Source organism: Spea bombifrons, chromosome 2 (genome assembly GCF_027358695.1).
Source record: "Spea bombifrons isolate aSpeBom1 chromosome 2, aSpeBom1.2.pri, whole genome shotgun sequence".
Lineage (NCBI taxonomy): Eukaryota > Metazoa > Chordata > Amphibia > Anura > Pelobatidae > Spea > Spea bombifrons.
Genome location: NC_071088.1, coordinates 134110711 through 134231129, shown reverse-complemented (window position 1 = coordinate 134231129; position 120419 = coordinate 134110711). Strand labels below are relative to the sequence as shown.

At 43.0% G+C, this 120419-nt stretch overlaps 3 protein-coding genes across 9 annotated transcripts in view; 1 reads left to right on the top strand and 2 right to left on the bottom strand.

Moving 5' to 3' along the window:
- SYTL2 (synaptotagmin like 2) overlaps positions 1–41627 on the bottom strand; it is a 50015-nt gene extending 8388 nt beyond the window's left edge. The window contains exons 1-12 of the mRNA XM_053456101.1: positions 41467–41627; positions 25292–25669; positions 20578–20732; positions 19513–19669; positions 18271–18346; positions 17889–18003; positions 14022–14822; positions 13334–13399; positions 10018–12522; positions 9082–9144; positions 4509–4604; positions 1098–1151 (exon numbers count right to left, since the gene is read on the bottom strand). Coding sequence (XP_053312076.1) covers positions 1098–1151; positions 4509–4604; positions 9082–9144; positions 10018–12522; positions 13334–13399; positions 14022–14822; positions 17889–18003; positions 18271–18346; positions 19513–19669; positions 20578–20732; positions 25292–25392 — 4189 coding nt within the window. The 5' untranslated portion in view covers positions 25393–25669; positions 41467–41627. The remainder of the gene's footprint in view (positions 1–1097; positions 1152–4508; positions 4605–9081; positions 9145–10017; positions 12523–13333; positions 13400–14021; positions 14823–17888; positions 18004–18270; positions 18347–19512; positions 19670–20577; positions 20733–25291; positions 25670–41466) is intronic.
- Positions 41628–61049: 19422 nt separating this feature from the next.
- Positions 61050–68930, top strand: CCDC83 (coiled-coil domain containing 83). The gene is made up of 9 exons (XM_053456577.1): positions 61050–61150; positions 65110–65238; positions 65769–65853; positions 66000–66168; positions 66550–66717; positions 67154–67245; positions 68070–68138; positions 68370–68477; positions 68651–68930. The coding sequence occupies exons 1-9, from the start codon at positions 61068–61070 to the stop codon at positions 68825–68827; spliced, it is 1080 nt and encodes a 359-aa protein (XP_053312552.1). The 5' UTR covers positions 61050–61067; the 3' UTR covers positions 68828–68930.
- Positions 68931–69662: 732 nt separating this feature from the next.
- PICALM (phosphatidylinositol binding clathrin assembly protein) lies at positions 69663–104417 on the bottom strand. Of its 7 annotated transcripts, none has more exons than XM_053456570.1 (23): positions 104054–104417; positions 98320–98462; positions 93576–93651; positions 92691–92793; positions 92377–92470; positions 92150–92261; positions 91712–91818; positions 91110–91151; positions 88946–89031; positions 85273–85396; positions 84138–84274; positions 83643–83740; positions 82060–82209; positions 80019–80108; positions 79447–79557; positions 78347–78478; positions 78070–78100; positions 77877–77976; positions 77435–77458; positions 75511–75570; positions 75015–75119; positions 71475–71577; positions 69663–71182 (listed from the first exon to the last, which is right to left on the bottom strand). In XM_053456570.1, exons 1-22 carry the CDS (start codon positions 104181–104183, stop codon positions 71485–71487), a joined length of 2148 nt encoding a protein of 715 aa, XP_053312545.1. In that variant the 5' UTR covers positions 104184–104417; the 3' UTR covers positions 69663–71182; positions 71475–71484. The 7 variants fall into 7 exon arrangements, with proteins under 7 accessions (XP_053312545.1, XP_053312546.1, XP_053312548.1 ...); XM_053456571.1 differs by having other exon boundaries at positions 84138–84268; XM_053456573.1 differs by lacking the exon at positions 71475–71577.
- Positions 104418–120419: the final 16002 nt, after the last annotated feature.

Sequence of the window (120419 nt, the reverse complement as noted above, 5' to 3'; positions counted from 1 at the left end):
GCCAGGCAGACTGTGTAGGTTATGTGCAACTATAGCAAATGAGGGGCCTTAAATATGGCAGTCAAGATTGGGTTTATTTCCATTGATAAAGTGAGTTTCATAAACGCATTCAGGCACTACAGAAATTTCCATTACCCAATAAAACCCTGCTAACGTGCAAACCAGCAAAGCCTCCGTACGCATTACATGAACCTGTCTGGCAGGCAGAGGATTTCTTCCTGTTAATCCAGCTATGTCAGATATTCAGGTTAAAGGACTCGACGCACACCTCAGCCCGACACAACCTGACCGACAGGACAAGGTGGAGAACCCTGCCTACTTGTATAGGACCAGCAATAATATAGCCTCCAAAATAACAGAGGAGTTTGTACATATACCATAACCACTGGCTCTGGTGTTCATACATCCCCTCACGTCACTGATCCAAGATTTAAATATTAATTTAAAACAAATAAGTCTCCATTCAACACCATTAATGTGTGATTTTTTTTTGCTAAATGTTTCCTACATTTGGTAGTCTTACATGTTCCGTAACAGTTTTTTTTTTTTTTAGTTTTTTTAAATATATATATTTTTTTCTCTCTCTATAGTAAGCCTCTTTCTAAAAGCTATTTAGTCACCTGAAGCGGGCGGACTAGATGGGCCAAATGGTTCTTCTCTGCTGTCAAATTCTATTTAATTATTTTGCTTATATAGCCTACACATTTATAACAAATTAAAAAATGTGCAAAAATATTTTTTTTTTTTTTTATTTTATTTTTTTTTAATGGTTGTATCTGCAGGTATACCGACCATTAAGACATCTTCAGATGTTCTATTTTAATGACTTATAATATTATTTATTTTTCCTACAAAAACTCGCAAACATTTAAGAAAAAAACATTTTTTTTAAAAAATTTTAAAAACTATAAGTTTAGAGTCTAATGCTTTATTTCATTGCAAAAGGGTTAAATTGAGAAGGGTACATGGAAGAGCTCCTTGAGACATTAGAACCAGAAGAGGAAGAGCTCCCAGAGGGACGCATGAAGAACACACAAAGTATTTGCGTTCACAAAAGAAATATAACTGAAAGAAAAAATAAAAATTAAGATATATACCTTCTGGGTTACCAAGTTCTACATCTTCTTTTGGGATATCTGTCTGGCTCTGATCTATTCATGTAAGAAAGACAGCGCAAAAAGGTTAATTGATAAAGCCGGACGTACATATCTGAACACCACTTACCTTGTTACATTTTAAATCAAAAAGGAAGACTTCAGTTTTTAAGGTAATTGGTAAAACGCAGCCAGAAATCCAGGAAAAAAGTACAAATATCAAAACATGCAACCAGAGTTAGATATTAGTACGATAAAGAGACTATAAACATGTTAACACACACTTGGACAGGAAGACCTAATGCATTATACACAGTATATAATTATATTATATTATATATATATATTATATATATAATTTTTAATTTATTCAATTTAAATAGAGCATTAAATGGGGCATCATGGAAAAAATAAGTTTAAGGAAATTTTAACATAGAATAACAAATTATAGGATTTTAGGGTATTTTTTTTTGAATGCTGCCTGACAATGAACACAGAGCAATTTAATCCGCGCTCTCTTCCAGTTATCGCCCAAAAAAAATAATAATATCTATATAGAGATATAGAAATAATATGGGTCAGATGTGAGGTTTTAAATATTATGCAGTGAAAGAACAAAAATTGTACAAATTATTGGGTTGTTTTTTTTTTTAGTTATAAGTCTACGTTAGTATGTAGTCGACACAGCACTTAGAAATGCAGTCACAGTGAAATTATTAGGGAGGCATCTTCCACAAAAGATCTGGCCAAGCTGGACAATGATAGCCAAGTGGATAAAGCTTGGATTATTTAATATATCACCATGCCATTGGCTATATGATGGGGGGGGGGCTGATCCACCTGATGTAGGGCAGCCAGCTACACTTTATACAAAAAAAAAAAAAGCTTATTCCCTAAATAAACCCCTAACAGCTCCTTTTTACAATATCATTTACGAGGCACTGTAGCAAATGGGAATGTTATAATATGTGTAAAAATACCCAATTTTAAACTAAAAAAGTAGGGTCACATTTTACGGTCAGAAAAAGCAGACCTCTCACCGTCTCTCACCTCTGCATTTCTTCAGGAGCTAATTAGAAACTTTTAGAATATAAACTTAATTAGAAAAAAAAATGGGATAGTTAACTTAAAAATAGTGAATACAATTTACTTGTGCAAGCTTATTATGGACCTTAATTTCTAAGGTCTAACATCACCTAAGATTCTGTGTAATGATTGCGTGATGTTCCACTTTGTCTCACAAATAGACTCTGATGGCGGTTGACACACGAGATGTCTGCCCATTCCCTTATCTAACACTTACCTTTTTTTAAGCAAACTTTAAAGGCTCTGGTGCCAATTCTGATAATTGCTTACATTAATACGGCTAAATTCTTTTACTTAGGAGTTTGCAAATGGGCGGACAGTTTAGTAACCTCACATTACTACGAGTTACGAAGGACTAACCTCAGCAAGCTTCTCCAGCAAGAATAGTGGACCTGGCCCTGTATAATCAACCTATACATTATACATGGATACATTGTATCTGTGATCATTCACCTTTTATTCTAAGGTTTTTTCTTTTTAAGTAAAAAAGCACACCTACAATTAGGCTGGAGGAGAAAAAGCCCCCCTTTTCGATTTAAGGGTTAATTGTGCGAGGTATCTAAAGCCTGCCCTCCCACTCATCGTATATTTTTGGTTTGGAAGCCCAACAGTCTTATCGGTTTCGGGACTCTTCTCTCATGGGGTGCCTTGATGTAGCAGGTGAGCTTATGTGCTTTGGCCATAATAGAGCACTAAAGCTTCATGTTTATCGAAGGTCTGGATCCGGTAATTTATCCTTCTATGTGTTATACGTGGCCAGATCAGCTCTTCTTGCAGGGGAAGCTCGATGGCTTCGGTCCTTTATTCTGTGGATTTAAGGAGCAGAAGTATGCAGCTCTCCTGCAAACTCCCAGGTTAATGAAGTCACCCCTATGTCATAACAGCTTGCCTTGTATTAAAAGACAGTAAGGACCCCATCAGTCATTACATTAAAAACATTCTTGGCTTTGGATATAGAAAAGAAAAACACAAAAAAAACAAACAATTTTGTAAAAATAGTACAGTAAAAATGAGCTATTCAAAGAGAAAATCACTGTAAATGTCCATCCATGACTCTCATAGGTGACTTGGCAGATATCCCTAGAGCTACCGACTGCTGCATATATTTGGCTCGTAAAAGTTATCTGTGCACCACACGTGGGACTGGGTTCTCCTATAACGACACATCTATAATGTCAACGATTAGGAGAGCCATCGATACACATTTTCTATGAACAGTGATACGTTCCCTTTAAACTTACAACCATGCGCTTTATGCAAGATGTGCCATTTTCTCACTCGATGAACCTTGCAATTATCTTGGACCATTCACAAACAATTTTTTACCTGTGAAGATTATGGAGTTTGTGATCTACAGTAATAGATCATAAGAAGAATAGGGGGTGGTACTTTATGGGGAAACGAGGACAAAAGATGAAGTTTGATAAGCCTGGTTAGATGGCCAACAATTGGGCTTCACAACGTAGGGATTCCATGATCTAGTGGAAAGAGGAGACGCTGGTTGTGTAGGCTTATGGCTCCTTGCCAAACATTTAAGATAACGTTTTTGATATTGATAAATTTCTAGGAATAAGGCTTAGTTATTTTGGGATAAGTGTGAACGTTATCTACCGGGGGTTTACAATAGTAAGAGAGACTAGGGAGTAGTATCAGCCCTGATATCTACGTATCGTGAAGCCATGGACGTGTCTTCACCATATGTCCCAAATACAGACAAAAGGTGATATCATTTCAATCCCAGGGCAGGGCAACCATGTTTTGGATAAAGAAATAACCTGGGCAGATTAATTGCTTTTGCCCCTTATGTAATTAACAGAGTGCCTTAGCTGTTTTACCCAAATTATTTTGCGATTGAGAAAATGACACGAAACGTTAAAGAAAATACTAAAGTAAAAAAATGACGATGTTAAATATGAAGGATTTTTTTAAAAAAAGTGACAAATCTAAAACGTTCATGCGAAGCTGCATTACACGGATGTGATCAGAGCAATGGGCTTATTATATATAAATGCTCTTAAGACTCAATGCATTGTGATTTAGCGGAGGAATCTACACAGATATAATCCAACGGCTCTGGTGACATCCATATAATCAAATCTAGAGATACTCCAGATTGTTCAGGGGTTAGTGATGTAGGTATATTGCAGTGAAAGTTTAGAACAGCAATGGTTAGCCTTTAGTACACCGGCTACTGGGGATTATGGTTTCCACAACATATAGCGTGAATCATTTTTGGGAAGAGTCCGCAACGGCCGGCGTACCAAAGGTTAGAGCATGTTAGCTGGTTTAGTTGGGCCTTAAGAGACAGCAGACATGCTATATTCTCACTTGGACTTGTGGGGGCAACTTCCACTAGAGGTTTGGAAAGTGCTTTAGCTTCACTCCTTCTCAAAGCGGTCAATATGGGATTAGAATCTTCTGAACCTGTTGTGAAACAAAGCACGTGAGGACTGCGCACACAAGATTATATATTTTTTTATATTTTATATTTTTTCATAGATATAAAAGACTTATTGCGTGCCATCATATTTATGAAAAAATATTTTCATTATGTAGAGTCTTCCAAATTGGAATATTCTACATAGGAGAAAAAAAAAATCAAATTTCTTAAAATACACACAATGCTTATAAAACTAAGCAGAAACATGGGTAATAACACAAGACATACATCTTATATTGCCAGCCTGTGTTGCGACATATCCCGCAAGCTCGAAATCCATACTCCTGGAGATTTCCCTCCTGTACGGGGTTTCTAAATAAAGCTCCAGGGTACTCCTCCTCAGCGAACTGTTGGACTCATTGACAGATGCGTTGCTGCTCACAGGCGTACCACCCGTAGGCTCGAGATGGTCTTCATATAATTCTGACTTCTTTCTCGCTTCCTGCGAAAGGGTTATATTTATGGTTCCTTTGCCAAACCTTCTTCTTTCCAGTGGGCTATCCTCAGATATTCCATATCCTCCCAAAGGAGGAATTTCTTGTTCCAACGAGGCACTTTGAAGTCTATTAGAATTGGGAAGCGTTGGGTTTCCACCAAATTTCCCGCTTTCATCATCCATTGCTTCCTTTTGAAGCTTTTTCAAACTCCCAGCATACGACGGTCTTGGTGGTGCAACAGATTTCTCAACGGTCTCCTCTATGCCTTGACACCTTGAGTCAGAAGCAACGGGTTCATCTGAAACCGCGACTTCGTTTGCTGGTATCGTGCTGTAATTTGGCTCAGCATTTTCTGTGAAAGCCGTTTTTTGTTCCGAGGAACACACCTCTTCCTTGTTTGCTTTCTGTGGCACTTCTTGAGTATTCTCCGTATGTTTAAGGTCATCCTTGGTTACCAGGAGCGTCTTATCGGCTTCCAATGCCTCTTTGTACAATTTAAGAAGTCCTGTTGCAAAGTTTAACCTAGTTCTGGGTAGAATAAGCGGCTTCTCAATTTTTTCTATAATTTCCTTTCGATTTTGTCTTTCCGGTATAGCAACCCTCCCTTGTACATTTTCCTCCTGTTTTACCTTTTCAGGCGGAGAAACGGAATCATCAGATTCTACGTCGATATCTTGGTTAGATTGAGTAATTATTGTTTTCCCATCAGATTTGCTCACTGGTTGGTGAACACTTCCCATAGAGGAAGCAATTGGAGATTCACTTGTACCCACGGTAGATTGGACCTCCTCCTGCCCTGGTTTCAAATCAATTACCTTTATCTTGTGAGGAACATCTTTGGAAACTTCCAGAGAGTGTCTAACCACAAAGGAACCAGGTGTTTTTAGTGATTGCGACTCATGACTCAAAGAGTCAAATTCACCTTTTTTGTCAGCGACATTAATTACAACTGGATGAAAAGTAGACATAGTGCCGTCACTTGGAAGCGCCGAATTCCGCACCTCAGTGCCACTTGAAGGCGAAACCAAGACATTGGTAGATTCCCCATCAGGTTTTATTTTGTTTACAATTTCCAGACTCTTCCCCTTTTCACCAATAATAGGTACCGTATTCAAAGACTCCTTGTACAGTTTTTGTAGGCCTGCATCAAAATCATTAAACCAAGTTCCGGGCCGCGTAGTAGTTTTTACTATTTCATCCTCTGTAACCTCTTTAGCAGATGAGGCGTTATTTTCTGATTCCCTGGTTAAAGATCCATTTTCAACAACCTCATTTGATTCTTGAGGGTTCCGTTTCGCCTCGTTTTGATTTTCTTTTAAATCATCTTGACTAAAGATCTTATCCTCCAATGTACTGTGATCCTGACTGCCAGAAACAGAGGTTTCAAATACTGCGGATTCGTTAGCCAATTTTTCAATACTTGCATTAAATGCATCCGATTTCCTGGGAACAAATGATTTCTCAACAATTTCAGTTACTTCTTGGGGATGCGATTTTACCCCATGTTCCTCAATATTATCTTGTGAAGACTGGGGCTCATCAACGTTTCCAATTCGCGGGTGAACATTTTCAGAGGTAGTATTGGGTTCTTCACATAACTCCTTACTCAATTTCTGCAACTTTATGTTAAATTCCCCAAACCCTGGATTACGGGGAATAGAAGATTTTATTATTACCTCAGACACAACAGCATTGGAAGGACTTTGTAAATGGTCGCTCTCGTTGTGGCACGTTCTCGATTCATCAAGTTTGTCCTTTTTTGATGAAATCCGTATTTCTATTGATTTATTAGAAGAAACAGAATGGTCCCTCTCATGGGTTGAAGGGGAGTTGTCCTCTTTACCCAACGTAGGAGTCACATAAACCTCACTCAAAGCCCCACTTGTAGGTAGAACCTCATCTGTCCCAGCGACCTCCTCCGATTCAGTTTTAGATTTGGAATACTCATCATATAAGTTTTGCAGCCGAGAACTCAAGGAACTTGACAGAGGTTTTTCTATGACTTCCTCAATTTCTTTTTTGTCAGATGATTTGGTTTGGGTTGTTGAGCAAAGCCCATCATCGTTCATTTCGTCTAAAGAAGCTTTTTGCAATTTCTCCGTGGTAGGCTCCATGTTTAGTTTCGGGGTTCCGAATTTCAAGGTATGTTGCGCAGTTTGAAGCTCTGATTGATCAGGAGGTTCCATCACCTCTGAAGCAAGGGTTTTTTCCTGCCTTGTAATTTCTAAGTACTCAGTTTGCCCAGAAGGTCTGCCATGGATCGGTGGGCTGGACTGAGTAGTTGCCACAGGAGAAGATGGTTCTACTTTGTTGTCTACAGAAAGAGGAGGCTCTGCAGACATTTCTTTTAACTTCTGAAGTCTCGTAGTTAAGTCCTTCTTAGGTACTACAGTTGTTTTGCTTATAGTTTCTGTTACACCTTGTATGTTAGAGAAGTCATTTGTTTTTCCACCATAGTCGTCTACCCTATTGGGTTGATTTAAAACCTTAACCTCTGTTTTAAGGTCAGTTTTTAAGGGTTGTGTAATCTCTTTCTGGGGAGCTGCCTGCATATCATAACGCAGGTCTTCTAAACTTCCTGTGCTTTGCCTACCCTTGTCTTTTATTAAAAGAGGTTTGTTGCTTTTAATGGTGTCAGAGGTAATAGATGGCCTGTCTGTGTTTGAGGGTCCTTCAACTTGTGGGGCCATATTACCCTTCAAATTAACATTCCAAAAGCTTCTCAGATTTTGGAAAGATGAGGGTTTGTACAACGTATCTACCTTATTACTTGTGCTCTCACTAACAGACCAACTCCTAACAGAATGCTTCTGCACTTCTTCGTTAGCCAGATCTTTTTCAAAGAAATTATGCAACGTATGTCTCTTCCGAACTTTCTTACTGTGCTCTTTGGTAGAGCGTGATTTGTCAGCATTCAAGCCATCTTCCTTTGAAGACTGTTTGATAGCGGGTTTCTCAACTTGATTCTTTAACTCATTTGTCCGTGAATCATCTTTTGTTGCTTCGGCTTTGTTCTTCTCCCAAAATGACTTCAGTTGAGAAATGTGGGATGGATGTTCATCTTCCAGTATGATTTTTTTAAATGTTACCAGGCTTCCATCACTCTCAGTTGAACTTTGAGGGGTCAATTTGTTTGCGTCGGCCACCGCGATTACACTTGGACTACCTGCCGTGTCCCCATATTGAGCCCTTTTATCGACTTCAGAGAGCAATTTAAATTCACTAACTCTCTTTTGTACCGTATTTGGTGCCTTCGGTTCCTGACTAACAGGTTGTTGAAGAGATTCGCTATTCTCTAATATAGGAGGTCTTCTCCACGTTACTGGAATCTCCTCTTCTCCACTCTCCTGATTAAGTAATACTGGAGTTTTACCAGCAAACTCAGTTGTACTTACTCTTACCAGTGGGACAGGCTCACTTTGTCTGAGTTCAACATATGAATCCTTAGTTTTCTCTAAAACATGTGTTCCTTCAGGCTCAGCAATGCTCTCAACCTTGTCTACTTCATGCTTCATTTTGCCAAGTCCACTATTGCTCTTTCCAAATTCCAACTCTTTGCCAGCTTGAAGGGTTGAAGACTGATAAGGTGGGTTTCTCAATATAACAGGAATACTTTCTAAAGTGGCGATGGTCTGTAACCACTGAGTTACAGTATCTTTTTGGCCATTTCTATTATCAGGACCTAGAGAGAGATTATTTATTGGTTGAGATGGTTCATCTACCAAAGGTCGGTCAAGATCAGACATGGGGGTTCTCTCTGATATGGCAGCAACTGGTACCATGTCTACATTTTTCCTTTTTTCTTCTTTAAATTGATGAACCTTCAATGGCTGATCATTATTGTCTGATTTGGTTTTCGCCATGCCTACGGCAGGAGTTTCATCATCAGTCGTCTCAGAGCTTCTATTAAACCAATCTAGTACTTTAGATATGGATTCATCCTTTGCCTTCATGACCTCGATCGTGTATTTGTCAAATTTGCTTGAGTCTGCGTCATGGGGAATGACTACCTGGACCGGCTTACCTTGCTTAGTGTCTACGGAGTTGGGTTTTGACACATCAGGGGATTCAGTTACTGGCTTCTTATCTGCAACAAAAACGGATGCCTTTCTATAATTTTGCATGGCGTTTTAAAACCACTTAACAAACGCATTCAGAATTGTTCATTAAAACAAGTAATGCACAAGCGAGCACTAGGGAAACTATTAACTGCTTCCATGCTACCAAGCTCAATCATCAAGCAAATCTAAGTCCATTAAATGTTAAAAAATAAAGTTGAGAAAAATATAATAAGATACAGAGACAAGGTGGCATCTCACAGCCTATAAGTGCGTCTTATACTATAGCTTCAAAAGCTTATGACATGGCATTGCCACACAGCTTTTTTGATTTCCACTTGCTTTAAATAATTTGAAACTTATTACGCATAAAAAAATATAAAAACACAAAAGCAAAATAACACAATATGTTAATGTTGTTATTTTTTTTTTAAATGGCCTGTGCACAGTTATACTATGAACCAATATCGGGGAAAACTGGTAATTCTGGTGAATGCTTCAAGTCTTATAAGTCATCTGATGCTTTGAATGTTATGTTAAGCTGAAACTCTAGATCACTTAACACTTGTCAGCAAAATAAAAAAAAAACAAAAAAAAACTACATTTTGTAGATAATACACTGTACATATTGTTATAATATGCAACACTCACTGCTAGATAATATAAATAATATTGGAGGTATTTGCTCATAATAATGTGGTGTGTAGTTGCTCACATTAAAAAGAAAAAAACTATTATAAAAAATAATTATAAAATATCTTTTAAAATGCGTCGTCATTTTGGCTTTAATGGCAAGGAAACAAATTGTGGTTACGTTGTAGTCAGCCAACAAGGCTGGTTCCTTCTTTAAATTTAGCTGCCTGTGCAAATACGAGATAGTGAAATTAAAGTGAAATGCTCACATATTACATTCCCCAAGCTTGTCCTTTTTGAGCCAGTTTGATCTGCGCTAGAGCCAGAGCTTTTAGCCCGGCTTCTAGCATTGGAAGCAAGGTAAATATCCAGCAGGGTTCTTTCCTTAGGCTTGTTCGGTGGCTCAGATTTGGTTTCTCCCGGAGAGGACAAATCACTTGAAGTTTCTTTGGTTGTCTCTCCATCTTGAAATTCTTCACTAGAAGATTGCTTTAAATCAATGTCAGAATACACCTTTTTGGTAATATAGACTTCTTTATTCGGAAACAACGAAACCGTGATGTTCTCATCAGGTGTCAGATCTTTGGGCTCCTCAGCTTTGGTGTTCTGTTCAATGCTTTTTGATGCAACTTGTTTGTCGAGCTCTTGTGGCAAAGGATCAGAAGCTTCTTGTTGAAGTTGCAATAATCGTTTATAAAAATCTGCATTTTCGTTTGTTTGAACATCATCCTTTACAACAGCTTCTTCTGTAACAGGTACTGGTGTTGCCTCATTCATTGAGTGTTGTGTCTTCACAGTTTTCTCACTTTCATCTTTCCCATAAACCATTGAAGATATTTTCCCGACACTACCAATGTTTTCTGGGACTTCTTTTGTAGAAACCTCTTTTCCTTGTTTTTCAAATTCAATATTCTGCTCAACCATTGGAATATCCTCAGGTAACGACGCTTCAGTTTTTAGCTTGTTTAAGGCAGAAACAAACTCCAGGTTATCATTTTTGGTCACTATGGTTTTCTCAATGACTTCTTCTGCCTCGTGCGTTCTTCGTTCAGAGTCCAAAAATTCCTCAAAACCAATCTTAAATGCTTTGGAAGATTTCATTGGTTCATTGGTTCCAACCACTTCTTCTTCTGGATGGTAATCAAATGATTCTCCAGATTCTTCAGAACTTTCTTCATCAACATGGTTGTCTATACCACTGGGTGACATAGATACTTCAATATCTGGTTTCTTCAAGGAAGCTGCAAACTCATCTTGACCTTTTCTTGACGACACGCTGGTTTTCTCAACTGTTCCATCGGAGTCATTCATTTCATTATTAAACATAATATTCTGGGTTGGGTTTGATTCATTTAATTCACTTTTTTTTGTTGGCTTTTCATGTATTTTGTCGTCATCACCAAGTGATTCATGTTCTGCCAAAAGTTTCTCAAGACCAATTTTAAAGTCCTCACTTGCCATCCTGTTGGAGACAACTTGTTTCTCTATAATTTCTACAGGGGGCAAACCTAATGGGTTATTTTCTGAATTATAATCCATTTTGGTGGCTGTCTTTATTTTGAAGCCTGGAATTTGTGATTCCTCTACAGGCAACACTTTCACATCTCCGCTTGATGTACTCTTTTCCATTTTAGGAACTTGAGGAATTTGAGATGCCTCTTCTCTGAGCTTTTGTAAAGCATTGCTAAACTCCTCATCGTTCACTCTTTGTCTTGACACAGACTTTTGGACTTCTTCCACAACTTCCTCACTACGGCCAGCTTGTTCTGCCGGATCAGCCTGTTCATTTTCATAAATAGCAGGGGTTTGTGCTAGCCAAGAGGCAACTTTGTGAGAAGTCTGCTCTTCTTCAGAGAGGACACCGTAGGAGTTTGGTAGAAGGTAATCTACGGAATCTTCTCTAGAGCTTCTGGGCTGAAGGTTTTTCTCAAGCCTACTTTTGTTTAACATATTATCAAGAGTTTTACTTGGCGATCTGTCTATATCCTGCGAAGGTGGACTTTTTCCTTCCACATTCCAGAAGCTTCTTACGTTCTGAAATTGTGTTGGATTAGGTCGTTCTCCCACTGAAGCATCAGGAATCCTGTCTTTCAAAGACATGACTTTAAAGTTGGCGGATTTGGGCGACATTTCCCTTTGATAGTCTCTTGGAAACGTTACATTTAATCTATCACCACTATTTCTTGATAATTGAGGTCTTTCTGGAGAAAGCGTGACCAAGCTACGTGGCTTATCCTCTTCAACTTCACGTACAATCCTTCTATTTACAGGCATATACTTTTCTCCCCTCGGTTCACCCAAATGCTGGGTATCCTCTAGGTAAGATGTTCCAAACTTTGTGCCATCAAAACTGGAATCTGAGCGAGCTTTAGCATTTTCCTCTTGGGAACGCTCATAGATCCTTGGTCCTATGGTGGCAGAGGATGGATTCCAGGTTTCATCTCTCAACATTGGTGGTCGTTTCCATTCTAGAAGAGAATGCGGGGATCCACTTGCATCACTGCCCCGTTCTATTTCAGGCATCTGTACAACCTGAATGCCACTAAACGCCGCTTGATTGACTTTATAGTCTTCTGGCTTTTCGTTCTCTTCATTTAAGAATGTATATGGACCTTGAGATGTGCGGCTCAGAGGGCTAACTACATTCCTTGTTTTACCACTGCCACCATAACTCTTTCCAAATTCCAGTGGCTGTCCCATTCCACCAATATTTTGAATCTTCCCTCTCTGGCCAATGAATCTTGGTGCCATATGTGAGTCTTCCATATCAAACTCTGTGGGAAAATCAACATTAGCTGTATTTGCAAAAGAGATCAATAAAAGGTGTAATAAAAAGTACAGTTAAACATAAACCTTGTGGGTTAAAGTTCATAGCTTTAAAGTGCACTTTAAATTACAAGTAGCTATGGAAATAACCGTCCATAGAAACTACACAGATTATACGGAATAATAAATCAAAGAAAGCCAGACCCCCAAACAAAATATGCAATTTGGTCCTCAAAGGACTTCAAATCTTACCTGGCCCTTGGTCTTGTCTTATATGGAGGATAGCCTTAGTTTCTCATACATGTTTAAATCCCCTCACTGTATTAACCTTTACCACTTCTGCTGGAATGCCATTTCATATATCCAATAACCACTATGAAATCAGATTTTCTCACCAAGGTGGCTCTTGGATCCCATATTTTTGCCAGGAAAAAAAAAAATGGCCCTGCCTCACCACTATTACAATGTTCCTTCTTGTGGAACGCCTTTCTTTATGGTTCCATTTAAATATCAGCTTCTGCCAACACAGCTTCAGCAAAGTTGTATCAACTGATACGCGAGTTTCTCATATGCATATAAAAAAAGTTTCCAGCATCAGCCCAATCAATGCTCCATGATAAAAAAAAAAAGGCTAATTTCCAATATTACATTTCTTTGGGTGAATTGTGAGTATTATGTCCATTAATACACCCAAGCTGACTATAAATCATCCGTTCCCTCTAATTTTTAGTTTTTTAACCTAAGTTTCAAAGGATTCAATAAACTGTGGGTCATCCACGTAGCCAAAGGTTTTACACACACAAAAATTTTTTAAATTACCTGTCGATGTATCTGTTGATGGGATCTTTGGCATCTTCTTCACTTGAGCATAAATAGGCTCTGGACCTGCAGAGGTAATAATATTATTATTAAACGCTGCACATTAATACATTTTTCTTTGACTACAATTACAAATAAGACAGATTAAACATAGGAGAAACAGCCACCAAAATAGTTTGTAAAAGCAGGTTCAAAGTAAAATGTTCTTCATTACTATTTATATAGAATGATGTATTTAAATGTATATTTAAATGTATATATATTTTTTTTTTTTTTTTTTTTTTTTTAAATAAAATACCAAAATATATATATAAAATAAAAAGGCAGGTTCCAGTTTACAAACTACTTTGGAAAATTTGATAAAGACCAGTATGGCAGAAAAAAAATAAGTCAATAGTACAATTACAAGCAATTAACATGAATTACATGTTTGTTATAAAAAAAAAAAATAAAAAAAAAAAATCTGATCAGAGATTCTTGGAAGAAAAAATTTACTTAAATAAATTTAAATTATTTACACGCCAAACTATTTTGTGGATCGATTAGATTTTTTTCCAGATTAACGTAATTTGATAATGGGTTCAAAGTAAGGTATTTATTAAATTAAAAGAATAAAATAAAAAAAAAATTAAATAAAAGAAGAAAAGGGTGTTTAGTGGCATCATAGCCATTTTACATTCTCCCTTACCAGTAGAGGAATTAGTCTGCAACACAAGATTAAGTTCGGGGACAGTCTTTTCCAATATATTAGTTTGGTTTTCTACTCCAGTTGAGTAAGTGGAGTCCTCTAATGCCTCCTCTACATCAGAATTGACCGACGCATTTGATGGAACCCGAGCATCCATGTCCTCTAAAATATTTCTCTGAGTAGACACGCTCACTAAAGCGCCATTATCCAAGCTAGGCATCGAATCCTGAACATTAACGGTGTTTTGGGAAGATGTAGTATGATCATGAACAGCGCGGTGGCCTTCTGCTTGCGATAACTTAGGCTCCAGGATTCTGAACTCTCCAATTTCGCGGCCAGTGAAGGGCTCCAGACCCGGAGAAGGCGGTTTCTGAAGAACTTTCGAAGAAAACCTGACTTGCTTTAGTTTGTCCGCTGTGCTTTCAGGTGATGAATCCAGTGCCGTTACGGCGCTCTTTCCGCCAACTTCAGAAATGGGGGAAACGGGCAAAGCCAGTTTGCTGTCGATATTATACGCTAATCTTAGATTTTCAGAGTCCGTAGAGCTGGAGCTTGAACAACGTTTCAAAATCCCTCTTGGTTTGCCCGTACTGTTGACAGAGTCTCCTCTTTTCAGCGACGTGCCGGTGGCGTCCAAACTTTGGCCGTTCTGAGCATTTTTTAACAGTTTTCTTGGTTTTGGTAACGGAGCCTGGCCAACGCTCTTTGGTGAGCCGACAGCGGCGCTCGGTGTCTGTGAGCCTTCGTTTAATTCGGGGTAAGGTAATTTCACACCAAATTTTACTTTTGATGACAAATTGTCTGGAAAAAAACATGCAATAAGGGCAAAAAATGAAAAAAAAAGCAGCATGCACTCTGAAGGAGAGGGAAGTATGAAAAGAATGATTAAATGAATTAAAAAGCAGGCAGATTTTTTTTATACTGGTTTTTATTTGTTAAATTATACAAGAAAAATTACAATGCAGAGAAAAATTTGATTATAAAAGCTATTTAACCCTTCTTTTTGGGTTAAATTGGGATGTAAATTTTTTTTTCAAAATATTCCATTAAAAGGTAGTATTATAAAGTCATGTTGCTCTATTTCTGCTCATACATATATATCAGCATAGACTGCATAACAAGTCACTGTGTGCAATGTCTAAAATGGGCTTTAACATAAAAAATATATATATATATATATATAATAAAAGATGTCTAAGTGGTTAAAAGTGATTTCCTCAAACCAGATTAAAAAAATTGTTAGAATATCATTTAATTTTTTTTTTTTTTATTATTATTTTTTTTAACCAGACACGTTAGGCATTGAAAATAAATATGCAATAGGTTATTCGCGTACGGGACTAGCTCGGCCAAGAACAGACAGCACCTAAACAACCTGCCTCATGGTGAATCTCCATTCTAGAGCAGTCTAGATCCGAAACGAGAGTCCAGACATGGACATCCTTGATCACTATAGCTGGGGTGTGGGGGCGCTAGAAGCAGAATCCCAAACAATGGAATTCTCTATCCCAAGTGGCGCTAAGCAGGAAGATGGCAACACAGAGTTCTAGTTAAAGCCATGGTAGTATCGAGACAACACCTGTAGCGTGAGCTTCAACTATCCCAACGGATTATCTGGCTGGCAAGAATTTAACGGAATAAGGAACAAGGCGTCAAGGATCCAGGCAGAATAGTCTTGTTTTTCAGAATTGTTTGGGGGGGGGTTGGAGTACTTTGGAGTAGTTTACTTTGGCTCCTGATTTGGCCAAGCTACAGAAACCAAAAAGGCATATGAGAAGAGTGCATAGTGCCCCGGGCAGGTCCGGAAAGAGAAACACCACACCGAGTAACCACAAAGAAATCCAGAAGATATCCGATTGCTGCACAAGGCATAGCAGTGATCAGTGTGCTTGTTGCCGCAGCGCAAGCCTAATACAAAGTTGAAGAGATTAATAAGGGTGCATAGAACTACCACCTAGGAACGGTCAGCGGATAGCAATAAGTGCAAAAAGACGGAAGAGTTAGGGAGTCCGGTAGTCCGGATAAGAAAAGGCTTGGAATAGATTCCCACGGAAGGAATTCTATTGTCTCTCAGTAGAAACAAGGTGGGAAGTCATAACTTCTACTAGGAGAAGACATGCAGCAGGTGAGTTTTAGGTTAATACAACAAAAGATTTTAAACATACACGGGATAGACATTAGGCAAGGCTATGGACCAAGAGATGCGCGAGTTTTTAACTTAGACATTTAATAGTAGATAAAAATAAAAGACTAGAAATACCATCATGCTAGTATTTTTCACGGCCTATACAGACTAAGTGGCTCACTAAATTCAAATAGTACACATTTTTGTCATATTAATATATGTGGGATATTTATGATATTTTTCTGTTAAAGTAGTAGTTACTATTGAGACCAAAAAAACAGACTAAAAAAGACTTAATCGGTCATGGTCTTGTCTTAGATTCAGGAGTCATATGCCGATCCCATGCATGTTTACATTCCCTCACCATTATCCTCTACCACTTCTGCGTTTAGGCTGTTCCATTTATTTATCACCATTTCCATACACTTCAAAAACTACCTTTTCTTAACTTAACAGGGGATCTTTTTTCCCCCCTTTCTCCTTGGATGATGTCTCTGTGCTACCGATAAAGTTCTACAAGTGAAAAGATCCACAGGAAACGCGATCAATGTTACAAATGACATCTGACCCAGCCATAAAATCATAAAGTATGGTATGAAGGCCAACAAACCCCAATATGGCGGCGTTTAGAGTGATATTGGTATTGGAATGAAACCAAATTGTGTCTTAAGACTCAAAAAGGAACCTAAATTGGAACGCTGGAAAAAAGTTTTACAAAGAAGCCTATTTGCATGCATATTGTACGATTCTTTGCGACCACAAAAAGGGTCCATGGAATGAAGTACTGTACAGCAGAACGCCTTTGCTTCCATCTTCTGAGGGATGTTCATTCCAGGGTATAAGACCAGATAACTGGCGTCCGACGAATGCGTAACGGAGTAGAATGAAATCTCTCGCCGTGAAGCCATAGAATCAGGTAACGCGATGATCTGTCATGGATTCCACAAAGATGGCGACACACCATACTGTCTTAAGGAACACAGATGCCCAGATAAAACAGACAGCAGAGGCCAGAGCGAGAAGGATGGTCAACTTCCAAGCACTTCCTGTGAGCCGCCATCAAGATCCTCTGAGAGAGAAGACGCATGGACTTGCTTTGCGGTAGGAAGTAGCAGCTGAGCTGCCAAAGGCGGGAAGGAGATACCCTGGTTTTACCAGGTTGTCTTCGTCATTCATTAGGAACACTAAAACGTGTCTAGGGACCCCTGTGTTCTGGGGCCCCTTGTTGCTTTACACTATAATATGGCTGGGAGACATGCTCAGTGGGGTCACAAGCATCGTATGCAACAAGCTGCATTTCGTGTGGGTTTTCTCCCGTAAGGAGGGCCTTTGAAAGCCATTTATGTCCCTAGGGGTCCCAGAACCTAGCAAGCTGGCCGAAGAAACAATCCTAATAAACTTACATTGCGTGCAAGGTAAACGGTATCAGGGCTTCTAACACAGGTACAAGTTAGTATAGTTAGAGTAGATTTCAAGTCTGCAACCGGTCCTTCACAAAAATATATGTAAAAAAAAATATATATATATTTGCAGAGTCACTGACATTTTCTATACAGGAACTCTCATTGCATTTGAAATATTTGCTGGGAAGGAGCGCCTTCTACACATACAGGAATCATGTGACTGATCATGTGACGGCTACCCTTCAGAAATTATATTATAGAGAACAAAAAAAAATAGATATTCTAGAAAAAATGCAGATTAGTAGGTAACTAGGAGAAAAAAGGAAATAAATTCAATACCTGTTCTTTGCTGGTCTTTGACTGGTCCGGTGCCATTTTCCAGACTCGGCCTGTGGTTCTCATTTTCAAAATCTGGTTCCTCTAAGTTTGCTGAATTAAATGGATTTTTCCTTTGCTAAAAAAAAAAAAAAAATCATAAAAAAAGTAAACTCCTGGAAATGCAAACTAAAACTTACTATTTCTAGTGCTGTAGAAAAAAAAATATCTACTAAAAAAAAAAATAGATATATTTACTTATATTTAACCAAAGATTACACCCAGCTATTTCAGATTTTGTAGCTTTTATTAAAAAAATATCCCCTCCCCACCATTTAAAAATATCCGCAGAATTGCAGTGTATTTTATAACAAATAAATGATTCCCGTGAGGCGAGTCAGCCTACCTTTGCTGGCGATGCGGTCCCGTTGTTTAATGAATCCTTCTCTTTATCCGTTGGGAAGAAGCTAACTTTTTTCGCACTGTTTGTTTTTTTTAGATTAATATTAAAAAAAAAATGAATTAATCAGATTAGGAAAAACATTTAATGAAACATTTTAAAGAGAACTTGAAGCTTGGTTTCACGGGACTTAGATTAGAGACATGGCCAGGTAAACCCAGGGTATACGAACCTTAAGACTGTTAAATTGGTCGGGGTGAAATAAGCAATTTGCTTTAGTAAGGATCTGTAAACGTTTCTTCGATAACTATAGCAAATTCTGTTTTGTTATAAAGAAATATCGAACGCTCAGCTCCGAGTACAATGGTATGAGAGGCAGGGCTACCAGGTAGCTGAATATATAGATTTTTCATATCAAGAAAACACGCTCCTTTTAAACAAATAGGTTCTGTAAAGGACATTCAGACGGCACAAGTGAGCTAGGTGTGGGAGGTTTACTTTTGGGAGGGCAATTGCGACCTAAGCAAATATGAAGAGTGACTCAATGTCAATATATCAGCCGAACGCGCCACATACCAGCGAAAGTGATCAATGCCTTCACTATTACACAGGTCAACAATACATCAAAGTTCGGTCTACTTAAAGCAGGAAAAAAAAATGTTTTTTTTTTTGAAAGAACATAAAAAACCATCTTCCTTTCTCCTAAAGATTCTGTGAGATCACCCATGATCCATGGACCGGCTCAATGCATGGTGGCAATATCCTTAGAAATCTAAATTCTATTAACTGATGGAAGGAACACATCTGCAGAATTCTATAATGTAAGCAAAGGAATTTTAGTCCTATAGAATTTAGCAGTGATATTCCAGATCTACCAAAAAAAAACCCAATGACCCTGCGGTGAGAAGACGCCATGAAAGCAGAAATGTCGTTGGGCTTTAGGTTATGGTTGAGGAACTCCACCAGCTGATCTAGAACTCTAGCCAGTTCTAGAATAACTACAATTGGCATCTAATAATAATAATAATAATAAATCATATGTTGCGCTTAATCCTAACTAAGAGTCACGTTTGTAGTCCTCCAGGTCTAGAGAGTTGGACATCACTATAAGATCCCCCCAAAAAATCCAGGGGACTTCCGCCAAGCCCCACCGACTCCCACAATGGCATATTTATGACCAAACTTTCCTCTGTAGCACAGCACAATGTTTATTATTATTTTTTTTTTAAAACCAAAATGATCTATTACCTTTGATTGGTTTCCACCTTAGTTGGTCTTAGATCTTCTAAATCATCCTCTGAGTCTTCCATAACACCACGTTGCTCTGGAGGGATAAAAAGGTCTTTGTTGACACTGTTCACCCAGCTCTTCTTTCCTTTGTTCTTACTGCTTTTACTTAACTCTGCTAAAATATAAAAATTGGCTGTTAACGTTCACTTGCTTTAAAGCGAATGGCCCCGCCAGCCAGCGCATAGAAGGACCTTCGGGGGTAATTCGCGTTCTTACTGTGCCGCTCAATCTTCTCATTACTCAGCAGGTGCTGTAAGAACATTTTAATTAAAAGGATTAAGCCCGGTCAACGCTGGACACACTCTACCCCGCGGTGACGTTCGGATCAGCTGCTGAATTTCGTTTCTACCCAAATGGTCACAGAATGTTAAGAAAAGAAACAAAAAAACACAATTACGATTACAACCGAGGTACTTGGCAGGTAGATCTCCCGCTGCTATGGTACTACAATCCCCACATTGTTAGCCACTGACTAACTCCAACATAGAGATTTAGGATTGGGGGGGAAAAATGAGAACTAATACATTTGCAAGACCCCAAAAGACAAAGTAAGTGACCCCCTTCCTTTGCTTCCCCAGGAGCTGGAGGAGCACCAGGAGAGCCTTAATGGAACCAGACGCAGTGTGCCTACTAAGAAATGTTCTGAAATACCATATGTAGGTAGAAGTCATGTTCCGGTACTCCGTGTCTTAAAGGCACGTGTTGCCTTTTAATGTACTCAGGATGCCGACCGTGGAAGGGGTGCTAGGGCAGCCCCAAGAGGTAAATCCATTACTAGGATTACATCAACCTATATGAACAAACAGTATAGAATACCTATATAAAATGGGCGGAAGGTTTAGAAGGGTCTGAATGAACCATCCATAACATGTCCACCACACGGCAGCCTTCATCATGTCTCGCCTTGATTTTTGTACCATCAGTAGGATTTGGGGTGAAATATCAGCGTTTAACTGTGCAGACTGGCAGAAAGCATCAACCAAATTCAGACACTTCGATCTCTAACGGAGACGCAGCACCTACCTAGGGTCGTCGGCTTTTTCCGCTTCCGGATGGATGCTCGGACCAGATCGGCTCCATGGATTTTATCTCGGTGCCTCTTTGATTTGGCCTCATAAAACCACTGCCCGCTTTTATATTTCAGCTCATTCTCATCATCAATTACATTTTCTAGATGTCTGCAAAAAAAAACACCAAAAAAAAACAAAACATTAAACTACAGTGTTTTCCTGGTGGTTCACCCGTCTTTTAGAACAATACAAAAGTAGGATAGTCCAAAAAAAAAAAAAAAAAAAAAAAAAAAGGTAAAAACTACACAAAGACCGCAAAATGTAATATTTAAAATAGTCATCATTAAAAGAAACCAGTTTGTTTGGAAAAATACATTCCTAGCGTTCTAGCAGAAGAATCCTAGACCAACACTGAAATCTAGATCACGCCCAGAATTTCTAGAATTACATTCAGTGACGTTATCCTGGCCTAGCTCTGGGACGGCGGTTCGAGGGCCACAGCATTCCCCTTAACGCACTCATGTGTTATGGCCGGCTCCGAACAGCCTCCGTAGACACCAATAAAAGGAGACGCGCGCCTTAAAGGATGCCAATGGCGTCTTGAGGAACTGCCCTAGGGCAGCCCAAGAGGTCCATACATCACTGAACCTGCTGTAAAGACTCCAACCTCAATCACTGGTCTCGTCTTAGACTCGGGAGCCATATGCCCATCCCATACATGCTTAAATTCCAGTTTGTTCCTTACGTTACAATACAGGGGCATATCTTGCCAATGTGCTGCCCTACATGGCGAGCCAACATGGCGAACCGCACCCAGGTTAAGCAGTGACTGAGCTGAACTACCCCCTGCTAATGTAGTCAGGACAAGGAGCGCTGTGGTCCTTGAAGACCCCACACACCATTTTAGAATAGAGAGAAATGAAATCAGAGACCACTCAAACCAACATGTCATCCAACAGCTGATGGAAACGCTTTTGAAGGACCAAGAAGGGCAGCCCCATCCTAGACGTTACTCTAGTTTCATTAGCTGTGAGAAAAGATCGTTTTTTTAACTATTACGGATAAAAAAATACCACCCCCTCCCCCCAATACCACCGACCTGCCCCTGCAACGAGGAAATTCCAAGTTATAGTGTATGTGTAAGCCCGAGTCTGCGTTGCATGCGTAAGTGTGACATTACGGACACCCTGCCCTGAATAACCAGAGCGATTAAGTATTAAAGTATCAGGGTCAAAAAATTTACTGTTCCACTTAATAAACAAAAGCAGAAAAAAAAATGTTTTTAATGGATAAAGAAAAATTATATATTAGAACATCAAAGTATAGTTTTTTTGCTTTTTATTATATTATATATTAACTTTATTATGACTATAATCCTAAACAAAAACTAAGCAAGGAAAGAAAGCGAAGAATAAAGAGAAAGAACGTAAAACCACAAGGGAATCGCAACATAATCTCAGGAGGCTGTTCCACTTATCTACTACCCTCTCGGTGGTTCTGCTTAAAGCGCAACGCAATTGGATTTAGAAAAGTGGCTTGAAGAAAAAACGATTACAGAAAAGGATACGTACCGCTTATAGACAGTGCAAACACAGTGTCCAGCGAAATATTACATCCCTGGGAACCTTCCCCGCGGGGTTAAAGTTAAAGCAGCTGTATCACAATGCTGACCCGGAGCTTTGAACACGATGAAAGGTATAAACCGGAGGCAAATACCAGAGCCAAGGAGATTTCAGCGGATCAGCCGAAGCAATCCCTACGTCAAGTGACTTCTTAGCCCGGCAGGAGAACGCGCGGAGAGGCTGAACCGATTAAATAGATAGGGATCTCTTTTTTTTTTTTAAAAGGAATGGAAGCTATAAAAAGAAGTCATCTCCGGAGCGTTCCCAACATTCCTTAAATCATCTTTCATTTCTCCAGTGCTAAGGCTGCAAAAGCTATGGCGCCATTTGATGAGCCAGACCATAACATCGTATCGTGTGTGCTCTGGAACCTGAACGGGGACGATCTGCCATCAAATTCTACGCCGGCTGCGTCTCCAACGCGGTGTTTAGATACAAAACAGCAGATTATATTCACAGAGTGGGTGGAAAAGTAACATTTACTGTGTATTAAGTCTGTATACACCCTCGCATTTAACCTCTTAAAGTGCCAACCCTGCCAAGTAAACCCGATGTGCATTTAAGAAAAAGTGTGTGTTATGGGTTTTAATTATGGTCGCTTAAAAAAATTGGTAGTTTCTTAGACTATAATTACCCAGCCCTGGAAATATCATTAGAGACGGCCGAGCGAGATGCAGAGACAATGCGGGCCCGATGCTGAAACCTGAATACGTGGTGTATTAAAGGCACAGGACTAAAGACCATACGGCCCATCAGCCCCAGGAAAAGGGGCAATGCACGGGCTATGAGCCAGGTTGGAGGCACTTCTCAGGGTAGGCTACCTGGATTGCTCCCTTTTCTGGAGGAACGGCTTCACGGGGTGGTGGGGCGAGCTCCTAGAGAGTAGCGAGCAGACAGGAACGGTCAACACCAACACTTTGCTAAGAGAAAGAGAAAAAGTGACCCAGAGACTCAGGGAAGCCGTGCTTCATTTGGAGACTCCGGGTCAAACCCAGAGCGCGCCCTGCTATGGCAATCTACATATCATGTATAACTACATACACTGGATATATTTACTAAGTGGGATTGTCTTTTTTTATTGTACTATTAACAGAGTCTTTATGAATACCTTGTCCTGAAAAGTTAAAGTAAAAGAAGAACCCACCAGGGGGAAATCACCCAACACTTAAAAGGGTTAATAAATTTAATTATGCAAAAAGCTGACAGTTTCCCTTTAAACAATTCCACGGATAAATCTCACACACAAAAATATGACTTTTTTTTTTATTATTTATTTTAGTTCTTGGACTATATAGGCATTTTTTTTTTATTATTCATTTTTATTTAAATGTACAGTTTACTGCCCCGTCAGTCCCACTAACTAGGAATGCAGATTAATATACTGCAGGTACGCGTCCCTTTAAAAGAAAAATATTACTTAAAAGTCATCTCGTCGTGTTGGATTCCACCAAAGCTTCCCATCCCCCGTCTTTAGTACCCCCCCCTGCTCCGACCAAGGCCATGGATTCCCAAATAAAGAACGCATTAAGCGGATCGATACCCATTCTGCGGCGTTCTGCAGGAACAGGAAGGCAGCGAGGGCAGGAAGACGTTTGCGGTGACATCGGTGGACGTCCCGAAGGGCAAATGCAACGAATCCTCTAAGTTACAGGAGACGAGGTTAAACTGCAAAGACGTCTTAACCCGTTAAGTGCTGTAAGGAAGCTATATGGGTAGTTTCCTAGATTCCTTTTTAACTTTTTTTTTTAAAAAAAAATTTTGAAAGTTTCCAAGCTACATTTTCTTAAAAAATGCATACATGGGGACTCTCAGGGGGTTTTTGCCCCAATTTCAGGGTGAAGGAGCTGAATGTTGGGGTCACGCAGTCTGGAGCTGACTCATTCCTACTCCGGTCATATATAAAAGACGCCCGGCGATTTTGCTACTCTTGTTACAGTTTATATCCCTGCTTGAATACAGGTGACTCAATTAAGCATATTGTTAAACACATTTTCATTAGGGCCGGTATTGGAGCCATTGGTAAAAAGTAAACGAGCAGTGTGTTTCTCACACCCCCAGACATACGCAGGCCTAGATTGGCCATCTGGGATACCGGGGGAAGTGCCCGGTGGGCTGCCGGCCGGCATCGACCCATAAGGCTCGATATGCCAGGCCGTACGCTGCGTAAGCACAAAGATATAAAGTGTGGCCTCTTCTATCCTGCTAACAGCCGCCCCACTGTCATTTGGTGGCCTTAAAGCTGCCTCAACATCCTCAGCCCGATACACACACGCACACTAACACCCACGCTAACACTACCTAGTATGTGTAACGGGCCCTTTGGGTCGGACAAACATGCTCTTGGTGGTTAAACAAAGAAAGTTAGCAGCTGGAGAGCCTCGCGTTGATCTGCGGAATATCCAAATAACTGGAGAACCCTGCCATCTGGTAGAGCTCAATGCCAATACAGTTTGAAAAGGGAACTTGTCACCATAGCGATAGTTCCTTTGGTTTGGATTTACAGCACTGGATGGGGTTTATTCACAAAACTCATCTCTCCAGCAAGGGCAGAGCGGTTGTTGTATGATATCAAACACGATAATTGAAGAAATGTCACTAATATAATGCCAGACCAACTCTTCTGGCAGGAGGACCTCGATGGGGTTAATCCTTCATAGCATAGCGATGCTGCAAGTTACGTTACGTGTCTGTGAATAACTCACACTTTGTCGTGTTGTGCAGGCAACTTTTTACAGAAAAACCATGATTTACAATAGAAATCCTCAGAGAAACGCAACAATTAACTCCAGTCATCGTTTAACCCCTAAGGAACGAGCCCCCCCCAGCAAGACGCTTATATTTTTTTACATTTCACAAGGCAATTATTCTTACGCATCAGGAGACTACAGAAGGTTAAAAAGCAAAATCCTTTGAGATCAAAATAAGCGAGATAATACTTTACTGAGAGGGTGGTATATAAGTGGAACAGCCTCCTAGTAGAGGTGGTAGAGGGTAATACAGTTAGTGAATTTAAACATGCACGGGATAGACATACGGCTCCTGAATCTAAGACAAGACCAACGGCTGATTAAGGTCTTTAACAAGCATGAAAACCGGTTTCCTTACCGAATCCGATCTTCTTCAGCCTTCTTCAGCTCAGCGTCTCGTTGAAGAACTTGCAGGATCGCCTCCTGCTCAGCCTCCGTCAGGAAGCTCAGATCAATCATTATGAGTTTCTCAATCAATATCAGCCGACGATGAAGCGCTGGCTCCGTCCGGCGGGTCACAGAGCGATCAGACTCCTCGCAGACAGACGGAAGGGTCCAGACTTTACTAAAGGGAACGCGTGCGGAGTCCTAGCCTGGGGGTCAGCAGAACCGAGCATTACTTATCAACTTCTCAAGAAAGGGGGGCCGCTCTTCGGATTTCTCTTGATCACATGCTCTTGACCGCAGTATTCCGGTGACACAGGACAGGCTCGTTCATCGTTTAAAAAAGCATCACCTAAAAAAATATATATATATGTAAAATTACTAACTCGGAGATAAACAGATAAAAAAAAAAATATAAAAAGTTATTTAATCATTGAGTTATAAAGCCCATCAGATTCTGCAGCACTGTACGTGTACGCTAAGCAAATAAGCCTTAGCAGGAAACACACACTCATTTTACTTACGGAGAGGCTGGTAGCTAAATGGAACAGCCTCCCAGCAGAAGTGGTAGAGGCTAACATAGCCATGGAATTTAAACATGCATGGGATAGGCATACGGCTCCTGATACACAAGACCAACGATTGATTAAGGTCTGAGGCTTTACAGCAGGAAAAGGGGTCTCATCAGCTAAATTCTATGTTTCCATCCATATTTCTGCATACATTTGCTTTATGTTTCATTTAGTGCAATGCTTGAGCATATCTCTAACAAGGGTCTCCAACGAGAAGACCCCCCCCGTCGAGTTACTGGTAGCGGCTACCACCAAGTAGAATGACCAGCACACCTTGTCTAGAGGAAAGTGTGATACAGGTTTCTATTCTAAATATATATATATATGATAATTACACAATAATGGAATAAAATATCTAATACATACCTAATGCCTAAACCGTTACTTCTTACACATAAGTCTGTTTGTAGTAGCGGCCAAAATAATTCATAATTTAAATGACCCCGTTATGAAAATATATACCTTATGCGGAATCTGCATGTCCACCCCCTGTATATTCCTGAAGGACCCTTAAACCGGGACCCTTAGCTTAACTGCTTCTATGTATAATATATATATAGCACCCCCAAAATCTCCAATTACATTATTACATTACATTTATATAGCGCCAGCACATACCATAGCGCTGTTACAATAGAGGACATTGAAAATAAGTAACAGACAACTTAAAGTTACTTTAGACCAAGCTAAGACATGATACTGAAGGAGAAGAGGGCCCTAACCTTGTGAGCTTACAGTCTATTGGCTGTACCTTAAGGCAAGGTAACCTACTGGTAAAGACACAAGAATAATAAAAAAAAAAAAATAAAAAAAAAAATAAAAAAAAAAAATATATATATATATATATATATATTAGGGCTGCAACTAACGATTATTTTAATAATCGATTAATCGGCCGATTATTTTTTCGATTAATCGATTAATCGGATAAAAAAAAAAACAATATTTAATAATTTTATGAAATGCCCTGCACCCACCCACACTCTGCCCCATCAGTTTCCCACCCAGCAATCTCTCTCTCTCTCTCTCTCTCTCTCTCTCTCTCTCTCTCTCTCTCTCTCTCTCTCTCTCTCTCTCTCTCTCTCCGTACCTCCGTACCTCCGTACCTCCGCTACCGCATCGTTCCACTGACAACGTTCAACCGCAAAACTTTATTCAAATCTTCATCGTTCACGCGCGTCACATCCGTCATTACGTAACTTCAACCAGACGGACACTACAGAGCTCTGCAGCAGAAACGGGGGAACGCTGGCGGAGGTAAGTGAAAGGAGCCGAGCGCTCCAACGACGAATCCATCACTCGATTAATCGATAACGGAAATCGTCGACAACGATTCCCGTTATCGATTATTATCGATTTTATCGATTCGTTGTTTCAGGTCTAATATATATATATATATATATATATATATATATATATATATATATATATATATATATATAATGTCAACAAATTGAGTATTGCAGCATATGCGGTGATACCTTTTTTATTGGACTAACATAATAATAAAAAGACAAGCTTTCGAGAGTTATCCTCCCTTCATCAGGTCTGAAGCAATACTAATCAACATGATAGAGGTTACACACACACACACACAATAAAACTTTTGCGGTTACAGAACGCGTAGATTTAATGAAGAAAAGGGAAAGAAAAAAGGTTGTGGATTCTATCCAGGAGTTGCCAGAAAAGTCACAAAGTATCACAAGTTTTAATTGCATAATTTCAGTAAAGAAACATCCAAAAAGTGTACGGCGGTACGGTTAAAGTTAACCCATTATTAATGTGAACAGAATTATTAATAAATGTGCTTTCTGAAGCAGAAGGGAGACTTACGGGAAGCAGAGGCGTTCATGGTAGCTGCTCGGCTACCTAGTGAGCCGCCTGTGGAAACAGGTCTACGGTGACCTGCCGGGACTCACCCAACCAGATCTGGTTTGGCAACATTCATTTCTCCGCAGAAGTTATTCTACAAAGACCCAGACGCGACAGAAACGAGATATACGCCGGTTCAGGCTGTGGGCGATGAGACGCCGCTTAATCATCGCCCCCCAAACCTCACAATCCCCCCAAAACACACAGGCGGATGCCTTGTCTGCTGTATTACTTGGCACTGCGTGTGTAATGCGATTATATACGTTGTGTTCAGCGATATTCGTATATAATATGAGGTTTATACACACACTGTACCGTATCTTAAACAGACACTCCTTTCCAGTGCGAATGAATGGGGGGATTCTGCAAAGCCCCCCCCCATATGCATCGGCCCCTTCCCCCTGCCAGGCAGGAGATGTGCTTAGTGGAGCACATTTACTGGCATGCGATATTCTTAACGCCAGAGCTGGTTCTGCGGACCTCCCAGAAGGAGGGCGTATAAGGAGACCCCCAGTGTACCGGAGTAGGAAACACTCCCATAAGATCTCTTTCCAGCCACTATCTACCTGCTTTGGATCACGAAAAGAATGGGAAGCTGCAGCTGTGGAGCGACAGATTCTCCCCAAGTACTTCAATATGCGTTCGTTGTTCAGAGGTTCTCTTATGGCTGAAGCGCCCCTTAAAGTTAGAAGATATTTAGAAGGCGGAGTGATCCCCCTACCACAACATGTCCATCTCCCGATCTCTTCTGCCATATCCCACCCCATCACTGATCTTCTCTCCAGTACTCCCCTTCTCAGACTAGCCTCATTAGCAGGAAAGACTCGTTTAAAATGGGCCACGGTCCAGTTTCGACATTTATTCCTGATTTGTGTCCAGAATAGCTCAGCCCGCATTACCCACCAGGCAAGATCTGCTTGCTGCAGCCAACAAATATTGTTTTATAGAGCTCCATCATATTCCGTAGCGCTGTACAACAAGTAATTGACTTACAGAACAACAGGTGAGTAGGGCCCTGCTCAAAGGAGCTTACAATCCAGAGGGAGTTGGGGTGAATCACACAAGAGGTACAAGAAGTATCGCCGTTGACCAGCCAGACTATATTACAGGAAAGGCGAGTTAAAGCAATATGGGAGGAAGGGCGTTAAGGCGTTAGCTCATGGGCGTCCTTAAAAAGAGTGGGTCTTGAGGGATTTTTGGAATGACCGAAGGCAGGGGAAGACGGATAGGCATTCGGTATGCGGGAAACTGCTTTTACAAGCTTATCTACCCCTGCCCCCTTTTTTTTTTTTTTTTTTCTTACTGCCACAACTGGTTATCCACCCTCAAGCCATTTCCCTCGTCCACCTAACTTGCCCTGCCTTGTTCCTTTACGACAGACATTGACAAAATTCCACAAGTTCCACAAAGTATTCCATTGGATTGTTTGCCATCAACCCAAAGGCCCTCGACATTTCTAGTTCTACAAATTGTACCTGAAACCGGTTTATTGAAAGCCTCACCTCGGCTTTCCTTCAAATAACCAAAAGGTCCAAGGAGATACAAGGAGAATCGTGTAGAAACGCATAGACATTGGGAGAACACCAGGAATTTCAATCGTTCTTCACGCTTTTTTCTTTTATATTTATAAGGGACGAAAAATACTTTGTACAAAATAAAAATGCCCAGGGTTAAGTTCTGAAGTCAAGAACTTCATTTTACGATAAGTTCATCCAGCTTAAAAGGTCCTCTTCTATATCCTTTGTCGCCAATGATCACCAACATGCAGCCACCAACCCAGTCATCCAAAGATGGGAGAGTACCTCCGAATACCCCTTTTTATGGGCTCAACCAGAATAGGCAAGGCTGGATTACAAGCCCCCAAAGTCCTCTACTGCCTCCTTGTGGTGAACACTACGGGGGGGGGTCAATGCAACTCTGCTACAGCAGCCTGCACATTGAGCCTACTGCTGTTCCAGTCAATGGGGAACCCAAGGCTCAGGGTCCCCTAGGCACGTGCCTATTGTGCCCGATGGATATAGTCCACCATTGGATGAGGTTCCCCACACCTCTGCTGGTTTGCCCAGCAAAGTAATACAAGTTTTCCCCAGCGGCAGATGAGACTTGGGTTACCTCTGAGTACGGACGACAAGGAAACGAGAGTAGAACAAGTTCATGAACTTTATAAGGTATGGCCACCGACGACACCATAGTTAAGGGAATTTACGATGCTGCACTTTATTCTTTGGGGGTGCTACATGATCCGGCTGTTCCTTTAAACACGTGTTTACCTAAAGAAACTCATTCTCCATGTCAAACGAGCAACCGATGGATCAGAAGGTTATTGTCAACAGAACTTAGACTTAAACATGAACTTTAAAGTAGCAAAGCTTGTGTGATCGGAGATCTGAAGAACTCCTGAAAGCCAAAACACTGCTGCTTAAAATAGAAGTGGATTAAGAGCCGTCGGCCGAATAGTTTTGCCAAAAAAGGAATTAGCTCCGAAGTATCCATTTGGCATTTGCCCACGGAAGCAGGACATTCTAATAAATCATTCACTAGAACGCTTTTCCGTTAGGAACCATGCACGGCTATTTAATCCCAATCCAAGCTGATGCTTGAATAATAAATGTTCTGTGAGCCACCATCGTTGTTCGATCTCTTTCTGTAATGCAAAGGGTTAAGCGCCACTTGTTGCTGGTCAAAGAGTCATGTCGTGATTACTTTATGGCACTGCTGCAAAAGACAACAGAGTGCAAGTAGGGTGACCGAGGAGGCTTTACTTCTGTATGGAATAGCTTATGAAAACAATGTACCAATTAACCCCTTAAGGACCATGTTTTGTTTTTTTACACTATAGGACCAGAGCAGTTTCATTCATTTTTTTTTTAAAAGATTAACCAATTAAGGGTTTTTTTGTTTGTTTTTTTTAACATGGGTCTTGGGAATCTTGGGAGAGGCCAAGACAAGAGCAGTGCTTACAGCTGATAGTATGTGTGCATGTGATTGGCTGTGAAAGCGATACGTCGTTTGTCATCAGGGGTCATCTTTTCATGACGTACCCGGTACATCATCGATATAGCAAAAAATTTAATAAAAAGATTTAATTCAGTATTAATTTGGTATAATTAAGTTGCAGCTCACGGTTAATCGAGTTATTGAGCGGAACACTAAGGAAGTAAACCTTTAGCGTTCCAAGCATGTGTAAAACTTCATTTTACCCTCTCACATAATTCATTAAATTGCTTCCAAGCGTCATCACGGGAGGCTACAACATTTTGTTTGGCTTTTTCGCAGGACTACTAGATGCCGGCAGCCTGTCACCCAAATTAAAGTAGTCAGAATACTTGAGGTATTTAACCCCCGATGAAACAATGTTCATCATAATATAATTAACTTGAACGAAATATACCCTTTTTGAGGTTTTTTTAATTATTAAAATAAGTCTGAACGTGTTTTAACCTCCTGTGCATGCTATAGGCCTGGGGTAAGGACTTTTTCTTCTGGGGTCCTCTAGGATCTGCTCAGAGGAAGGTCGAGGGTCAGTAGAACGTCAAGAGTTTTAGAACGGACAGATTAAAAAGCAAAGTTCAGGGGACATTTCAAGGTCAAATGACAGATGCCAAGATTCACCATAGGATAGCCTGTTTCAACCAGAGCAAAAGTCATCTGCTTGAAAACCTACATTTATAGTGGAGATCAGGAAAAAAAAACCGTGGTTTGTCAACCTTCCAACAAGATGAGCGGCGATTACCCCGGCCTAACGCAATGGATATCGGTGCGGCCCTAAACTTTATCCCTCTTTATGCTCAGCTGATAATGATCCAGTAAAAACTAGGTTTTTATAGACAATTACCAAAAAGGCTGACACCTTGTAAAGTTTGACAGAAGTGATAAAAAAAAAAAAAAAAAAAAAATATTAAAAATAAAACATTCCTAACCAGCAAAACCGGTTTTCACAGTTCCAGGCTGATTTTGGCTCTTGAAATTTGTGGTGTACACAAGATTCCTCCCCCAACAACAAAAAAATAAATACAATAAAAATAATAAGAATCTGTAAAGCCACAAAGACATATTCCGTTTCAGTTATTTAATTTCTTTTACAAATAATGCTTGTTTAGGTCTTAATTTATCATTCTCGGAGATCTGAAGACCGTTCAGCTTCCCCGACCCCCTAGCGAGAGCAAGACTCCTACAAATAAGCCTCTTTACAAGTTCTTCACGCACACGCGTAGCACGTCTTCCGTCTGAATTGTATTCTCCTTCGTGAAGACAATAAACGTACTCGTAAAAGCCACATCTTATTAACAAATACGTCTGCCGCTGTAAATATGTCATAGTACCAGCTCTCTCCAAAAACAAAGGCTTAGAACTTTCAACAGAGGAGAAGAAAAGGTCATCAGAGTTGACACAACGCCCAGAAGGTCAAAACATCTTCAGATTTATATTCATAATTTTTTTTTTTTTTTATTTTTTTTTTTTAAAAAGGGGTTTATGGGATTCATCTCGGCCGGGTAATAATTTTGTAAAGTATCTCTTGGCGAAAGCCATATGTATCTACTGGAGGAGAGACTACAATATACATAGGTAAGAACGTTAGGTGGTTTGCTCATGCCTTGGTGTTCTACAAGAGTAGATTCCTGGAAGGTCTGCTCAGACGCAGAGGAACCTATTCACTAAAGAGGGATACTTCTTGAAATCACTGTGGATTATAAGAAGCCAACCTCACCTTATTTCTCATGTAAGAAGGGTGAAGCTTAACCTACAGGATGCCTAGATAGCTTGGGGATTCCATAAAATGCTCCTCAACTATTTATACGCCATACAGACCCAACCCAGCGATTTCTCGTAGAAGTATTTCAACGGAGACCTTGATACATAGCGATATCAAGTTACAAAAGACATAAGGGTACCCCTAACATTGTTCTCTATAATTATGGACCAAGTGTAGAGCAACCGCCACAGAACGTTGCTGCTGCTTGACCGGATTTTTTTTTCTAGAAACGTGGCCCTTTTCAAGCTTATATTTCATCAATATCACCCTTAAGCAATATGGCTGTTGGACTGGATTCACATAAACAAACATAAAATCCACCGCAAGGGAGGAGTGTAGAAGAAGTAGGCGACAGTCACAGCCCAAGTATGTACTTCGAAAACTTGTCAAAGCTTCTAGGCTGGGCATACAACAAAATCGAGCTCATTTTATTTACTCAGGTATCAGTGTTTGTGTTATGGGAATGTCTACTTTTCTGATTTCCCATTCTTCTTTCATGGTTTACAGCTAATGCTCAGTAATATATATATATGGCACTGTGGCCCATGATATGCCTTTTAACCCTCTATATGCCACTGTGCCCCATGGTATGCCTTTTGACCCCCTATGTGCCACTCTGTCTCCAGAAATGCCTTATACCCCTATATCCCATTCTGGCATTTAGGGGGTTAAAATGCATATTATGGGGCAGAGTGGCATATAGGGAGGTATAAGGCATTTCAGGAGGCAGAGTGGCATTAAGGGAGTTAAAAGGCATTGTATAGAGCACTCTGCCTCCAGAAATGCCTTATACCCCTATATGCCACTCTGCCATTTAGGGGGTTAAAAGGCATATTATGGGGCAGAGTGGCATATAGGGAGGTATAAGGCATTTCAGGAGGCAGAGTGCTCTATTAAATGCCCCCTTAACGCCACTCCAGAAATGCCCTATGCCCCCATTTAACACACACACACACCCTATACCCCCATTTAACTAACTAACACACACACACACTCTCTCTCTCCCCCCCCTCTCTCACCCCCCTTCCCCCGCTCTCCCCCCTCTCTTACCGGTGCTTCCAACCGGGGCACCGGGTTGACGTCGCCTTCTGCTGCAGCCGGAAGGAGGTGTGGCTAGCAGCGAGGGTTTGTATGCGTCCGGCTGTCAGAGATCAGAGTTCCCCGCACCGGTGCGGGGAACTCTGATCTCTGACAGTCGGGGAAGGTCTATGCGACGGACGCAGACAACCCCCGCTGCTAGCCACATCTCCTTCCGGCTGCAGCGGATCGCGTAGACGTCAACCCGCTGCCCCGGCAACACAGCAGGAAGCACCGGTAAGTGTGTGTATGATGGGGGGGGGGGTCGGGTGAGACAGGAGGATCCAGGTCCCCTGCAGCGGTGCGGGGGATCTGGATCTTAGTCTCCTAATCAGACCTCTATTTGAGGTCTGATTAGAAGACGACCCCGATTAGAAGACGAGGGGTATTTTTCAGAGCATTTGCTCTGAAAAAAACCTCGTCTTATAATCGAGCAAATACGGTATATACCGTATTGGCCCGAATATAGGCCCCACTTTTCCCCCCACTTTAAGTCTTTAAAGTGCGGCCTATATTCGGGGTCTAGCATATCTCGGAGGGGGGGGGACAGTGGCAGCATATCTCAGGGGGGGGGCAGTGGCAGCATATCTCGGGGGGGGACAGTGGCAGCATATCTTGGGGGGGACAGTGGCAGCATATCTCGGGGGGGACAGTGGCAGCATATCTCGGGGGGGACAGTGGCCGCATATCTCGGGGGGGGACAGAGTGGCAGCATATCTCAGAGGGGGGGCAGTGGCAGCATATCTCGGGGGGGGGACAGTGGCCGCATATCTCGGGGGGGGACAGAGTGGCAGCATATCTCGGGGGGGGCAGAGTGGCAGCATATCTCGGGGGGGGCAGAGTGGCAGCATATCTATTAAAAAAACGTTTTCTTTAAAAAAGCACCAAACTTTTAGGGTGCGGCCTATATCCGAGCCAATACGGTATATATAAATAATATAATATATATTTCCCTAGAACAATCATTGTATCAGATGATCATGCCATGCCTGCGTAAAGAAAAGTTTTACAGTTTTGTTTTTTTAAACACCTAAATGATTTGTCAGGTTCTGGAATAGTCACAGGAACTGGAATTAGAGAGGATAATCTCCAGTTGACTAAGCATTTAATCTGTTCCTATTAAGGGTAATAAAGAGAAATAGGATATATGAACACTTTCACAGCAGGTGAGGGTCAGAATGGAAGAAAATTATTATTATTATTATTATTATAGCTTGGCACCTTAAACAACCACTTTTGCCCCATCATGAAGATATATCAACCCAGGGTTCAGTAATTAAACCATTTAAATAGGGAATTTAGAGACTTTTCGGTTCAATCGGGTCAACCCCTTTAACTCGTTGATCAATGCTAAAAATAAAGAGTTTTCTACACTCTACAATAGCTTCCAGCCCCGCTATAATAATTTGGCATTTTGCCCCTTGATACAGGCTTTGGGGGACAAAGATATCTCTCGTTGGCATCAGAAAAGTATTCAAGTACTAGACCTGGGTCTATACACCACGGGCCCCAAAACAGCTTTTTTTTTCTGGTTAAAAAATAATAAAGTTGAACATATTAAGATATGAGGTGGATTAGAAGAATCTAAACCCAACAATCACATAAACCAAGATCTTTATCCCACTGCAAATCCAAGCGTTAACGCAGCCCAGATGTTCCTGTGACATTATAAAGTCATTACGGGGCGAGAAGCTAACAAATTCTCACAGACGCTAAATGGAAAATATGTTAAAGCCTGAGAAGATCTTTAAGATAAATAAAAACGGAGATGTTGGACTCGACAAGGGTCAAATAGCCGAAAAAATTCAGACATTCCGAGAAGAAATAATCAAACTCAGACATAAAACCTTGAGATCTGTCTATATGTCGTAAGCATAATCGAATCATACCGATGTGAATGCATCTCATTCATGCACACAGACACAAAGTACGTCGCTTTTGGACCATGCATGTCCAGCTGCAATCACAACACCGACCTTAAGTTTGGGCTAAAAGAAACAACTTGAGAGGTAAATTATATTATATTTTACAGACTGTTGACAAGTAGCCCCACCTAGTACCGAGACGTTACACAACAAGGAGAAAGGTATTGGGTTTCACTCCTGATTGCGCAATCCGCTCGCATTAAACACGGCAATCCCAGGTAAGAATTAAAAATGCCTCATTACAGAATCCCAAAATAAGCTTTTATAACACGCAACAAAACGTCTTCAGCAAAAAAAAAAAAAAAAAAAAAAACCACAGATACTTTGTCATTTTATAAGAGTCATCATTCGCTATAAGGAAGAAAGTCATGGTATGGAACTGGCAAATGACTCCCTACTATCTAAAAGACGGAGCTCAGAACAGCGGGCAGAATTTAACGTTACAAAAATATTCTTCCATTCATAAGCTTTGGTGGGGGGGTAGCGATATTTCTAAAAATTTTACAAAAGCTCCAGAAAATGTATCAATTTAAACATTATATACGGTATGATTAGGATAAAAAAGGAGCCCCAGGACACGTTCCAGGTGTGTCAAACATCAAGCCTCGAGGGCCACAAATAGTCTAGGAATAGTTAATCCGAGCTTGGAACACGAGTGATTTAATAACGTCAAGCCATTTTGATATGAAACGAGACCCCCCCGCCCCCTGGGGTTAGATACTATGACCTAGCTTAAAACCGGCCATTATTCATCTCGTTTATTTTTGTAGGGGTCTATGGGCAAACCAGAATTCTACCCCCAAGAGAGGAAAACGGGAGACGTTTATGATGCCCCTGAACTGCTACGCCAACCCTCACTCATGAGGTCTGTAGTAAAGAAAGAAGGAAAAATAAAATCACTCCAGAATACTCCCTCATTAAATGGTTCTTCCACCACTCCATGCCATAATAGTCTCCATTTCCATTGTGTTTTTTCAGGGTATTCCACTGCCTTTATTTAGAGATCCGGGTCTAGAAACCATCAGCGTTGGCGCCAGTAAATAGGTCACTTGCTTGAAAAGTATCTGTTCAACAAAAGAAGTTTTGCAATCAAGCTGACTCAACACCAATCAGCAGGTTGTGAGCAATTCAACAGCTGGTCCAGGACATGTCCAGACGCACTTAGAATATGCACAACTACTTCCTCAACAATGACATCATCGTATAAAAAGCAATGACAACGTTACCGTGTTCTGAAAAGAAATGGCCAACCCTGGTCACCTATAATGGGCTAAAATCCGCTTTGAGTTAACTATTTATTACACAGCTCAGGCCTTCGTGCAGGAGAAGCTCACTGGGGTTGGCCCTCCGTAATGCACGCCAACCGCTGGTTCGGCAGATATAGAAGTCAAAAGGTAGGTCTGCCAATCTTTAAACAGTTGATGAAGATCTATCAACCTGCAAGTTTCTCCATCAAGAGCTGAGCTGGCCTGTATATTTGAGTAGGTGAGGAGACTGAATTCACTACACATTATACAGGGCCAGCCAAGCTCATCTTGCAGCAGAAGCGCTCTGGGGTTAGACTTCCACGATGTATAGTGAAGTCAAGGAGCTGAAATCATAACTCTCCACCAACCTCATCCTACAACGCTTGCTTTAGTGAACAGACCTCACTGGAATGGTCTTTAAAACATATCAGCCATGCAAAAAACAGTGTATTTTGAAAGACAATTAGGTTTTTGGGTTGTGTTAGTGAAACGGAGTATAGATCAAATCTTTGAACCTTACACTCGTAGACCATTGGAGTCATACAACTAGAGGCAGCCTAAGGAAGTGAAATGCGTGTGTGCCTCTAGCCAAGTCCCCAGTACAATGCCCAATTTAAGTCTATATACCGTATGCTGGCCTTTCATCTCTAGAACATACCCATCTGCAACTAATCGGATTCCAGTATCTGTACCTTACATACATATTCCCAGGTATGTGGGAAATATGTATGCTTATGACATAACAGTAACACACGAGCATTCACAGATAGACGTGTAAAAGTTTCTCTGCCTTGGCACACACAGTGACCCCGCCACGTTCACGCAGCACAGCTCATAAAGCCAGGTCCAACCTCTGGTCAGTTTTTTTTTTTGTTTTGTTTTTGTTTATTGGACCTTTTACACGACACTCTATAAAAACATTTTAACCAGATGAACTGCCGAACGGGTCTGATCTGCTCTTAGCTTCTGTTTCTATGTTCAAACTTCATACAATATTGTCAAATATGGCAAACAAGTTACCGGTAACATGTTTGGATTCTTCATGAATAAGAATTTTGTTTTAAGATACTTGAAATCATTTTTAAATTTATTTTCAGTAGCCACACTTAATACATTTCCTGAACCAGGAAAGGGGGGGGCGCTTTAAGACTTAGCAGGAAATTGCTTTTCCCACAGAGATGCCAAACACGAGAGCGATCGGAGAGGAGAGAGGAGAGAAAAGCGAGCAGAGAGGAGAGAGAGAAGAGAAAAGCGAGCGGAGAGGAGAGAGAGAAGAGAAAAGCGAGCGGAGAGGAGAGAGAGAAGAGAAAAGCGAGCGGAGAGGAGAGAGAGAAGAGAAAAGCGAGCGGAGAGGAGAGAGAGAAGAGAAAAGCGAGCGGAGAGGAGAGAGAGAAGAGAAAAGCGAGCGGAGAGGAGAGAGAGAAGAGAAAAGCGAGCGGAGAGGAGAGAGAAGAGAAAAGCGAGCGGAGAGGAGAGAGGAGAGAGAAGAGAAAAGCGAGCGGAGAGATATTTATCAAAAGCAAAAAAATAATTAAAAAAATTTACATTATGTTGCATTTATATGAATGATGGATTCGTCTTATCTCCGGTTACATACTTAATACTTAGATTCTAGAATTTAGTGGACATGGGTGGTTATATTTACTTTTTGGGGTTAACTCCCTATTTAACCATATGTGAGTCACACTTCCGGGCAGATACAGGGAAATCATGATTGCCTCGCCAACACATTTTTGTGGCTTTCAAAGGCAATGGTCTGAAGAACGAGGACAAGACTGAAAAGAGCGATACGAAGGGTTTGCATTTCTAAGTCGTCATTAAGTAACAAGGCTGCTCCATAGCACATACGTGTACGTGTACGGGTACGTGTGTGTATATATATATATATATATATATATATATATATATATATATATATATATATACACATCCATACGTACATTCATACACGCACACTGTATAATGCATACACACATATGTAAGCTCGTTTGAGCCTGGCCCGCCTGACCTGTTTCTGTAAGTCAAATTGTTATGTTATATATGGAGCTATATAAAACAATAATCTATAATTTCAGCAGCCGACATGAAAACATCAGGGTCATGGACCGATGTTCATCATAAGGGTAAATAAATTCTATGTATACACAGAGAAAAACACATGCTATAAATTAAAACATTGGTTTACCACCACCACCCCCCCCCGAGCGGGGGCCACTACACTTCAGGAGCCATATGTCTATCCCATGCAGGTTAAATTTCCCTTACTGTATTACCCTCCACCACTTCTGCTGGGAGGCTGTTCCATTTGTCTACCAGCCTATCAGTAAGATAAAACTTCCTTGCATTGAATGGTAACCTCTGACGCTCTAGTTTTAGATTCTGGCCTCTTGTTGTTTCTCCTCCTTTGAAATAAACTTTCCTCCTGTGCTGTTAAACCACCTTAAGCAATAATAAAAAAAAATATGTATTTTCATTTCGCAGGAAAGAAGTCCTTTTTACGACTTTAACCCCATCTACTTATTCCAGAGCCCGAGGGCCGGGACTCGTGCTGCAGACAAGGCTTCGACAACCGGCTACATGTCTTTGGTGGAATAATGAAGACATTGCGAAGCTTGTTCTGCGCATTCCACCAGTCATTTACCTGCGCGGGGATTATTTCCAGCCTCGGGGGGGGGACAGGAGAGCCCTCTAAGGAATCTGCCCCTCCTGCTAACAGCAAATTTAATTTACTGCCCCCTAGTGGTCCGCACACACCTGTATCTAATCCCTGCCAGCCAAAACAACGCAAGCTCTTTATCACAGGATAAATAATAATAATAAATAATTTATTGGTCTCGTCTTAGATTCAGAGGTGGTAGGGGGTAATACAGCGAGGTAATTTAAACATGCATGGGATAGACATACGGCTCCTGAAGACAAGACCCACGACTGATTAAGGTTTGAGCCTTTACAGCAGAAGAAATGGGCAGACTAGACGGGCCGAATGGGGCCGATCTGCCATAAAATATGGTTATAAATCCAAAAGGGCTACAGAATGGCCACATAATCTGCAATGAAACGTTACTCCTGCTGCCAATCTCACAATCAAAGAATAGGAGTAAGTGAAGAGTATTAGGGATGTGCTGGAATTAAATACCTCCACACCCAGATCACGCACTGTGCAGAGGATAGAGCGCTTCCTTTTCACTTCATTGGGATGATATAGTGCATAGCATATAATATTAACGCTAATACAGTGTATACTGTATATAGTATTACCAACATAGCGCATAGCATACAATATTAACACTATTACAGTGTATACTGTATATAGTATTACCAACATAGCGCATAGCATATAATATTAACGCTAATACAGTGTATACTGTATATAGTATTACCAACATAGCGCATAGCATATAATATTAACACTAATACAGTGTATACTGTATATAGTATTACCAACATAGCGCATAGCATATAATATTAACACTAATAGTGTATACTGTATATAGTATTACCAACATAGCACATAGTATATAATATTAACACTAATAGTGTATACTGTATATAGTATTACCAACATAGCGCATAGCATATAATAACGCTAATACAGTGTATACTGTATATAGTATTACCAACATAGCGCATAGCATATAATAACGCTAATAGAGTGTATACTGTATATAGTATTACCAACATAGCGCATAGCGCATAGTATATAATATTAACACTAATACAGTGTATACTGTATATAGTATTACCAACATAGCGCATAGCATATAATATTAACACTAATACAGTGTATGCTGTATATAGTATTACCAACATAGCGCATAGCATATAATATTAACACTAATACAGTGTATGCTGTATATAGTATTACCAACATAGTGTTAATATATACTATGCACTAATACAGTGTATACTCTACATAGTATTACCAATATAGTGTATAGTATACAGTATTATCTCATTTTACGCAGTGCTTCTTACAGTCCATACATTCAAAGGGTCAGACAAGATAAACCGATGCATTAGATGCATCGGCTTGCAGACAATATTGTATATAACATTAACTATGTGTATACTGCATATCGTAACATAGCATTTACTGTATAGATAATAGTAACACAGCATATACTGCATATATAATAGTAACACAGCATATACTGCATATATAATAGTAGCACAGCATATACTGCATATATAATAGTAGCATAGCATATACTGCATATATAATAGTAGCATAGCATATACTGCATATATAATAGTAACATAGCATATACTGCATATATAATAGTAGCACAGCATATACTGCATATATAATAGTAACATAGCATATACTGTATATATAATAGTAGCATAGCATATACTGTGTATATATAATAGTAACCTAGCATATACTGTATATATATGTACGTATATATATATATATATAAAAGTAACATAGCATATACGGTATATAGGATTAATAGTTCTACATTGTGGATTCCCCCCAAACTCCATAGCATTAGAAAAGCCATTAGTAATTAGCGCAGGTTAAATGCCCTGTAAATTATACCCAAGCTCTAGAATGCAGTCTCATTCTTGTCTGTATGTTATTCTTGTGCGTATGAATGAAGGAGGTGGCGGCACCTGACTCACCCCCCATCTTAACAGCAGCAACTAAATGACTTATTAGATATGAAATAACAAGAAAAGGGGGTCACGGAATCACTTACTGCAACTGCTGTGACTGTTACTTAGTTTCTTCCCTGCAGGGCAGCCTGGTCCTCCCAGCACACCTTGTACTAATACCCTCTGATGATGATGATTTAATTAGTTGATTTCTTCCTCCCCAGTCCCTGAGCAGCTCCCAGATCAGTGCTGTGTCTTCAGAGCTGTTCTGCAGGGCAGGAAGGAGGAGACTTGACTCTAAAACTTTGTACCAATAAGAGAGACTCCATAGGGCTCTGAGTGATTGCTCCCTACCTCCTCCTCCTTCCCTGCCCTTCCCCTGTGCACTACCCTAAGGCAGGCAATTCTAAATACTCTGATGCAATAAGATTGCCCTGCAGAGGTAACTAGTGGGACAACACAACACAGAAGCATGAAGGGAATTCACGAGTTGCTCTGCTTGTTAGTCCTGGTGTATCTCCAACTTATTTCCCTTTTTTTCTAAGCATTATTTTATTAATGTTTTTTTGCTTTACTGATAGGGCAGTGGGTAAGCGGAGCAGCCTCCCAGCAGCAGTGGTAGAGGTTGATTTCTATGTTTATGTTTTTTGTAGTTTTTAATAACAATACACTGAGTTCTTTACTCAACAGAGCGGGGAAGAGGATACATTTTATTAATTATGGATGGTAAAGCGCCAAAACTGGAACCTCCTTGTTAACCCCTGGAGTACAAATTAAGCAGTTCTGAGACGAATAGTTTAACCCTTTGAGTGTCCTGGGCACAATTCTCTTATGAAAAACCAGGCCAGTTCCCTTAGCTTAGTGTTTTGCTTTGACAACTGTATCAGCAGTTTATTCTTTATCTAGGGAGGTATATACACTATATATTATATTATATTATATATTATATATATATCATATATAATAGGAAAAGTTAAGCTATTCATAGATACCTAGTCTGAGGCAACTTCTCAGTGTTGGCCCTTCATGAAGCGTAACCAAGTTGGGGGTTTGAAACAGCCAATCAGTGGCAGGAAAAGGTTTCTCGCCATGCGCAAGGTGGGGGTCTTATTAACCCCCCCACACACACACACACACACACACCTCATCCGGTTATATATATCTCGGTCCAGGTAATGTGGCAGACCAGGGGGCAAATCAATATGCAGGGGATTTTGCTATGATATGCGTGAAAGTTATGTGATTGTCCAATTTAAAAAGGCATAAAAAAAATCAAAACAGTATTTTTCTCATAATTTTCCAGATATCAGGAAACACCTGCCTGGGGTTATTCTCATCATTATTATTATTATTATTATTATCAGCACGGGTCGCCCTGTTATATCCCGTACAATCCCTGCTATTGTTTTCCATTCTTTGTTACAATTCTCTTTCTGCGGAATCCTCTCTTCCCTAATTGCTTACACTTCCTTTGAAAAGCGCGGTAATGTGCCTGCGCATGCACTGCCGGCAGGAACGCCTTTACTGAAGAATACTTATGATAATTGATAAGCAATGAGCCGTTCAATTAAACGGGCCTCCTTTATTTTGATAGGGCGGATCAGTCGGGGTTTATTTTTATTTTTAGGCAAAGCAAGCAAGTTGTTTAACCCATTGAGTGCCAGTGCTGAGAATTTTTTTATTTTTTTTTTTACATTCAAAATATTTTTCCTAATATTTATCACTTTATTTTATATAAAATATAAATAATATTATTTATTGATATAAATTGGTTTCTTTGAGTGTTCTTTTTATTTATTTTTTTTAATTATAGTGTGCTTTTATGGTGGGGGGGCACACCGTAGGACATCATAGTTGCTGAGATTGTAAGCTCACGGGAGCGAGGCCCGCTTAATAAGTGTTTGTGTTAATGTTGTCGGATGTGATATGATAGGTAATCTTGTATTCGCTCCCTGCTGTGACATTGCTGCAGGATCTGCTTGCCCTCTATACATAAAACATGATTTCCTGCCCATTTGTGCACCTCTAGGACACGTACCGAAGCTGTGCTGGATGTCACCACAGGCAGGGGTAGCCTGGCCCAGTGTCCAAAATCAGCACAAAGGGCCAGTTCAACTTGGACCAGCCAACCTGCAGAGGTGAGAATGCCGCAGGGTCACGTAACCCGTGTTACCCTGAAGCAACAAGAAGAAGGATCCAGGCAAGGTAAAGGGGTAGGAGGGCAATGGGGTAAGAGAGGGTATGCGTGTATTTATGTGCATATACAAGTATTTATGTTAGAGTGAGTGTGTATGTGTAAGTGTGTGTGTTAGAGGGAGTGTGTGTTAGCATGAGTGTGTATGTGTAAGTGTGTGTATTAGCATGAGTGTGTGTGTTAGAGGGAGTGTGTGTGTTAGCATGAGTGTGCATGTGTATGTGTGTGTGTTAGCATGAGTGTTTGTGTAAATATGTGTGATGGTGTGTATGTTAGTTTCCGGGGTGGGGGGGGGCTTCCTTTGCCACAGGGCTACCTTAGGTCATGTGAAGTGACACAACAATGCCATGTAGCACAGAAAGGACTTTGACATTCATGTTTGTTAGGAAGCAGCGGAGGAGGAAGCAGTAAAAGTAACCCCAGGGCTGGGTGCATTGTACCCCCCCCCCGGCACCTGCTGCCCCGAATAAGAATACCCTGGTTTTGAGCCCATTCCAAGACTACTAAACACTATCCCATCCCCTCTCTCCAATGGCACATCGAACTGAAGCAACGGGAAAGGGTTAATATCATCACATGACTGGGACACGCCAGTAATCTGCCTCCGTGCTCCAAGTGTTAGCGATTTGTGTAGCTAATCTCATGGGGCGCAGGGGAAACTGGTACGAAAAAACCAACGCCGGTTACCGGCTACAACCATGTTACATATCAACGCTTTCAACTCTCACACCAACGTGGAAAACGTTTAAAAAAATGCCGTTCCGCCTGAATAGCCACAAAGCATTCCGCGCACGCCGTTCCTATACCTTTCTCGAGAGCCCGAGGGTTTGTATTATGTTCCTTTTTACTGGTTTATGTTCAAAAATAACCTGTAAACAGCATGTAAAACTCTTATTTTACTTTATTCTCCTAGACGAGCCTGCCTTCGTTGGGGTAAACATAGTTGTCCTGCGAAAACCAGGACAGTTGGGAGGTATGCTGAGATGACTTTCCAGTAATCTCCCTGCAGCTAGAACTTAAATGGCTGTAAAGAAGATCCCAGCTTGCCAAATGAACGTAAAGGGAAGGATATAAAAGTTATTCAATGGCTGCATGAACACAGCGTTTCCATGAACGTTTAGCCATGTAACGTGGCTGTTGGCAGAACTGGACAGAGGTCCTCCTTGGCCAACTCTTGGGGTGAGATTCTCCTCACTTCTAAATCTACATGCAAACCCGATCGACAGACGGCACGGCTTCCTCTTCTTCCCCTAAAATAAATCAGATTCAATGCCTAAACGTCCATAAAAGAAGAGACGGTGGCTTCCCTGTATCCCGTATATAATATTTGGAGGAACGTTCTTGCTTTAGGGAACCAGACCGCAATCTTCAGAGAAACGGCTGCTGTCTACTTGTTGATTTAGGGGAGCAGAAGATCACCAGATCACCGGAAACCTCTTCCTACATTACACACAACTTCTAAAAGCCAATCATTATGCAGCGCGGATACGGTACGGGGGGGGGTGGCGATTTAATATACTGTATGTTTTAAGGCAAGATGAAACATTGTAACCCAAAGTTTAATAGAAAATTCTATTGGAAGAATGGCAAATGTGGCCCTGTATAGTGTATATCTAAATTATCCAGTCTTTCTAAGGCAGGGGTGTCCAACCTGCGGCCCTCCAGGTGCTGCAGGACTACGTCTCCCGTAATGCTCTTTCAGCTAAGGGGCCGGCTGAGGAGGATGGGAGACGTAGTCCTGCAGCAGCTGGAGGGCCGCATGTTGGACACCCCTGATGTAAGCATATAAATGCCAATGTAGGGGAGAAGAGAAAGATGAGAAAAACTACAGGAAGGGAAGTTTATTTCAGTAATTATTATTATATAATATCATATTTGTACTTTGTTGGGTATTGTTTTTGGATCGGCATAGCAGGGTCCAGAGAGAACTCGTAATTACAGTAGCTGAGGGATCGGTTCTGGTCCGTCTTTGTGAATAACTTCAATATTCCAACACAAGTTAAAAAAAAAAACTAAAACGACCAAAGCTTTCTCCAAGATTCCTTTCAGACAGAACAATGCCTGCATTAAAATGAGACAATAACTTCCCTTTTCCCAATACATGTTAATGAAGATATTTTAGGAAGGCGCTTGTTTTGTAAGCAACGTCGTTCTGTGGACTGAAACAAAAACTCTATTCGGCTTCTGGAATGAGAAGTAACCGTATACCTTTGTGGACTTTCTGGGCACGTACTGGGTTATACTGGGCTGAGCCTGTCTATCACACGAGCCGCCAAATATAACATTCTCTGCCGTATTCTGGCCTAGACTAACTAGACCTAGGGGGGGCAGATTGCCCTGTTGAGATCTCTCTTGTAACCGGCCCATATACACTATGGAGCACTGTGCCTAACCAGCACATCCTTCATAGTGACCTTACTACTTATGACATCATATCCCAGGACTCAATGACGTGGACGACAACAGTGGCCACAGAGGTAAGTGGTGGGTAAGTGGTAGCCGGAGTGCTTACCTGGGTCAGGCCTGAGACTGTTTAGGGCAACATACATCTCTGATTAGGTCTAAACCATGTTTGTAAATCTGGTTTTTAGGCTCACACTTTATTAAAAGTATCTTCTAGGTCCATAATTCTCATTTCACAGAGGGATGCCGCTGAGTCTATGCACCCGCAACAACACGCCGCACTTTGTGTAACGCGGAGATGGCGCCATTGTGTCTCCCAGAGAAATCTGACAAAAAGAGAACAACACACAGCAAGAATTCAGCGCATGCCCAGCAGTACCTACGGCATAAATATCGGGCGCTCCGTTGCGCTGTATGGATTGTTCCTGGGCCTTTTAGAGTTTTTTGGGTGGCTTTGTTGGATATAGATAATTATTAAATCGAAGGCTGTGTTCATATCCTCGGTCGCACATTCTAGGGCAGATGCTCCTCGCAGCGTGACATTTCAGTTAAAAGATAACGTGACAGATAATGTCTTCAGATAATTGGGAGCTCCTCTTCTCACAGCGCGTGGGTGAGATTTTACACGATAAGCCCTGGGTGCTCTACTCTGTAACTTTATATTATATGGCAGAATGACCGCGGTGGTCGGAATTTAAAGAATAAATGTATTTATTTAAAAATAAATAAATCCCATATAGTACGAGAGTTTAACCCCTTAATGACAAAGCCCGTACATGTACGGGCTCAACATGCATTGTTTTCAATGGGTTTAAGGACTGCCCATTGTCCTTAAGGGGTTAAATAAAAGTTTTCTTTGTGAATCCTTTGCAACATTATTTCCAATCATCTATTCATTGGCCTATTTATTAAATGTTCCTATTTTTCTACATGGAGTACCGTTTTCCATACATTTGGGCTTTATTGAGTTTGAGTGTTATTGTTCCAATTTAAGCTCAAAGAAGGGCATTTCTAATTCCTAATTATGTCGGTCTCTTAGGATAGTGATTATGATCATGCTGCCTAGCAGAGTTAGTTTCACGCGCATGCAATAACTGCGGTTACAAAGTTACTAATAAAAATACTTCTATTAAAAGAAGGTTAAAGGGACAGTCTGTCTTTTTACACTTTTTAAAGCATGTTAGGGTGATGTTCAGATAGCATGCAATAGGCTACCCTTTGACTTGATGTACTATAGCTCGTGTACAGGAAGCATACTTACGTACACTTCCTGCTTCCTGTAGCAGCAGGTAGCAATAATAAGATAATAAAACAGCAGCTTCAAGCTTGCAAAAGCAGGTCCTCTTCTCCATCTCTACCGGTATATTTTATCTGTGTCACTGTTAATTTGTTTCATTAAAATTTTAATGCTACTGTTTGTATTTGCAGGCATTTCCTGGAATTTGCCGGCACTCTATAAATAAAATATAACAATAATAGTAATAGTTATTACTGTTATATGCATTAATGCATTCACCAATTTGCATGCAGTAGATTGCTTTGGAGGCAAAGGGAATTTTAGGTCCCGATCCTGAATTTAGGGTGACAGTTCCAGGGGGGTGGTGGCAGCCCCTCTGCCAAATAACCGGAGGGCAGATCACCCTATGGGCTAATCTGCCACCCCGCGGCTCCAGTTGTTATCAGCCCAGGTACGCTATGGAGCATTGTGTCTAGGCAGCACAGATTCTATAATGATCTTACTCTGTGAAGCGTATCTTTAAATTACAATGCTCCGGGTTATGACATCATATCTCAACACGCAGCATACAGTCAGGGAGGTAAGCAGGGGTAATGGGGCAATGGCATGGGTCAGGCCTAAGGCAATGCCCAGCCATGATATGCCAGTGGTCAATGAGCCCCTAATCTGGAACCCGACGCATTGTAAATCACTCCACAGACTGTGAGCCTTCACCTATTCAGATACATCCCTCGGAGCCGTGTCACCTGTACCTGCAGCCATTAGCATACTGGGCCCCTGTGGGCGCGATAAATGTGGCACATCCAAGGGCCACCAGCCCTCGATCGGGTGACAAAGCGAATAATCTTATGGCCAATCTTTTTTTCTTTTGTACAGCTGGGTTGATATTAACTTTGAGTCAATATTTACACTCTGGGAGTGTGTTTGTGCAGAATGTAGCAGTGCTTGTTAATATGTAATAATATGTATTATGTCATGTCTCGGGACATAGCCAGGAGTCTCATTTAGCTCAGTGGTACATTGAAGTACACTATATGACCAAAAGTACGTGGACACCCCTAATAACTGTTGAAGATAAGACACAAGTCCATCAAGCTTATTATTGTATGACGGTTCTGCGTTTTGCTGAGTTGAGTTTCCTTGTTTCCCAATATTTGTGATTTACAAAGATGTTAATTATTATATATCGTCTGTATAAAACTGGGCAGAAAAAAAAAGTATTTGTTTAATGTTTACAAAGTAATTATCTAGCACGTCACAAGTGGTGGCAAAAATGGGGGTAAAAAAAGCCAATTTCTGGCATAGCTCCTATGGATTTTTGTACCCAATATTCACGGTACCACGGGGCTGTTATTCTAATTACCCTAAAAACTAAATTGTGTCACTTCTTTCTAGTTTAAAGAATTCTGAGTTTGACTGAGAAATCCATCTTGATCTCTGGCATCAGCCATTGAGCATTCATCTAGAATACTATGGAGCATTCATTCACAATCTCCAAATTCATTCTCTCCTAAAGAGCACAATTTGTGATTCATTGAGGGGCTTCCATTTCTCTATAATGGACAAAACATATGACTTTTCCTTTAAGAAGCTTTCAAACTTTTTTTTCACAGGTAATAGAACATTTCTTCTTTTTTCCTCACCACATATGGAGATCTGTTTGTGGCGTGACGAGCCACTGCTGGATATTGGACTAGGGGGGTCCCAAGAGAGCTTCTGTGTAGAAGACATCCCTGCTTTTGAAGGTGTAGGTCAAGGAGCCAAAACACGTGTTCGCTGGAACAAAAGGACATGTTTCCCGGACTGTTGATTGACCCTTGAGGTTTCCCGTGTTCTAATTATTAAGCATTAAAAAAAAATTATTGAATTAATCTGCATCCTGGATAGGGTGACCAGGTTCAACTAATTTCTGGAGTAGACCTTGAAGATGGTTGAGTTGAGTTGAGCTGCATGTGACAGGTTTTTAGGGTCAGGCACCAAGATCCTGAACCATTTCAGTTCCTGTGGTTGGAGGGCTTTGGAATTCCTAGGTGTATTATATGATTTGCTTGTTGGACGGCTTTACTGCCTCTTTAATAGTTATGGAGAGGCCCTGCGCTGATAAGGAAATGTCTGTCATCATGCGAACTACATGGCTATATTTTTCTTCTAAACGTCTCTCGGCTTCCTACGGAATCTTACAACGGGAAATGGCTAATTGGGATGTCTACGAAAAATAACGGTAAAAAGAGAGCAAAGCAATATCAATATTTTTTACTTTTTTTTTTTTTTTATTAATTTAGTGACCATTACAATTAGGGTAACCAGACATCACCAGGTTATGTTTCCAGCTCATTTTACTGCGGGGCTGAATTAAATGAATTGCCGTCCCATAGGATCCGTGTTTAATAGGCACCCTGATTAAAGGAACCATTATCCTTCCCTCACCCTTGGCTTTTTGTCTCTCTTCCTTTCCATTGTTCTAGGTTATGATGATGGAATGGCTCATGCCACTGGTGTCACCTAATACTAGCAGTCTGGAAGGCATAGACAGGCAAGTACTACTATCTCTCCTGTGGGAATACATCTCTAAAAAACATACAAAAAACACCAGCCTACACTTCTTTCTGACAGGGACACAAGTATCGCGGGGTATCCTCTTTTTTGAGCATTTTTTCTTCTTCCTATTTTTGCAAAAAGAGTGTTGCTTGAAATCCTGTACAGATTTATTGGTCTATCCCGATATTTGAATATAAAACCAATAAATGAGATTGATCAGAATACAGCCTATTGACTTACAGGGTAGAGAGGATGACCCAAGTTTCAAGCAATAGCACCAGGACTGATTTTCAGGAGGGTCTTGTCAGCTAGACAACCAGGATCCTTCAAAGGAGAAGAAAGGTTCCATTCGTGGTACATCGATATTTTCTCTGTTATCCATTAATTGTAAGGCTCTGCCGAATACTCTACCCAGAGTTCGCCATCACCAGTCCAGCCCTGTTCCCGGGTATTGATGCCAATACATAAACCAATACATAATAACAAGAATTGCCAAAACAGAAAGATCCAGTCCCTTAAAAAAATCAGCAAGCTTTAGAAAATGTTTGGCACCCTTTGCTAAGGATTGGAGTGTTACCTAACCCATGTTGGACCATGGGTTAGGGAACACTCCAATGGAAAGCCATTCTCCAACCTATCATTAAGTGCCTTCAGACGACATTCTGTTTCTCCCAAAAAAACGCTTGTTAACCAAGTTCCCCTCCTCACAGGAAACACAAGGAAACTAACCATGCTTAACCCCAAAAAATATTGTGGCCAGAAACTGGCGTCATCCCAGACCCCCTTAGCATAGAAGTTCTTAATCTCACAAATGAAATATGCAACGCAGAAATAACTTTTCTATACTCCACCACTCAAACATTATTTACTCAGTATGGGAGACCGTGGTTGGTACATATGGAATATAAGAAGGATGGGCACATGTTATGTATGTTGGGGTCAACAAATACCATAATGCCAGCCACTGGACGTCTTCTTGTTTTACCTATGACCCCATGCCTTGTCCCTCTTTTTTCTTTCTGTATCCCTTACCACTTATAGATATATAGATATATCTGGTATCTCAAATACAAATGCTTCAATAAAAATTAATATTGAAAAAAACTAGGCGAGGAACAGCCAGACTCAAGTCAAGTTTCAAGGCAAACAGGGGTCTCCAGGTGTTCTTTCCAAACTCTTTTGAAGAAGCGCAAAGAGACTTTGAGGACAAGTGGAGAACATACTTTGCAGATCAGCATTCTCATAAAAGGACCCTCAAAAGTAGCAATTTTTATTATTTGGTTAAATTTATGGTACAAAGAGGCCCGTGCTCTGTGCGCCAGAGATCTTTGATACTGGTGTCCGTCCTGTTATACACCTGTGGAAACTGGGCCACCATCATGGTTTCAGAGGGCTTCGTGATACCTCAGCTAGTCAATGCTAAAGAGCTACATACCCAATGTATGTCTTGGCAGTGTAGTAACAAGTTGCAAAACACCCCAATCAAAAGCGGCACTAAGACAGTCCACAGGTAAAAAGAGCGACTATTTAAACCCAGTGGATAACTAACCTGGCACTTAGTTGTTGGGTTACCTCCCTCTTGGCGCTTTGTGTTGGACATTCATGGGCTCTTTACATCTGGCTCTCCGGTTTCATTGGGACAGCCTGGCATTAAGAATCTGATGCATGGTCTTCAATCTTACTACATTCCTTATAAAACCTGAAAACACATGTTTTCGAAAAATAGCCTCCTTTCTGGGATAAAACAATACGCCGCGTTGCGCTGCTATCATTGATCTACACGTTTTTACATTAAAGGGAAAAAAAAGGACGAAGAGGGTCTCCTGACCATGAAACTGTCTGGACTTTTAGTCAATTAGTTCATTCTGCGTTGATACAAAATCCATTGAAATAAATTCCTGGAATACTTCCTTGGTTCTTCCCAGGGGGATTCTTAACCTCTAGAACACACGCTTTCCCTAGGATTCTACTGGGAACGTTTAAATATCTCCATAAACAAATTTTCTTTTACTCGGCAGGCATTTATTGGAATACTTACATTTTTTTTTTAACTGATTGAGTATCGCAAACCCTCCATGTGATGTCATCACCTCTCGCTCTCATCATCAACATGTCAGCTGATGACATCAAGGATAAGAGGTGGCCTAACGCTTCTTCAAGGTGGAATCCTCTTTAATCTCTTCAGGTTTACCACTTACTCTGAGTACATAAAAGATTGCAAAAAACTTGGCAGACATTTGTCTAAGGATTTAACCCCCTAAATTTCACCCTTTTGATTACTTTGGATATTTGATATCGAATGCTAAACGGATTGTCTTCTTCTACAAGAGAAAGGTTGTCCATCTGTTGACCTCGGGACACGTGTCCCTCAAAAGATTCTTCTACACCTCCAAAGATTTCGGTATACCTTAACGACCCCATAGGTTCTCCTGTTTTATATATTCATTTTAATAAAATCTGAAATGAATGCTTAATTAAGAATAATTAATTAAAAATAATAAAGGTTGTCCTCATTGAGGCCAGTTCGGCAGGAGATGTTGACTTTTACAGACGTGGAGAGCATAAATTTACCAAGTAAGAAACAGGAGTTTAAAATCTAAACTTCTGAAACCTATAGCTAGTATTTATTATCTAGGAAGGACGTCCAGGTCAAACAATAATGACGAATTGCTGTATTAATAATTTAATTAAGGGTAAGTGTACAGCTTTATTACTTAGGGCGACTTTGGGAACCCAAGATCATTCCCCTCGGGAACTTCTCTTAGAAGATTACTTCTGGATTCATTCTATGCTACATCTCAAGTCAATTTCCAAATGGTGGTAGCTTCGGAGGTCTTTACAGCAGGAAACATGCGCAGTCTTGATGTTTCTACTAACTTTTCAACAGTTATACCCAGAGATCAACTGAATCCTACGATCTTCCACCCATCGTATCGGCCAGACCAGTGGTCTTCGGGGTTTTGCTTACTTTCCAGTAAAGGCAGATACAAGACAGAGGGCTGGTACAGAAATACCGGCTATGTTCATGGCACGATGTGATACGCATGAAACCAATCCACGGCATTAAAAATATTCCAGACTGCCACTGAGCTACCGGTAATTCAATACTTGCCCCTCTGACAAAAGGGGAGGAATAAAAAAATCAGTGTTTCCAAAGTTAGGCTTTCATACCAGCGGTTTTATAATAGGCTTTTAAACCCAAGGGACTACCCCCCCCATCCAACACGAAACATATAAATGGCAACTATTGTAGAGCCTTTTTACTAAATCCCGTTTAAAATTACAGGTCGGGGTTTGTCGGCGGGTCGCCGGCGCACAGCGGAAGGGTAATTTCAGCCTCGGGAGCGAAATGCCTGCGTCTCGTTCATTTGGTGGCAGAGAGTACGTAGAGGAATGCGATACGCATATTAATGACCCTTTCAGAATGCTTGTTTAGCCTTTGTCCTTGAATAATTAAACGGGAGAACTTTAATCGCAATAAAAAAATAGATTTAACCCTTTCATCACATAAAACACACACACGCGCATATACATACATATACTGCATGTATTTCATTCTTTGAGTGCTTGGGACTCTGGGCACATTTTTACATATAAAGATTTATATATTTATTATATATATTCTATATATTATATATCATATGTATTTTCTAATTTTATTTTATAACTGCCTATTGAAACGCGGCCTATTATTGGGAATATAGCTTCTATTGATGCCAAACAAACGCAGTCTGGGTATTTTTTGGTACATTTGGTGCACTCACTTTTATGATTAAAAAAAAAACAAAAATATAAAAAGCTTTTGGAAATAATCACCGAGCCCCCCCCCCTTCCTTACCTCTGCTGGAGCCGCAAGTAAAAAAAAAACTACGAAGACACGAATCTGAGGTTTGCCCCATGAAATATATGGGTTGTTTTTTTAAATATCAACAAAAGGAAACAAACAAACAAATAAATAAACAAAACGGTTAATAGAATGGGACGTTTGTTGGTCGACTTGCAAGAAACAAGCGAATGGGATGCGCCGGTCTATTTGAGATCGTTGGCAAAAGCAAAACTTGACACGACTAAAGTCCAAGTCGCCGAATCATCAAAGCCAACAAAAATAATGTTTTCTGGACTCGCAGACGCTCCCCCCTGCGTGAGCTCTGAGTTAATGCAAATAACTTGTGGATTCGTTAACCTGTTAGTTGCTGGGTTTCATTATGAAGGCCGGTGATACCGGGTTATATCGACACACAGAAACTGTATCGAAGCGTGTCTTCGGGGCTAGGCCGGTACTTCACATGTGGCGATAGGTATCGGTGCGCTCATGGCCACACACCTGTTTTGTACACATCCATGCGCTGTACGCGATTAACATGCCATTCCTGGAGCTGCTGGTGTGGCTTGTTTGCAAACCACATATTTCTCTGTACAATGCGGAGTCACGAGTAGAACTGGATTGAAGAGGGTCAGCTGTAAATTACAGAAGTAAAAAAAAAAACCAACAAATAGTATCTCAGAAGTTGATCGTTTTTTTGGTATCACATATCAATGACCAACACGCTAACAGCCTTTTCAAAAATATGTCTTAACGCCTTTATCGAGAGTTTATCTTTAACCGTGTGTTTATTTTGGGTGGTTAGAAATGTATGTTTTCACACTCGGAAAATTCTTTGGTATTAGCGCTCGGTGAAGAAAAAAGGTGACAAGTGCTCCAAGTGGTCTTAGGTCCACAGGAAAGCCAGGTCCCTGGTCTTCTTCTTCCCTTTGTGGACATGCAGCCCTTTCCTTCCCTTCCAGTCCGACGTCAAGGAAGAACCGCATCTTCTAGGGTCTCCTCCCAAGAGAAGACCAACCAAGGTGGGGACGGTGGCCAAAAGCAGAGTCTTCAATTCCACTAGGAAACGTGTAGAGTGCCGTTTCTATGTATTTAATATACAACCAGGCTGTGGGCACTTATCGTGACTACTTACTATTTCTGGGGAAGGGGGTCAGTCTATTATGACCTTCTACTTGGACTGAAAAATTACAATGAAAACTTCAATTGTGGGAAACAAAAGGAAACTCGCATGGAATTCCTCGTCTGTTGTCAGGAACGATGATGCCTCCAAGTTGGTAAATCTGGGTGGAAACCATACTAAATTGTATAGAAACGGATGATAAGCTGGTGCCTGTGTCCCAGATGTTCAGACAAGAGAAGGTACCAGAAGTCCAGGATCAATGTAGGCAGCACATACTAGTGATACTCGCTAGACAGATTATAGCCTGGCTAATGGGTTAAGAGCACGTGGGGTGGGACTTAGAGTTGCAGTTTCACCCAGGTGGACATCCCAGAAGAAATATCTCCAGCATGTGAACATGATAAGAGTTTACATCCCAGAGGACCCCTGACAGCTTTATGGAGCCAGGAGTGATGTTGGAACACGAACAGCATCACAAACACCATAATACCTGAAATCGATGAGTTTTATTTATATCGGATGTAATTGTTCTTGCCGACATATAATCAATACAGTATTTGATCGAAGGGAACCTAATCAGATCATCAGATTAACCCAATGCTTTCTGCACCATATTGTTCGAGTCTAGTGTGATTTGGTCAAGTCTTGAACTCTGTGTATGAAAATGTAATATCTGATCCAATGGAGAGCATCAGAAAGCTGAATGTATATGTTATGACGTATTCAATGTATGGACATCGAGTTTGTAGATTCAAATTGACCCAAAGAAGAATGCTATGTCACAAGAGCCAGAACGAGAGCGGCCATTTCTTTCATCTTTATAGCAAGGTGAAGGAACTTTCTCCAAGGAGGAACCTCCCTGGTCCTACCAGCTAGAACGATAATTGAGGTAGAAAAAGGGCAAAATGGAAATGATAGAACATTGTGGTTACCATACCCGTTACCATGAAAGGATTAGCTTGATTTAAAAGGTTTAGCAACATTCTTTGCATTCTTTCAATCAGAAGACTATGAAATTCTTTGCAGACAAAGCTTGTTTTCTTTTCAAAGGAATTGTTTCACCGCAGATGACTGCTGATTGATGGCTGGGTGTAGGTTTTCTACTAGGAGAGCCTTGAGTTTGTTGTCCAGGCTCAGATTTAATGTTTAATATACCACGCTAGGCTTATAGGCAGAGATGCATAATGCCGCCGCTGCTGCCGCCTCGTTTCCCAGCTGTGCCAGCCTGAGTGGAGCTTTTATTAATATTTTATTGGACCAGGAAATCTATGGTTCTTCGTTGAGGCTCTGGGTATAGCAGATGATCTCTGAGCTTCAGGGACAGCCTTTAATCTCGGAGCTAGCAGGAGTGGTGCTAAAGTCTGTGCATGGTCCACCCAAGACAACAACCTAAATCAATCCTAGTTATACATTGGGCACCTCATTACCTCCTGGCCTTCTTAAATGGACACTGCAGAGAGCCGGGCAAGGCCCTGAGCAAAGAATGCAGATGTCGGTTCTATGTATTTATTAAAAGAGAGAATGGTTTACCCTTAGGAGATGCTGCAGCTGAATGCCTCCTCGGTCGTCCCATATTTCACGCCACTGAATGGTTGAAGCCGTAGTTATATCACATGGCAGGAGGTGTATTCGGCCAAATCGGTAAATATCTGGGGGGTTGGGGAAAGGAGCAATGCATTTAGGGGGGGGGGTGCAGAACACCTCCATTGCATTTGCAAAGGGGGCCCCATGAAAATGTAAAAGGATCGCTCAGAGTATATGATGGCGGCTAGAGTGTTTTTAAAAGGGGGCTTGGAGTGGGTGCTGTAATCAACCTTCTGCCAAGAGAGAAGAAAAGGAAGCAAGAACCCTTCATAACCCTAAAGTTCTATAAGGTATAGTTGTTCTATAGTTCTATACGTTCCTATTCTTCTAATATTATTATTATTATTTATTCTTTTATATAGCACCATCAGATTCTGCAGCACTGTACAAAGGGTGGACAGGACATAATAATTAGTATATAACATAACAGGATGACATACAGAAACAGGTGAATAGTGTCACAGGAGCTTACAATCTAGAGAGGGAGTAAGGGCTAGCAAGAGTTTCTGGTGCCAATCTTGGGTACTGTGCAGACACTCAATGACATTCTATGACACTCTATGACATTCTATGACATTCTGATCTCATTCTTTATATATCGTGACTCATTGTGATATATTGTAACAGCCACAACCCACAGACAGACATAAGGAAATGACACAGTAGCAGGAGAGGAGGTTGTCCAGGCAGCGGGCAGCATTTTCTAATAATACCTATTATTATCAACATGATTATCAATTCTGTATTATGAGTGAATATAAAAAAATCTCTGTTTTTAATCTTTTCATTCAGTTTCAATACAGTTATGGAATTACATTTATTAAAGACAGGACCGGACTGAAAAATAGCCCCTTGGCACTTAAGGCCAATGGCATATGGTCGCTTGCTGTATATACACACGCAGCCACATACTATATAAGCCACCCAAGCTCCTGGGCATCGGCCCTCGGGGGGGGGCACTAGCCCAGGGTCCCCAGCAGCCTGTCCTGATAAATACTTTGCCTTCTGTGGTCAAAAGAGAGTAACAGTGGGACTTACGCCATAACGACCTCTAGTAACGCACCTTCTGTGATTGGTTTGTTATGCGTATGGCTGGTACGGCTTATAGATACATTGACTTTCACTTACGTCCACCCAGCAAACCGAGCACCTCGGCTTTATTACATACCACAGCCATTACGCCACAGCTTGTATAAACATTTTATTGTTCTCTTTACTTTCTGCGAATTCGCTGAGCGCCTCTGAAATTAATGCAAAATTTCAGGTTTCGTGAATCACCGACGTTAGACTGCGGCTTCAGTCAAATGTCACGATAACAATGTGTGAAAGAACGACGGATTCCCGCCTAGGCCTGGGGCGGTGGATACAGGGGGCAGCACTCTAAAAATGACAGGGGGCATATTGACCCCGCTAATCAGCCTATTTAAACTATACAGGAGTGGGCCCGAGTCGGCACGGCCTGCGTAGAATGTTTAATAGACGGCATGCACCTTTAAGGCACACAGTGTCTGCGGTGAGGGAAGCGGGGGTGGGGCAGACCTACGGCAACCCCCTAGGTAAATATGTGGCTACCTGTTACGTTGAATAGGGTATAAGCTTTGTAGTGGATTTTAGCACAGCAGAAGAGTGGCCAAAATACACTAAGTTGATTTTAGTAATAATTAGTTATTATGAAAATGCTATTAGTGAAGAACGCAACAAGATTGCATTATAGATTTATCATCCCTACCCCCAGAGGAACATTAGAGAAGGCAGCGAAGTAAGGCAGGCAGGAGACATACGTCAGGACCTTCTTCTCCAAGGTAACCAGAAGTATGTAAGGCGTACAGTTTTTGGGGTGGCGTTGGATGAAAATAGGGGACAGCAGAATCCAGATCTGGACAAACCGAGGAACTGCTGACCACGGAGACCTTACCCTTCAGAACCCAGGTTGGACGCTACCTCCGTCTATCTCTTATCTTTCGAAAGGTATATCTTATACATTATGGGCCAGGCTAAAGTCTACTTCCAGGGCAAGAGCCACCTGGAACCCAACAAAACTCAAGAAAACCCCATCTGTTACACTTTCTCAATATTCTGGATTCTATGGAACACTAACAAATCAAACGACCACTGATGCTAATCGTGTCGCCAAATACCCCCAAGAAGCCTCTGTTGATGTTTGAGCCGTTTAACTTCTTCTTTTGAACACGTCATACTTCGTGAATCCCTTCTCTGCCTGACTATAGAAAGTCTTTAACGTGTCTGGAAACAATATGTATATCTTTAGAGGACATAGAGTGACCTCTTTTAGTCACTTGCAAAAAATCTGAAATATTTTTGATTCTTAAAGAGCTCCTTTGGCCAAAGCCTTAAACAAAAATTTGAGTCATGAGAAGGATTTCACATGAGAAAGTTCCTGCCATACTTCAAGCGTTACAAAGCAGGCTATAGGGGAAGAAAATGACTGTATCATAAATCATTAGCGCGCCACCCGGTACACAGAGAGATAGATGGGAATTTTAATATCTCAATAGGGTGATCTGGCCCCGGTTTGGTAGCAGGGGTAGCAGACCTGCCATCCTAGGTCTTGTCCAGAATTTGCTGCTGCCTTCAGACCCTTATTAGCAGTTTGGGTTCTGGTGACATCATCTGAACCTTACCGCGCATGCACACCGCACAGTGCCTACTTGCCACACTGCAGACACTTGGTGTGGGCTGGCAGCAGAGACAATCGCATGGCTGGCAACATCTGGGTGCCACACAATGTGATATCTGCCACATGTAGAGGTGCGACTGGTTCTCAACAGACTCCATTCTCAAGACCGAGATAAAAAAAGATTGTGACTCTGACAAAAAAATATATAATTACACAATTTATTTTATTTCATGAAAAAAGCCAATGTTTTGGCACCATGACAAAGTGGGCAAAAAGGAACAAATATAATTGCAATTATTCTATGGATAATGGTGGAGCTCACCTGCAGACCCCACTGATCTGAGCTCCTCATCCTGTTCAGTTATCTTTTTATCTAATTCTCAGAGACTCGGGGCTAAACCGTGTGAGTTCCTGGGTATATCAGGGTGTATACTGGGTTCAGAAGTATGAGGGATCTCCTTCTTAATATTTTAGGACTCCTGAGTCGTCGTAGTCAAATACAGGACTGGCCATCTGGCTAATGGGCTGCTGGATGACTTGGCTCCATACTCATCCAGTCTGCTACAGAGTGCGGCCACCGGGTGGAAATGTCCCTTGTATCTCGTTGTTGGCCGCACTTATGTCAATGGCAGTAGATGGCCTTACAATGTCAGGACCTCATCACCATCCTCACTCCCGCTCTGGCCGAATATTGTGGTTCTGTAACTCAGAATAATCATTGGTGGAGAGTTCCATCCAAAAGCTATCATACATGGTGGGAACAAATTACTTAGTCATAGGCATATCTAAGAACATGTGTGCTCCAGACCCTACCCTTGCGGTACACACACATCAGTGGGCGGTCTCCCTGATGTGGCGGGCTTCCCGCTGATGACATCACAGGAAACACCCCCATTTAAAGGGCAAATGGGTGGGGAGTGGGGTGAGTCAGGACCCCTCTCCAATGACTCAGAGAACTGGAGTAGACCCAGGTATGGTCTTAGGCGTTATACACTACTTACATTAGTTTTATCTACATTCTGATCAATATCAAGCGAGTTGGACCTTGGCGTGGAGGGTTGCCATATATTATGAGCTTCCCTGCAGAGCAGGCGAAACAACTAAATGTATTTATCATCCTGCATAGGGAGGGCGGTATATGAAATAAGTAATCAGGTTCCTCCTTTGAGGATCCCACATATGGCAGGTAGAACTGCAGGTGGTGAGCAGCAGTCTGCTCAAATTAGATGTGTCCAGGAAACAAATTGGCTGATATGGCAACCAACCATTTGTGCATTTAAAGCGATTATGGGCGGTATGTGTATTCCCTACTTTCATACCTGGGAACTTTCTCAGGGTTTTTGCTCCAGTCTCGGGGTAAAGGGGTAAAATCTGGAGTATGGAGGCGACTCATTCATACTCTGTATTGATCTGATGACATCTGAATCTCCTAATTGCTGCTTTTGCTACCAGTGTGTTAAAGTTGATATCCCTGCTTAAATGCAGGTTACTCAATTAAGTGTTCAAGGTTTCTATAAGGACAGTTATTTGAGTCATTTGTGTACACATTTGATGTATGATGGGAGTTGGGACATTAAAGGGTAAATATTTAAAGAGTCTTGAGGTCACACAGGTGTATCTCTTTTCTGGGAGCTCAGAATGTTAGGGGCCGAGGATCTGGACAAACCTGGGGCAATCCTTGTGCAAAATATCCCTGGTAATTGTCCCTATTTTATTAATTTGCAACAGACTTACTGTCATACAAATTACTCTGTCCCAGACAGCGCTACAGAATATGTTGGCGCTATATAAAACAACATTCAGCCATGTTTCCAGGGCACACATACATATCACATATTGCTGACCTGCCATGTAAAGTGCTGCCCCCTGCAAGCATGTGTGATGTACACATGATCCAGTCACACAGAGTAATTAATAACCCTAATTGCAATAAATGTTTATCAATGGGTAAAAAAAATGTGCCTAATTAATTAATTGATTGCAATACAGAAGCCAAGACACCATATAGGGAAAAAAAATCGACAAAAAAAAAACAATCAGTGGCTCTGTGAAGTCAATGGAATTCTGGTTTCAATGATTCTTTGATAATGTAATAATGTGTTTCGCCACCAGGTGGCGGTGTAAGCACACGAACAAAGCTTGGGCTTTGTGGCGTACCGGTTGCCATGGTAACCTTGGACGCTGCAGCTACAAAAGTACGCAGCGCGTTAGATGAGTCGCACATTGTGACTGCGGCTGCAGAGCACAGGTAGGTTGTACGGCCTCCCTCCGGAGGTCATCAAATCGGTTCCCTAGAAGGAAAAGTCAGGAAAATAACACATTCCTTCCATCTGCCAAGCGTTTGGGGGTGTCGTTAGAGGAGGGGCTAAGGGGCGGGGCTTCACAAACGCTTTATGTGATTTGCTGATACTGTGCATTATGTGTTTAGAAAGTTTTTATTCTCATCATTTAATTCCTAAACACATTATGCGCGTTTTATACACATTGATGAGGCTTTTGTGGAGCTCTGATACCCAGCAAACTATGAGCCCCAGAATGTACAGATCGGAGGAGAGAGAGGGAGAGGGGATGGGATAGAAATATTTAAATAATTAAAGTAGAGGAGGGAAGGTTATTTCAATGGAGGAGGGATGTTAGAATAAGTGGGTCAGAGGTTTAGATGGACTGTGTTACTTTACTGAGAGAGTAGTAGATGAGTGGAACAGCTTCCCAGCAGAAATGATATAGACTAATACAGTGAAGATTAGCTTGCGATCAAGGACTATTAAGGTTCAAGTCTTTACAACACAAAAAACAGGCAAACTAACTGCCAAATTCTATGTTTCTCCAAGAAACAGATTTGGGTTCTAAACAGGGACATTTGGGATATGAAGCTGTACAGTCCCTTCTATCCTTTTAGTGCTTTGGTATAATTTATGTCTGAAGAGCTGACATTCTACCTTAATATTTGTACGGCTAAAGCTGCCATCATGAAACCCAGGAATGAAACCTGCGATAAACATTCGGGGCATTAATCACTTATTGGCCTCAGTGTAATTCTAGAAGACGTTTTGGTGATTAAAACCCAGACTTTCTATTGCGTTACAGCCATGCAGCAAAAGTGCACTTTGAAGTTTTATTTTACCTGGGATACATGGTTGGCCTTCTAAGTTCATTTGGCCAACCATGTATGTCACTGGCCCTCAAGGAGTTAATGCTTATAATACGTCAAGAGATGTGAAATTGGCTTCTAGGCTTCTGTAGAATATGAACAGCCGTCTCTTTTAACACAAATAATAGAAGATAAATGTATTGATCGCCTTCTGCTGTCTGAAGCGCGTTAGCATTTCTGAAGACACCAATGAAAAGCCCATTTGAAGTTGGATTTCCCACGTGACGCGTTAAAACACGTTAATTCAGCGGCTGAATGAAAGGCTGCGTTTAAACCCAGGATAAAACGCGGCTAGAATTAATTTTTGTTTGGCTCCAAAGCAATGCCGGCTTCTTCCTGTCTCCTCAGCTGTTCTCCGTACTCAGGCGTAGCTGCCAGAGCGGAGAAATCCCTATTTAAGTTCATAAATGAATTGATTCTTCATCTGACCCCCTCCATATTACGTCACCTGTTCCTTTTGGGTCGGATGCCGGTAGAAAAGGTTCATAGAAGAAAAAAAAACATGTATTGGAAAGATGAAAAAATACCCCAGCTGGTTACTTGGCAGGTTTGGTGTTTTAGGTTGAATCCCAAAATCTGGTATGATCATTTTGCCCTGAATGATATGTTTGTGAAAAGCGCGTTATCTTGGCCCATAAATGACTTAGCTTTAAGCTAATGGAACCTTTTACAGTTCTACGCACTCAATAATTTAATTGAAGTCATATCTACGTATCCATACCTGGGAACGCCATGTTTGCCGCAGAGTCTCCTGGTGAAGCTCTGCTTCCCTGGGTCTCCGGGTTAGTTTCTTCTTTCTCTGTGAGGGATCGGTGTTTAGCCTCCCGCCCACTCCCCACCCACTAAAGCCTTTCTGAGACTAGCCCTGCCCCTTCATGAAGCCACTCCCCCAGAAGATGCAAAGCTCCGCCTAACCTGAGACATTCTCAGTTATGTACATATTCAAAGCCCAACCATATAGGTAAATGATGTGAATGCCATGAGTGCAGCCACCTCAACTTCTCTGCTTCCACATGATTATTCCTCTCTAATAAGTTATCCCTCCCATGCTCCTCTTTGGTGAAAGATTATTGGTTCTTCCAGGCTTAACCCTTTAAGGGCCAGCCATATATGTAATAAGCCGTTGGCTAAGTGAACCCATGATGTGGTGGCATTCTAACCCTATCTCCAAAAACACATGGCTATAAACATAGAAAAAAGGCAAGAAAGTGGGCAGATTAACACCAACACCTACCGACAGACAAAATACACAAAGGCAGAGGCTGGAGATAGTTTTAGTAAATATATTTAATGACGCTAAAATGTGTATAATTCACAAGTTACATTATTCTCTTCGCTTCGATTTATAGAAGATTAACCCCTTAAGGACCGGGCTCATTTTTCGTTTTGTACCCTGTGGGACCGCAGCTGTTTTGACACTTTTGTGGTGCTTGTGTTCAGCTGTAATTTTCTCCTCACCCATTTAGTGTACCCACATAAGTTATATATTGTTTTTTTCAGGACAAGATGGGCTTTCTTCGGATACCATTATTTTGATCGTATCATCTTATTTACTATAAAAAAAATAAAAAAAACATGGTGAAAAATTGAAAAAAAACACATTTTATGACTTTTATTTGAAAAATCTTTTACTCACCTAAAAAAGCAAGTAAAAAAACTAGCTAAATAGATTCTACTACTTGTCCTGAGTTTAGAAATACCCAATGTTTTTATGTTTTTTTGCTGTTTTTTGTAAGTTATAGGGCAATAAGTACAAGCAGCGTTTTATGATTTCCAAATCTTTTTTAACAAATCTGGTCAGTCTGCCTCCATCTCCTCTTTGGAAGATCTTTGAAGCTGGTTAACTCAATTTAACCCATTCAAACCATATATTTTTGAAAACTAGACACCCCAGGGTATTCCAAATGCTGTTATTTTAACCCTTTCCATGCACCAATTATACAACTACACTTTGTCAAACTTTGTAATAGTATATTTTTTTTATTTTGTTTTCACACAAATTGTACTTTAGTTATAGATATACAGGTTCTGGTATATGTCACTGTCAAACAACACCCCAATGTGTGTTCAGGAACATCTCCTGAGTGCAGTGATACCCGACATGCATGGGTTTGTCTGGTTGTTTGAGATTTAAAATGCCACATTTGGGAAGTGCGCTTGGCCACTCCAATTTACCCCATCAGCCATTTTTTTTATATATTAGACACCCCTTGGGTATTTGAAGTGCTTTTATTTTAACTCTTTGTTGAGATTTTTGAGAAATTTTAGCACTTGCTCAAAATAATAAACTTTGTTTTTTTATTTTATTTTATTTTTTTAATACTTTTTTTATATTTTTTTTACACATTTTGCTGGTACTGGATGGTTCATCTAGTGACATCACTGCATAATTATTTATAAATGTTAGCACATTTTTTTTATTATTTTTTTTCCATTTTTTATTTTTTTTTGAATATTTTACTAATCACATAGTGATTAGAAAGCTGGGTTCCATTGACTTGCATGGTTGAATGCAGTACCTGTATTCAACCTGCAAGTGGAGCCAGAGTTCTCTAGAGGGTCTGGAGACCGTCTAGCTAACTCTTTCATCTTTATTGTTTATTTTCCCGGGCCCCCGCCATCTTGCTTGATGGCGAAGATCACCGGCAGCGGCGGCAGTCCATCCAAAGGTAAGTGTTTGGTGTCGCTGGATGCCTCCTGATCGAGGCATTCCAGCGACACCATTTAAGTTTAGGAGGCGATCGTTGATCGCCTCCTAAACGCTTTTAAAACGGGCGTCCGCCGCCATACAATGTATGGCGGCTGTTGACGCCCCGGGGAGGGGCCAGACATGGCCCCCGATGCCGATCTCGGCGTTACTGAATGCCTCGACATCGAGGCATTACAGTAACGGCGTTTAAGCGAAGAAAGTGATCGTTGATCACTTTCTAAGCTTATTTAATTTTATGACGGTTCAGGACCGTCAAAGGTCATTTAGCGACCTTCATGTCATGACGGTCCTGAACCGGCAAAGGTCGCGAAGGGGTTAAAGCAGTTTGTAAACTTTATCGTTTTAGATATTGGGCCTTGTTTCCAAACATGGAAAACAACAAATCGATGAAAAAGGGAAAGAAGAAGAAGGAGAAGAGAACAACTGCCAAGAAGGATGATCATCTGACTTTTCCGGAAGCCCTCTTGGCCTATCAGTACGTAAATCTTACCACCTTCTATTGGGAATCCTTTATTTTTTACTGGGGACGGTGTCTGTGGGGTCAGCCAGGGGTGGAAGGTAACCCCATTTCTTCCACCACGGGAGCTTAAGTGACCTCCCCGGGTGCCAGTTAATGAACGAAGGTCACGTTAAGGTACTTGTTGTCTACCCCCCTGCTGTATGCAGATTGGATCAGCCTACGTAAATCCCGAGATTGACCCCGGTGCTGGTTTTCCAATTCCTGTAATGAATGGAGTTGAAAAATATTCCACCACCGAGTTGAGAGGTCCGAGCGCCAAACGAGGTCCTTCTCTAATCTCGTTGACCATCAATGCTTATACAGCAGGCCAGAGATGGGTCCATGACACCTAGTATGATGTCATAGAGGATTAAAGTCAAAGGGACTTGGGTTTTATGGTGTTATACGGGTTTATAACACTGTCCTTCATATTATTTCTTATGTATAGATATGTATACAATAAATATATATTTAGATTGATCTCCTCTTCCTAAAATTTCCTCTAGGATTCAGGCAAAAGAATCTATGATTCAAATATTACAAGCGGAGTTTACCCAGCTAGAGGAGAAGCATTCCCGCTTTAATGAAAGGGTAAGTGACCCCCCCGGCTCATTTTAGATATTTTTTTTTCTCGTTTGTCGCGGTGGAAAGGTTTTATTTCAGCGCGGTTTATGTGTTACCATAAAGTGCCATAACCATCAGATGTTATTTATAAGTTATTGTCGTGTCCCGATTAGAATGAGCGCCTGAGGGCAGAGCAGAAGGCTCACATCAAAGTTCTTCTTGATGAAGCGAAAGCTGAGGAGGAAGAACTGTCTAAGAAAGAGGTGGTCAACCGAGAGCAGGTAGAGATGGAAATTAAGCAGAAATGGGACTATATTCGTGAGAAGAGACGGTTGTTTGAAGGTAACGTGTAAATATCCAAGAATGTTACATTATTAGCATACATTCATATCACACCATGTAATAAGAAGAGTTATTGAGTCCCTATACGCAGTTTAATGTGATAATATAGAGTGTGGAGGAGTCCTTGGAGGAGAATCCAGGGTCGGCTGATTTCACATGATGCCGACAGCCCGGTTCCTTAGAGGAACAACCTGGAAAAGGTTTTATTTTAAGGATATAGGCCACCAACATGCTGACAGTTGGAATTCTTCCACGTTCTGAGGGCAGTTATGTAATATTCCTAAAAGTGCTTTGGAAACGACTGTACTTGGTGTACGGAAAAAGGAAAAAAAAAACAGCCACTTATTTCCCTTGTCTTTATTTTAAATATTTGCCTTTTAGAGCTTCGTTCCGAAATAAAACGCCTGGCGGAACAGAATGTGGAAAAACAGCGTGAGCGAGATTACTGGTTCCAGTACAAGAACGTAGGGAGCGGGGAACACGCCAGACAGATCCGACTTCTGGAAGAAGAAATTAAGAGTCTTACACAGAGCTTCTCAGAAGTGGACGGTCAGTCTCACAATTTAGTTTTATTATGATGACTTTTTTTGTGCCAAGCCGAAAACCACTTTCCTAGAATTTGGAATTTAGATTAGATTCGCGTTGTCACATTTCACGATCCCCAGTCCTAGGGGTTGCTCTAAACTACAACGTATAAATAGCGTTGGCTTTCACCTTTAATCGTTAATATAAACACGTCCCTGGGTTATTTTATGTAGGAGCTAAAGATTAATAATGGAATCGCTCGATGTGATTAATAGACATGATTTAAGGTAAACTGTCATTGGGATGATGCCAGCACGTACAATATTTATAATATAACCCCGAATAAAGTGAAAACGGATTGTAAAATTAAAAATAACATAAAAGTGATTAATGGTTTTGGGTATATAATCTGGGTTTTGATGGAAATTATTCATTTATTTTTCTTCTTCTAAACAAAAAGGACATTTAAAAAAACAACTGGAAACATCTAAAGGCGAAGTCAACAGACAAATGGAGGAGTTAAAGAAAAAGAAACTGGGAATTGCCGCTAAGGTATACTGTATATTAAATTATATTATATATATATATCTACATCTACATTTATATGACTGAAGAATAATGTATATTATGTATACAGTTTTAAGTTATAAACCCATTTTGTGCTGCTTTTGTACACATTATTGTGAGCTTTAGGGCGTTAGAACCCGGTGGTGTCCTCATACCTCTGAGTGTCCTTAAGAGTGACATTCGGGAAGTATGCCAGCCGTGGATTCCCAAGAAGGGGCATATATGGGGAACCAAGATTAAGGTCTGTCACAGATTACATCCTTAAAGAATCTTACAAAAAAACAAATATAAAACATATTTGATGTTTGATTTATGCCGTAAGGTTTGCTCCCAACATGGAGACCTCCATACCTGGGTACTTCCAAGGTTAGGCTACCCTGAGCTCTCCCTTTTCTGGGTGAATGGCCTTCTTGCCAGGAGACAGAAGAAACTGACTCGGAGACGCAAAGAATCCGGGCTTAACACGGAGACTCCGGTCAAACCTGGAGAGTTCCTGAGTATGGAGATCTCTCATAGGCTGATGTAGTTTAGCTGGCTCCTCCCACTTAGGAAATTACATTTGTAGCATAGAAACGTCCTCTTTCCAAAGAGATACGGGGATCATATGATGTCACAAGGGCGATCCCACATTTCCTACCTTATTAGAAGTCTTGGAAGTTGGTTTTGTTTTATTTTAAGCTCTGGAGGACACTCCTGCTAGAAATGTTCAGACCAGTTTGGGTCACTTTAATTCTTATATTTCCCTAAAAATAAATGACGTTAGGATTGGAAACTATTATGGTTCTCATCATTTAATTCTTCTTTTCCAGGAAGCTTTGGAACATCTGAGCGCGGCCAACCAGAAACCCATCGATGAGAACGCATGGCTGAAGAGCCAGGTATTTCATTTTATTTTTGTCTGTTCAAGAATAATGAAGGACTGCTTTTATTAGGGACATTGAAAAGTTGAAAATATTTAGGCCAAAACAAACCTCCACTTTTTCTTACATTATTTGTTTTTATCTTGGAGAATATGGAAAGGCTCCTCAAAAATGATTGAGCCATGTAATAGGGTCAGATAATTAAGACTTATGATGTAATACATACTTTTTTTTTCATTTGTTCTGCAGATTACATATTATAGGAAGGAGGTCCAGGAGCTGGAGGAGAAGGTTCACAAACTTGAGCAGGAAAATCTGGAGATGCAGATGGCACAATATAAAACAAAAGCCATCAAGGTATGCTCTCGGAATAAGGTGCATAAACTCTTGCGGGGCTGAGGGATGGGTGGTGATGAAGTTAACTGAATAAAGCCTTTTCCCCCAATAATGTTTGTTAAGAATATTATAACGTAGGACTTAATCGGCCCTTACAAATAAAATAATCCTGGATTTATTTATTCTTTTTGAAGGACAGTGAACTGCGCGGCCCAGCGCTGGAGAAATGGTTACCCATAGAAGGTCGGGCTATCCAAATACATCCGCCTGACCCTCGAACGGACGATCCAGAAAATCCACGCCACTCGCGTCCTCACAGCAGACAGAAATGGACCATAACACCATCGATGAGAAGGATGGCCATGTCGTAACGTGGCATATTACTGATGGACAGGGCTTCTTAAAAGCACACGGGATGGAATCCACTGTATCTTAGTTAGTGATAAGTCAATAAAAATAAAAAACCCAAAAAAATATTAGTGTGAGAATCATTTGATTGTGTCCCCCATTCATTAAGCCGTATTTGGTTTTTTTATGGCTATTCTCAGCACAATCCGTAGTAAGGAATGCTCTGTATTATTAATTGAATTACATGGCGTCATCATATTCAGCAGCGCGGTACTTTTTGTACTCGTCTCCCTTGCCACCGATTGGCTGCTTTGACAGGAGACATCTCCTATTGGAATCAATGTGAACGCTTTCCGCGCATGCACACCGCGGCCCGATCTGAAGTACATCAGTGTTCGGCCGGCCACATCTCCTGGGTTGCAGGGGACAGGGTCCAAATGCATATGGCGGGAATCTGCAAATGAACTCCATGGCCGGCGTGTTCCTTTGAGAAGAACGGACATAATAGAGCATGGCACCAGAAGCCGTTTGCCGCTGGTGTTAGGAGTATTCCGTGTATTTGAGCCGGTGATATCACGTTTGGAACGTAGGAGCGGCAACAGCATTCCATGCAAACCTTCCTTCAGTTCCCATGATCCCCGCGGCACCAAGGCAAGGGACGAAACATCCCGCGTCGAAAAAACCCGATGAGTGTTCTCCTCCGAGCAGAGTCTCCGATGAGTGAAACCGACGAGCCCCCCTGCACTCTGATTACTCGTTATATCAGCGGCAGATCCCACATAATACATCGCTAATAACTACTATCCCTTCTCACCTTTCAAAATACGAGCAAGAAATTCAGGGAAACATTCAAAGACGTCTGTTGAAGCTGAATTTATTTCAAAATCCACCAATTCTTGATCACGTACAATTTTTTTTCTTAATATTTTAAACAAAAATAGAATCTGCAGAGACAATGCAGCAAGTATGCATTCATGTACAGAATTGCTTTCACGTGGCCAACTTTCCTCGCATCCGCCTAAAAACCCAGGTATATTTACATGGAAGGCGCTGATCAACAGCGCTCGCTAAAACAGAAAGGAGAACGTCGGGCGAAAGGCGCCGCCGCCGCACTCGGTGCCGATAACGTGTTGTTGGCCTTTATGGCGCTGCAAACTATGGGTCTGATCTACAGCTCTCCCCCCCTCGGGAGCGGGGAGAGGCAGCCGGTGCCATTCCAATGTCTGTAGACTACATGTCCCAGCATGCTTTGCAAGCCAAACGCCTACGGTGGGAGTTTAGGACCAAAAAAGGCTAATCCTCAAAATCTAAGCAAATGAATCCTTTCAGAAATGGCTTCTTTTTGGCTAAGACCTCATTCTGCGTCATAGATTAAGTGTTATGGCACTTTATAATCACGGCTAGCCTTTTTTTTTTTCCTGTCCCGCAAATATAAAAGGAAAAGGTACAATGAAAGCAATTCCTCACATTCAATTTTTTCTTTAAAAGGCATTAACACGTCAAATGTAGAATAATTACCTGCCAAGCATGAAGCGATAAACTCCTTTTCCCCCCGGATTTAAAATGTAGTGCGTTTTAATGACCCGTTCCCCTCATATCCCGCGCGGAATCCTAGGCACAATATTGACTATAGGGGATTAATGCAACGGATTCCTCAAAGTCCATTAAAATAAAATAGGAATAAAAATTCAATTAACTCCCCGTTAAAAGCATACGGCCGTTCTCTGAAATATTTAGTGCTCTGAATGGAATCATTTTTATAATTAAAAAAAAAAAAACTGTATACATCCGTACATATTTCATAAGGTGTTTGATACATTAATTGTTAAACTGGTAATCATAAATAAATACAAATACATAAGGAATGTCTACTGCAAACTGAATATATATATATTTATATATTTCAAAAGGATGGCGAGAAGGGGGGAAAAAAAAAAGTGTTAACTTTGATTACTGTCTAAATGTGTAATAAAAAAAAATAAAAATGGCGGCGTGATTAGCGACATGGGTCTTGGCTTTCGTTCCTCCCCGGTATCACCCACGGGATCATTGGGTTACTGTACCTGGACTATGAAGACCTCTGCAAGTCACACGGCATAGCCAAATACAATAGTTTAGCCAGATATTTGGGAAGTACCCCCCCTACCACCATGTGACGTGTTACCATCACGCTAAATGACTTAAGACTGGGGGTGTCTTCTTGCTACGGGTGGTGGGGCTTCCTATTGCCTTCTGGACTCCATGGATCGGTTCTTGTACCATTCGTGTAGAAGAATAGAGCTTTAACAGCAGCTTGGATTGGACTGGAAGTAGGATTTGTTACTTGGCGCTGCCCGTTCTAAGGCTGCTCTCATCCATCTAGATTACATGAACTGCATCTGGAAAACAAAAATGGCGGCAGACGTCAGGTCGAGAAGCAAAGTCCATCGAAAGAATGAATTCTCCCACCCGTCATTGGGCTAAAGTATTCACTTCCCATCGATTTAACAAATTACGGAGTATTTTTGGACTACGATGGAAGGCAGAGAGAGCCGTGCTGGTCATAGGCTTCAAAACGTAAGAACGTATAAGGGAAAAAAAAAAAAGAAGTGGAACCCAACGGAAAGGAACGGTGGTGGAACCAAGTCTACATAGATAATGAGCAGAATGTCCTCCGTTAACTGACTGTACCTAAAGTGTCCTACAAGAAATCCTGTACAGAGAGCTGTGGATAAGGGTCCTTCCCCGGTGCTCTGTGAGGACTCTGACTGGAAGGGCTGGATGCTGCAGACAGCTGGTGGAGGAGGAGAGAAGAGGGTTCAAAGGGGGAGAAAGAAAAGGAACCAAGGGAGGAGAGAGAGAGAGAAAGAGAAAAAACGCCTGAGAATGACAGGATATGACTGCCAAAATGCAGAGAACATGATTTTTAAGCAGTTATGGAAGAAATGTTAGGAGACTGGAAAGACGGTAGGTGGGCAGAGTTACCCAGAGGCCTCTGCGTGCTGCCACCAGTAACATGTGGGTCATAGGCTTCTGCTGCCCAGCCATCACCTATGAGCACATGACCAGATGCGAATGAATGAATTAATTAATTTGCGGACACTGAAGGGAACGCTCCGTGTTAGAGGGTCTGTATTTCACGAAGAGAAAGTGCCCCCCCATTGTGTCTCCCGTATTCCAAACACAAGCAGATTTCTTTTCTATCGCACAGATTCAGCGTTCTACCTCCGCAGCGTCATGTGGAGAAGCTGCTAACATTACATACATATATATATATATATATATATATATATATATATACACACAATGAGAACCGGCAGGATAAATTTAAAAATCACACAGCTATACCCGTCAGTAAATATTACAATTATACCCGGAACGGCTGTTGAGGAATTCCTCTTTCTGGACGTGAACCTCGTTAGATAATCAGATCCTCTGCCCCTCGTTCTTTGCTTAACCCTCGCATGACAATTTCTTGAAAATGTATCCCATTTTTAGTCACAACCGATGTTGATCATTCCTATCTAATGTACCCGAGCCCTGAATAACGTACAGAAAAAGTCAAAAAATTAAATAAAAAGGTGAGCGGCCTGCAGGATGAACTAAGATCTCAAAAGAGGGAGAAGGAGATGTGATAGAAACAAAGGAGGAGAAAGGAGAAAACATGAAGCCATGATCTAAAACTAAAGGGTCAGAGGCTTAGATGGAACGTAAGGAAGTTTTATATCACAGAGGGTGGTAGATAAATGGAACAGCCTCCCAGCAGAAGTCATGGGGGAATTTAAACATGCGCGGGACAAGCCTATTGCTCCAGAATCCAAAATAAGACCAGGGACTGATTAAGGTCTGAGTCTTACAGCAGGAAAAACAGGTGTTTTTTCTTATAGGGTAGTCTTATATTCAGGCTTTTTTCCTAAATTAATATTAAAATTTTGGGGGTCTTCTTATAATTGAGCAGATACGGTATAACATGGATCCCTTTGCTCGAGATGCATTTAAAGCACAAATCATTGGATCTGAGCCGCATCAGGTTTAGACTATTAAGGAAACACAGGGCAATAAATATATATGTATAAATATATTTATATATATTATATATACATAGAGCTGGACGATTCGCTGATTTCACTAAATTATGAGGGGTCAGCCCAGTGAGCTTCGGCTACAGACCGAATGAACTGAAGCCAATTCAGAACCTTTAGCCCCAGAACACAGAATTACAGACACCCCCCACCCCCCCTGGTGGCAGATGGCATCCTGGAACCATTACTGACTGCTTCTCGTCTCCGTTATTTTTTGTGATTCGGATGCAAAGCCCCTCAAATACACGGGCGGCGTGCCACCGACCGCCGAGGCTTACAATAACAGCCGGAATAAAGGACAGGGATGGAAACCAAAACACACAAGGACTGCAGTGTGAGAGAGCATTATAGTCTGCGTCGGCTCGGGCAACAGCGGCTCGATTCAGAACCGACGGAGAAGACAGAGAAGGACTTGTCTCAGCTCGCTGCCGTTCCATCGGAAGCGTGGCCACCGCAAACAGAACGCTATTAAGATCAGCAGGACTCACAGCGCGCCGTTTAGCCACCTGCCACGGCTGGAAAGGGAAACCCCGATTGCTTCTCTACTGTGAGCAGGCGAAAGAATGAACGCGGAGCGAAAGAACTGCAAACAACGTCTGCTACAGAGCAGAAAAACATTGGAATCGAGATTAGAGGATATTATTATTTATTGTTTTTATAGCGCCATCAAATTCCGTAGCGCGGTACAATGGGTGGACAGGACATAAGTAGTATGCAACATAACAATTTGACTTAGAGACAACAGGTGAGGCCGGCTCAAAGAACAGGGCGCCAACCCGAGACCAGACACAAGACCCGCTCATGGCGGGAATAATGGGCTGGCGGGGAAGAGCGGGGGAAAGCGTGACCGGTGTGGGGGTAATTCTGTGGAATCATAGGCATTGGCCCCATGTTGCATACCAGGGTCCATGGCGACGATGGCTTAAACCGTCCAACGATTCTCTCGGCGCGGTTCTGAGCAAGGTGTAGGAGCCCCATAAACGTTACAATAAACTGATTTTCTGTCCACACAGCTTTAATTAGCAAATATTACAGCATTTCCAGGGAACACGAGATGCAGATCTAGACTAGACTTATACAAACAATCGGTTAATCATTCACCGTCTAGTTGAATGCGGACGAGGCGATCCTCAGAAAAGCCGCAGCTATTATTTTGTACATTTTGCCGCGCATGCACTTTAAAACCCTGCTATAATAAAGTCTCGGGGGTAGTCTAATTCTGGGCTATGTCTTTACAGAAAAAACCCTGCTGCGCGCAATATAATTTAGCTATTAAGAGAAGGCTGTCCCTCAGAACTTCGCGATCAAACAAGGAGGGCTTGCGAGAGAAGCCATAGAGAGGTTAACGACCACACTCGAGGGGCTACAGACTTCTGAGGCGAGGAGTGGGGTAACTGCGCACCAATGTTATGGAGAGTTTATTGTAATGGTGCCTTCTATGGGAAGGTGGCAAGAAGACAGTACTCAAAAAGTACCATCTGCGATGTGATGTGGTCGGATGAAACCATAATGGCACTTCTTGGCCTCACCGCATATCACCCCTATGGTGACTTGTGGTGGTGGCAGCAGCATCACGTTTTGGAGATGCTTCTCATCGCTGGGGCGTTGATGAAATCTGAGAGACGCCGCCTCTGGCCACCACAAAAACCTGAAGCCAGGGAGGAGATTGGGCTTTCAGCAGAAGACTGATCCCAACCCGGCATCGGAACGCCGATCCCCAACCCGGCATCGGAACGCCGATCCCAAGCCGGCATCGGAACGCCGATCCCAACCCGGCAACGGAACGCCGATCCCATGCCGGCAACGGAACGCCGATCCCAAGCCGGCAACGGAACGCCGACCCCAAGCCGGCAACGGAACGCAGAACGTCCAAAAATCTTAATCCCATAGAGAATCCGTGAGACTGTTGGAAACCTGCGGTCACGCGCCATCTGACTTGAACGTCGTGAAGCAAATATGCCAAGAAAAATATACACAGGCTTGGCGCACGTACTACATGCAGCTCCCACCCAAACACTTACAGCGGTTATTGCCACAAAATAAAATAGTTATAAAACTAAAGAATAATCCAGGAGTAAGACACTGGCGGCTCTGGGCTTTTCATTCTGGTCTTGCTTGGCCCCACCGCGTTCCAGGTCTCACCACTCACCTGTGCTCCTGATACAGGGCCAAACGGATTTGCTGGTCTCAGGACAGGTTGGTTATATAATAATGTCTGTTGGGGTATGACCGGTACGGGTCCCATCTGAGGTGGCTACAGACAAAAAACAAGAACATCTTTTAAGCAACGCTATACATACCGCATTCAAAAACAGAAATACACGCCTTACATACAACCAGAAGGGGCCAACACGTTAAGGCACGGTCATGTTTGGGGGGGATAAGGAAAGCAGATGACTTCTGGTGTTAGTACCCTGCCGGGGCATTTATCTTGGAGCTTGTTGGGGTACGCAGGATGGCACATCATGGAAAGGAATGGGGATTATACCTATAGAAGGCTCACTATGTCACTGATTTACCTATACATTATACAGGGCCTGCCAAGCTCTTTCTGCAGCTCACTATGGTTGGACTCCATAATGTATAGTTAAGTCAAGGCGTACATAAAGGGGCACGGCAACGGAAGATACCCGGCCATCGCTTACCATTCCGTATCCGATGACTCCGGTGGGGGTGGTTGCCGGATACGCCATTATCGGGGGTGCCTGATATAACAGAGACAAAAGGTAAGCAGAGCTGGTCCACCGTCACATGGCATTCATTTCATACAATATCACCAGTCACACCGGTCACAGATCAGCATTTGATTGTTTAGTGGCCATGCAGATTAGCATTATTTGGCATTAGGCCAGGCATCAGTATGCTCAGCGCTGTACAGATGGAGGGCACATCTGCACATTTCAGTCAGACACGGGGTGAGCCGGTTCCCAAGTAAAAGGATCCTTTTACGGATCCTCTTCCGAGAACCGCCTGGAAGGGGGGGAGGGGTGTGGGTTGGATGGAGAGTTCAGAGGAGGAAAAAGAAACGGGATGAAGGGGAAACTATTTTCCCTTTTCAGTAACGCGTTCTGGGAGTTTAAAAGAAATTTATTTTTTGACACGCAGGGTTTAGATTTGTAAGCGGGGTTTGAAAGGACTCGTTGTCACACAGAACGCTGGCTCAGCGCTTCCAGGGCTTTGAAAGGTCAGATGTTCTGAAAATGTATTCCGAGCGCAGAGCCGGCGTTCTGGGGTCCGGGCAACCACGAGAGCGCCAGTTACTTACTCCACAATGCCTGTGTTCTTCACGATTTGACGTCGGATTATTTTCTCCCAGCTTTACATTATATCATACGCATGCACCGTCTTTCCTGCTGTGATTTTATATTTCGCAACTACACAGAAACAGTTCAGACCCATTCGGCCCCCGACTAGTCTGCCCAGCTTTCCTTCTCTAAAACTCAAACCTTGATCAGTCGTTGGTCTCGTCTTGTCTTCAAAAGCCATATGGCCTATCCCTAAAATACTTATTAGCCTCTACCACTTCTGATGGGAAGCAGTTCCACTTACCTACCTATGGCCTCTTGCTCTAACATATGTCCATTGAAATAATCTTCCCTCCTAAAAAAATTTCCGTGCATTTAAACCATTTAGTTACCATCCCATCTATTTTTCTTCTCTCCTCCAAGCCAGACATATTTAATGACTTCCAAGTGTCCGCATCCAACATGGCGGCCCCTTTACATGTTCAAACAGTCCTTCTTTGGCGGACCCACTATAGATCCGGACCCACTATAGATCCGGACCCAGGTTAAGGCAAACAGGCAGCGGACCCAGGAGCGCCACATCTCCCTCGCCTGGGGAGAAACGAGCGGCTGATAAATGCTTCAAAGTCTTCAGCTACTTCTACCAAACAGGACCCAAGCAGTTCACCCCACATGCGCCTGACGCTCCCCGCGATGACAATGAAGATGTCTGGAATCGTTCCATTCGCACACCATTAATGGAGACTCTCCAGTCCAGAGAGGCACAACTCCAGTCATTTTAGGGCCGGGAGCTCTGCATATCCTTCTGAGGACAGTAGTCTAATGGGCATAAAAACCTGGAAGAGCCGGAATTAACGAGTCCTCGGACAACAAGGAAAAGGAAATCAAACAAACCACAAGAGGACTGTTTGTCTCGTCACACCAAACCCAGGAGAAGTCATGCAGGTAGATCAGGTACAGATCAGGTTTGCAGGCAGAAGGCTGAACGTCGGACCGGTGAGAGGCAGCGCTTCTGGCTGCAAGTATCGAGTCTCCCCCAACTTGTATTAGTAGCAAGGCAACAAAACCATGGGGGGGAAAGCACCAAACTCCCACACCAAAGCTGTGCAAGAGACGCCGTTGGGTAAGCGAGAAATAAATCACCAGTCCATGCCAGCGACGGGAGGAGGCGGCGAGATCGGGGCGCACACCGGTGATTAGTGTGAAGCTGCAGCTTACGGGAGCGCTGCTTTAGCGGCAGTTACGCTGTAGCATGCCGATTTATCGCAAAAAAAGGCTCATTGCTTGGGGGTTTTTTTTGGGGGGAGGGGGGTGTTCAACTTACGTATGGTGGACAATGCATGCCATTCTGTTTTATGTTTCACCGGGAAGGACAGTTATACGATGCAATAACACAGGATTAGAATACATCCTCGCACAATGTACAAGATAACAAACAGCACTCGGGTTATCGGGTTAATTTATACACACAAGAGACGGACGTTCGCGTCAACGCGGGTCATGTGATCAATGTGTTTCTTAAACTCCTGGAAAGGGTTTTAAGAATTATATATATATATATTTTTTAAAAAAGAACTAACGTGTCCTTGGTAAAAATTACCTATTATTCTAATGGAGCATAAAGGGCTGTATAAAGTAGGCGCCTAAAGTGGTGCCAATAATACCTTTAACAGAATAAGCTCCACGACATGTAGTCTTATTATTTAAATTATATTTAAGAAAATATAATACGAGGCAGAAATCCGCTGCAATGGCAATGAACTCACCAGAGTGGCGGGGTTCCAGGTGGTGGTGGGAGCCACTTTGGGCTGCCAGTTGGATCCCCCTGTTAGCTTCTTCTCTCCGGGTTGATTCCAATGTACATCACTGTGAAAAAGGATTCATATCAGAGAGTCTGTCGCGAGAGACCTAGATCCGAGATTTAAGAAGCGTGCATTTCGGCCGGGTAAGGAAACTTACTTCTTTGTCGTTCCATTTCCAATGCCCAAATCTAGAAAATGTAAATAAAAAATAATGAACCGGCTGCTCGTAAAAAACAAATTCATCAAACCAACCACTACTTTTTTTATAGCACATGCAACCAAGCACGTGTAAAGAACCTAAATGCCACCAGCAGGGCTTCTGCGCGCATGGTTATGTTTGCAGGAGCCTTGGGAAGGTATTTTGCTTAAAACAAATATCTGAGTGTACGCTGGCTTCTTATTTGCGAGTCGGACGGGGGAATGATCATACTCACTGCCCACGAGGTTGGCCAGAGATGAATCCAGGTCATCTGACACTAGTTTGTTCGGCAGGTTCTTGGCGGAGGGAAGACTCTGATTTTGAAAAGCTACCGTTGGCTTAAGGAGCCCGCCCAGGTCTTCAAAGCCTTCGAAGAGTTAACAGATTTATTAATTACAATTATCTCCCAATTCATTGCTATTCCTCTGGCAAAGTTTATAAAGCAGATTCTTTAAAGAGCTCTTATTAGAGCAACCAATAAAAAACATTCCTGCTGATCGGAGCATTCTATTGGTTCCTGTGGTAATAGGATCACTCTATTCCCTGACCCTTCCCCATAGTGGAATACTTCTGTGCTGCAGTGTCTATGGAAAACAGGAAGTAAACAGGAAGCATATTTAAGTACACTTCCTGCGTTCAGTACAGGGAGCCAGGGGGAGGAGGAACGGTTACTTAAAAGATACCCAATTCCGTAAAATGTTATAATTTGCACAAAATTTATGTCATCCTGGTGCAAACCGCTAAATAAAACTGCATATATGCAAACAATTATACATCAAAAATTGTATTTTAAAAAAAGGTATTTAAGAGAAATGCAAGGGGTTCATGGAGTCCAAAAGCACAAAAAAATGTTATGTGAAAAGGCCTGTGTACACAGTGGAGCAAAGGACCTGAGACACTCGGGGATTTGGACAAGATTCAATAAAACTCTGGCTCATGTATAGATTTAATGAAGGCCTTTATATTGCACCAATGTTACAGAGGGTAATACAGCGAGGGGGAATTAAACATGCGTGAGACAGGCATATGGCTCCCGAATCTAAGACGAGACCAACGACTGATTAAATTCTGAGTCTTTAGAGCAGGGGATACATGCAGACTAGACGGGAAGAATAGGATCTGATCTGCCGGCACATTCTAGGCTTCTAAAAACCCCAAACTGAGTCAAGTCCATACAGACAATTTCTCAGACATTTGAGACAAATAGGCCTTCAGCAACAGCTTAAAAAAAAGGTAATTAAAAAATATTTTAAATACATGAGTGGTGTAACAATGGCATGATTTATTATAACGCTTAATGAACATATAGCAGATGACCCGGAGATGGGGACTCACCAGATGCGTCTAGGTTGACATTGGTAGGAGATCTGTTGCCGAAAACAGAATCAAAGTCAACGTTAAGGCCACCAGAGGTCTGTTGCTGGACAGCTGCAGATGGTGAGAACCCTGAAAACAAAAAAATTCAACAGTTTGTAACACAAGACACAAAAATTGCAAAAGCAAACAAGACATGTATATCACAACAAACAGCGTTACACACAGTCTGACAGACGTTGCTCAGGCACAGAAGACTCGTTCCAAGAGTTGCCAAGATTCTCGTGTGCATCAAAAGCATAGACACAACGGCCCTCAATGTGCAGAAAACCATCTGTGTACAAGGTTTACCATCTCAAGCTAGTTAAAAAGCTTACACCCCACTATTTGCATCCAACCATATAAGTTGGATGCAGCAGGGCAACTGTACCACTCTCTACCAACAACAAGTCTTCGGACTTCAAAGCTTTGGGTTTGTGTGACAGAAGAACCGTTTCTACTCTCCAACTCCATAACACGTCAATGAAGGGCCAAACGCTGACAATTTCATGCAATACGATAGTTATACACACGAGCGATCACATCTCACCTACCTCCAAATAGGCCAGCTACTGTAGGAGGATCAAGAGAATCAGTACGGAATTGGGAAGCATTAGGATAGACTTGAGGACCACAGAAAGAATCTGAGAAGTCGGGTCAGAAGAGAGGAAGGATAGGTGTTAGAGAAAGACAGACACATCGTAAAGATAAAAGGAAATCACTAAAAATAAAAGTAGATGAGAAAACAAAAAACACGATAATAAGGTGAAAATGTCCCAAGTACATAATCGAAAGAGACAATGTCCCCAAAGTCAGCTGCTCCAAATATGGAATCCGCCATGTTCTATAAGAACCATTCGGCCCATATAGGCTGCCTGTTCTTTCTGATGTAAAGGTTCAGACCTTAACCAGTCCTTGCAGCCAATACACCTATCCTATGCATGTTCAAACCCCACCACTTTATTAGCCTCCAAACCATCTGCTGGGAGGCTGTTCCACTTACCTACCACCCTGTCTGTAGAGCTACAAATCTTTCCTACCTTACGATACAATATGCCAGCCAGGGCCATTGAGCACAAGCAGAATGGAGGCTCAGGTGGACTATATATATATTCTGATGCCATCAATTGTTATCGTACGTAAGGAGAGCCATACTGGGACATACGCAAGCGTTTTATTTGATTCACAATTGCAGGTTGGAGCTTCTGGTTTTACTTTTTATCGGTGGATAAAAAGCAATTTTTCACCGTCGAACCCCCAAGTGAAACAAGTTACTGCCTTTCCCCGATACCCTAAATAACAGACAAATAATTTACACAGCACTGACAAGAGTACGAGGTTCTAAAAAGAACAGCCTTAAGACAAATCCCCGGTGACGGATTACTGGAACGCGGGAGGATGACGGGTCATCCCGCCAACGGATTCAAACAAACGCTACTTCGCGTAATCCAGAAATTTGTATATTTTAGAGCCGTAAATGCGACTGCTATCCCGTTACTTTCCATAAACTTGATTCAGACTTGAAACGCGGCCAGGCTCTTTAATCAGCCCTATGTAAATGCCGCTGATCCTTAAATCCTGGCCTGACAAATCCCATAGACCGGGGGCCAGAAACATTTACTGCCGGGGCCAAAGACCTGACTTTATAGAGCCTTTCAAATAAACCATACGCCTGTTATCCTCCAGCCTCTTGCTTTATAAAATGAGACTGGAGGCGTTAGGAGGTGATTTCACGAACCTCGGAGATGCAAACCTTAGCAGATCTCTTGTATTATTCTGTCCTCTGAAGGTTTCATTCTAAAAAATAAATCACCTTCAAGAAGGATAAACCTGCAGACTCAGAAGCCAGAAAATAGAGAGCTTCTACTTGTTGCTCCACTCAAGGAGGTCCCTCATCCTCGGCCGGGCCAAACCAAGCTGGTGTTTCCCTTCTACGCGGCTAAGGCGGCAGAATGATATTTATCCAGCTGCTACACACAGCCAAGAGTATATTCCCAGTTATAAGAGAGTCTGAAGCGTCTAAGGTCATTAGACAGTATGACACGGCTTCGTGATATAAAGAGCCAAGGAAGACCGCTGATGAGATGGACCATATCGTGGCATGGAGACCAACGGCTGCACCCACCACCAGCATGGAACCGGCTCCCGAAACCTTTTACCCTTACAGCAACTCAACTAAACCCACAAGCTTTACACAAAGATCCCAGAAAGATACCCCGACACTTTATAACAAACAGACAATACAGAACGTCGTCCCACACACTGGAAAAGGGAGCTGAGCGATGGCAGCCTCAACTAATACATGGTTTCCATTTTTACTGGCAAAGAAGGGATTCTACTTGCTACGTGTCTCCCTAAAGCAAAACCCATCTAACAAATATGTAACTAATATTCACGGAAGCCATTCCCCGGTTTAATTCATGGACAGTGATCGTCAGCAGCGTCCCGCGGCCCTGATCACAATGTGAAAAAGGAGTGAAGGGCCACATATACCTCATGAGAATTGGTGCCTTTTGAACGGAACACTTCAAATACTACAAGTTTGTTTTCCCTTAATGAACTAGATGGGTGCAAAGTGATCAAACGGTACGTTACCGATAAATATGTCATGGTTAGGTGTCTTAGCTGTAAAACTGGTGGCATCAGTGGTTACCACTGGTGGATGGACACCATCACCAGGTTTACTGAGGAAAGGATTTAGGCTCGGAATGGGTTCGTCGACAGCTTCAGAAGAAGAGAAAGGATCTGCACACCCAACAGAGAGAGGGGAAAGTTTAACAGAACAGACAGAACACAATAGAAACATGTCAGAGGTGAACACACACGGTTAACATCAGGAACACCCAGGAGACGTTGCGTGGTCCTTGACGAACCCCAGGCGGCGCGGCTGATAGGAATTGCTACTTGGTGCCCAGGTTTCACCTTCATACAGAACAGATTCCTATGATCCGCTTTATACAGAGACCTTTTCCCTTATCTTTTGGGAGACAGGGCCATAAGAAGTAAAACATGGGAGCCGGGGGTCTCGGTGTCCCAGGGAATGGAGCCCTGATTTTACACACCAGGTAGAAAGAGGGGCCCATATGCCATAGAAACCTGCCGCCTCGCCAACGTGGACGAACTGAAACTCCCATGAGGTACGCACAGCATAGATCGTGGAAGGATCTTGGCTTCTGTCTGGATCTGTACGTAGAACTTTAACAAAAACTCTAGCCTAAGGTCTGTTTTAATGTGATATAACTGCTGCGGGGCATCACTAGGATGGTGAATACACACAAAGCATGGCGATGTTATATAGATTGCTCTTATGTGCGCAGATGGTTCCTTATGACCGGTCCCATATTTGATTGGGCGCCTCTACAGACTGAATATTTTGCCATTTCCTCGCTTGTTCGCTCAGAAAGTAGGCAATAACCAGTTTGAGCGCACGGACATTCATTCCTGACGCACACCCGCAGAAAAGAGCTTCTATGGTTACGTTAAATGACAGACCAACCTTTAACTAATACACCAGCTGCTTGCAGACAGGAATATGGAAGGCTGGAACAGAACAGAGTCAATCTACTGCCAACCGTTACGTGTGACACAAGAAGTGGGGCTTGGTTGGTTTCATTCTCTTACAGTAAATATGTGCAGCAGGGCCCACCATTTTTATAATATTTTCCAGTGGGAGGCTGCACGCCGGGCCAGTTGCAGAACTAATGCCCAAGGACAGTCTAACCTCTCCTCTGACCAAGATATCCGGACATGGCCAAATACTGGCCGTATCCTGGAGATAATCAACAAGGGAATCCCACAAGTGTCTAAAACTGTTCATTCATGCGCAGAATTATGTCACTGGAGGCCAGTGAGTACCAGATATGCATTCTCTCCAGAAAACATTTAATCCTTCACACACCTATCCCCCACAATGCCAAAACTCTGGCTAATCACACCATATACCATCATGCTAGGTGTAAAAGAGTAAAAAAAAACAAAGAAAAGCACCCCATACAAATCAAAGGCATGCATCGCTTAAAGACCAGCATACAGCGTTAAGTAAGAAGACTTTAAGGGGTAACCAAAGTCGTTAAACCAGAGGAATAGAGTAAAAAAAAAACAAAAAACAAACAAGAGAATAAAACATTAAATGCAAGAAGGTAAAATACCCCCCCCCCAAGACTATTAAAATTGCTTACCTCCCCATGTCCCGGCTACTTGTGGTATGCCAGTGAGCGGGTGCCCCGCTGGCTGGAAAGATGGCTGCATATCGAGGAGGTCATTCGCCAACTTGGAACTGCCAAAGATTCAAAGAACAGCACTCACTTATCGGAGACCACGTCCGAGTGAACCCAACCCACGCGGCGCATGTTTGTTCAGGGGGAGCTCACCCGCGGCTTTGAAACATAACATTATGTATGTGATATATTATACTATCCTGATATACTATTACATATTACATATAGACATTGTTTACACAATAGTCCTCTTTTCCCCCGACCGATCGCGTCGCTTGTCTGCCATCTGTAAGAGCTAAGGTTGCATGCAGGTCGATGGGTTTATTGAGCGCATGCATTCTCTATACCACCAGCTTTTCCTTTCTTTAGTGAAACGTAGCAAGATGAACAAAGAAAAGTACGTAATCCACGTGTATATTGTTTGAAAGGCGCCCCGCTAACTACAGATGCAATTACCTGTTTACAGAACTAGGCGTTGCAAAAATGTCCACGGCAGCCATTGTGTTTATACTGCCAGCCGAGGACGACACGGGCGATGAGGCGGTCGTGGAGGTGTTACCGGGTTTTTTGGCCAGCTCCTTTAGACGCTGCTCCTGAAAAATACAGACTTACTGAAATCATGGACAACCGGGCTACCCGGAGCCCCAAACACCGGACAGCCCCCCCGGCGTACTGAATGAATTGGAACAAATTGGGCCAGTTGGACACAAGCATCAAGTGGAGTATCCCAAGGGTCTGTCCTTTAATCCACGATCCGGACGGAACACAAACAATAACCTTGGAATCTTCAGCTAATAAATAAATGCTGAGGGGTTTTGTAGCGAAAACAGACATTCAGAGCTTTAACAAATTACGCAACCGCTCAAAAGTTTAAGGTCACTTCGCAATGGGAGATTTTGTCCACAAAATCATGAAATGGATCAGAAATCCAGCATAGACGGGGTTAATGTTGTAAATGACTATTGTAGATGGAAGCTGCTGATTTGTAATGGAATCTCTTCATAGGCGTACAGAGGCCTTTATCATTCCCATTACTCCTGTGTTCCAATGGCCCTTTATCACTCCCATCACTCCTGGGTTCCAATGGCCCTTTATCACTCCCATCACTCCTGAAAAGTTTTGTTTTTTATCTCGGGAAAATGTTTTTTTATTCTCTTCTGGATTAACAGAGATGGGTACTTGTTAGTAATAAACTTGGTAGACTAAGTCCTTTTTGACCTGCATAACTAAGAAAGTACCGATTGTATCTCAGCGTAATTTGCATTACATAACCGTTGTATAGCTGCTACCGAGCATCTGACAAGTAGCAGAGATCACAAATCACTGCCACACACACTACACGGACGTCTCGCACGGACGTCTGAGTGTAATAGGAGTTTCACGGAATGTCACAAATCCTCTCAACACTCTACACATTACCAATTATCTAAAAGGTGTCTGGTGGAACAAGATGTAAAGATGAACGGGGACTCATCCGCATGCAAAGCGCCTAGGTTCACCAATATGTCAATCGGCATTTTAATATTACCGCTGGCAAAGAAAAAAGGCAAAAAGATTTTCTGTTATTTCTCTTTGTCGATCGCGGGCTCACCTTTAAAGCTTTTAATCGGGCCTGCTCCTCCTCTAAAGCTGCCTGCTTTTCCCTTTCGTCCACTCTGGTGAGCGAGAGGCCTGTACTAGCGAGGGACGAGACTGCGTTGGAAAGCGTTGTAGCCCTAAATGGGGAAATAGGCACCATTATTCGCAGAAATTAAACAGTTTTATTGCAGAAAGCTCATTAACACGCGGCTGCGACTTTAACTTTCAAAATCTAACACAAAGAAAAGCAAGGTTATATTCTAGACTAGATTCATAGGAATAGAAAATTTATTGAATTCGTACGAAGCCCCGAAAACGAGGCCAGAGGCCCCCCAAGAATCGAAATTCATGGGCCCACATTCCTTCACACTCATCGTTCATGCTCTCACACTCCCTGCCTAACAACCACTTATGCTAACGTGAGAGTGTGAATGAGAGTGAATGAGAATGAGAGTGTGAATGAGAATGAGAGTGTGAATGAGAATGAGAGTGTGAGTGTGAGTGTGAGTGAGAATGAACGAGGGAACCGAATTTCGATCCAAAGTTGACAAGGCCCTCGAATTTTTGGCCGAACCATATGGGCAGGGAAAGAAATTAGTTGCCCGAAGACAAATGAGCCAAAAAGAAACCGAAACATTTGTCTGAATTGCTTTTGGCCCGTTTACCCGTGCCTAATATATTCCATGCAACCCCTTTGGGTGAGGTTTAATAGCAAATTAAGTTGTGTGCAGTGAATAGCAATTTGAATAAAGATAGCCGGGTCGGCCAGGGGCTAAAGTTTTCATATGCAAGTTAATCTAAGCTTACTCTGCTCAATCACAAAACAGGGAGGTAAACGTATATATGGGTACAGCGCACCTCAATCAATTTATATGTGTGCATAGTGAGCGAGTACATTAAGCATTACGGAAATCGTTTTTTTTGTGTGTCTCGAGATGACGGCGGAGTTATGGAGAATTCAATATCATTCGCTTATCCACATTTCACTTATACCACCCCCCCCCCACCCTCCACATTTGGCACGTTCCTCGTCATATATTTGGTGCGCCGCTTACACGTCATTACTAACCGCTAAGCATATCGAACAGAACATATAACTATACTCATTACAGAACAATTACAATGGTTCCATTTTCTTTTTAAATGTAAAGCTGGTTTGTGTCCGAATCAGAAGTCTAGAACATTCACCGAGAGGCACCTCCGGGAACGTAAAGTATTCTTTGCCCATCTCTGAAGCTCTCAAAGCGACGGAACTCAGAACTATTTATAGATTAGACGTTCATATTGTATAACGCTGAAGAATGCGATGTTCCAATGCCAAGGATGCAACGCACTCAGAGTGCTAGATACATGGAACAGTCTTCCAACAAGTGAGGGAATGTAAACATGCATGGGATAGACATACGGCTCCTGAATCTAAGACGAGATTAACCCCTTAATGACAAAGCCCGTACATGTACGGGCTCAAAATGCATTGTTTTCAATGGGTTTTGGCACCGCCCATTGTCCTTAAGGGGTTAAGGTTTTGAGTCTTTACAGCAGGAGAAACGGGGCGACCAGACTGGGCCGATCAGCTGAAAAAATGTATGTTTTATGACATAGTAAACAGTGAGCTGTGCCGGAGGTAAGAATAAGCGCCGCGCACCGTATTCAGACTCCTCTGCAGATGCGGCAAGCAATCGCTCCAAAAACGGTTACCGATGAATATTATATATAATATTATACAGGACACTACAGAGCGATCGCTCCCAAACTGTCCGCGTTCATAGTATGTCTTCTACGTGATCCATCCTGTAGAATACGCACAGTGACCGGCTGTGGGGCGCAGTCCCTTCGGCTGCGCATGTACAGAGCCAGGGACCCCGCTCTCTCTTGTCTGTCACCGACTGGCAGCTTTCCCTGCATCTCTAACCACTTTAAACTTGTATACTTCCACTGGGTTCTTCTGGCGCCAACCGACTACATCAACAGCAAGAGCAATCAATGTTGGTTGAAATAATGGTCGAATTCTCCACAGAAAGAGTTTCCTTTAATTAGATCATGCGCATAATCGAGACAAGGCACACAACACACAAAAGTCGAAGCGTTGTCTGATTACATGTTTGGATTACATGGTTTATATAGCATCTTATCTACTTCTAATAGCATGCATTATTATGATTGGTTACTTTTCAAGCAAGTTACACCTCTTTAAGCTGCATAATTAAGAATGGCCTAGACTTGACCCTTTGCACATATATATAGAACAACATAGAGTAGACGTGTTGGCGGGAACTCGTCCATATATCATAGACTAGACATTCCCTGCTTTCTTATGTCTTTGTTCAGGAATAATATTTACGATAACATAAGCTTTCTTCTAACAATCAACGTCTGAAAACAGGCAGGTAGTGAAGTACCCTCCGGGCCCGTTCTAAGTACCCCCAGGAAAATTGGCTCTACCCCCTGCCGTCACCGCCAGAGATGTTCTCACTCAAGGGTCTAAAAGGATATTAACAGCATCAGCAATTAGTTTATTCCCATCTGCGGGTTGTCTGGTCGCTGAGTGTTGCCTTAAAACGTTATTTGGTAAAGAGACAGAAGCCCACACGGTCACTAAAACCTAGCCGGAAAACCTATTACACGCCATATGGGAGAGTTCCCTCCGCAGTATCACAAGGAAAAGGATTTCAAAACAATATATATATAATTTTTTTTATAAGTTCTAATTTTTCTCCAAAAAAACAAAAAAAACTTTCCTTTTAATCGATCAGCCATCGATATAAAATTTAAAGAAAAATCAGGTTTTACCTAAAGCCAATATCGGTAAAATGACATCGCTAAAGACATAATAACAAAATAATAAAAAAGCCCTAAGTGCATATTATATATATATTAAAAACGAGAGTAAACTTTTTTTTTATGTTATAGCCCATAAAAAAAATATTTAACCAATGAGTTAGATTTCAACATTTTCAGGAATCTAATAAAAAGAAAAAAAAATCAATTAATGACTTCCATAAAAAACAGTGATTTTTTTTTTAATCGATATCGGGGAATATTCCCCCGACGCGGCAGAGAACGCGCTCGGCGGTTTACAAATAAACAGTCATTCGAGAGTCGGCGGAAATGAAATCCGTTTGCACGCATTCATATTTAATAACGCTCGCTGAGTGCCAATATATCTCGCTCGCCGGGGGGGGGGGGCCTGGCACGCTTTCCAGGATGCCTTCCATAACACTAACCTCGGATTTAATGCATTTCTGCAAACAAATGCTTTTTGAGGATTAATATTTTATGAGGGCGTCTAAGGATCTAGGTCACTCTGAAGCGGCATGGATATAACGCAGCGGAAAGCTTCTGCTGCTCCTCGATCCGCCACCGATTATTATGTTCGGCCCCGGCAGGAATATCATTTATAGGTATTCACAGAACATACGCGACCCGATCATTTACTCTAACCCCGACAGATCTAATAGCCGGGGAAAGGGGCAAATGGATACGGAGGATTCTGCGGTATCCCCCCATACATTGGCAAGGGGTACACTACAAGAACTTAAAGGCGACCAAGCAGGTACCCCTATGCATTAAAGTGCGTATGACAGCTGAAGCGTCCCTTTAAAGGTTAAATAAGCTAACGAGAGTATGAGCGATTATTCACGTTAAATGCTAAAAGCTCGTCGATCCACGTGGCGCGTTTCGAGTACCTGCTCGCTGCCGTCGAGTCTTTGATTTTCTTTCCATCCAAGGAGGCGAGGTGCTGCTCCAAAGCGTCGAGGAGACTGCTTGGAGCCTGCGAAAGAATAAATCCAAGACTTAATCAAATGCAACAGCGAAGCGCTTAGTCAAGAATCTGCCGCCGCCGCCGTCGTGTTAGAGTACATGAAACAGGAAAGACTGGAAATACAGCGCTTAATGTGACCCACTAAAAGGGAAAACAACACAAAGGTGGGGAGGAATAACCCCACACAGCAATAAGTGATATAAACAAAATCTAAATCAATAAGAGTTACCAGTCTTATGTGTTTAAATCAAAAAAAATTATATATATAGACAACAAACTGGTTTCATAACCAATAAATGACAAACCCTTTGGTACACGTTCTCCAACAGGTAGAGAAAGCCTACAAAGGAACACAAACGCAAACAAAAGACAGCGCTGGAGTAGATATAAAAACAATCATTTTAATACAAAGACAAAAATATACAGCACATTCAATCAAAAGAATACGCAAATAAAAATAACATTAAAAAAACCTCAATATTTGAATATAAATAAATCAAAAACAGTAGAGTGATATTCAACCTGCCCCGCCAGGGGTTAAAAAAATATACAGGAAGAACAAAAAGGAAAATATATATACTGAATATATATAAAAAGACACTTACCACTGAAATATATTTTCCCTTTTTGTTCTTCCTGTACATATTTTTTTTTTTAACCCCCGGCGGGGCAGGTTGAATATCACTACTGGTTTTTTTTATATATTTATATTCAAATATTGAGGTTTTTTAATGTTATTTTTATTTGCGTATTCTTTTGATTGAATGTACTGTATATTTTTGTCTTTGTATTAAAATGATTGTTTTTATATCTACTCAAGCGCTCTCTTTTTTTTTTGAGTTTATATGACACAGAAGCGGATAAAACCCGAGACGTTATTATAAAAAAAAAAAAAAAAAAAACGCTTTAAGATGGCCGTTAATGATCCCGCGAGCAGAGGCGATTTACTGAAAGAGGAACTGCCTTAAATTTAGTGTCTGCTCGCTGAGTGCTCGCTCATGTTTCCACTCGCCGCTTCAAGCCTCCTGGGGACTGGTTAAAAAATATTTGAATGTTATTAAAAGGGTATCACAAAGATACCGAGGTCTACAACGCCAGACATGCAAACCAGGTCTACGATTTGGCCCAGTGGGGCAGGGGGTGATCCGCAGCCCCCACCCAGGAAGGGCCCAGCGGGGCGATCCGCACCTCACCCGGCAGGGACCCAACAAGAGGAGCGCAGCCCCTGGGAAGGACCCAGCAGGGGAGGGGGAGCCCTGCAGGCCCCAGGAGGGACCCAACAGGAGCAGTGCAGCCCAGAGGAAGGGCCCAGCAGGGTAGGGGGTGCTCTGCAGGCCCCAGAGGGACCCAATAGGAGGAGCGCAGCCCCCAGGAAGGACCCAGTGGGGAGAGAGCGGGAGGTTACTTTTTTTTATTTAAAGGAGATCTCTGCCATCTTGCTAATGATTTTTTCCGCCCCCATGACAGCTCTCCTTTCAGACTTCCCGTTTCCCCCCTGTCCATGCGCCATTTGGCAACGAGAAGCCTCTTCTGCTCCGAACCATTTGCCCGCATGCAGCTGTGACGGCTCCCATCTGACCAGCGCCTTAAGAAAGCTTTGTGTCTTTTTTCTCTGGCAGTTTAACAATTTTTGGGGAATGCGAGCCGACCCCCTGAATTCATTCCTTATGTTGGCTCGTTACAGCGTACTGTGCAAAATCCAGATCTGCTGCTTCTGGAACCGACGACAGAAATATTTTCCCATGACACGGCCGCTATTTACTTGGCTTATTAAACCCAAAAACTTATTTTTCCACAAAACAGAGAACGGATCACAAACAGGCCAAACAAACACATTTAGGAGTTTTAGTAACTTTAAAAAGTAATAAACGTCTGGTTTTAACCATTTCAGGACGGGGGGATAAGAGAACCCAAGCCGACGGGTGATATCCGACGGCCCGAGGGATGGACCATTCTGTGACTTTCACCAGGAAGCGATTGATCTTTGGGCAAAGGATGGTGTTTTGTCTTCTCCGGACCCCATCCTATTCTCTCCACGCAGCGTATACACAAAAAGAGTAAAGAAAGGGGGCCGCAAACGTCCTTACCTGAGATAAATCCGGGATGTCTCCTCTGTCAATACCAACTTGCTGAAACGACAGATTTACACAGGTTAATATATCTACCGGCCACGAGCCCGGCACATAAAAGATGCGTTTGCAAGCTTGCACATGAGCTTACACTCAAGCCTTACGCAGCTCCTCGCAAATACGGTGGGCTTATTAATTTACATTTGCACGTGGCTCCTCGTGACGTGTCATAAATATCATAAATGCAACTATCTTGATCTAGTTGCACATTTGACACGTTCCCTTGCCATTCCATTAACACAGCTGCTGTGTAACGCAAGTTTTACTTTACTGAAAGGGTGGTAGATCGGTGGAACAGCCTCCCAGCAGAAATTGTATTAGATCTAAGACAAGGCCACTAATTAAGGTCTTTACAGCAGAAGAAACGGGCAGACTAGATAGGGCCGGACAGTGGCCAATCTGCTGTCAGATTCTGTTTCTATACAGCCACCAGTTACCGGAGGGAGACTCGCTTGCACACGCCACAAACTGGGGCCACCACTAGCCCACTAGCTCCGTGGCTGAACTGTCTGATTTATACCTCAGTAGCCCAAACACCCCACAAAGAATTGCAAGCTCACCTCTGCTACTTTCAAGAACTCCGAGATGCGAGTCATTCTGGTGAGAAACTTCTTGTAGATATCCAGGCCTTCCTTGCATTGATTCTTCTTCATGTCAAAGTATTTTTCTACGGACGCAACGAGTTTGTTAAATTCAGAATACACAAAAAAAATAAAAATAAAATAAATCAGTAAAACAAACTATGGGCCGCGGAAAACTCTTCGGGACGAAGGAGACAGAAGCCCCAGAGAGCGTTTACCCGCTACGCTACCGCCGGCTTTAGTTGGGGGTAAAGTCGGGACACCAAGAAGACAAAGATAAGCGAAGCCGGAACAAGGTTTATTTCCAGGCCGTTTTGCGATACGAACAGTTACTGGATGTTTTTCTTAATCTGGGTTTAGTTAAAGAGCAACTCTTCCCACCCCCCGCAGCCGATGGACATGCGCGGAGATATTTACCCAACAGGTTAATGATTCCTTCGTTATACGCAGCAAACAGCCTGATGGCGTCTTTGAAGAGGAGCATGAAGGCCGCGTTGATGACGCCATTCGTCAGCTCGTTGGCGTTAACCTGGGATTCAGAGAAAAAACAAATCAGGACTAGGGTCTCGTCTTCACCTCTGGGCTTATTCCTCCTCGTTCGAGGTTTCTGGTGTTAATGAAACGTCGGTACATCCCCGACTTACATTGAAATCGAGCAGGGCGTCCATTTGGTTTTGTATGATGGGCATGGTTTTGAGGAGCTTTTCCGTGCTCATTGTCCTCATGACTCCGTCCGCCCTAAAAACAGACAGCTTTAACACGGGAGCGTTATCAAAAATAATAATCATAAAATGGGAAAGATTAAGTAAAATGAGAGCTCCAAACACTGAAGCAGGAGGCGATCTCCGGTGTAATGAGGCTTCTCGTCGTGCCGGAGGAATATGTGGGCATCAGGGACGTTATTAACCGCGAGAGCTTCGTATGGCCCAAAACATCCACAAAACAGACAAAAACTTACCCTCTTTTTACTTTGGTGAAATCAAACGCCACCTGCCTGTACGACACGGCTTTCTCATTCAGATAGCGGCTGTAGCGTCTTATAAACGTGGACATGTCGTAACCTGAAAACACGGGGAAAAAAATACAGCCATCAGAAGAGGTTTGTGTCGCACAAAATCCGGTCAGCCAGGAAACTACGCAGTGCATTAAATCACACGGACACGATGCCGTGTGTCAAAAGTTTGGGGTCACTCAGCTGTTTCCATAGAAAACAAGGACATTTAATGTAATTGGGACGCAGGAGTGATGGGAGTGATAAAGGGCTATTGGAACACAGGAGTGATGGGAGTGATAAATGGCCATTGGAACACAGGAGTGATGGGAGTGATAAAGGGCCATTGGAGCACAGGAGTGATGGGAGTGATAAAGGGCCATTGGAGCACAGGAGTGATGGGAGTGATAAAGGGCCATTGGAGCACAGGAGTGATGGGAGTGATAAAGGGCCATCGGAGCACAGGAGTGATGGGAGTGATAAATGGCCATCGGAGCACAGGAGTGATGGGAGTGATAAATGGCCATCGGAGCACAGGAGTGATGGGAGTGATAAATGGCCATTGGAACACAGGAGTGATGGGAGTGATAAAGGGCCATTGGAGCACAGGAGTGATGGGAGTGATAAAGGGCCATTGGAGCACAGGAGTGATGGGAGTGATAAAGGGCCATCGGAGCACAGGAGTGATGGGAGTGATAAAGGGCCATCAGAGAGAGAAGAAGGTTAACGCGGCAGGTAGGGCGTGATACTAAAGTGAAGAACAAGGGTCCGTCCTAAAGAACATTCCTCTTCATCTACAAACGTATGAATGCCATTAAGTTCGTTTGCCCCCATCAGTGCCGCCAATCTCACCTTGTAATCCGCTTTTGTCCAGGAAATTGCTTAGGTTGAACAAGGTATTCCGAGACGCCAGATACTGAATAAACCGCTGCAAGAAAGGAGAGGCAAACAAGTTCACATATATAAAAGATCAAAACGACTGCATGTTTCCAGACACAATGTTACCGCTACGCAGCTGCGCAACTAAATAACCAACTGAAGTTGATACCTTTTGTTGGGTTAACATAGAAAGATGTCACGTGATACAAGCTTTTGGGACCTGAGAGGGCTGCTCTTCATTTAACGGGAAGCTCACCGGGGTTTAGTGATATCAGAGAGTTGAGATGATCAACTCTTCTGGAAACTCATTTTATTGACTAGACCAGATGTGTCTATGTACTGAAACACAGAATTGCCCGGCAGATTGGCCCACGTCTAGTCTGTCTGTTTCTCCTGCTTTAAAGATTCAGACCTTAATCAGTCGTTGGTCTCGTCTTAGATTCAGGATCCAAATGCCTGTCCAATGCATCTTTGGACCTTCATAATGTACAGTGAAGTCCGGGATTACGTCATGGCGGGGTTACATGTGGAACGGAAGAGTCGTGTCATCAAAAGCCAACGAGGCCGGTCAGGAGACACACAAGGACCTCCCAGAAACACAAGCAAGCGCGGTGTGCGACAAAACAGCAAATACACACAAACAACACACCTCGAAGCAAGAAGAGCAGCACCGGCTCATCATAAAGCAGATCTTACACATTTCTATACACTAGTAATAGAGCGCACACATACTAGTAATGGAGCGCACACATACTAGTAATGGAGCGCACACGTATCCCACGGAAGCAGACATAACGCCCCATTTCAATTCTCCCCATTAAGTTACATTGGCTCTAGGTGGTGATGCGAGAAGATCACTTCCAGGCTGAAAATTGGTTAGATAATGCTAGTTGGGCCACTTTTTGCCACTGATCTTGACTTTTGAACTTTTAAACAAAATTATTCAGCCCTCAGGACGTGCCGGAGCTCCTCTCTGGTTACTCCAGACCGATGATAAAGGGACTGCTGCTTCAACTCAGGGGCTGTTATCAACTCAGACCAAGGACGGGTCTTATCAGGCAGATAAGGGCTGTGTCCCTCGTATATATGGGATGCAGTGATTGCGCCGACGCATTTCACAAAAGCAGGACGCCAAACATTTTAGCCTTTTCAGTTACTATGGCAACACCCAGTCAGTGCCTGCTTCCCTGCTCTGGTGCCTCCTAAACTACCACTACGGACCAATCGTTCATGTTATAGATGTGAGTTTGCATACATTGTGGGAAAAAACGCCGGGATGTGCCAATAACCAATTCTCACACACTTTGTACATCGCAGAAGAGAAATAACACAGATCACTCGGCTTTGGGAGCAGACCTCGAGTCAACGTTACCGAGCTTATCCTACATCGAGAATTCCGGAGAATCGCTTCTTATCTACGCAGCGCTTCGCAAGAAACATGACGCCGGCTGAAAGGGCATCATAACCTTCTGAGACGGAATTAGGCAAATGATATTAAAATTCCATTGTGATTCAGGAACTCTATATCTACCATCCCCAGGACCCGAGCTGCACGCCGCGAGACGCCGGGACGCGCTTCCTGTCATGGGCGAAGCCATTTAAACGAAGGGTGGAAATAAGAAGAGCGTTAGATGCACATCACAGCTTGCTTGCTGGCGTGTCGGATTCCAAAATACTTTGGCTACAGGCTGACCGCTAATCAGCAAAAGGACCGCATTGTTACACGCGAAAGAATTTGAATCATTTGAGGCATTTGAAACCTTATACGGAACACATATGGCAGGCAGGCAGTAAGTTCGCTGTGCGCTCCGAGGTCCCAGCACGCCCTTCATGCAGAAATCACGGAATCCACGTGGACAAAAAAAAAACACGCAGCGGCCTCGTGTTTCACGGTATCTATGAATTCACTTTAACGCCTTAATGTCCAATGACGGGCCAGACACAAACGGTCAGGTAATGACCAACGACGTGCCTGGCACGTCATTTCATTAAACAGGCCTAGAAAGTGATCTACGATTACTTTCTTCTACCACAAACTTTGGCAAAGGCTGGTGGTAGAATGTCATGCACGGAAAGGGTTAAAATACCAGCATTTGAAAAACCTTGGGGTGTCAAGTTTCTATAAATATATGGTTTGATGGGGTAAATTGCATTGGCCGGCTTCAAAGATGGCCCTATTAGGGCATGGGGGCAGAGGGACCAGATGTAAAAGTTCCAAGTTAAAAAAAAAAAAAAAAAACTTCCTAAATGTGGCGTTTTACCTCCCAAACAACCCAACAAAAATATAGGGTTTGATGGGGTAAATTGCATTGGCCGGTTTCAAAGATACCCGAAATAGCACATGTGGCAGAATGACCAGCTTTGGGGGGGGATGCTACTGGTACTTATTGCCCAATAACTTGCAGAAAAAAAGCAAAAAAACATAAAAACTTTGGGTATTTCTAAACTCAGGAGTCAGGACAAATAGAATCTATTTCGCAGGTTTTTTCATTAGCTTTTTTGGATGGGTAAAAGATTTTTCAAATAAAATTGAGAATCTTATTTTTTTTTTATATATAGGAAATTAGATAATATGATCAAAAACAAAGCCCTTCTTGTGAAAAAAACAACATATAACTTGTGTGGGTTCACTAAATGAGTGAGGAGAAAATGACATCTAAACACTAGTGCTGCAAAAGTGTTAAAACAGTCTCGGCCCCAAAAGGTACAAAAGGTAAAACACAGCCTGGTCCTTAAAGGGTTAAAGGGACATCAAACCATGAATGAAAACCCGCAGTCTGCCAACGAGGCCGCAGACGTGACATCTCCATATCCCCAACACACCGACTATAACGTCACATCGTGGCCAGAACGCTTATCAGAACGGTCACCAAATGTAGCACTGCTCTAGTTGCCATGGTGATAACACTTTCTAACTCTGCAGCGCAAGCTCTTTTTATCCATAGCTTTTGGAGAAAGCGTGCATTTCTATATGAAAGGTGCCGTCGGGGACGCCATGCGCCACCATCTTCCTTCTTCCTTAATGCTGCCGAAATTAATGATTGACCTTAGAAGTGCAAACGTACAATTTTCGCCATGTTACACGTTTAACAAACCGGGGCTTTCGGTAATTCCGGCGACGTGATAACCATTACAAACCGACACCGCTGATATGTTGTAAGCGGCGGGACGTTCGCGTGGAAGCTGCCGCGTTTTGGCATTTCACACAGAAACCAAACGCCAGCAGAACGTCCTGCCGGCAAAGAGATTTAGTAAATTTTCATCCGAAAAAACAGAATTAAGCTATTTTTTAAAAAAATTACTCCATTGGGAGATAATTCCTCCTGGACTCCAAAAGGCAATCGGATTTCTCCTTGGATCAGCGCCGGCCATCAGCGTATCGCAAGGAAGCCGATAATAGGTTTTAAGTTAACATTCTGTTCAAAAGTTTGGGGTCACTCAGCTGTTTTCATGGAAGACATTTCTGGCTGTGACATAATTGCAAAAGGGTTTTTGAACGATCAGCGAACACAGCGTGCCATTGGAACACAGGAGTGATGGGAGTGATAAAGGGCCATTGGAACACAGGAGTGATGGGAGTGATAAAGGGCCATTGGAACACAGGAGTGATGGGAGTGATAAAGGGCCGTTGGAACACAGGAGTGATGGGAGTGATAAAGGGCCATTGGAACACAGGAGTGATGGGAGTGATAAAGGGCCATTGGAACACAGGAGTGATGGGAGTGATAAAGGGCCATTGGAACACAGGAGTGATGGGAGTGATAAAGGCCCTCTGTACGCCTACGAAGAGATTCCATTAAAAATCAGCCGTTTCCAGCTACAATAGTCATTTACAACATTAACCCCGTCTGCGCTGGATTTCTGATCCATTTCATGTTATTTTAATGGACAAAATGTGCTTTTCTTTAAAAAACAAGGAACTTTCTAAGCGACCCCAAACTTTTGAACATCAGTGTATACCCCACAGGAATCGAAGAGACCAGGCAAACTGGTCTTACATGTGGAATGCAACAAACATTTTAAACCAGAGCGCTCTATAGGTAGGCTTTCAGTAAGTAATTATTGATGATTAATGATTCAGTATACATAGCGGATGAGCAGGAAATTCTCATCACGCCAAACAAAAGATAACGCTAACACCGGACAAAACGGCTTACTAGTAGCTAATTTTACTAATAAGCAACTTTTTTTTTTATGTTTTTTATTTAAAGTTTAAATAAAAAGCGGAGGATATCTTCCTATAAACCCCATTCCAGCCGAGCGACCAGAAACCCAGGGCCAGGAAGCCCAGAACTAATAGCATATAGAAAAATAAATACCCCAATACATGCGCGTGTTCAGTGCCGCTGGCACTGTGGGCACACCAATGACGAGATCATACACACAGCCAACAATCCCGGAGCACCAACGTCCCACCTGAGGAGGTCTGTCAGGCAGGGAATGGTGCCATCCATCGCCAAGGCTCTCTGCACCATATTCAGGTATTTTCGGTTAAATTAGAATGTAAATATTTGATATTTTATCAAGTACAACTATTCACAATTTAATGAAATATTGTTTCATTTATTCAAGTGCCCACCAATGGTGCAGGAAGCTTATTTATTTGTATCGTAACACCGGGGGGGGGGGGGATCGGTTACGTCTCGCCCGAGCGAATTGCTTGAATATTTTGGTAATAGTAGCGCCGCTGGTCCCGGGCGACTGTTCAGACGGTTACCTCGTTGCCGTACACCATCACATGGTGAGTTGTGATGAGGGATTTGAAGACCACCACCCAGCTGCTGTTCGCCGTCCTTTCGAACAACGTGTCGGCCAGCTGCGGGATGTTGACGTTCATCTCGTTTGTGCACTGAATCAAATCTGAAAAGAAGCAGACAGATGTTATATATTATATATACATATATCTATAACCCATTTATATTATTTATATATATATATATCTATAACCCATTTATATTATATATACATATATCTATAACCCATTTATATTATATATATATATATATATAGCAATAGATTCTTAACGTGTCTATATAATTCAACATACTTTATCGACAGCGAACATTACATTCAACCACTCAGTGACATCATGATCTTATCTTCCATGGATTCCAATGTGCTACTTGATTACCTTTCTAAGACCTTGATAAATGCCCCCCTGACCACCACACAGGGCAAAGACGGCATTGTGGGCATTATCCATTGATATTACATAGTCACCTTCACAATACTCCTTATATAAATAAAATAACCCATTTCAATCAGAAAACACACAATCACACAATTAGCCGAGTCCTTGCGTTGGCGTTTTATTTTCTGCGGCCCCTGGGCTCCCATTTCGTCTGGAATCGCTAAATGTCTGTACAGATCCCGTATGTTTTGCGCTTTTATTTTCGATAGCGAGAGCTTTATTCTCCCGACGACAGAAAAAAGTTAAAGATCTTGGAATTTACCTTCCACGTCAAACATGTGATTGCGCAATAACCAAAGGTGAACCCGGAGCAGAAGAGCTCGCCGGGCACAGACACGTCCACCGCAAACAATGTCTTATCGGTAACGGAAGACGGGGCAGAGTTTCGGGGGAGCCGCATGCGCGATCAACGGATGTGAGGAGTAAACGCCCTACCCTCCTTGTACATAGATGTGGAATATGATGGCGCAATATAAAATCGGTAACACGCCTGCCAAATGCAGTCCCCGCAAACTTCAGCCCCACTAACCCTGTTACACAAAGCTACGTTAATATACATCATGGGAGATTCGTTCCTCTAGGCTGCCAGGTGACACGACTCAAGGACCGGCGCAGGACTCCATGTGTCACCCACTCATCAACAAGGCGGTTAAGAGGGGAGCTCCAGCGCCAACGGAGAAGCGTCTGCATTCATGAAAACTACCTGCAGCTACTTGGATGAAAACAAATACATTTGAGCTCATGGAAGCCGAGGTTTGTGGCAAAATGTGGCAGAATTAGCACATCCGTTTCATCTCCTTAACTCCTCTGCACCAACTCTTACAAACGCAGCGAGAACAAAAAGTGCGATAACTTTATGGGGAGGAATAATTTTGCAGACTGGTAAACTATGATGGGCGTTCCAGGCCGTTCCTGACTCCCGGGTCCGCGTTTCTTCCCAACCTTAGTAAACGCAAGCAGTGTTTGCGGAAGCAAAGTCCGAGCCGCACTCCGCGGGAAGCTCCGACGTTACGCGTCTAACACACGGGGGAGGGGGGCATTAAATAGACGCAGCCAACTTCCGCGCGAGCCTAGGGAAAATTCTGGGACGAGCCATAAGTTGGGAAGGCGATGCGTTATACCGGCGTGCGGAGCCGCCAGCGACGTTACTCAATGAGCAGCGCGTGGCAGGCAACCCCGCACGAAGCGGCGTGCGAAGGAGCGGCACGGACCCCTGCCGGGTACCTTTTGTGGATATTTAAGACGGATGACTAAAAAGGTGCAACTATTCCCGGAGCGGGGAAATTCCATGGAGAAAATAACGTGGTAATGCGGTGAAGCACTGACGAGACTTTATCCATAGACACGGCTCACCACTGCAGCGCGTCGACACTTTATACCGCTGCCCCGGAGAAGGCATACTAAACATCTTAGCATCTGCATTCTATACGCCCGCCATTAACTTCCGAAAATGCCCCAGTGACAAGTGCGCACTCATTCATCGCGGCGCACTCATTCATCGCGGCGCACTCATTCATCGCTCGGGGGATGGTGCCTCTTTAGACCCCCTGAAACTCTTATGCGAGCCAGCGCTGGAATTATGGCTGACAACATCTCCTACAGGCCAAGGAGCCAGGAAACTGTGTGAAGGCAAGCGGGATTCCGATAAAGCCATAAATTTGCACCGACACAAGGCGGATGTAAAGGACAAAATCCATAGGATCCTCTTCAACGACAAGTAAGAGAATTTGTTAAGGTCTTATCCCAAAGGGCTGCGAGGGAGGCTGGGGAGGACTTACTGACACTGACACGTGTGCTCATGCAGAGTAAAGTTTTGGATTCCATTGCCTTTTTCTCAGAATCCCCTAACAAATGGTTATTCCCCCCCACCACGCGTTTTGTAGAGCCCAATCCAGCAACAACCCACGTAAGTCTCCAACTATGGTGCTCAGCTAGCCCAGGACGGGCCGGCCATCTTGGGAGCCACTGCTGGACACCCGGCAGTTAAATGAAAGGTCCTCCTGGTACCAAACACGGCAGCAAATCCAGAGAAACGTCAAGAATTGGGTGTAAAGCCAACTCTTTACTTCTTCACATGACCCGCAGGCTGCCGGGCAAGGAGCGCCACGCAGGATTGTGTTACTTGAAGCCAGAAAACATACGTAGAGCTTTGCTCAGGTGTCGCTTTGTCTTTTTTTGCCTCGTCTGATTTGCAGGCGGAGTGATTTTAGACATATTTTGTTACTTCTGTGACGAGGCGTGGCTGCATTAAGGATTTGTGATGTCATTAGTGGCATAAAGTCACGCCGTCACAAGCCCAGAGGCTTCCATGTCCTGAAGACCCGCTTCTCAAACAGGATCGCCGGCCAGGAGTGGGGCGAAGCCGCAAGAAGTGATAACGTTACTATTTATGCAACAAATATCACACATTCCGTATAGTCACGCGACAACAACAAGTGTGGCGGGGGCTCCCCTCTAACTTATACTAATTCACATTAACACTACATTGTTCTGGACACTAGAATTCCTGGGTTCTAATCTATACGAAGGACTCGCTGACCTCTTTGGAAAAGCCTTACAGAAGCAAAGCCACAAACCGAACCCGAGATGCACGCGATTGGCTGACACTTTAGCGCCGAGGTTTCCTGGGGGTCCATCTGCACGTTAATACGGACAGACTGATGGAGTGCCGACGCGCGGGGTCACTTAAGGGCACGAATCCATTCACAGCACACGGCCGGCCTGACGGATTGCACAATCCTGATTATAAAGCAAAGAACGATTCCCAGATATTTTCAACTCTGCATGCAAAGCAAAACCTGCACTAAAGCAGGAAATTCCCTGAACATTCCCCGAAATTCCAGACACGGAAAATGCATTATTTTGACGCATCACTTGCATGACATTTGCTGCAGGAGTAGGGGTAGTCCATTAACGCATCCAGCGAAGACCACTTAAAGCTGCTTACTACTCCCTGTGGGTCACCATACCTCCCAACAGTCCTGGTGTTCACCCCACACACTCCCACAGGAGTCTGCGCCATTGCTGTTCATGAAGCCAATGCTCGCAGGTGCAATAATACCGTATTGTCCTGATTATAGGCTGCTCTATAGTTGGGGGGTAGATATTCAGGATGCTGCACTATGGTCACTTCCTGTAGCAGGGTCCGTCGGTAATGCGGGCCCCCGGAAACACGAGCTGATAAAATATGCGTGCAAGCGCAGAGAATTAGAAGCGTACGATGGCTGGAGCGCACCCGTAAGGCCGGCAGCCCCTGCGGTACAGGCACAAGATGGGTTATCAACGCCCTGACTCCTTAAACTGCCTGTGGGGAACAAGAATGGCTCGGTGTTAATGACCTGGCCGGACACTTTGGTTAACTTCATTAGCACTGCCATAAAGCAGTGTGGTGTTCCAGCTGACCAATCGCAAAGGCGGCCCCCGGGACATGACACCGTATGCAGCGCGGCGTTTATGTATGATCCCCTGTAAGGTCATTAACCTCCAGCGCAGCGATGCCAACGAGACAAAGTCCTAACAGAACAGCCTCTTCTCTCAGCCTGGAGAAGGAGGGCGTCTGTATCGGGGGTCCGCAGCCGAGCAATTCCTTCCGTGTTCTGGAACACGTACAGATCACAGAGCCCCCATCACACTGCACACTCGTTCTCCCCTCCCCGCACCCGGACTTTGTGACACACAGAGCCATAATTTACAACACATGTAAAGGACAGGCAGCCGGTACTGCTGCGCATGCACGGGGCAAACGGGTACCACGTGTGCGTTACACGGGCCAGCCACAAATCTCTGAGACAGAATAAGTATATACTATATACACAGTACAGGGCTTGGTGCCGGGGCCCCTGACTAAGCCACGCTGCGTAGCTTTGCTTCCTGAGGGCATGTCCCCAGCAGGGTGTTCTTTACAGCCCGTGGGCCCTAATTGGCGAGCGGCCGCGGGTCAGTAGCCTGGACTGTCTGTATGATCTATATTCCAGCTCACCAGGTAACAGTCCAAAGGCTGAAATAAGACAAGCGAGGAGTGACACGGCACACAACGCCGAGCGCACCAACAGCGCCGCCCTGCTGGGGTCACCCGTTACACAGCCAATGACACTGTGGGTATCACAGGCTTTTGCCGGGGGGGTCATGACATTCACCAGTTTCAGCCAATGCCTCCAAAACGGCACGGTGGGGTGTCAGGGGTCCCTGAGCCGCGGGGGGGTGTTACAGACTGTCAGCAGCAGCAGAGATTACCGAGCGCAAGCAGGACACGGACTCGCTAACGGGACATCTACACACAGCGTATCACACACGGTGCGAGAACCGGCAGCGCCGATCCACCGGTGACTCCCACCCACTGAGCTCGCCCACTCACCTCCCACACCGAACATCCACACAAACCCCCCACAACTAAATACGTCGGGAATAACCGGGCACGTCCTGCAGTAACAGGTCCTGTATCTGTGAGAGCCGGGAGACCCCGTCACAGCCCTGGGGGGCCACCAAGAGCCGGGAGACCCCGTCACAACGCAGGGACCATAAAATGTAACAAATCTAACAGCCGCTACAGAATTTGATTGATTGAAGCCCTTAAATAACGTTCCGTATCCCTAATAATAACCCGGAAACGGGGCGACAACTGCAGCTCAGCCAAGCAGCCCGATTCCAGCCCAAAAGGCCACAAAAGCAGAAGATTGGGAGGAAGCTGAGAGACGCAGAAGCTGCCGGCGGATCGGAGCCATTCGGCAAATCTAGTCTGCATGCTTAATCAGTCCTTAGATTCAGGAGCCCTACGCCGATTCCATGCATGTTAAATCCCCTCTGTATCAGCCTCTACCTCTTCTGCTGGGAGGCTGCTCCACTTACCCACCACCCTCGTAAAGTAAAGCTTCCTTACATTGGATACGAGCCTCTGACCCTCTAGTGTTAGATTCGGGTCTCTCTCCTTTGAAATAAACTTCCCTCCTGTACTTTATTAAATCGCTTTATGCATTTACCGATACAGCAGGGAGCCTGTGCTCTGCTTCCCCGGGGGGTCGGGAAACATCCCGGCTGCAGATCCCCTGATACAGACACTAGAAAAGGAGGCAGCTGACGGGACCCCGAGCATCAGCCCCCGACCTGCCAGACACCTCAATTCAGAGGAATTCATCACCAGTTAGGGGGGTAACAGGCTATTTCCATAGCAACCATCTTCCCTAACAGAGGGACTCCCAACAGCAAGTCCCCCATAAAAGCCAGTCCAGTACACAGGCTCCAGTCGTCAACTCCCATTACTCACAGTCCAGGTGCTTCTTCTTGGGCCCCATGATCTCGTGAGTTGTGGCCTTGCACACAGTCTTTGACACAGCGGAGCCGGTAACGCTGTGCTGCGCCGCCGTGATGCGGTCGGTAATGCTCTGACCGGACATGGCGGCTCCGGGGTGCGCCTGCTAGGACTTAAACAGCGGAGGCTGGCGGCACGGGGGTACTCAGGGGTAACGGGACCAGCAGCGGCGCAAACTTGACCATGGAGGGACGGAGCCGCAGGCGCACGCTGGCCGCAGGCCCCCGACAGGCCGCTTCCGGGACGGAAAGTCACTCGCACGGGAAGCTGCGGGGAAATGGCGGACCTGCTCCACCTCGGCTCCGTGCGAGGACCCGGCGGCGTCACGTGACCAAGGGCGGGCCTTCCTAGAGAGTTTAGACTAGAGGGCGGAGATTGCCGGGAGATCCATCTGAGGGCCGGGACTACTGGCGACCAGAGTGCGGGCGGGGCTTCTGAGAGCGTTTAGAATAGAGGTGGAGAATGCCAGGGGTTCGTGCTGGGGGCGGGAACTACTGGGGAGGAGGATCAGCTTGGGGGCGGAGTTAATGACTGCTACACTATTAAAAGCGAGAGCCCGCCAGGCCACGTACGGTCACCGTTATGCTGTTTGTGTGGTTCTGACGCTCGGTGATTTTACCTCAGTATTAGGGTGGATGGCAGATTCTATGAGGCACACGGCTGACTGCTTCATGTTCTGCTATGGATTCATGTTGTTTCGCAGCTGGTATCTCTGCTTGAATACAGATGGCATAATTGACAAGTCATGGTGTTCATAAGAACCATTTGGTTGCATTTTTGAGGTCACTGTGGCTACTAAAAGGCTAATATTTGAAGAGTCAGGCGTGGTTACACGCACCTCTCCATCTGGTCGGAGTCCTTCCTGCAAATTTCACAGCCAGGGCCTGGTTACTGAGAACAGGGCCTGGTTACTGAGAACAGGGCCTGTTGGTAATTTTTAGCGGGTCCTTAATGGTCCTGCTTTCCACGCTCTCTCCGCGGCTACCTGAAACACAGAATTTGCCAGCAGATCAGACCAATTCGTCCCCTGTCTTGTCGGCCGTTTCTCCTGCTGTAAAGACTCAAACCTTCATCAGTCGTTGGTCTCGTCTTAGATTCAGGAGCTGTATGTCTATCCCATGCATGTTTAAATTTACTTTGTGTAGCATTGGAGCAGCACCACCGTATGATGATGATGATGATGATGGTTCAGATACCTCCGAAAAGGGTCCAACAACCTGAATTAGGAGAGGGAAGGGCTTAATGGACTGAATCGGCCAATTAGGAAAGGGAGAAAATGCACGTTTTTTGTCTAAAGTGGGAATTCACGAAGTGAGGATAACAGCGATATCTCATTAGTCTGTACACAACGTTAGCCAGGAATTATATACTTGTAACCCGAGAAAAGTCTAATAATCAACTATTTTATCTTTGCTACGCAATAAAATATGCAAAATAATGAGCCTTTTCTCAAAGGAAAGAATCACATACCTGGAAAAATGTTTCCTAAGCTGTTGGACGCTCTTTGAGAGGTTCCTCCTGGAAATATGGTTGGGACATGGAGAAGGGTCTGATAGACACAAAGAGGAGAGCAGAGCGTTAGTAAGAGGAGGAAAGCGATGAGCGAACAGATATAGGAGAAAAAGAGAGGAAAGGGAAGAAAAGAGGTCTTAACTCTTTTATTTTTCTTTCCTCTCTTTTTTTGCTCCTGTCTTCTTTGGGAAATGAGGCAATGAGGGGAGATAGAAAAGGGAAAAGAGAGAGGAAACAGCTGAGAAAAAATAAAGGAGACAGAGTGAGATAGGTAAGAGAGGGGTCCATAGGAGAATGGCCATCCAGACCATGCCGCTGTGTCTACTAGTCACCCTTCCTTTTGCCACATTATTCCAGACTGTCTCATCATGGGGCCCAGGAATCTGCTTTGTAAATCACCCCCATGAGCTGATGTTATGTGATGCAGTCTGTTGAGATGCATGCTATCAGACACAATAATCCCTCGTTAGGCACGAATTTGTGGACTCGTTAATATCTTCCTTTAGACTCAACTTGCTCCTTTCAAGCCTTTCTTCCAGATTTCTTGGAGAAAACCACATAGTCTCCCAAGTTCTGTTATACTTTAAGTGTTTCTACTAAAGCATTTTTGTTTTACTCTGCGATGTTTACAGTCCCCGCTTGTAAATGATTTGGGTGATGTAGCACCGCAAGTAGATACAGTTGCTGGTCCACTAAAGATTTTTGAGGTTTTACCCATATGAGTTTTATCAAAATACCGTAATCTCAAAAATTATGGGGGGGGGGGGTTGAAACTATCTTTGGAGCCACAGACGGTTCTCACTGAAAGAGGAATAGGTGGAGGGCAGTGAATGGGTTAAATTAAATCAGCAGCAAATGCTCGGTAATCATTTCAGTATGTAGCACATGTCCACGTGGACACGGAATGCAGCTAACGCAGAATTCCGACATGGAAATGGAAGGTACCTAACACGGAATTCCAATTGCCACCAAATTCCAGACTTTCTATTGCAGAAAACAACGAACTGGGAACATCTGATATGTAATAACTTTCAAATTTTGTGCCAGACTAATTTCCCTTTGATCTTCACCTCTGACCCCACCGTGCCTCCATGAGTATCCTCTAGGAGAAAATCTGAACATTTGATCCTTAACTGCGGCTGACACCACATCCCTCTGGATCTCTGAGGTTATCTCGAAACTTTCTTCTGTCTTCTCTCTATCCTCAACCTCTCTTCTTCGCACTTGCATCTCCCGGACTTCATCTGTGGCGCACCCATGCTCTGTAATTCCCAGCCTTTTTATGTCTACTAATTTATCTTAAATATAAATGTTCACTAAAACCCTACGTCTTCAGAAAAGCAAACAATCCAACCTCCTTAAGCGGAGGTGCTCGTTCCTCGTACCCTGCGAGGGAACACGCATGGGCCGGGCATATGGCTCCTGATTCAAACACGATCAACCACTGATTTAAGGTCTGGATCTTTACAGCAGGAAATATAGGCAGACTAGACTAGACGGACCAGATGGGTTTCGGTGTGTCCCAGGAGACACTTTGACAGGGGTGGCAAACTGAAATCCAACAGTGCTTCACAAATAGGGCTAAGAGGTAGGCCCCTAGTTTCAAGGAGGCTTGGTTGAGCAGGGCCATATAACATTGTTGCATGGAAGGCAAGCTGAACACTTGTTAAGTGAGTTGCATATGTCTGGATGTGTGTATATGTTAGCATTTGTGTCTGGGTTTGTGTGTGGCTGGGTTAGTATGTGTCAGTGTGTTTGTCTGGGTGTATGTGTGTCTGGGTTTGTGTGTGTGTTTGGGTTAGTATGTTTGGGTATGTGTCAATGTGCTTGTTTGGGTGTATGTGCGTCTGGGTATGTGTGTGTCTAGGTTAGTATGTTTGGGTATGTGTCAGTGTGTTTGGGTGTCTGGGTATGTGTGTGTCTAGGTTAGTATGTTTGGGTATGTGTCAGTGTGTTTGGGTGTCTGGGTATGTGTGTCTAGGTTAGTATGTTTGGTGTTTTGGGTGTCTGGGTTAGTATGTATGGGTATGTGTGTCTAGGTTAGTATGTTTGGGTATGTGTCAGTGTGTTTGGGTTTGTTAGTATGCGTATCTGGTTATATGTGTGTCTGTCTGGGTTTGTGCATTTTCCTGATGGGCCACTTTTACATATTACCTTTGTGAGTGCATCACGTTGCTATCACTCATATTTATTATTTGGACTTATTACACTATTGTATTTTGTTTTCTTTTCTTTACATGTTTATGCGCCCCATTCTTTGATATATTTGTTAGTATGTGTATCTGGTTATATGTGTGTCTGTCTGGGTTTGTGCATTTTCCTGGATTTGTGTATGTGTGTTGGGTTTGGGCATGGTTTTGGTGGAGGGGCAACACAATGTCTTGGGCTGGCCCTATCTGCCGGCAAACGTTTCTATGCCAAACGTGCCAAGCTGCAGGTCGGCTGACGGAACGGGCTGCGCATGTCAGGAGAGCGGCGAGTTGCTCCTTAACGGCTCAGTTTTAGTAGATAATGAGGCAGAGGCTACTCACTGGTGATGACTGATTTTATATGATGTTTTATATAGCACCATCATATTCTGTAACGCTGTACAATGGGTAACCCATAAGCTTTTAACTGTATATCATCTAAAGTCCAGCTCTTTAGCAAAACGATCACCCCCAACAGGGATAAAACCAGATATCTCTTAAAAATAGATAAAACGTTTCATTCCTTATATCCCTTTTATTAATGGAGCAGATTGGGGCTGAAGCGTTTCCTCTAACAGAGCTCCAGTCACGATTTAGCTGCTTTCAACCTCTAGAAACCAAGCAGCTACCTTTCCGTTTAATGCTATAAGAGCCTCCTTTCTCTTCCAGTAAAGAATGAATACCATACGTATTATATACTCTTCACTGGTGGGGCTGCAAGGGATGCTGGGACGTCACTTTCATTTTGTATAGTTACTGTAATAGCGCTATGGAATCTATAAGTAAAAGCAGGACAGCTGAGCAGCTCCGGGAGACAGTGTTTGCAAATCAGGACTGTTATGCAGAAAACAGGACAGCTGCGAGGTATGCCCAAGTCCTGACCCAGCACAGTGTCGCAAGACTCCTGACATATTAATCCTTTAATAGCCCATCATGAAGATTCTACGTGGTGACTTGCCAAATGTGTTGCCCAAATGGCTCTAATAACAGTCGTCATGGAAACATTGACCTGTCATGATTTAAAGATACATTTCATTGTCATTGCCAAACCTTGAAAGTTTGGTATGGTCATGGATGATAGGGCAACATGCCTCCCAACTGTCCTGATTTCCCCCCTCAATCCTGCTCAGAAGGACAGCGGGAATTAAGGCCGCAATCCTGCAGTGAGAATGCATACTGCGCATGTGCACAGCCCTAAATGATGGGGCGCATGTGCACGACCCTACATGATGAGGCGTTTGTGCACGACCCTATATGATGGTGCGCATGTGCATGACTTTACATGATGGGGCGCATGTGCACGACCCTACATAATGGGGCGCTTGTGCACGACCCTACATGATGGGGCGCTTGTGCACGGCCCTACATGATGGGGCGCTTGTGCACGGCCCTACATGATGGGGCGCTTGTGCACGGCCCTACATGATGGGGCGCATGTGCACGACCCTACATGATGGTGCGCTAGTGCACGATCCTACATGATGGTGCGCTAGTGGACGACCCTACATGATGGCGCGCTAGTGCATGACCCTAGGTGCGCATGCGCAGTAAGCTCCCCCCTGCGAATCGGGAGATATGGGGCAAGGACTCAAAAATACCCCAGTGACTGGCCATACGGTACGATACACAGCAAAACTTTACACGGGGAACATATGTTTTCTTTATAGACGTCTCCGCAGGCGCATCAAACATAAGGCAGCAGACTATTTTTTCTGTAAGATTTCAGCAAACAAATTAAAACAAATGTAGGTTTCCAGCAGTTAATGAGGCTGGCATTTCCTCCCAGCTAAAAACGAGTTTGTACGAGCAATCGTCGGGTCGTTAACCCAGCAATTACGCGATAAACAGGAAATGCCAGAATTTAACATCGCAAGAGCTTCAAGGGCACGAGGAGGACGTTCACGGAGCTGATCCCCTCTCATCAGTAGATATTATTTATACCCGTACAATTCCTATCATTGCTTTAATCAGCGGCCCGTTCGTTTAAAAATGTTTATCCCGTTCCTTTGAAATTATGTACCTTTTTGCTTGATTTTTAAATTATTATTCCCTGGTCTCTACTTGTGCATGCGCATTAATGCCAGTTTCTGGAATAAAAGCCAGAGAGCACTCAATGTTCTGCCTCTCAACCCCCAACCGCTGGACCTGTCATGCGAGTCGGGGCAAAAGTAAGTGCCCTTGCCCATCACTTATTTGCCTTCTTTGCCAGAGCCCTCCCTCTTCGAGTAGCCCAATGGCATCAGCAGGCAAGGGCGCTGTGGGCGGGGCTAGCCCCAACCTCTTATTTTGTTGCATCAGTTAAAATGAAATAACCCAAAAATAATAAAACCAGATGCCATTATTCGGTCATCTCAATATAGCAGTGTGATGCTCTCAGCATTCTGAGCTTCTAGGAAAGAGGGGCATCAGGAGAAGAAAGCAGGATTGAGGGTTCAAGTCCCAAGAGGGACTGACCTTCTTCAATAAGGACACTTGGGAGGTGTTGTATGGGCTCTGGGTCACACCCGGCAAGTTCTCAGGTATGTTATCGGAATAGCAGGACGCCGCGTTCTTTGGACCCTTGGAAGTTGGCTTCATTGCAGTGTAAGTCCAGGTGCGTTGCCTTTTTTTTGTACTGTTCAGACACGCTATTACTGCCGGAGGTCTGTAGGATCAGCACACGCACTGCGTGTTATCGCCAGGTGCACGGCTGCAGTCCGTCGGCTAGTATCGTGCCTGCAGCTATTCCCACCGAAGACCTGTTTCTGAGAAAATATATTTTGGGGGTTATTTATAAAGACAAATAATGATGATGCAAAATCGTTCTATTAAAACCAAAGGAAAGGTCTAATTAGCCAAAGCATCCCATTCCTCTGGTTGCTATGGTGACAAAACCACTTTGGAACCATTGCACCACTTTGGAACCACTGCTAATAAATAAACCCTGTTACGTTCTCAGGACAACCAATAGCTGGGATGTAAGATTAATTGTCAGGACTGTCAGGGCTAAATCAGGACTGCTGGCGAGTATGGTGTAGGTATATTTTGTAGGGTAAGTTACAATTAGGGCTGCAACTAACGATTATTTTAATAATCGATTAATCGGCCGATTATTTTTTCGATTAATCGATTAATCGGATAAAAAAAAACAATATGCAAATTTTTCGTTTATTTAAAAGAATTTAATGAACTGGATGTTAAAAAACAACTTAAAATTTACATTAACATTCTTATTTTGTTATGATGTAATAAAAAACAATATTTTCAAAGTACAAGAACCCAAACACAATATTTATGAAACAAAATAACCCCAAACATTCTGAAAAGAGGTGGACTATTACTGTTCAAGAAACTTTGCCCCAGCACTTTGCACTTTGCACCCAGCACTTTGCACCCAGCACTTTGCACCCAGCCCTGGCACTTTGCACCCAGCACTTTGCCCCAGCCCTGGCACTTTGCATCCAGCACTTTGCACCCAGCATTCAGCACTTTGCACCAGCACTTTGCACTTTGCACCCAGCCCTGGCACTTTGCACCCAGCACTTTGCACCCAGCCCTGGCACTTTGCACCCAGCACTGGCACTTTGCACCCAGCACTTTGCACTGTGCCCCTGCACCCAGTCTCTAACTCTGCCCTGCACCCAGCCCTGCCCCCACATTCTGCCCTGCCCCCACACTCACACTCTGCCCTGCACCCACTCTGCCCTGCACCCACACTCACACCCTGCCCTGCATCCCCACCCCCACTCTGCCCTGCACCCAGTCTCCCACTCTGCTCTGCACCCACACTCACACCCTGCATCCCCACCCCCACTCTGCCCTGCACCCAGTCTCCTGCCCTGCACCCCCCACCCCCACTCTGCCCTGCACCCCCACCCCCACTCTGCCCTGCACCCCCACCCCCACTCTGCCCTGCACCCACACTCACGAACCGCTCTGTGCGAATGGAGCCACTCGCACAGAGCGAACCGCTCTGTGCGAATGGAGCCACTCGCACAGAGCGAACCGCTCTGTGCGAATGGAGCCACTCGCACAGAGCGAACCGCTCTGTGCGAATGGAGCCACTCGCACAGAGCGAACCGCTCTGTGCGAATGGAGCCACTCGCACAGAGCGAACCGCTCTGTGCGAGTGGAGCCACTCGCACAGAGCGAACCGCTCTGTGCGAGTGGAGCCACTCGCACAGAGCGAACCGCTCTGTGCGAGTGGAGCCACTCGCACAGAGCGAACCGCTCTGTGCGAGTGGAGCCACTCGCACAGAGCGAACCGCTCTGTGCGAGTGGCTCCATTCGCACAGAGCGATTCGCTCTGTGCGAGTGGCTCTGTGCGATCCGTGCACATAGACATGAAGAATACTTACCTCCGGAACGCGTCACATCCGTCACGTAGCTAAAAGAAGGCGGAGACTGCAGAGCGTGTAGCAGAAGCGGGGAACGCTCGCGGAGGTAAGTAAAAGGAGCCGAGTGCTCCAACAACGAATTGATCACTCGATTAATCGATAACGGAAATCGTTATCGATGATTTCCGTTATCGATTATTATCGATTTTATCGATTCGTTGTTTCAGCTCTAGTTACAATGATAATGTAACAGCAACTCATAGGGGATTACATATATATATATATATATATATATATATACGGTATATATAAAGGTATTCTAGTGTGAAGTTTGGAGCAGGTCAAATAATTCCGGTTCTGAGATGGAAAAAGTCCCGTGGATTCATTGAACGGAATATTTCCATTTAAATGTATTTGTCGGTTTGTAGCTTCCCAAGAATGTAATCAGTGAAACCTTCCGTGGAGTTAAAATACAAACTGATATAAAGTGTGCTTGGAACGTCCCCAACAGCGGCCCCAGTCCGTTGGCTTTGCTTAATATGCATGCTCATTCCTCGAATGTTGCATACGAATGCCTTTATCCAAGGTCACATTAAGCTCCCATTCACTCAGGTTCGTCTGGTGCCAGGATCGCGGCTCGCCACCCCGGCGGTGGCTTTTTACCCGGGTAGTGAAGGCAGAAACACAGCCTATACCTGGAGATAGCCCCGGAGCCATCCTTCATCTACATTTTCTAGGAGGCAGGAAGGGTGTGTCCAATATAAAGGGGCATGGCTAGATACAGATAGGGGCGGGGCTAGCATTAAATTACTGTCAGGTCCCGAGGCACATTCCCGACCTTGTGTTGCTTGCACGCCCCGTCCCGCGAGGTGACTTCTCTGCCAGCGGGGTGTTCTAAGCTGGAGTGCCTTGTACAGGCGCCATTCATCCCAACACCAGTGCTCTAGCTCGCTGAACCCGCTTGACCATGTTGGACCTCCCGGCTTCTGACTTTGGCTCGACTCTGGACTTTCACGGCTAACTACTGTCCCACCACCTCGGCTTCTCTGACCTTAGTGAACCTGCACAGCCTGTCTTGACCACTAGACCACAGTCCTTGGAGCAAAGGATGGACACCATCCCCGATCTGCTCAGAGGTCTAACCTCATCTGATTTATCTTCGGCCCTTTACTTAGAGAAGCCGCTGGTACATCCGTTAAGCCCCCTAAAATGCCTGTGCCTGACAAATTCACTGGCGACCATCAGGAATGTCGGGGCTTTTTGAACCGGTGTCAACTTCATTTTCAAACCGAACCACAGGGTTTTGCTGCTCACACCAATTGCTAAGGTTCATTATAAATCTGTTTCGTGGGGAGGCTTTAGCCTGGGCCTCTCCTTTGACGGAACACAATTCCCAGATGCTGGATGATGCAGATGCTTTTGTTTAACATTCTTTATTGGTAGGAAAAATGTAGTCCAACATGTTGGTGACAATGTGCGTTATGACACCAATCAACATAAAACTGGTAATTGGAAGAGTAGAAGTTATACAAGCCATGGAGAGAATGAAGTTACATTAAATACAAAAGCCACAAACCATGGAAAAGGTCAGCATCTGGTGACTGACAAGTTGGGCACCATGAGTGGTCCAGCAAGGCCCATCAAAAACCGGAGTCTGGGAGTAACATAAGCTTTATGCAGTAATTTTAGAAACATTTCACGATAGTCCCTAGAAACTAAGATCTTGGGATTTCTAACATACGTCCGGAACACTAATTCCAAATCCAGATCGGGAAATTCATTTTTCCAAGATGCCACACCAGCCCCCTGTGTATCCCACGTCAGCGAGGGTCTAACAAAATTACAAATCGTTGCCATTTTAAGTTGCTTAAGAGAAGACAGCAACGTGAAACGATCCAATAAATTGGTAATGTTGTTGGTCGATAGGCCATGGGAAATCGTACAAAGGTAATTACGGATTTGTAAATAATGAATAGGATGCAGTAGAATAGGGGAGAACTTGTTCTGTAATTGCGCAAAAGGTAGTAATTTACCTGACTTTTGGTCAATGAAGTCATTCACTAAGCGCCCACCGCTACGAACTAGACGCCTAAAAATAGCGTCCTCCCCGGATGCAGATGCTTTTATTGCCGCCTTCAAGGCCATGTTTGACGCTCCAGGGAGAGTAGAGACTGCTGAATCCAGGTCTATGGACCTGCACCAGGGAAGGAAATCTGTGGCTCAAAACGCGGTTGAATTCTGGACATTGGCCTATGAGACTGATTGAATCCCCAAGCACTCAAGGCAGCCTTTCGTAGGGGTCTGGATTATTCCATTAAAGACACAATTATTTACAGAGATCTACCCGAGAATCTTGAGGACTTTCCATCCCATTTGTCCTCTAGTTCAGGTTCCTACCTTTCCTGTGACGTGTTCTCCAAAAAGAAAGCTGATACTCTACCTCCCCATGGCATGCACAACTGTCCCATAGCATTACAGCTTGGCACATACCTACCCTCTTTGCGAACCTGAAAACCAGGCCCTGGCTGAATACATCAGGGTTCTTCTTTGTTAAGATCGGACCCTCCGACCTTGTATTAACTGTGGTGGTTTGCAAAAATACCGTCAAAACAAATATCCCTTGCCTTTGATCACAGAGTTCGATGACCAGCTTCAAAGTCTTCACCAAGCTGAATCTCTGGTGGGTGTACAACTTGATTAGAATCCGAGAGAATGATGAATGGAACACAGTCTTCAACACTAGATATGGACATTATGATGCCATTCGGCTTGAGTAATGACCCAAGGTTTCGTCAACGACATAGTCCGAGATGTGTTGATCTATTTAGACAACATCCTTATCTACTCTCCTGATCTTACTAAATACAGAAAACACGTTAGGCAAGTTTTACAGAACCTTCTTGAAAACTCCCTATTTGCTAAAACAGAGAAGTGTGTTGAGCAAAACTGTATCTCGTTTCTTGGGTATATCATTTCATAGTCTGGATTAGATATGGACCCAGAGGAGGTCACAGATATTAAAGACTGGTAATGACCTACCAACCTCTAGAAAATCCAGGTTTCACCAATTTCTACCATTGTTTTATAAGAAACTTTTCCCAAATTGTGGTGACCATCCCTGCTTTCACTAAGAAGGGTGGTAATTGATAAGCTCAAACAAGCCTTCTTATCCGTTCCTGTCCTCCACAGACCAGATGCTACCCGTCCATTCACCCTGGAGGTTGATACCTCAAAGTTGGGGGAAATGGCAATATTATCTCGAGACTAGGTATCTAACCGTATATACCCCTGTTCTTTTCCAAATGTTTCTCTGCTGAAGGAAGAAACTGCCACATTGGTAACCATGAACTCTTAGCCATCAAGATGACCTTTGAGGAGTGGAGACTGTCAGGGAACTAGAGCTGCAGAGGACTTTTAATCCCTTCTTCTGTTGTGTTTACCTGTTGTCGTTGTGCCCATAAGTATAATCCCACCCTTGTGTCACCCGGACCCATTGGATCTTTATTGCCCTTGCCCTGTACCTGACCAGGTTTTAGCCGTAATTCTCTGGAACTGTTTGTCGCCTAGGATTGGCAGGACTCCGTGCTGGACTTTTTAACCCTAAATATCTAGGATGCCCCTGGCCCCACCAGAGTGCTCCTTTGCATAAATACACAGATTAGGGGTGGTTGGGAGCCCCCTTGGGAAACCCCGGTTTGTTGACCGGGATTTAGCAGCCGCGGCTATGGAGCCTCTGCCCGGTCCAGTCCACGTATCAAGTCGCTTTTTGGACCTAGTCATCTAGGGACCCCGGGGCTATCCATCAATACCCCGGGATCGCCGCCGCTCCCTGGAGATCACCCTGAAAACAACGATTTAGGGTTTCCGTACAAACTCTTTAAGTCACAAGCTCTTACTTACTGTTTCACGTAATGTTTCACTTACTTATATTACATCTAAGCCTCTGATCTGGAATTCAGCTCCAGAGCTTTGGGGTGTAATCTGAAGAGTTCCCATGTATGGACATGACATGATGCCTCAATGACACCTGAAACTCTTGGGTCACCCGGATAAAAGGAAATACATGCCAGGAAGAACATTTACCAGAAAGAACACTTTCTTCACTCATGGGGCCATGAACCAGCTGAGCTTTGGTTTCAAACAGAGGGTTCCCCATCCGTTTGGAACTAAATATCACATTATGCTCAGAAGGACACGACACAGACACGAGAATGTTGTTAAATGTCATGACAATTGGAAAGAGATGGGTTAAACATAAGAACTTTGCATAAAGCCTTCTCTCGATGTCATAAGTTCATTCTTCCAGCTACAAGCTGTTCCATTTCATATGAAATGATTTTATTTGGAGACATGCTGCAGCCAGGCTGGCTACCCTTCCAACCAGCTCATTATCAAATTATCATATTTATCGTTACAATTGTTGATACATAGTCATTTATTGTACCATTGCAAACCGGGGGCTCATAATTAACCATCCTTATGTATAATAATCGCAAACTTCTTATTGATGAAATGGGCAAAGCTATATAAACGTCCGGAGTAAAGGCAATATCTTAATATCCAGCTTTATTTTTTGGAAGCCAGATGGAGAAACAGCTTTAGATATCAATATAGCAGAGCTAAAAAACATAGGCAGCTATAGCAACTTTTTAGGAGCCAGTGTTTTGTCCATCTATGCCATCTACTAAGGCATGGCTGAGCAACAATTCATCGTGGGACTATATCTCAGGCTGACTGTGACCCGTTAAAACTTACAGGGCAACACTTGGAACAACCACCTTGTAGTTATCATGTAGGGCAACCTGAAGGTCGTGAGCGAAGAAAGGACTAGACTCATTGACATACTAGACTCATCCGCCATAGTACCTAGCTGTTAAGGAGGTCTATGTGGTCATCGACAACATATCTCTCTCCTAATGCTTCCCCCACTGTCTGTCTGCCGAGATAAGATGTAATATCCCGCCACTCTACAACAGCCGACGGGGCGCAGACCTCTAAGAGGAAGGGTTAGTGGAGAGGTCGGTGCCGGTGGTTGCATAGACTTCCACTTCTAGACTATGGCAGCTGTTGAAGGGCCCCAAGAGGGCTACCCTGGGCCCTTGAGGTAAGCCTGGATCCTGAGCAGACACCCCCTTACATCTTCTTTTTCGTCTCAGTTTCTTTGCAGTAGACATGAACCAGCCTTCGAAATTCAATGACTTTGTTCCTGGTAACGTGTATAGACGAGAACTCATTCAAACCTTCGTACATAGCAGCGCGGCTTTTGCCGAAAGTCATATTGGCGTCGGTCCCGGTATTATCTGTAACAATGTTTCCTGCACTTTAACTGAGCTGATCAAAGTCACACACATGTTTTATCTCAAACTAAAATATTCCAGATGGCCTATTCCCCTTTCTATTTTTAAAACAGAATCTTAAGAATTTCAAGTGTAATTGACAAAATGTGAACAGAAGACTTTTATTTGGCCTCTGTAAACAAATGCTGAGGAATATTGGAACGGTAACTAAATCGATGGAAACTAAAATATATCTAATTAATAAACTAATTCCGGAGAATCAGAGATACCGCACTCCGTCTGGCTGCTTCCCGTGCTAACCTCATAGGAGGTTTGATGGGTTATGGAGGTCCATAGGCAATACCCAGATTTTCCAGTACTAATGGTAAGGTCAGCTAGAGGTGGTCCAGTCAGTCCAGTAAGAACTGACCGCGGATTTACCCAGATCCTCACCTGACTTGCAGAGCCTGTGCATGGGCCAAGCCAATTACCCCCCTCCATACACAGACTGGGACACTTTGGCCAGGTCCAGTTCATGCTCCTCCTCGCCTTTTCCAGCCTTGCTGTTGGGGTAATCTTATCTGACGCTTGACACAAACAATAATTTATTGCCCTCAATTTAAGGAATGAAGTCTGAAGTTCAGTGGGAAAGGTGACGCTCGGCTTTATTGCATGTTATGCACACGGGGGAAACAAGGAACTGAAAACGTCCATCCAAAACGTCACCCAATTCCCTCTGCTCTTCTGCTTTACGCATTAGTAAGTAACCCGCCTTGGACACACTGCCAGGTGTCCCACAGCCAGAATAAATTATCCACATGCTGATTGAAAAATGGTGGAAATGTCCCTTTAACTAAGTTACGGGGGCCAAACCATCACAACGTTCTCCCAATATTTAGTAATGGTCACTTTTCCAAAGTTTCCATAAAAATATGGCACACTGACCGCTGCAGACCATTATTTTAACGTATTAATTGCTTGTTTGATTTATTTTAAACAAACATTTAGACTCTATATGTTCCAGTTTCCCTCTTTTTTGAGACGTATCCATTGACACGCGCGTACTTATTACATCATCAGAGATCTTCAATGCGCCGCGTGTATTCGGACTGTATGTAGGACCCGCTCTATTAACCCTTTAAAGGCTTCACAATTTCACTTCACAGATTATTTTTACGACTGTCCCTTTAAATACGAAAAACATCCCGCTTGACTCATACCTTCCCGGTGTGTTTCTAACTTTTCGCATTGCCAAATCCATTTTAACGCCAGGAAAATTTGGGGTGCTTTACAGAGTAATTTAAAGTAAAATATTTGCTGCCGTATCCAGCGCAGCTCTTGTTTTTTTTATGTTTTTCTGGAATATTAGGAAAGCTGTAATATTAAAGGCCTGTTTTGCCGGTTGACACACAAGTGAAGTATTTTAGTTTTCACGTAACCTGTAAAAATACAAAGTCCGGGAAAAAAAAGAGGTCTAAATTTAGCCCGGACGTCACCCGGTGACTCATATATAGCAGGTAGCAGTCTCGCCAAACCACAGGAAGCGTTCACATCACGATCGTCCAAAATAAGTACTTCGGCCAGAAAAACATTTCGAGAAGGAATGAACGTGGCGGAGAATTATTTAAAGGCGAATTCCAGCCATCGTATGCAATTCAATCTCTTAATCGGGTTATATAGCGCATAACCAGGGCAAAGCTGTCTTAAGGGGCAAGAAAAGGCAAAGAGAGTAAGGGGTGGTTTGTCAGGGAAAGGTAAGGGTGATTAGGAGGAGGCGGGTGGGAATACCTTGCTAAAGTTTTTAGTTTTCATCTGAATGTGGGGTGGTCTCCGGTTCTCCTGATAGGTGGAGGGAGTTCCAGGGTCGTGCAACCAGTACAGAAGGTTTTCTGATCTTATGATAGCTACGTGATATAAATATATGCGGGGCCGATATAAAGAGCTCTTCGGTGACCTGTTCATTAACAGAAATATACAAAGAACAAGAGGTCGCCCTCTGAGACTGGAAGAGCGCAGGTTTCATAGACGACAAAGGAAGGGATTCTTTACAGTGAGGACAATAAAGCTATGGAATTCACTGCCAAGGGAGGTGGTTCTATCAGATACAGTAGATGCCTTCAAAAGGGGTCTGGATATTTTTAAGAAAGGCATGACATACAGGGCTATAAATAGAATTAATATTTTAGAGCTTCTTGATCCAAGGAAAAATCCGATTGCCTTTTGGAGTCAAGAAGGAATTTTTTCCCCTGATGGGAGAATTCGAAGTAGCCTATTTGGGGGTTTTTTGCCTTCTTTTGGATCAAGAGTAGGAAGGTTAGGAAGAAGGGTTGAACTTGGTGGACTTAGGTCTTTTTTCTACCTTATGTACTATGTATGTTAGCTTCTGTGATCAGGTCCTTCCTCACCTGTTGTTTCAGTATGTCATCTTGTTATTTAATATACTAATTGTTATGTCCTGTCTGCCCTTTGTACATCGCTGCAGAATCTGATAGCGCTATATAAAACAATACATAATAATACACCTCCGGGTCAGGGTCTGTTGTACGGACCCTATAAACCTTTTCAAGGCGACTGCACTAACACGACTTGCTTTTAAAAATAAAAAAATAGATTTTTTTTATTTTTAAAAGGGAAATAAGAATTAAATAAATAAAGACTTATACGGACCTCTGTGATATTATCAGGGATATTACAAGACATATTCCTGGGGTTCATGATGACCCCAAGAGCATCTCTTACGGCGCACTGCTCTGAGTTTTTAAAAATGAAAATGTGGGGTAAGTGCATAAAAAATGATCCTCTGCTGCATTAGGTGGAAGGCTATTCCATTTCAGCGAATAAATACTTTCTAACAGCTCATCTTCTGATGTTAAGAGGGTTAGTAAATACACCATCTGTTTGCATAATTTTTGGCCACTTCCGTTGCCTCTAAATAGAACCTTTGTTGCCATCTGCTGGATGAAATAAGAGACCCAATCAGTCCCCCATCCCCTGAGATTAATTCAGCGTCAGCGCTTTAGGCTATTTT

Coding starts and splice junctions, on each gene's coding strand:
- CCDC83 (XM_053456577.1), top strand. CDS start 61,068: ATGGTAACCTTGGACGCTGCAGCTACAAAAGTACGCAGCGCGTTAGAT. Junction 61,151..65,109: donor ACTGCGGCTGCAGAGCACAG/GTAGGTTGTACG, acceptor TTATCGTTTTAG/ATATTGGGCCTTGTTTCCAA. Junction 65,239..65,768: donor GAAGCCCTCTTGGCCTATCA/GTACGTAAATCT, acceptor AATTTCCTCTAG/GATTCAGGCAAAAGAATCTA.
- PICALM (XM_053456570.1), bottom strand. CDS start 104,183: ATGTCCGGTCAGAGCATTACCGACCGCATCACGGCGGCGCAGCACAGC. Junction 84,275..85,272: donor CCCGATTAAAAGCTTTAAAG/GTGAGCCCGCGA, acceptor TGTATTTTTCAG/GAGCAGCGTCTAAAGGAGCT. Junction 82,210..83,642: donor AGTAGCCGGGACATGGGGAG/GTAAGCAATTTT, acceptor TTGGGTGTGCAG/ATCCTTTCTCTTCTTCTGAA.